This window comes from Panicum virgatum, chromosome 2N, assembly GCF_016808335.1.
Source record: "Panicum virgatum strain AP13 chromosome 2N, P.virgatum_v5, whole genome shotgun sequence".
NCBI classification, from domain to species: Eukaryota; Viridiplantae; Streptophyta; class Magnoliopsida; order Poales; family Poaceae; genus Panicum; species Panicum virgatum.
The window spans coordinates 7,054,290-7,196,729 of record NC_053146.1 but is presented as its reverse complement, the minus strand read 5'-3'; the positions used below and the strand labels follow the sequence as shown (position 1 = coordinate 7,196,729).

The following is a 142,440-nucleotide window of genomic DNA, read 5'->3' as shown; positions in this document are numbered from 1 at the left end:
CGTCAGGCACATCTGAGAACTAGCAGTTGACCAGGTTACGAGTGCAAGCAAAATGCAACGTCACAGGGACTTAAGGGAGGCTTAGGTCAGTCTGGAGATTTGCAAAAGGACACAAGTGGAAACTGGAAAGCATGTAACACGTAAGCACTAGTATAATAGTCACCACTTTCCTCTGAATAAGAAAGAAACAGGCCAGCATAAACACGTCCTGTTTGTGTGCAGCTATCTGTCACATCTAGTTCAACACCATTTATCAACTGTTACTACTGCTAACTACTAAGATATCATCTCCTGAAACCTAGGAGTAGAAAATATAAATGCCACATCCTTGTCCTCAGCTATATTTCTACTAAAATCAGCACTAAACTTCTCTATGGCTCAAGTATCAGTCCAGAAATTAGTAGCTAAAAGCCCGATTACCTCCCACAGTAGCATCAAGTGCATAGTATGTAATGGACCTAACATTCAGCCATCGCAATATCACATTAAAATGCTCCAGGCCCATTCGTCTAATTGCCTCAACCTTGGCACTTTACCTCATCTTCTAGCCTCTGATCTACTACAAATTTATCACAAAGTAAACATCCACAATTCAGAACTTATAGCAATAAATAACAAATTCTTTTGGCATTTCTAGCAATAAAAATTACTGTCCTGTTTACCATACGCACACAAAGCTAACTTGTATAGTTAAATAAAGTAGCAATAGAAGGACCATGTTAACTATTAGCTGCAGCAATATAAAACAGGCCTGTAGCCAAACCGGGCAGTAATTTTTCATAGAACTGATATCCTAGACACAATCACGCATATAAACGATGAACTGCTTTCTACTTAGTTATCTCACTCTCTGTTACCTTGCATTACTCACACCATCTCAAACGATGCAGTCTTTCAGTGTAAATAAACAAGCATTGTACTGAAGGAAACAAAAGGGAAAATCACAGATAGTAATAACTACTTATTGAAGCCAAGGAAAAATATAACCATTACATAAGTAGTTCCATAATTCCGGAAACACAACAGCGCATTGATACATTAAACTTTAACACAAAGCATCATAGGTCTAGCAACAGAATTCATCGAGATAATAATAATTAGATATAAAGCTAGCTTACTGCTGCTTACATAGATTGTATCATAGGTCTGGCAACATCATTCATCGAGATAACTAGATATAAAGCTAGCTTACATAACATGCATCATCGGTCCAGCAACATCATTCATCGAGATAACTTGATATAAAGCTAGCTTACATAACATGTCCCAACAAGCTTGACGGGTTAACTGAACAAAATACATGACAAGCACCAGCAACATGTATCACCTCATTCTACTAGATGTACCCAGTTGGTAGCTAACTCCATAGTTGGAGATCTGATTTCTGTTCAATGTACCAACAAGTTGCCCACAGAAGTCTAGTTTTTAATCGCCGACAACTTTGAGAATTAGGGAACACATGGAGTGATACACCCATAGCGATGTCCAAGAGTGAAGAGATCACACACTTCCCAGGTCTACTAGATATATATAACTGATAGGTGTTCCATACTTAGCTCACACCTTCAGTACTTATTTGTGAGGACTGATAATCCTCACAAAAACCGACACGGAACATAGCGAGCAGTACCCATCAGCTCCTTTCCATCATCGAGAGTGGAAATAATGCTCACTTCCTTACTGTCCATGTCGTATGCTACCATATTACTACGCTCCAAGGGGTGAGTTAAGAAAACCACATTGCAATCTTGATGAATGTCAACCACCTCGAACTCCGGCTCTGCGGTGCAATTTATGCAGCTATCTTCTCCAAAGACCTCGTAAGTGCTCACAGTGCCCTTCAACACCCATTCCTGTGCATCATAATCCTCAAGAGCCCAGACGGACAGATTGTACTTCCCTTCACCATCATCTAATATTTCCTGAGACATGTAGTGCAGCTGCCCCTGGGATTCACCAAAATAGCACATCCACTGGTGCCCAGGTGGCACCGGGATCATCCCTCTTGCCCTGCCTTGTACATCCACAACAGCTATCTTCATCTGATCCTGGTCCAAGACTAGCAAATGCAGGAAGCCATTGATAAAGGGGCACCGGGAGTGAGGATGTGCAATAAGAAACGTTGTGACCTGACGCCACCCCTCGTTGATCTGGTTGCCACCCCACGTCTTGGTTTCGGAGGAGTAGGCGTGCACTGAGACGAACTCCTCATCGTCCCTCACCTGGAACTGGACCAAGTGAAAGTGCGCGGACACGGCCGGGTCGAAGGCCAGATAGGGGTAGGTCAGAGGAAGCTTAGGGTCGCCGCAGGCCGGCACGGCCTCCCACTCCTTGGTGGTCGGGTTGCACACAATGTAGCCCATCCTGCCGCCGCGGGGCTCCCGGCGGTGCTCGAAGAGGACGAGCCCGTTGCAGGAGTCCCTGAAGAGACTCAAGCAGTCGCGGGGGAACACTGCGCGGTACTGGTCATCACTGTTCGCTAGGGCACTGTTCATTACTGTTTACCACTGTGGCTTCAGATCTGGTCCGTTCGCGGGGAAAATGGATGGCTCAGATCACGTGCAGTCCTGCGGCGGAGGAAGCGAAGTGGAGTGGAGTGGAGTGAGGAATTGGGGAATTTGGAGAACAGTGGAACCCTAGGAGGCTTTCACTTGCACGGCAGCACTAGCACCTCCTCGGGGGTTATAAATGCGGAGCGCTCGACCCCAAGTGAGCTAGCAGTGGCCTGGTTTGTTTGTTATGCTATTCTAAGTAATAGTGACACTTTTACAGTTTATTATGGTGTCAAATAAAGTCAGTTTACAAAACTAATTTGAAGATTTTAATGAGGTCTTTGACCGCGTGATTTGAGAATGGTTACTATAGTATCACTGTAGCTAATCATCGATTATTTACCATCATTAGATTCGTCTCGAAAAATTACACTCATCACTGAAAAAAATTTACAAATAAATTTCATTTGATCCTTCATGCGGAGGCTAGAAAAGTGATTCTAGGATCTCTAGAATGGGAACCACACAAGACCAGTGGAGCGAAGAATGGGCCGCTAGAAGGCCCAATTCGGCCCAATGCTTCCTGAATTCTTTTGCTGGAGAAAGAAATTTTATTAGAAACTTTCTATTGATTTGCACCACTCTAATGGCAGCACTAGCAAGACAGTCCTTCAACAAACTGTTCTCCAGAAATAATGTAGTTTTTCATAATATTAAAAAACAAACTGTTCTCCAAATTTTTTTCAGAGCCACTTATCTTATCAGGACATGGGTGATTTTGCAAAAGGAGGAGGACAGAGTCTTAATTGCAAATGCATGTCGCACCTTGGAGGTGACGGCGATGAAAATATTTGCACGAAATGGGTGGCAGTTTAGTAATAGGCTTTGTGACTTGTAATTTGCTTCCTATTTATCTCTCTAAGTTTGTAATAAGGGCTAGATATAACTCTTTGATATAGAGGACGGGATATTATTCAATATTCTTTTATCTAAAAAAAGCAAGACAGTCCAGCTCGCAAGAAAACGAAGTCATCAAGAGAAGGCTTTTATGGCAAGAACATAAGCCAAGAAAGTCATGAGAAGCTTCGCAGGAGAGAGGAGGCTTGCGGGAGAAGACGAGCCTTCGGTTTCCTTACGAGAGAAGCTTAGAGCATCTCCAAAGAAACTCTCTAAATTACACTCTCTAAATGAGAATTTAGCTAATTATTTAACTAGGAATCACTCTTTATATCTTTTCTTCCTCCAACAAACTAGCTAAATCTTCTCTTTCATCTTCTCTTCCCAACTCACTGGCGCATGGACCCCACAACATTATCTACTCCCCTTCTTCTTCATGTGCTCCCACCATGACAGCTCTCTTCTCTGCTCCTACGGCGGGCGGGCACGGCACCGCCGAATGACGCCGGATCTCGCCCAGCCGCCGCGGGTGCAGGCGCGCGCAGCCCCTGCCGCCGGCCGCCGGTCGTAGAGGGCGCGCGGGGCCCTGCCGCCGGCCGCAGCTCGCAGAGGGCGCGCGCGGCCCCAACGCCGGCCGCCGTTCGCAGGCGGGTGCGGGCGCTCGCGGCCCCCGCCGTCTTCCGCAGCTAGCAGAGGCCGCTCGCAGAGGGCTCTAGACGGCGGAGTACACGGCGCAACCTCATGGTCGGCGGAGGATCTCGACGGGGACCGGCAGAGGACCTCAACGAGCACCGGCGGAGGACTTCGACGAGCACCGGCACATGCGCGAGGGCGGCGGCAGGGCGCGGCAGCGGTGCGCGAGGGCGCGTGGGCGGTGGGGCGTGCCGGCGTGGGAACGGGAGGGCGGGTGGCAGAGAGATGCCGAGCGGAGCAGGCTCGGTCTTTTTTCCGAGTGAGGAGCGTCGGATGTAGGGATGACAACGGGTACTCGAAATCCGATGAGTTTTTCTCTATTTGGGTGCGAGCATAGACTAAATTCTATAGCCGCGGGTTTTTTAATGGGATAAACTTCGTACCCGTCGGGTTTGCAGGTGAGGGTTTGTTCTTCAAGTAACCAAACCCGCAAACCCGTGGGTACAATAAACCCGACAACATATAACCTAAAATACTAATGTCACAATATCTTGTATCAAAATAAGGTCTAATCACATGCTAAGAGAGACTTAGGTTCATGTACTTCCATTCCCATCGATGATTACCTATTCATAGACTCATTTGGCTATAATGCATTGTGTATTTGTTTATGTTTTCTATTAAATTTTGTTGCTTCTTCTATCGGGTACGGGAAACCCGCGGATACAAAAAACCGCACGGGTACGGGTACGGGCATGAAATCATACCCGCGACGGGTATGGGTTTTTTAACGGGTACGATTTTATCCTAGCGGGTGCGGGTTTGGGTTAGTGATACCCGACGGGTTTGTACCCGTTGCCATCCCTAGTCGGATGTCGAGTTTAATAGCGAGGGGAGCAGTTTTGAGAGTCTGTTGGAGTTGATTTCTCCTCTTCTTTTCCTTTTTTTAACTAGCCAAGCAAGTTTACCTTATCTCTTGGAGATGCTCTTAAGAGGAAAGGACAAGGCTTGGGAGAGAAGCTTCACAGAAGAGGACGTGTCTAGGCTTGTTTTGTTTTTTTTTTCTTTTTGAAAAAACGCGTCTAGTATTTTTTTTTGAAGTTTAGATTAGCTTAAGGGGCAAGTGGGACATGACCTTTCATGGGTCAGGTTGTTTCCTTCTTCCTCCTTTTTCTGAACGCACCTACGTTATCTTGAGTCTTGTAGATTTCGAGCACTTTCATTTTATTTGGCAATTAATATCTAATTATGGACTAATTAGGTTTAAAAAATTTATCTCTTTATTTATAGTTAAACTGTATAATTAGTTTTTTTAACTATATTTAATGCTTCAATGCATGTGTCTGAAGATTCGATATGAAGGGTAATATAGGAAATTTTTTGAGAACTAAACATGACCTAAATATTGATCATATTAGGATGGTTCAGTTCTTGGATTAGCTAGCTGCTGCATCTGTTTGCAAGGCATGGAAGGCAAAACGTAAAACCATGTTATATATCCTGATGAATGAGTAGACTGTGACAAGTTACATTTTAACTGTTGGTATACGACGTTGAGAGTATAATCACCATGTGCATATTTTGCAAATGATGTAATATATAGATATGGGCATTCGGGTAATACGGGTAATTCGAGTAACTAAAAATTTGAGTAATGAAAACTGCTACTCGAAATTCACCCAAAATAAGGAATACCTAAAATTTCGGGTACCCGAAAATTTGGGTTCGGATATCGGGTAATCCCGATTACCCGATTTAAGATAGCAGGATCAGGCACCAAGGCTGTAGCTGGGGTTGGGGCATGGGATGGCCGGCGCGGCGTGTGAATGGTGGCGGCAGCGCAGGCGCTGGGGTGGCGGCGTGCGACGCGGCCAGTGAGGGGCGTGATGCGGCCGGCGTGGGGGGTAGGGGGCAACAAAGGAGCGACGCGAGTGCGGACCTGCTGGTGGTGCGGCGGTGGCGGCCGGTGAGGAGCGGGATGCGGCTGGAGGCCGGCGACGACGCGACTTGAAAGCTGGGTCACTGGGGCGCGCGCACTGGGCGGGGCGGGGAGTCGGGGGCATGGGGCACTTCGATGTCGGGAGGGGAGTCGGGGCAGGGGAGGTAGGGAGGGGTCGAGGGGATCAGGGCCTTAGGGGAATCAGGGAAAGTAGGGTTAGTTGTGGGTTATTGGGCTGCCAATCTGGATGGGCTTAAATGGACTCTTCTTAATTTCGGGTAGTTCGAGTAATTCAGGTACTGTAATTGTATACCCAAATTACCCAAAATAAATTCGGATTTCTCAAAGTCGTACCCGAAATAGCGATCTGGTATTTCGGGTTCGGGTATCGGGTTCGGGAAATTATGCCCAGACATAGTAATATAATATAATGCCTGCATAATTCATAGCTAATCCATGAGTTTCAGCTGGTGTTCTTCATGTAATTTTGCATGTCAGATATTTTACTTTTTTAGGCAACAGTTGCAGCAGGTTGCACCACCTGAGCTTCTTTTCAATGGTTTCAAGACCTTTCACTAGAAAAGCAATGGAAGAAAACCCGAGTGAATCGTCTGTGCAATCATACTCGTGTCAACAATAGTCATACTCGGTTAGATAAACTACCATTAAAACCGCACTAGCCTATCGCGGTTCGTAGATAATCTTGGACTAAGGTGATTGTTTTTTTTTCTGAGCATCGACTAAGGTGATTGTTTTGAGCACTGCCGTCCATTTCAGTAGCTGTTTCAGAAAATCATGGTAAAAATGACAATTAATTACGTGAGAATTATAGGTACCGGCCCCAACGAGAGGCCGTCGCCAATGTCATAGGTGCAGTGGAATCGGACGCGGCACAGGTGCAGCATTGCGAGCTTCGCAAACACACCGGACAGCGGTAACAGTTCGGCATTGGGGAAGTGTTGGGGACGCCACCTTCGCCCGTCGCCGAAAGCAGACGGTTGCGAGCAAGGGAGCGGAAGAAATGACAGAGCGAGCTGCAAAAGGCGAAGAGGACGCGCCCGGAGGCCCTGGAGCGAAGGGTACCGAGTGAAGGCCGGTCCCGCCCGAAGAGAAGCAAAGAGGCAGCGTGCGCAACGAAGGGGCGGCGCGCATGGCGAAGGGACGTACAGCGAAGCGGTTCCGAGAGCCCCTTCGCTGACGCCGCGAAGATCCTCGATGGCGAAGGGACTCAAAGTGAGACAGCCCCATTGTCAGAGATCTGTACGGAGTGTCCAGATGTATTTCCACTAATTTGTGTCGAGTGTTGTAACATTACGAATTTACCCAGGGAACATTCCCAGATGCTGGCAGTTAGGGGGTAGTTAGGGGATTTTGGCCAGGGAGTAGTTGAGATTTTGGGCTATAAATACCCCCTGTAACTGTGTGAGAGGGATGGAATACAGTGCAATTACTCGGTTGCTTTGATTTTCGTGCTACCTTTGTATTGGTTACACTTTTCTCGGGGTTTCGCCTTTCTTCACTTGGGCTGTTGAGGCCTCTTCGTTCCGGAGAGTGTCTTACACCAACAGTTTTGGCGCCCACCCGCGGTTCGTCCTCGGCACGACCACATGGCAGCGACGAAGAAACCAAACCCCGCCGCTTCGGAGGCCAACGCCTCGACCGAAGCCCAGCCTTCGAACGACAACACCCTCGCCACGACGAACGGCGACAACACCGAAGACCACGCGCGAAGACTTCGAGGCCGAAGACCTCGCTGACGGGGACTTTGAGGTCGACCTCCTCGACCTCGGCATCTCCACCCAAGACATCCAAACCATGAGAAGAATCGACGCACGCTTATCCGAGCATCTCCGTCAAGCGCAGCAAGCTCAGCAAACTCAGGCCAACGCATCAAATGTGCCAGTAGCAACAAGAGCGAAGGGAAAAGGACAGGAGCTCACCGCCGAAGAGCTAGAGGAGCAATTCAACAAGTTAAAAGTAGAAGAGCTTCGCTGCAAAGCCATGCGGCAGGCCATTCGAGATCGTCTGACGATGATGAAGCCCCTTCGCCAAGACCCCAGACCCGTGCAACAGGCGCCTCAGCCACAAATCTCTGCAAACAACCCATTCTCATCGAAGAACAATACTCAGATGAAGAGGAAGGCGAGTACAGGATGCCACATCATCTTCGTCCGCAACAGCTTCGCCAACAACAAGACCTCGCCACTCCTCTCTCCGCAGAATTCGAAGAGCTCCCGTGGCCTCCACAATTCAACCCCACCATTCTCCCGCTGTTCGATGGAGAGTCCGACCCAAAAGATTTCCTCCTCAAGTACGAAGCGGCAATTGAAGCATCCGGAGGCGGCGCGGCATGCAAAGTCAAAGCGTTTGTCCTCTCCCTCAAGGGCCTCGCTCATCATTGGTACTCCAACCTCCCAGGTGGACACATCCACACTTGGGACCAGCTCCGAAGAGAACTCACAGCTGCTTTCAGAGCGCCGAAGCCTGAAGAAGTTAACTCATGTGACTTCCACAACTTGAAGTAAGAAGGATCCACTCTGCAAGAATACTTGCATGCCTCGTCAGGCTTCACGCAAGAGCTCCAGATGTAGCAGAAAAGACCGTCATCGAAGCTGCCATCGCCGGCTTAAACCTTAGCCCATGTGGAGAGTACCTCGAGCGCCGCAAGCCGAAGACCCTGAACAGACTCTTTGAGATCATGAAAGAGTATTGCATCTCAGACAAAGGAAAGCGCCGGAGAATTGAAGAGATGAACGAGAAGAGGTCGCGCAATCGCGACCGACCGAGGCCACATTAGGCCGAGCAAGCGAAGACCCCGAAGGCCGTGAACACGGTCTCCGGTGATGAAGCCCGCGACTCCCGGCCTCTGAACAACAGAGGAGGGAGGAGCGACCGAAACAATTCTAATCGAGGCCTATTAGACCCGGGGCAGCGGGACTGCTTATAGGCATAGAATGTTCTAGAGTAAGGGATAGTTTATGGATATACGTTACATCTCTTGTAACTACCCGAATAGGTGTAGAACTAGTTGCAGTACAAAGGAAACTACCCGATTGTGTTGTAGTAGGACTCCAACTGTACTCGGCTAGGACTTTCCATGTAACTCTATCCCCCCGGATATATAAGGGCGGGCAGGGACCCCCTCTGAACAATCATCAACACCTAAGGCAATATAAGCAACCACACAGGACGTAGGGTATTACGCAACTTGCGGCCCGAACCTGTCTAAAACTTTGTGTTCCTTGCACCATCGAGTTCCAGAGCAGTCGATCCCTACCTACAAACCTTACTGCTAAGGGTATCCCTGAGCAGGCTTGGCGGTAAACACCGACAGCTGGCGTGCCAGGTAGGGGATTCGGCGAGTTCATCGGCGAATTTGATGGCCGGATCAAGCGACGCCAACAACGTGCCAGAGGGCACAACCCACGTTTTCGGTTCCTGGGCATGCACGGCTGACGGATCGGGAGGCTTCTCCAGCCACCTTGTCACGCCCAACTCGCCTAAACCGAAAACCACCACTCATCTCGCCGACATCTGCAAAACAGCAGATCTCGACGGAAAAAGAGTTCTACTCGAACTCGGTTCGGATAAATCAGAAAACGTGTCGACTCCAACTCAAGCTTTTGAGTTAGCCGAGTCCGACACAAATTCTGATACCGAAAAAACTCACTTTTCTGAAACCCTCAAAAAATACTTGACTCATCTCAAGACGATCAAACGCCCCAAGATCAACAACTGAGAACTTCTCGGTGGAATAGAACAAGTTTCACAATCAATAGAGGGCAGCATCAAACTTGCAGAAACTGCTCTTGGCTCATCTACATCACAACAGAACCCAGAAGTGTTGAGCCCGCTACATAAAACGTCGGGCGACATACTCTCAGGGATCGATCGAGTGGATTCCAAGCTCGCCGATTGCATTAAGATAGCTGAAGGCACCCTGCAAAACAAGGAGCAGAAATCGGGAGGAGGAATCTGTGGGGGATCTGGTGAGACAAACCCCCGGCTTGTTCGGATGGGACCGTCTATCTCCAGGATACCTCAGAGCCCTTCACCGAATTCTACTCACATTTGGACTCCTGAACCAGCCGAGTCATCGTTCGATCAGGATTTTGATCAATTCATAAACAACCTCTACAACTTCGAACCATTCGATGATCTCGAAGACTGGTCAGACAACGTCGACTTGTTCATGGATGCTATGGCCAATCCACCCGAACATGCTGATGGTCTTTGGGAACTGGCCAAGTTTAAGAAGGGAAAAGCCAAAGCTCCGGAACAATCCAGCAAGTCGATCTTCGATAAACCCTGGATTAAAGAACCAGAAGGGCTGACTCGCACTCAATCATGGCTACATTGGATGAATGAGAATGCCCTCCGCGTAGAGATGGGCATCCCGCTCCTCGCTCACCCAAAGCACACATACTTTAAAATAGGTGGCCTAATCAATTCTGATTCCGAGTATTCTTCCAACTCGGAGGACGACCTGAATGACCTAATCCAGTACAGCAAGCATGTCAAGTCCAACTCGACTAAGAACTCCAAGTCCGATCAGGACTCACTCCCTAACTTGGTCATATATGCAAAGCCGCAAGGACGGACAGTGCACCTAAAGAAGACACAAGATCCCAACACTTCTGGCTCGCAGCCAACAGATCTGCCCTTCCAGCAAAGCAACCCTCTAGACCCGTCCTCAAGCAAACAAGACCAAGAGATTCAAGATCTTTGCCGTGAAATCCTCATGGTTCGCATCTCCGAAGTTTAGGAACCTGAGGGTGATCCCACGGAGCGCCTCAACCTCGAGACTACAACTCTGAAGATTTTGACGAGTACCTTTCCGACAACATGGAAACTACTCCTCCCACAATCACAGAGGCCCAACCTACCATCAAGCAAGATCTGTCTGCACCTCCTCCAACAGTAACAGTCACTGTGCAACTAGAAGAGCAACACCCAGCAGAAGATCTTTACGAGCGTCGCCGTCTGGTTAACTAGAAAAGGGCGTTCAGGCACCAGCGCCTAGCCAACAGTCAGCAGGAACACCAGGGCGACAACTACGATTACTCCAACTGCGACCTCCGCAATGTGATCAATGTTGGTCGCGACACGCGCAATGTCATCATCTCAAGGAGAAAGGAATGCAAGGAATTCGAGGCTTACAACCCTTCTTCCAATTACCGCATCCCACCAAAGACTTCCGCATCCTTCAAGAACTACAAGCCGGTAACCACCCGTCCTCAGGGTAAACCGTGCACCCTACATCATGGGGAAACGTCTCTTGGCGGACCCTAGATTAACAAGACTCTACAACGCAAGTGCTTCATTCACCCGAAGAGCTCGCACGCGATCTTCGAGTGCGACTCACTCCGCAAGGTCCTTGGGGCACCACTCCTAAAGGAGACTCTACCTAAAATCTAGTCTACCACTGTATCGACTAGTTTTATCTTCGAATAGTTTTATTCAGTCATGTAAACCATTGCTCACGTCTAAACGGGCAAGGGGTAGGTCTTAAGAGTCAGAGTCTGTCATTTTACAATTACTGTAATCTCGACAAATCTAAAATAAAAGTTGATTTCCTCCGCAAATTGACTACTTGGCTCTCGCTCATATGGCAAAACACCCTATCTCAAATACTACCCGGAAAGCTGCACCGAAGCAGCATTCGAGTATCCTTTATGGTTTACTCCGAGTGATCTTACGACATTTTCATCTTGGGTAGCCCGGCGGGGTTCATCCGAACAGACCTGTCCTACGAATCACTCGGCCTCAGGTGAGGACACCTTACTCGCCTCGCTCGAGTAGGGATACTCTTTCGGCATTTTTATCTTGGGCAACTCGACGGGGTTCATACCTAACAGACTTGCCCTAAGAGTTACTCCAGTCCTCGGGTAGGACACCGTACTCGCCCTGCTCGAGTAAGTTTGGGATATTTCTAGAATATTTACGTCTTGGTTAACTCGACGGAGTTCAATCCTAACAATCCTATTTTAGAAATCAATCCAGTCCATATATAGGACATACTACTCGATAAGATCAAGTAGTCCGGGATATTTTCACAACAGTTATATACTATCTGGGTGACCAAGCAAGGTCTATCCTAACTGATCAACTACGAAAATCCTTCAAGGAGTACGAATAAGTTCTTGATACTCTAAAATAGGTTGACAAGAGCCTCCTGTTCACCTACCTATCAAGGAACATCTTTCGCTCCAAATACTCGATAAGAGTTTTCCCCTCGATTGGACAACAAAGTCCATACGAGCTTCGTTCTAACAAAGCATCTCCTTTAAAAAGGAAATCTGCTTTAAGCTACGACTTCTCAACATTCTTACAGTGCTTTTTCCACTTGGTTAATCCTGCGGGATTCAATCCTAACCGGTCAGCACTAGAATTCTGATTCAGAATCATACAAACTCGACCCCACTCGAGAATACTTTTCCTCCTAAGGCACTTACGGATACAATTCCTCGTATCTACTATTATAACTGAGTAGGCGTGATGCTGCCAAAACTCAGGATTTTCTCGAGTTCGACTACTCGACACATCAAAGGATTCCACAATCCTAACACAGAACAAGTACTTAAACATTACACAAATATTCAAATATTTGTCCAAAGTACTTGTGGCCACACGCCAATCAATTTACAAACAATGTTCAAGGAGACTCAGGCTTGCTCAGGGACACCACAATCTGGTTGGCCACAATGGAAGTTTCTTCCAAATACTTTCTGAATTGTTCTTCAGTACAATCAGCTTTGGCACCATTCCCAAGTGCATCAAGACGAGTCGTTGGCCAATAAGACTTCACCAACCCGAGTACATGACCCACGTACTGACGGGTGGTTGTGGAGACGTACCTTTCAAAGGCTTCGGGTACTTTACGAAGTTTCCCTGCCAGCGAGAGCGGTTCGTTTTCGTTCCCTTCTGGGACCTCCATAACCTCGGCTACTTCTTGGGCAGCATCCCTGACTTCCCGCAGCGCGGCAAGCTCTTGTTGCATCGAGTCCCGGGACTCTGACAGCTCTTTCAGCTGCTTCATGGCTCCCACCATCTCCTGGTCAGAATCCGTCTTGATCTTCTTGAGCTTTTCAATTTCATCTGTGTTTCGGTACATATGAATATTTAGATCTAGTACCAAGCTTTCCTCAATCTTTAGTGATTTCGAGCAAGCTGGGTACTTGATATGAAGAAAATCTTATAAACACCAAACAGAACAATTAGTCGAGTACATAATATATGCTAAAGACTAACCTTTCTTGGATTGGGAGAGCTTCTTAAGCTTCCCCTGGAGAGCAGCCTTCTCGGACGAGAGCGTCTTCACCTGCTCTCTCAGAGCATCCAGCTCTGTAACGTCCTGGGCTTGGCCACCTTCTTGCCCCAATGCTTCCTGCAAAAATAAAAGGATCAGTATACTACTCGATCTATACTAAAGTATTCGAAGTGTTCGACTACTTACCCCCAGTAGCTTGAAAGCAAGCTCCACCTTCTCTTGCGGCAAGACACTTCCCGATGAGACCTAGGAAGTACTCGCCCGCACTTCAGAGATGGCCTTCTCTGACACATCTTGAGTCATCACTACAGTATTCTCTGGATTTTGGGAATCTGAAGGAAAAATACGCTACTTAATTGAGTTAAGAGCAAGGAAAAGTACTTTCTAAGTACAGGGTGGTACAAGTTTACCTGCAGGGGCCTCCTCAGGTAGCTTTTTGTCGCCTTCCCCTAGAAGCTTCTGGCCATCCTTCTCCTCAGGAAGCTTGTCGCTTCCACCACCCTCCGGGAGCTTTTCTTCGCTCCTCTCGGTATCAGGTAATGGAGAATGCCAAAGTATGGAATTCACCATGTCTTCAGTCTCACGAGCACTCATCTCAGGAGTACTCGGGGACGTCCTCAGTCTCTCCACTCGCTCCCAGGAGCGTGTCTCTGAAAAAGACGAGTTAACTACTCGATATAAAGGCAAATCCTACTATTACAAGTTTAAAAAAAAACTTACGTGGGAGCTCTTTTCATAGCAAGCGCCTTGACGCCAAATTTTCAGGCAGGCCTCGTAATCATGACCTGATTAACCGCATCGCCGGCTTTATCTACATTAGAACTACTCGCCAGAAGAGTTGTCCCAGTCCCTTTTGACAGGTCCACTGTGGTGGAAGGAACGGTCTGTCCCACCACAGCATCATCCCCAGGTGCTGTTGTCCGTGGCATTTTAGTCGCCGGACTTGAACAAAGAAAAAAGTTCAAAACAAAACCAGCAAATCGAAGACAAAAGTACTCAATTGCAATCAACTAGCCTCTTACCTATCGCTAGTAGTCTGGGAGGAGCTGCGATGCTTCCTCGCTACCGACCGAGCACCCTTGGAATGCCCGGTCTGGGTATCCATACTCGGAGTAGGGCTTAGCTCCCTGTCACTCCTCTCCTTAGCCGCCTCCTCATCTGCACAACCAAGGATAGACATCAGCACTGTTTATATGAAAATTCATATGAGCATATTAGAACTTGGTTGACAGATTGAAAAGCGCATGGAAGAATAAAAGGGCGAATAAATGCCTGGCCGTGAAGGACTACTTTTAAAGCGCTCCACATCCTCCTACAGAAAGTAAAATTCTATCAGAATCACACTAAGATAAAGTACTCGATTACTATACATCGACTACTCTTATCTGGTACCTGCTTCGGAGGGTTCGCAGCTGAAAATGTATCAGGAACAAAGGGAACTTTCTTTACATCCCTTAGCAGTCATTGGACACGACTAAGTATTTGCTCATCTGAGATCTCTTCCTCCGAGTACCTTGATGAGTCAGCCGTTCCTTGATACTGGAAACCAAATGTTTCCCGAGCCTGTAACGGCTAGATCCTTCTTCTCATCCAGTCGAACATGTTCACTTCTCCAGTCAAGTTATTTTGCCTAAGAATGGCAATTCGCTCGGGTAGCTCAGGAACCTGACTCTCGTCGACTAGTTTCATATTCCACTCAGGCCATTGGATAGGTGGGCCTGGAGTAATCATCGGGAAGCTTTCCCACTGGTTCTCGACATAGAACCACTTGGGTTTCCATTCGATTACTTTGCTTCTAAGATTATAGGGGATATAAACCCTATCTTTTCTTTGTCTAAGCTAGAGACCCGCACCGCCAACTACATCTAAAACGTAGGAATCCGGCTGCGGCTTCAAATGGAAAAGGAACCGAAAGAGTTCGAAATGGAGCTCGATGCCCAGAAAAGCTTCGCACAAATGCACGAAGATGGAAATGTGAACAATGGAATTGGGGGTCAAGTGATGAAGCTGGATCCTGTAGTAGCGCAGAAGCCCAGAAAAGAAAATCGAACAAGGAAACCCCAATCCTCGTTCCAGATAAGGTGCAAAAGCAACAATTTTCCCCGTATTTTCATACGGATGATCTTTGCCCAAGGCAGGACGCCATTGGGCAACAGATCTGGGAACCAAAAGACCAGCCGAAACTAAAGTTTCTAGGTCAGATTTGGAGCACTTACTTGTGTTCCATCCTTCTTCATGGGTCGGCTCTGCAGCTGCACCCTTCCCCTTGCTTGACTTCTTGGGTGCCATTCGAAAATCCACAAAGCGCTTCACGCGCATAAACTGACGAAAACCCTAAGGCAGAGTTGGGAAGCCAGGAGGAGCAGGAAACTTTAGATCTGGGGGCTAGAAGGCAAGAACAGATCTAAGCAGTAAAAGTAAATGGCGGCCAGTGGGGTTAAACCTAGTTACCGTTTCATTTTATAATGGCAGTGGCAGCATAGTAAAAACACCCAACAAGCTAACAGTTCGTTGCAAATCACGGAAAAAATGGGATTTTCTGAGACATTTCTTTTTCTAAGATTACATTATGGAAAAAGAAAACACTCACATCCCTAGTTAACTACTCGACTCTTCTTTCCTCGACTGGGATTACATTCCAGAACAAGGAAAAGTACTCGACACAGTACAACAACTCGATATTACAGCTCGAGTACTTCTTCCTAACTAACTTTACAACGACTCGGGTCTGCATGCAAACTTCTTGGCTTCCTAAGAAGCCTGCTGCAGCTAGATCGGCCCGAGACCATGACAAAGTACAAACTTGTTATTCTCATCAAGGGAATAATGATACTCGTATTCTGGGAGAAAAGTTTCAAGAGTATGGAGGCAGATTACAGTAATCACCTCGCAAGTCCTCTTGTAGCATCTTGCGGAGAAATTTCTCCTTCTCCCTGAATACATTGTGACAAGATTAAGTCTCCTTACCAGAGATGTTAGTTCTTGGGCACCCAGAAATAGGCAATCCCAAGGATGTGACACAACAAGACTCAACCAGTCCACAGAGAACCTGCCTCATTGGAAGATGCAAAGACATGATGTCCAGAATGGATCCAATGAGAGCATGGGAGTGGCAGGATGAGGTAGCAGGGACTTTTCTTGTCACTCGCAAGTTCTCTTCTTGCATCTTTTGTTGGAAAGGACTACACAAACTTCAGGAGGGCGAGAGCAAGAACACCAAAGACAAGCCATGGCTTCTACACGTTGGTGCTTCTGGCAAAGGCCTCTCTCCCACCTTTTATAGCCACAATTGACTTTACTGGAGGACAATCTGTGATGCTACAGTTATAGCATTCACGGATGCATTCAAGGACGCAATAATGTAGATTCTCCATACAGTAACGTCCCACGTGCGCACACAATAAAGAGCCGTACATCCCGGGTTTTATTTCTGAAGTTAATTCGGGTGCAATCAGTGTGGCGTATCCATTAGTATCATTTTTTTGGGATTTTTTACCCGAAAAAGAGGTCTTTTCAGATACCGGATCTGATGAATCCTGCAAATATTCTAAAGAATAAAATCCGATGCCACGTCTTAAGTCCTTAATGCCAAATAATAGCTCGGGGGCTACCCGTAGTATAAGGGATTTTGATTTAAGGCTCGGGGGCTGCGGGATATGTGCATCAGAGATTTATTTTTCAATTTTTTTGGAAAATAATGAAGGAAAAAAGACTGAAATCACCCTCAGCCTGATTCTGCGATTCAACCTAAGGCTCGAGGGTTACTCCATATGGAGCGCGAGTACTTCGCGCACCATATATGATCAAGAATTCGGGGCTTGAGCACCTCACCGCCTCAGAGCAACTAGAAGTACTTGGAGGACTACTCGACGTATCTAAAGGAAGGTCCAGAAGCAACCAGAAGGACGTTCTGACTACTTGAAGTACTCGAAGACGCCAAGCCAAGTACTCGACGCCTGCAGGACTCGGCTACGAAGAGCTCGGGGGCTTGTCAGACCCGGGGCAGCGGGACTACTTATAGACATAGAATGTTCTAGAGTAAGGGATAGTTCATAGATATACCTTACCTCTCTTGTAACTACCCGAATATGTGTAGAACTAGCTGCAGTACAAAGGAAACTACCCGATTGTGTTGTAGTAGGATTCCAACTGTCCTCGGCTAGGACTTTCCATGTAACACCCTAATTTTCTATTTAATAATAAATTTAATTGGCTTTATTTAATTTTCTAAGGTTTTATATGCTTAGCCTTGCATTTGAATTAATTTTCTTTCACAAGTAATTAAATTTTTCTAGGTTTAAACTTGTTTGTGCATTCATGCTGGTGCATAAGTTTTATTTGGTTGAGTGCCTAGGGTTTGAATTCAAATTTCATTTGAATTCAAATAGTTTGAGTTGAGTTTGAAAAAGAGAAAGGAAATAGAAAAGGAAAGGAAATAGGAAACCCAATCTAGCCCAGCAGCCCGAGCTCAGCCCGCGAACCCCCTTTCCTTTTCCCCGCACGCGGCCCACGTTCGCGCACGGCCCAACTCCTTCCCCGTGCCCGCGCTTCAGCCCAGCCGCACTACCTCTCCCCGCGTGGCCCGTTTCCCTCCGCTCGGCACGGCTCAGCGCCAACGCCTGAGCACCCGCTCACCCGAGGCTGACAACGCTGGCCCACTGGTCAGGCCCTTCTTCCCCGCCGTAACGCCCGCTCGTTCGCGCAGCTCCGCTCCGTAGCGTCGCGACCCCGCCCTGCTCCGTGAACTTGCCTCGGCTCCGTAGGCCCACCAGTCAGCCCACCCCGCACTCCTCGACCTTCTAGAAGCGGCACCGAGCCCGGGATCTCGCAGAGCAGCGGCTCGATCCGTTTTACCCGTGCAGCATCGATCCCGACCGCGATCCTCGCCGGCCTTCCTTCTGGGGCACGCACGCCCAAATCTCGGCCGGTCTTCTTTAAACCTCACCCGAGATCCCTGCGCCCTCACACGGCACACCGCCGCAGCCTAGACCCATGAATTCCAGTGCACCGCCGTGTAGAGCACACCTGCGCCGCCGTGCACCCGCCGCCCCGCTGCACCACGAGCCACCATAAGCCCCGCAGTCACTCCGCCATAGGCCCAGGACACTACCTGAGCCCTTTGCCTTGACCCTAGGCCTGTGCTTCGCCGGAATCGCGCCCGGACTTCATTTCCGGTGAGTTCTGTCCGCCACTCGATTCCCCGCCGGCGGCGAACAACAGGCCGCCCTGACCCTCGGTCCTGCTTCGCAGCACCGCCAGGACTCGAGCTGTGGGGGCCAGACGCCCGGAGTACCTCTGCACCGACCGGACCACGAGCACAGCGCCGCGCGCCGCTGCTCGACCTCGACGCCGGTGACCCTGCGTTGCAGCTCCGCCCGCATCGATCCCTCGGTAATCACCCCCGAGCCTCCCTTGTCCTTTTGTGCTAGATGTTGTAGGCCGTAGCGCCCTTTAGGTGCTCGAACGCCGCACGCCGGCGTGTTCTCGATGCCCGGATCCGCCGCCACCGTTGCACGCGTAGCTCCGAGCCTTGCCACACCTCGCTGTTGGTCCAGATGGATCACGCATGCGACACTCATCCTCCCAGACCCAAGCCCGGGTCGATTTGACCCCCAGAGGGCCGAGTTCGGCCATCTCCGGTGAGCCTCCGCCTCGGGAGCGTCGTCTCCGGCGACTCGCGCCGCCGCCCCGCGCGCCCAACCAACCCTGCGCCGTCCGATCCCAGATCAACGGCCCAGAACAGATCCAGCCTGAGTCAACTCAGGCGGATAACGATCAGCGCCAGCCCCTTTTGCAAAAGAGCCCCTATAGTTTCCAGTAATCAACCCGCAGTCTGTCCAGTTCAAAAGTATTTACAGTTCAGCCCTGATTTTTACGTTTTGAACCCTGAGCTTTTGTAATTTGGGGTCCGCCATCCCTGGAGGGTTAGTTTTACGCGCTAGCCCTTAGAACTAAGGTTTAATTATGTTTAAGCCCTTTGTTTTTGCATAGAACCCCCTGGAACTTCAGTTTTCTTGCAGATAGGTCCCTGGAACCTTGTTTTAGCTCTAGATTTCACATTCTAGCTCTGTTTTAGGTGTTCTTTATGTCCACGCGATCATTGTAACGCGTAGAATAGTCTTAGCTTAGTTTTTTTTGCTGTTTCTATGTACTATTGTACCGTTTCTTAGTGTTTGCCTTTGTTTGCATGTATGTATATGTGCTGGACTTGTTTTGGCGTTGCGATCGTGAGTAGACGTTGATCCTTCGGAAGAGTACCAGTACCCGGAGCAGCCACCGTCTTCACAGCAGTTTGAGCAGCAGTAGGAGAACTTTGAGGAAGGCAAGTATAACATGAACACCACCTATCACTTTTAAAGACAATTTCATACTGCATTTTAATACTATATGCCTATAAGGACTTTCCTAGCCACTTTATTACCTTATATATATCCCTTGGGTTGCATTTTGGTTAGTTGTGCTAGGTGCCGCGCTATAACACACTTGGTCCTTTTTAGTTAATTTGATTAATGGTATATGCAACTTAATTCTGGAGCCGACCCTCTGTGGTTTGTGCGTCCTTAAAATATGTTTTGTTAGAAACATGGTTTAGGGGGCCAGCACGGTGCTTAGTGCTGGGTTGGCCACTCTCCCTAAGGACCGGTTCATAGAGCGACAACCTGCGACAACAGCGCTACCACAAGACTGGAATGGGACGGTCTTGGCTTACTAATTAGGTCTTTTTGGTTTGGAGTAACTTACCTGCGGGGCAAGAATGGTAAGCTTCTATGGCCCTCGTACTGAGTGGCCTCGTCTGTGCTTTTGTGTCTTGACGCCCACTAGACCTGCTCCATCGTCGCCGATCCAACCCTCCTTACCAACGATATTCTTTGTAAAGGCCTCGTAGTGAGTTTGCTAGTCATCTCACCTACGGAGGTGTGTTGAACAACTAGCGTAGCTCACGACTTGTGGGTAAAGATGTGCAACCTCTGCAGAGTGTAAAACTGGTATACTAGCCGTGCTCATGGTTATGAGCGGCCCAGATCCTCCTTTTGATTAGTGGGGTTATCTCCTTTTGATTAAGGTGGTTCCCGGGTGGTTTGGTTTGGTTCTCAGTAGTTCATAATTAATTCTGATTAATTTCTATGTAACTGGGTTTATGGTAACTCATCCACTTGTAGTAATTAGCTTTAATAAAATTTTGCCAAGATTAAAAGCTAATGCAGTCGAGTCAGCCAACCTTAGAGCCTCATAGTTTGTGTTACACTTGTTGAGTACTCACTCTTGCCGACTCTACTCTTTTCCTCTTGTTCTCTTTAGGGACACCCTACTACTGCTCAGTTCCCGGCGATGCAGAGGAGTTCACCCAGAGCTACCAGGAGTACGAGGACTTCTAGGCTGTCATCTCCCAGTCGACATCCCTGTGGCGCCCAGCTTTCGAGTTTCGTACTTGTTTTACGCTTCCGCATACTCTATATCAGACATTTGTCATTTATGTAATAAATAACATTCGTACTCGCTTTATTATATCTTTTTACATGATATATGCTATGATATATGTGTGACTTGATCCTAGCACGTATATGATTGCTCAGTTTATGTCCTTTTGTAAACCGGGTGTTACAATATAAGGGCGGGCAGGGACCCCCTCTGAACAATCATCAACACCTAAGGCAATACAAACAACCATACAGGACGTAGGGTATTATGCAACTCGCGGCCCAAACCTGTCTAAATCTTTGTGTTCCTTGCACCATCGAGTTCTAGAGGAATCGATCCCTACCTACAAACCTTACTGCTAAGGGTATGCCTAAGCAGGCTTGGCGGTAAACACCGACAAGGTCGGAGGGAAAATTCCGTCCGAAGGCAAAAAGTTCCCTACTGCTGCATTCATGGCAGAGACAAAGGTCATTGGATGAGTGAGTGCCCCCTCGTCAAGGAGAAGAAAGAAGAGTTGGATCGAGCCGCAAACAACGTGCAGCCTCCGAAGCCCGTCAACTATACCTACACCAACCAGCCGCAAGGCCCGCCATCGCAAATTCAGTGGCAGCCTTCGCATCAACTTCATTGGACTTCGGCATATCCCACCCTCTCACCATTGTTGGTGCCCACCAACGTCACCTAGCGATGACACCCGCAGACGCCAATTTGGGATGGCAGTATTTCATGAACCACGAATAGATCCGCAAGCGCACGGAATACCGCTGTAGCATTTTACCCAGGAGTATACCGGGGTGTCATTTATATTTTCGCAGGGAAGGCGATGAGTGAAAGAATAAATAGATCAGTTGGTGAGCTCTATCTAGATTGGATATTCTCATGCATAAACAGGGGTAAGATAATAACATGGTAGGAGGTAGTATGACACACACACAAACTACTCTCTTGGATAAAAGAATAAAGGTTACTTTAGGCCGGGAGCAAGGTAAAAGTCAGAGCTCGAGTCAACTGTGCTAGGCTAGCTATATCTATACTTTCTCATTAGTTAGCTCGTCAGAGATTAAACTACACAACAGGGAGATCGCTATCGAAGTAACGGGAGGAGCCCGTACACCCCGGCGACTTTATGTACCTCCTACCCCCCATACTGAACATGGAGGATTACTAAAAGGCACGGACAGGGCTGTCACCACCTACCAGCTACCTCTACAAACCGTGGGAATAGTTGACATCCAGCAACTCTTAGCTAATCTAGACACCATGTCTACACTAGTAAGGGATACTCTAGTGTCCCGCGCGGAGCCCCCACCCTCCGGATGGATAGACATCACACTAGAGCAATCATATGAATACTGGAGCAGTTGATAGAGTTCTAAGAACAAAAGACTAACCATCTCCAGCACAGGGCTATCATGCAATGCAAGCATTGAATAATAACGCAACCATGACAAGAAGCATATACTCGATAACTCAAAATATACTTCAAGCAGATATCGGTAACCATAGTCTAATTCTATTACAAACGACCGAATATTACAAGAGAGAGCTAGAGATGAACCCCTACCAGACTCTCGAGCAACTCCGGCGACTCGATGACTCCTAGACTTCTCCTAAACTCCACTAAGCCTAAAGACTATGCAAGGAATGCAAGAGAGGAAGTGGTGTGTGGGGTGTGTGTGTGTGTGTTCTATTCTCTACCCCCCCTTCTATTTATAGCAGGGAGCCACCAGCCGCAGCACCCCAAACCGACTTGTGAGCCAACAGGGAAGCGTCACGTGCCTTGGTTGAGGCGGTGGGGCCCACGGGCCTGGCCGGCCGATTAGGTAGGTCGGTCGGCCTGCCCGGGCTGCCAACCGCCCCCAACTTCCTGGAGTGGGCTTGTCTTGGTCTCCCCTTGTCCTAAAGTTGAGGCACGGCCTGCCCCAGCTGGGTTTGCTTCAGTTCTTGGGCTTCACTTGGTCCATTTGAGCCTGAATCGGTACTCTGATATTTTATGTGATTTTGTGTCGGGCCAAAGTGTGCTTGTAACCTGCATATTAGCTTGAAAACACAACTTGCATATTCTAAAAGGTAAAGTGTGATTTAGGAACTTTATTAGATAAGGATGCATGTAAGAAATGCAAACTCTCATGATTTTTTGATCAAGATGACGCCTGGAAATGGTCATTAGTGAGCATCAACAACCATCCTTCCCAACTTTCCATTATAACCCTACATACACCCCTCCAGCCCTTCCAGCACCTTCGGCGCCCCAATTCCTGCAAATCCAAACCTCTTCGGTGCCACATCAAGGGTGGCACCCACAAACCCAGCCACAAGCATCCAACTGCCTCCCTCCACCGCCGAAGCTAGAACCTGGTACGATCCCAGAGTGTGCCAATGATCCTGTCGGAGGCACGGTAAATGTCATCAATGCCATCTCCGGCGGATCGAATGAGCCAGTGCACGAGACAAAGCGTCAGAGGAAAGAATGCCTCCGCACCATCTCGCACATCTGCGAAGGCAAGAATTTCCGCACTCCTTGGTCGCATGTCCCGATCAACTTCTCCGAAGCCGACCTCAGGCTTCAACACTACCCACATAACGACCCACTAGTCATCCGTGCAAACATTGGCAAAATTCTATACACTTCACAGGAAACGATGTAGGTCGCATCCTTATTGATAACGGCAGCTCCGCAGATGTCCTCACTTGGCAATGCTTCGTGAAAATGGGTTTCTCGGAGAAGAACCTGCACAAGTCTCAATACCCGATTATTGGCTTCGGGGGGCAAGAAAATCGAAGCCCTTGGCAAAATAGAGTTGAATGTGACTTTTGGCGAAGGCAACACCCAGAGAATAGAGTTCATAACCTTCGATGTGGTAGACATTTCCTACCCATACAATGCCATCTTTGGCCGCAACGGCATCATCAAATTTGCGGCAGTCATCAATCAAGCCTACATATGCATGAAAATCCCAACAGCTGGAGGAGTCATCGCGATCCTCGTCAACCAAGAAGAAGCCAGGAGATGCGAAGACAATGCTGCGTGCGCCATGAAAAATGTGCACGCAATCGAAGTCATTGACAATGATGCCGAGAAGAGGAAGCGAAGCCGCTCAATTCTGAGTAGCATGATAAGGAAGGGGTCACGCCGGCTGAGCACACCAAAAAATTTTTGCTCTGTGAAGACGTTCCAGATCGCACAGTAACGATAGGCAAAGGCTGTCGGTGTTTACCGCCAAGCCTGCTCAGGGATACCCTTAGTAGTAAGGTTTGTAGGTAGGGATCGACGGCTCTGGAACTCGAAGGTGCAAGGAACATAAAGATTTAGACAGGTTCGGGCCGCGAGTTGCGTAATACCCTACATCTTGTGTGGTAGTTTGTATTGCCTTAGGTGTTGATGTCTTTCGAGGGGGTACCTGCCCGCCCTTATATATCCGGGGGGGGACAGTTTACATGGAAAGTCCTAGCCGAGTACAGTTGGAGTCCTACTACAACACGATCGGGTAGTTTTCTTTGTACTGCAGCTAGTTATATGCCTATTCGGGTAGTTACAAAAGAGGTAAGGTACATGCCATGAGCTATCCCTTACTCTAGAACATTCTATGCCTATAAGCAGTCCCGCAGCCTCGGGTCTGACAAGCCCCCGAGCTCTTCGTAGCCGAGTCCTGCAAGCGTCGTGTACTTGGCTGGGCGTCTTCGAGTACTTCAAGTAGTCAGAACATGCTTCTGGTTGCTTCTGGGCCTTCCTCCAGATACATCGAGTAGTCCTCCAAGTACTTCCGGTTGCTTCAAGGCTGTGAGGTGCTCAAGCCCTGAAATTTTGATCATATATGGTGCACGAAGTACTCGCGCTCCATATGGAGTAGCCCCCGAGCCTTAGGTTGAATCGTAGAATCAGGCTGAGGGTCATTTCAGTCTTTTTTCTTCCTTATTTTCCAAAAAAATTGAAAAATAAATCTCTGATATGTATATATCCCGCAGCCCCCGAGTCTTGAATTTAAATTTCTTCATTTAGATTTAAGAATCAAAGTAAACTCGTGGTAAAATGAGTAATGAAAAACTTTCCTGAAAAGGAAAGGATCCGTTGATCTCCCAAATATTTAGGAAATTGCCACCATAAACCATATAAAATCCATCTGGTAACTTATGAGGGTTTTACCCTTTGAACTCCTAGCCGCTATCAAATTCAGATCCACACTTGCCCATTTCCAGTGTCATCCATAGCCCCTCTTGTAGCCCCCGAGATTAAGCTTGTGACGTTGAGATGGCTCCCAAGAAGGACAAAACCAAGGTTGAAGAGGAAGCAATTGCCAATATGTCAATAGGTTGGCGCAAAAGCAAAATGTCTGAAGCAGCGGTGCAAGAATTGGAAAATTTGGGTCTTCTCCAGACTCAGGGTGTGATCCAATGGCGTGCGGGGGAAGGAGAAGATTACCCCATGGAAGGTACCCTCGAGACCGTTGTGTTCTGTGATTTCGTGGAACATGGTCTTGCACTTCCCGTATCAAATTTTTTCTATGCTCTTCTGCAGTTTTGGGGAATCCAACTGCATCATCTGACTCCTCAATCTATTTTGCATCTTTCTATTTTTACTCATTTCTGTGAAGCATTCCTTGGCATTCTTCCCCACTTTCACCTTTTCAAATACTTTTTCACTCTTATTCCCATTCCAAACTCCGCCAAACCCGCCGTTGTCGGGGGTTGTGAATTAGTACTCCGTCCTGAGACCCGAAATGAGTACTTGGCTTATGATCCATTGGGTAAAGGAGCCGAGTGAAAAAATTCTGGTTTCATGTCAGGAACTTTGAGTCTCCACTTCTAGAAAGAATTCCTGGTGCCCCCCAAATCCAAAAAAACTTGTCGAGTAATGGACCTGGTGGCGAGCAAGTTGATTGCATCTTAAAAGCCATTGCTCATTTGAAGAATAAAGGAGTCACTGGTGATCATGTGGTCTTTTCATTTGTAAGCCGTCAGATCCAGCCTCTCTAGCTTCGAAAGCATCCTGCCTTCAGATATGAAGGCGCACAAGATCCCACCAGAATGTCATCAGAACCAATGGCTCAGTCTGAAGTAGTCAGGAGATGCTGCAAAGTACTCGACAACTTCGACAAGTCTTTGAAACTTCCAACACTCTTCTGGGCGAAAAACCCTCCCGAGAATGCATGGGTATGTGTTTGGGAAACACTGTCGAGTTCTTTTAGTTAACATTTTTGATCTTCTGACGAATTCTTTGCTTCTTTTTCAGAAAAATTATAAGTCATGGTATTGCATGCCACCGACTTCAGTAGATGCTGCTTCTGATGGCAGCAAGAAATGAAAGGCAACTCCTGGATCTTTGTTGCAGAGAAAAATTCCTTGTCTCGATGCTGGCCAGTAAGAATATGATATTCTTTTGATTTCATCCTATTTGCCTTAGCTTTCTTATTTCAATCCTTGCTTGGCTTAGGATCCAATATCTACCAGCACATGAGAAAAATTAAATCCAAGACTTTCGAAACTGGGTGCAGAATAGTTCGGAAGGAACTAGTCGATCGGCCCCCGAGTCGCCAGTAATTGGGTTGATCGAGAACCCATCTGCCGGTTTGCCAAATGCAGACACGACTGAGATATCAAATGAGCCAAATCCTCAAGCACCCGAACTTACTCCTGCAGTTGCTGAGGCTGCCTCCAATGCTGATGGAACTGGCAGTAGTGGAGCTCAAGGATCAACAGGTCCTGCCGTTCGACTGGTGCCCTTTTAATCTATGCCTCAGTCAATCAGGAGGAGTTGGGAAAGGAACTGTTTGATGATCCATTGTTGTCCATAGACAATGTAAAGAAGCTTGCTGACTATATGTAATGGAGCTTCAAATATACCAAGGTGAGCCTTCTGCTGCTACTTGTCTTCTTCGAGTAGTTGGTGATGTTTGACTAGTCTTGCCTTGTATGTTACAGGATGTTGCCAATCGGTCTTTTTTAAAGTCTCAAGCTTTGTATAAGACTGTTGACAATCGGAAAACCTTGGAGCAGCAAAACGCCCTGATTGCCAAACGATTAGATGAATCACTTGCTGCTCGGAACAAGCTGTATGAAGCAAACTGAAAGCATCATCTAAAAATTTGTGATATGAAGCGGCAGATCAAGGGCCTAGAAGAAGAAAGATCAAAGCTACAGGAAGAGAATTCAAAGCCTCAAGAACAGTTGCAGATTACTCAAGCTTGTGAGTATTCGATCTTGTGTCTTGATATTGCTTTGTCAATAATAATTACTAAAATATCTTTCCGGCAGGCTCTCCAAATGACCATACTCGACTGGTAGCAGTAGCTCAGGTCATTGTGGACATAGTTGATTCTGAAGAGGGGTCATCGAATAGCAAATCCTTGGAAGAGCGTTTAGAAGAGGCTCCCAAGAAGATCTTTGATGTCATGACAGCTACCTCCAAGAATTATCTGACCCACATGATAGGAGTTGTCAAATCTTACTTGCCTCAGTTCAATTTAGCTCCCATAGCTAAAGAATAGCTCCCAATTGCTCTGATGAGAAATTCCGGGACTATTGTAAAGAATCAGAAGTGATTGCTGATGATATTCTAAAGAACTTGGCAGAGTAAACTGTTTGTAACATCTCATTGTCTTTGTAAACATTGCTCTTATCCCATTGGTATGTCTTCAGAAATATTATCTGATACCGTAGGATATGTACAGACTGCTCGAGTAATCGAGTAAAATTCTTGCATGGAGTAATCTTTATAGTTGCTCAGTTATGATGAATCCCGTCGGATTACCCAGATAGAAAGATTGCAAAGATATCCATAAACTACTCGAGCAAGCGAGTAGTGTGTCCTAACCAAGGACTGGAGAAGTTTTTAAGATAGATCTATTAAGATGAACTCCATTGAGTTATCCAAGATGAAACCATCTTAAAGACATCCAATACCTATTCGAGCTTGCGAATAGGGTGTCTAGCTTGTAGACTGGAGTAACTACTAAGATTGACATATTAGGATGAACCCCGTCGGGGTTACCCAAGATGGACAAAATGTAGTAGTATCCATAACATACTCGAGCGAGCGAGTAGTTTTGCCTTTAGACTAGCCTGGAGTTCCTTATAGTTGACCTGTTAGAATGAACTCTGTCGAGTTACCCAAGGTGGACAACTAGTTAAGGTATCCATATACCTTCTCGAGCTAGGCGAGTAGGTTGTGCCCTTATATCGAGGACAAGGATGTGGCTTGTATAGTTATCCTGATGGAAAACTGTGTAAGCTATCCAGAGGGAGTTATCCAGGTCGGTATGAATCTGTAGAGATTATCTTGGTTGGATAAAAAATTTTAGAGAATAATTAGAGATAGTGCTGTCAAGTTGAAAATTGCCTTTAGTGTAGCCGAAAAACCGATGAAGACCTTTTCTTTATTAAAGAGATCAACCGACATCATTATGTTACTTGGATCAAGGGTAAAATCTGCGCAAGTGCTCAATGTTCCAGGAATTGGGAACCTCGTTGCCATCTGCATCAGTAATTCTGTATGATCCGGGTCTTGTAACCATAGTTACAATGAAAGGACCCTCCCATCTGGAATTTAACTTGTGCAATCCTGTTTCATCTTGAATCCTTCGTAATACTAGATCTCCAACATTAAAAGATCTTTGCTGGACATTGCAATCATGATAGCGTCTGACTCCTTGAAGATATCTAGCCGATTGTGTTAAAGCATTGATTCTGGCTTCTTCGACTGAGTCTAACTCAAGTTGTTGTGCTTCATTTGCTTCTCCTTCTTGATAGGCTTCTACCCTTGGAGATTTCCACATGATATCTGCGGGTAATATAGCCTCAGACCCATAAGTAAGGAAGAAAGGAGATTGTCCAATTGCTTTGCTAGGTTGTGTTCGCAGCCCCCAGACCACATGGGGTAATTCTTGAATCCACTTGCCACCTTTCTTGGTATTGGCGTCATAGAGTCTTTTCTTCAAGCCATCGAGTACTAAACCATTGATGCACTCTACTTGACTGTTTGCCCGAGGATGAGCTACTGAAGCATATTTGACCTCGATGCAGGAGTTGTCACAGAAGTCCCAAAAAGATTGTGACGTGAAGTTAGAGCCAAGATCCGCAATGATGGTGTGAGGAAATCCAAACCGGTGAATGATGTCAGAGATGAAATCCACTGCTCTATCGGATGAGATCTTGACAATGGACTTGTACTCGATCCATTTAGTGAACTTGTCGACTGCTACCAGCACATGATTGAATCCTCCTGGAGCTAGGGTTAATGGTCCGATCATGTCCAAACTCCAACAGGCGAACGACCATGATGGAGGGATTGTTATCAAGTTGTGTGCTGGGACATGAAATTTTTTGCCAAAAAATTGGCAGCCAGGACATCGTCTGACAAGGTCTTCTGCGTCTGAAATGGCTGTTGGCCAGAAGAAACCTGACCTGTAAGCCTTGCCGACTAGTGTCCTTGATGCGGCGTGGTTATCGCAAACTCCTTCGTGTATCTCTCTGAGGATGTCTTTGCCTTCTTCAAGGGTAACACATTTCATGAGGATGCCAGAAGCAGAGCACTTGTATAGGTTGTCGCCGACGAGAACGAAACCCTTGCTACGCCTGATGATGCGGGCAGCTTCAGCGCTTTTAGGATCAGCATGTGGTGGAAGCTCGAACTCCTTGATAAGTCGATAAACTGGGTCTGCCAATCTTCTTCAATCATCAGTACCTCTTTGTCTGTGGCTGGGGCCTCCGTGTCAGTGGCTTGTTGGCTTTGTACCTTGACTGATGGATGAAGTTCATGGACAAAAATTCCCAGTGGAACAGCTGCTCGAGTATATCCAAGTTTGGAAAGGACATCGGCTCCCACATTGTTGTCGCGGTCTACGTGGTGGATTTCCAATCCTGAGAATTTGTTTTTGAGTTTTCTGATTTCCTCAACGTATGCGTCCATTGTATCCTTGTTGATGTCCCATTCTTTATTGACTTGCTGAACAACGAGTAGAGAATCGCCGTAAACAAGTAGTCGCTTGATACCGAGAGAAACTGCTAGTCAAAGGCCATGTAGCAGTGCCTCGTATTCAGTTTCATTGTTGGAGACCTTGAACAAGACTTGGAACACATACTTCAATTGCTCTCCCTTAGGGAAGATGAACAGAACTCCTGCGCCGCCTCTGTCGAGCTTGAGTGAGCCGTCAAAGTACATTACCCAATGCTCTGGAACGTTATGTGGTGCTGGAATTTGATTTTCCTGCCATTCAGCTAAGAAGTCGACTAGTGCCTATGACTTGATTGTTGTTCTTGGCTTGAAGTTGATTTCCAAGGCTCCCAGTTCAACTGCCCACTTTGAAATTCGTCCAGTGGCATCCCGATTGTGGACTATATCCCCCCAATGGGAAGCTAGTTATTACTGAGATCTTGTACTCGTCGAAGTAATGTCGAAGCTTCCTGGAGGTGATTAGAATTCCATATAGAAGTTTCTGGACTGATGGATATCTAACCTTTGATTCAGAGAGTACTTCACTGATGAAGTAAACTGGTCTTTGGACGCCATAGGCATGGCCTTCCTCCAGGCGTTCGACTACTATCGCCGTGCTGACTACATGAGCAGTCGCAGTGATGTAGAGGAGTAGTTCCTCGCCAGGTAGTGGAGCTGTTAGAGTCGGCGGTGACTGGAGATGATGCTTGAGGTTCTCGAGTGCTTCCGCGGCCTCTATAGTCCACTCGAACTTATCTTGTCGCTTCAGGAGCTTGAAGAAAGGTAAACCCCATTCACCAAGCCTGGACAAGAATCGATTCAGAGCTGCCATGCAGCCTGTAAGCTTCTGGATGTCCTTAATAGTAGCTGGAGCATCCATAGCCAGGATAGCATTGGTCTTCTGTGGATTGGCCTCAATTCCTCGGTTACTGACGATGAATCCGAGTAGTTTTCCAGAGGGTACACCAAAGACGCACTTGGTTGGGTTGAGTTTCTAGCGAAATTTTCGGAGGCTGTTGAAGGTCTCTTCCAGATCAGTAATGAATTGATCCTGGGTCTTGGTTTTGACGACAACATTGTCGACATAGGCTTCAATATTGCGATGTAACTGATCGGCAAAGCACAGCAGGATCGCACGCTGGTAGGTAGCACCAGCATTCTTCAACCTGAAAGACATGGTCTTGTAGGCGTATGCCAGTAAGGGGTAATAAAAGCTGTCTTGATTTGGTCTTCTTCTTTCAGGGCAATCTGATGATACCTTGAGTAGCAGTCGAGGAAGGATAACAGGACACATCCTGCTGTAGAATCAATTACTTGATCAATACGTGGTAGCCCAAAAGGATCCTTTGGGCAATGCTTGTTTAGATCGGTGTAGTCGACGCACATCCTCCACTCGTTGTTGTTTTCTTCTGGATGAGCACAGGGTTAGCCAACCATTTAGGATGGTAAACTTCCTTGATGAACCCTGCTGCGAGTAGTTTTGCCAGCTCTTTTTTTATGGCTTCTCGCTTGTCCGGTGAGAAACGCCGTAACCGTTGTTTCTTTGGTGTGGCTTTAGGGTCGACCTTCAAGGCATACTCGATCAACTCCTTGGGCACCCCTGGCATATCCGCTGGTTTCCACGTGAATACATCTCGGTTGGCCCTAAGGAAGTTAATAAGCTCGAGTTCCTATTTGTCACCCAGTCCTGCTCCGATGATGGCGATTTTGGAGTCGTCTCCCTCTTGTAGCTAGATGGTCTTGGTGCCCATGTCACCAGTAAGCTTAACCGATGACTGGCTTGGCTTCTTGGAAGGCATTGACTCCTTGAGTGAGAGTTCCTTAGCAGTAGCAAGTATTTCGCTGATGGAGCTAGGGACTCGGATTGTGGCAGCATGATCTATTGCTTCCTTGTCGCATTCAAAGGACTTGAGGAGGTCTCCTCATAAGGAAAGTACTCTTGTGTTGCCTGGCATCATGAGGACCAGGTATACGTAGTGTGGTACTGCCATGAACTTGGCTAGCGCTGGTCTTCCCAGGATGGCATGGTAGGAAGATCCTAAGTCGGCTGCTTCGAATTTAATGTATTCCGTCCGAATGTTCTGTTCTGTACATAATATGACTGGAAGAGTAACTGAGCAAATTGGTGTAGAGGAATTTCTGGGGACGATGCCGTAGAATGGAGCCTTGCTTGGAGTGAGTAGACTCATGTAGTTGAGGCCCATCTTTGCCAATGTGCTTGCGAAGATCAAGTTGAGCCCACTTCCACCGTCGATAAGCACTCGAGTAAGCTTGGAGCCTTGGACGACTGGATCGAGTACTAGCGGGAACTTTCCAGGTTCAGAGAAGCTGGTCCATTGATCTTCTCTGGAGAAGGTAATGGGGACCTCGCTGTATTTTAGTGACCTCTGAATTGCTGGCTCGACTGAGAGGATCTCTCTGAGTAGGAGCTTCTGGGCTCACTTGGAGAAGCTGGGATCTCCTCCAAATATGATGTTGATGATGTTTTGTTGCTGTTGGAATCCATCCGTGTCTTTCTTGTCGTCTTCGTCATCTTTGTCATGTTCTTTCTTAGGAGCGACTGCAGATGCCGACTGGAAGGATTTGTGCAGAATCGTGCACTCCCACATCAAGTGGTTGCTCTTGGGGTGGATTGGACATCTCTTGTTGTGAAGAATCTTGTCGAACTGGTCCTGTGGCTTGTCGCCCTTATTACCACGCGGAGTGCGATCCATAGTTCCGACAGTGTCGTCGGGCTTGCGTTTGCGCGCAGGATCCCGCTGGTTGCTGGGCCTTCCACGGTCGTTGTGGCGCTTTCCATTGTTGTCGTTGTTACGGGATGGGAAGCGACTGCGTTCTTGCTCTTCTTCGTCTGCCCAGCGCTGCATCATGTCTCGTAGCTCCACTACCGTTTTGGAGCGATTACGCCCAAAGTCACGGTATAGAGACTGGACGGTGATGCCGCCCTAGAAGTAGTCGATGACGTCGTCGTCAGCGACGTTGGGGATGGTGGCTCTTGTGTCGAAGAAGCAATTGACGTAGGATCTGATCGACTCGCCTTGCTCCTATTTGCACATGGATAGGGCGTGTCGAGTAGCTACTCGGTGTAGCGACCCTTGGAAGTTATCGATGAAGGCCTTCTTGAGGTCATCCCACGAGTGTATGGACTCGCGCGCCAAGCTTTCGAGCCACGTGAGGGGTACGGGCTCCAGGGTCATCGGGAAGTGGAGGACCTTGGTGTTGGTGTCTCCCCCAGCAACACTAACAGCGGTTGAGTATAAACATAATCATTAAGCAGGAACTTTGGGTACTTGACGTTGTCGAAGACTGCTGAGGGCTTGGAAGCGATTGGAGTTGTCTGCAAGCTGCGATCTGCGTCTTGCACTGATGATGTCCCGTGCATCCATTATAGAGTCGGCTACCTCTTCCCTGTTGTGCCCACGGTTGTTGTTGTTGTTATTTGGCTGAGGCCCAGGGGCCTGGTTTGCCGGCTGTTGGCCACCCCTGGGGCGACGGCTGCTCGCGGCTTCTTGATCCTCTTGATTTCTTTGAATTTGTTGCTCCGGCTGTTGTTGTCGATGGAGACCTCCAGGAGTATGGCTTGCCTGAGGTATGACTGTTGCCGTAGCCCTTGACCGTGTACCATGAAGTGAGGACAATGGGTTTTGTCTCACGAGTTGTTCAACAGCATTCTTGGTAAGGTTTATGACTCATTCCATCTCTGGGTTTTGAGGCATTTGCATGAGTCGCAGGATTGCTTCTGTCATCGCAGCAATTGGTGTTCTGAAGACAGGATCCGCGACGTTGTTGAATTCGTTGTTGAGGTTGCGTGGGGGAAGGCGAGCTCGTTCGGCAGCGTGAACCCTGCGCTCTCCTTTACATTGATTTCTTGCCCTGCGGGCTGTGCGGGCAGCTTCATCTTCATCTTGTGGGGCGTCTTGGGTCAGATTGTCTGCTGAGATCTGATCTAAGGTTTCGTTTGGATCATGCTGACTAGCTTCAGGTTGTTGGATGATCACTGGAATCAGGCGTTCGGGAGAGATGCTTTCCAAGCCTGAGTCGTAATCAGCTAGGACGGTTTCTCCGGAGCCAGTTTCCCTCTCGGTTATGAGGGGAGTACCATCTTGAAACGGAAGATCGTCAATGCTGGCAACTTCCCGAAGGTTGTCGAGTAGTTCCGCGAGAGTATGGCTTCAACAAGATTCGAGTTGGATCTTTGCCAGCGCATTGGTGATGAAATCCAGGCTGTCTTGAGATGACTCGACTGGATCTGAGTATACATCGAAAACAGGTGCCTCCCGGCTAGCGGTGACCGAGTGGTTTCCGACGTAAAGAGGGTGATCCAAGCTATTTTCATAGATGGATCTGATCATCTGTTTGTAGGCAGATGATGAATTGCGCAAGCCGAATACGGGTTGAGAAAGAGGAGTCCCAATCCGAGTAGATTTCGGTTTGAGGTCAATCTGAGTTCGAGTGGAACTCGAGTTGTCTTCGAGTTTCGCCTCGATCTCCTTGGCGAGGTCGGGAAGCAACATGATGATGCAATCCTCAGATCTGGCAATTTTGTTGGAGTCTTCCGACGTGATGATCTTCAGCGCGGGTAAGTTGGTTAGGTGGCTGTCAAAGCCGCCCAAACTGTTGGTGACGCAGACCCACGAGCCGAAGATGAAGGTGGCGTCTTGAGGAGGCGCCATGGTGCTGAAAGCGAAGGTGGCCATCGAATTCGCTAATGAACTCGCAGAGTCCCCTACCTAGCGCGCCAGCTGTCGGTGTTTACTGCCAAGCCTGCTCAGGGATACCCTTAGCAGTAAGGTTTGTAGGTAGAGATCGACATCTCTGGAACTCGAAGGTGCAAGGAACACAAAGATTTAGACAGGTTCGGGCCGCGAGTTGCGTAATACCCTACGTCCTGTGTGGTGGTTTGTATTGCCTTAGGTGTTGATGTTTTTCGAGGGGGTACCTGCCCGCCCTTATATATCCGGGGGGACAGGTTTACATGGAAAGTCCTAGCTGAGTACAGTTGGAGTCCTACTACAATACGATCGGATAGTTTCCTTTGTACTGCAGCTAGTTCTACGCCTATTCAGGTAGTTACAAAAGAGGTAAGGTACATGCCATGAGCTATCCCTTACTCTAGAACATTCTATGCCTATAAGCAGTCCCACTACCCCGGGTCTGACAAAGGCCTAGAAGAAGACGAAGAGTCCAGGTTGATTCAGTTTCTGAGAAACAATCAAGATGTCTTCGCATGGTCATCTTCGGACCTGCGAGGAGCCAGTCGGGAAGTCATGGAGCATGAGCTGAGAGTAGATCCGAAGGTTAAGCCGCGTAAACAGCGTCTTCGCACGATGTCCGAAGACCGCAAGAAAACTGCGCAAAGCGAAGTTCAAAAGTTACTTGATGCGGGCGTAATCTGCGAAGTGCAGTACCCAGAATGACTGGCTAATGTAGATATGGTTCCAAAGAATAATGGAAGTTGGAGAATGTGCATCAACTTCACCACCCTCAACAAGTTTTTCCCGAAGGATGAGTTCCCTTTGCCTCGCATCGACACCTTGGTAGATATGGCGGCAGGGTCGGAGATGTTAACCATGCTAGATTGCTTTTCCGGCTATCACCAAATCTTCATGAAGAAGTCAGATGAGGAGAAGACCCGTTTTACCACTCCCTTCGGCACTTACTACTATGTAAGAATGCCGGAGGGGCTTCGCAATGCAGGGTGCACATTCAACAGAACCATCGCAGCTGTACTTGTCACTTAGCTGGATAGGAATATCTCCGTGTACGTCGACGATGTCGTCATACGAAGCAAAAAAACGCGAAGACCATATCTCAGACCTTCGAGAAACCTTCGCCAACCTTCGCAAACATGGGCTCAAACTGAACCCAGAAAAGTGTGTCCTCGGGGTCCGAAGGGAAAAGCTTTTAGGATGCATGATCACAGAGAGGGGCATCGAGGCAAATCTAGTAAAGATCAAAGCCATCAGAGGAATGCGACCACCTTCGACCAAGAAAGAGGTAAAGAAGTTGACAGGCCGCCTGGCTTCACTAAATAGATTCATTTCGCGATCCACAAAAAAATCACTCCCTTTCTTCAAAGTGCTAAAGGGTAAAGAAAAATTTCACTGGGGTACTGAGCAAGACAAAGCCTTCGAAGATCAGAAGAAGTACTTGGAAAACCTGGTGGTAATGACAAGCCCTTTGCCTGGAGCAGAGCTCCTGTTATACATCACAACTTCAAGCTACGCGGTGAGTGCGGCATTAGTCAAAGAGAGAATGGTCGAAGGCACATTGAAACAGTTACCATTCTACTTCGTATCCAAATCCCTAAATGGATCGAAGTTTCTCTACTCTAAAATGGAGAAGATGGCCTATGAAGTGGTAATGGCAGCCAGGAAGCTTCGCCATTATTTCTAGAGTTTCAAGATCAAAGTCCCGACATCTTTTCCCCTTCAGGACATGTTTGAGAACAGAGAGGCCTCAGGAAGAATCAAAAAATGGGCAACACTGTTGGCATCGCACACAATTGATTTTGTCCCGCGAAGTGCAATTAAATCTCAGGTCTTGGCAGATTTCATTGCTGACTGGACACCGTCAGCACCTTCGCAGAGCCCTCCGGTCATTGAAGCAATCTGGCAGTTAGAATGTGATGGAGCCTATTGCAAGAACGGCTCAGGCGCTTCGGCAATTCTCACAGCACCTTCGGGGACTCAACTCAAGTATGCAACAAGGCTGGATTTTCTAGGTTGCACAAACAATGTCGCTGAATATGAAGGTTTGCTTCTAGGCCTTCGCAAGGCGAGAGCACTTGGGGCAAGGAGACTGTCCATCAAGTCTGACTCCGAACTCATCACCAACCACATTGGTAAAACATACAGAGCACTCAAACCAGAGCTAGCGAAGTATCTGGCAGCTGTCCGCAGCATGGAAAAATAGTTTCTGGGTTTCAGCGTTCGAAGCTTCCCTAAAATACATAACAAACAGGCAGACGTCCTAGCGAAGACAGCAGCAGAGAATGACCCGTTGCCTCCGGATGTGTTCTTTGAAACAATCAGGAGTGGTTCAGCAAATTGTGTTGAAGTGCCAGCAAAGTTTGTCAATGCTATTTCAAGCGAATACTGGAGGTCGAAAATAATGTCTTACCTTCGGGGACATTTCGTACCGGAGGACGAGAAAGAGGAAAAACAACTTGCCCTTCGGGCGCGAAGCTATTCAATAGTCAATGACACATTGTATCAAGGGAGTGTCTGTGCACCATTGTTGAAATGCATCTCGCAAGTTGAAGGCAGGCAGTTGCTGCAAGAAATTCACGCAGGAATGTGCTCTTCGCTCATCGGAACGAGGGCTCTGGTGGGAAAGGCTTTCCGCGAAGGGTTCTACTGGCCTTCGGCCGTGGCGGACGCCCACGAAATCGTGCGCACTTGCCCAAACTGTCAAAAGCATGCCCATTATAGCAAGTTCCCACCCGAAGAAGACCATCTCATACCCCCGGTCTGGCCCCTCGCACGATGGGGCAACGATATTGTGGGACCCCTGCCAACAGCACCAGGCAACTTCAAGTATGCAGCAGTCGCTGTAGAGTATTTCTCAAAGTGGATCGAAGCTAAAGCCCTTCGCGACATCAAGGCCGCCACCCTACAGAAATTCTTCTAACAGAATATTGTATGCCGCTTCGGCGTACACAAAGAAGTCACAGTAGACAATGGCAAACAGTTTGACTGTACAACATTCAGAGAATTCTGTCAACAATTAGGCACCAAGCCGTGCCTCGCCTCAGTATACCATCCGCAGTCGAATGGGGCTGTAGAAAGAGCAAATGGAATCATCTTCTCCGGAATCAAAAAGAACATCACAGAACAACCGAAGGGCAAGTATGTCGATGAGCTACCAAAAGTTATCTGGTCTCACAATACAACAGAGTCCAGGGCCACAAAATTTACTCCCTTCAAGCTCCTCTATGGCGAAGAGGCCATGACACCGGAAGAGCTTCGCCATGGATCCTATAGGACCGAAGCTCCTGACAAAAACGTCAAGCCAACAATCGATACGATCGAAGCTATCAAGACACAAGCGGCAATCAACCTCGGCAAGTACCAGGAGGAAACCCGAAGATAGCGCAACAAGAAGGTGAGACCTCGGGAAATCAAGGAGGGCGATCTCGTCCTTCGACATATCCCGAAGAGCAAGCAACAAGGAAAAATGCACAGTAAATGGGAAGGACCATTTCTGGTCGCTTCGATGGCAAGGCCTGAAGCCTGCAAGCTTCGCACGCTTGAAGGAGTCGAAGAGCCATACTCCTGGAACAAAGACATGCTCTAGCGTTACTATGTCTAGTCTCACGTTGTTTTCTTTTTTTGTAAAAAATTGTAATATTATTCAGTCGGTTTGAACAATATATTCAAGGGCCCGCACTCTTTTTCTCACAGGGGAAGCCTTCGTGCAATCGCGGTGATTGCCGAAGGTGTGAGGTTTTTAACGAGGCGGCAACCCCATGTAACCCCTTGTGAAATATAAACAAGGACCACATAAAAAGCAAGCCTATGAGAAGGCACCGAAGCATCTATCCCCCTTTGTCGCAGCGAAGGGGGGAGTCATCGGTGCGTTGTGCGTGATTAACACTTCTAGAAATGATCCCATGGCTCGCGGAGCTCAACAGCCCGTAGCACCCTTGGGCCTCAGTTCTTACTTTTTTCTAGTTGGAAAAGACTTTCCGCGCAGAGCGCCGAAGGCATTGAAAGTCCCTCCACGCCAAAGCGCCGAGGGCACGCAAAGTCCTATTGTGCGAAAGCCGAAGGCCCAGGGCATGCCTAAATGCGCTAAAGAGCCGAAGGCCCCCTAAAAAATAAAAGTCCCTCCACGCCAAAGCGCCGAGGACACGGAAAGTCCAATCGTGCGAAAGCCGAAGACCCAAGGCTTGCCTAAACGTGCTAAAGAGCCGAAGGCCCCCTAAAAATAAAAGTCCCTTAGCGCCAAAGCGCCGAGGGCACGAAAAGTCCTATCGCGCAAAAGCCGAAGGCTAGGGTCACCTAAGCGAGAAAAAGGGCCGAAGGTCCCCCTATCGAAAGCCCTTCGGAACATAGTTCCCAAGGCACATACAAGCGAATCAAAAAACATAGCGTGCCTCGCTCCTCCAAGAACACAAAGGGGGGTAGCGCTTCACGAACAAACATGATTGTGTCCTTGCAGTCGTGACTCACCCCAAAACAAGTAATGGTGGTGCTTCGCAAATTAATTTAAGGCTTCGCCAACTAAATGTCCCTCCAAGAGCGCAGAAGGCGGGGTGGCGCTTTGCAAGCAAAATAAAGTGCGCCCTCGAAGGGACAAACAAGCCGTGTCGGCTTTAAGGCGGCTTCGCAAAAGTCGAAGACCTCCATTTTTCCTTATAACAAAATCCGCCATCCAAGAACGCAAAAGGGGGGGTGGCGCTTCGCAGTTAAAACGTAATGCATCCTCGGAGGACCGAAATATTACATCAATAAGGGTGGCGCTTCATAAACAGAAGTTACACACAGGAGCTTCGACCAATATTACATAACGGTTTATCTTTACAATCACGACAATTACACAGGGCCATCGTCCATTCACTCTAAATTACAACAGATTCTCCCTCTTCAAATATAATGCGGTCCAATTTATCAATGACATTGCGGACCGCGACATCTGTTATCTCTTCGGCCAGACTCCGGAGATACACTTCGAATCTTGGCCCTGCAATAAATGACGGCTCCCATCAGTCGCCTTGAACGAAGGCACCTTCTTCTCTGTACATGAAGCAATAGTCCCCGTGGAATTCATCCACGGGCTCCGCCTTCGGCTCAAGCAGCCCAGCAGGTGGCGAGTACGGAACATCATTATTCAATATTCATTTGACTTCGCAATGGATAAAACGGTCACGAAGAATCTCGCGATGCTTCTCCGCATCGCGCATAAAATTGTCGAAAAAACGCTTCTACTGCTCGTTGCGCCGGTTATAAGCGCGCTCTTTGATCAACTAGAATTCAGTGAAGGTCAGCCAAGGCCTGTTCGCATTGAACTTGCGTCACATAGCGCCAGAAATAACAAAGTTTTCACGTCTCATCCGCAAGGGCAATATACCTTCGGCGATCCATGCAGGTTCCGACGCAGGGGCCTGCGCAGTCACCGAAGGCATCAATCAAAAGTTATAATTACATTTCACCAAAATTACATCTTCCAAACGGCTCACACCTCTCCAATGTCTTCGCCTAGGACAGTGCTAGTCTCTCCCTCGGTGTCTCCATCATTTCTGGGCGGGGACCTTCGCCTGAGATTCAACACTTCGGCAGCCCACTCCGTTGCCTTCTCTTGCAGCTAAACAAAACGGGTGTCAACTCAAAGTGGGAAAGGTCGAAGGCAACAACGAACAAATAGCGGACCTACCTGAGCCTTCATGCGTTCGCCTTCGTGCGCAACCAGCTCTCGCCCTCTTTCTTGGAAGAATGTCGCCATGAAATTCTTGGCAATGTTGCGAGGAAGAGCTGGCAGCATCTCCGGCTTCACCTCGTCGGTGGATGGCCACGGCACGCCGGGGTCGCGTAGAGTGCGAAGTTTTGCCTTGGAAACGGAGGCTTCGCCTCCCGCTGGGGCTTCGAGAAGAGAGCACATCGCGGCTATGAGCGAGCGCGCTGCGACTCCGGCATTCAGCTCACCGAAGAACTGGCTGCCGCAGTCGGTCATGGCCACGGGGCATCGCAGCCAGCGGAAGAGCTCGACGAGTTCAACAGAGTTTGCATCCTCACCAGCCAACGGCGGGGCTTCGATGCCGAAGCGCTCCAATAGGTTGTGCACTTCGCTCTGAAGGGGGGTGGCTTCGTTGACCACAGCCTGCCGGAAGGCTCTCACCAGCTCTTCGGCCTTTTTTGGCCCTCTACGGCGGTCTTGGCAACGTCTTCGGCAGCTGTGGCCTGGTCACGCGCCTCGTCAAGTTGCCTTATATCTGTCTCTGCCCTGATGCGCACGGAAGCAAGTGACACTTCGAGATGTTTCTTTTCCTTCTGCAAGGCGGAGACCATCTCTTCAAGCTCCGCCACCCACGAAGAGGCCACCGCCTCGGCCCCCAGCTGTCTTCGGGCGTAGCGAGCAGCCACGAAGGACTTCAAAGCAAGGTCCTCTGCGCACAGCAAGGCATTGGCCGCCCCGGTGTTCATCAATCTTTTTTCCATCAGCGGGAAGCAGAAGGACCCACCGGCCTCCACCAGAAACTCTTGTTCCCGGTCGCGGCTCTCGAATTGGAGGCTGCTGACGACCTGGCCCCCAATGAGCTTCGCTCCCAAAGCGCCAAGGGCCTCAGCCACCTCAACGGGATCAGCATTGCCGGACGCCGAAGAGGACTCCGAATCATCCCGGACAATGGTTTCGGCGGCATCACCTGCAGGGGGGCGCATCAGGGACCGTCTAGGGCAGCCGAGACTTGGATGGGAGAGGCATTGTACCCCTCCTCCTCGTCACTCTCCTCCACCATCGCACTGCACTCCAGCGCGAAAGCACGCCTCACGGCGATGGGAGCCACCTCAATCGGAGCGGGGGCGATTGGAGATTGACGAGCGGGCTCTTCGCGATGCTCCACCTCCACATCGTCTCCGGAGTTGCCCTTCGCCTGGAGCGGCTCTGAGGCGAAGATCGACTCCAAAAGCTTTGGACGCTTCGGCGCACTAGCGCCGCCGACTTTTCCTCGCCGTTTCCTCTTTTCAGCAGCCTTCTGCTGCTCCTTCTGCTGTTTCTTCTCTTCGGCCTCCGCCACCACCGCCTCGGCTTCGCGGCGGGGAGGATTGATTCCGAAAAAGCTAAAAACTCGGTTCCTCCTGGTGCCACCGAGCTTCTCCACCAACTGTTTGTAATCGACGTTGCCCACGGGGCCGACGAATTCGTCAGTGGCAGCCTCGATAGCCTTCAGATCAACGTCTGCAATCAAAGGTGAAGACAACGGATAAAAAAAACGCACCTTCGCGACGGAGGCCAAAACACTCCGTAAAGTCTGGCATCGGAATGCCCTCAATCCACTTCTCTTCGGGCGCCCAAGAGCTGACCGCCCACCCCTCCCCGATGGCGAAGCACTGGCACGCCGAGAACTCTTCGTTGAGATCCCGGGTGCTGAAGCTTTTCACCACCACCCGCAACAACGCCACGAAGGCATTAGCCTCCGCGGTGTCCGGCGGTGCCACCGCCGGGGTCTTCGGAAGAAGAGGGATCTTCGCGACCCAAAGGGGGCTAGAGTTCGCCTCCGGGTCCAGGCGGATCTTGTAGTAGAACCAGGAGTGGGTCCACTCTGCGGGCCACTTGTTCCGGTATGCTGGGACGGGGCTCGGGGCTATCTGCCTGAAGGCGAAGGTGTAATAGCCGTACTGGGGCTCCCCGTCGCCGTTGTTGCCGTCCTTCTTGGTCACAACGATCATCTTCGGCTGGTAGTGGATGCGGAAGACGCGCGCGAAAGCTTCGGCGGTGGGCTCGACCCTACCTGTCTTCACTAGCCACATGAAGAGGTTCAGCCAGACGAAGGACGTGGGCGTCATCTGGTGGAGGTAGACCGTGAACAATCGGAAGATGTCCACGATCACCGGGTCTAGCGAAAAGCGAAGGCTAGCAATGAAGAAGTCGCGGAACACCACCACTTCGTCCGGCTCGGGCCGCGCCGAAGCATGATCAGTAGACAGAGCCCGCACCTGGCTGCGGTCGACCAAGCCATGAAGGATCATCCCCTCGAGGACTTCTGGGGTCACGTGGCTGTAACTGAAGGCACGAGTGGGGGCGGCTTCTCGGTCGATCGAGACGCCATCTCCTCGAGCGAAGCCGTGGAGAAGACACAGCAAAGAGCAAAAGGCGAAGGGCAGTGGAAAGCAGAGAAAGCTGAAAGCGAAGTGCGAATGCAAGGAAAGCTCGTGTGTGCGACGACTTACCCATATATGGTAATTGCAGTCAATATTCAAAGAGTTTCAAATATATGGTAACTATTCACCAATATAGTGCGACGACTTACCCAGAATTCTCCCACCACCCATCTCGCCTTGTTGCCGAAGGACCTCCATTCCCGATCTTCTGCATCTGGGACGGCGATGTAGTGGTCCCACGTGTATGCCAGCTCTAGGATCCCGGCATGCATCACCAGCCCAGGGAAGAGCTCCCTGCATAGGGTTCCCAGGATGCCGTTGGGCTTCCTTTTTGTGGGCACCCGCCTGCACGCGCATCCAATACCTATAAAAGTGTATAACATAAAGTATTAGTGTCTTGTCATTTTGAACATATGAATTGAAAAATAAATGTCATTGTGCATAACATAAAGTATTACCTGTCGGTACCGGTCGAATCATCGGGCGTCTCGCAAGAGGTATCGGCCGCTGAGGCAGTTGCGACGGTCCTCGCAACCACACCGCCCTCGTATCTCCTGCAGCCTCCTCCTCCTGCTGCTGGTCCTCCTCCTCCTGTCTCGGCTCCTCCTGCTCCTGCTCCTCCTACTCCCGCTCCTTCTCATCCTCCCCTAGCCTCCACCACCTATCTTACCTCCTCTCGTTCTCCCTGGCCCTCGTCCGCAAAGCCTCCTGGACCCCTCTGAGGCATTGGACCCCCCTGCTGCACTGGACCCCTCAGGAGCCTCTTGCTCTCCACCACTACTCCTGTACAAGGCGCTCAGGAAACCAATCTTGCCCCCGCCTGGCATTTCGAATCAATAACCTGTAATGAATAATTGTAAACGAATCAGCAAAAATGTACAATATGTACTTAACAAATTATGCAAAATAAACAATAAATATATCTACAAATATGCAAAATTAGTTCATAGAATTAAACAATTCGGTTCATAGCAAATTAAGCAAAATAAAATAATATATATACATAGAATTAAATAATTCAGTTCATACATGTACTAGAAATAGTCATCATGATCAGGATTAGCTGGATCATAATCTTCATCATCACTATTAGACTCCTCGACGTAATCAGCATTATTCGAAGGAGTAATGTCATCTTCACTGTCTCTGCCCAAACGCAGCCGCTCGAGTAATTCTATGTCATGAGCATTTTCAACCTCGTCTCCAGCTTCCTCGTCAGCAATCCTTTCATTGTCCACTTCCATTCCCATCACGTCACTTAAGTCTATCTCGAAACTCCCTTCTAGTCCTTCTTCTTGAAAGAACTCTCTGCCATTGTTGTAGTCTTCATTGTTTGGGACAGGAAGTTTGTCGTGTGGCGATACCTTATACACAACATCCCAACCCTGAAGACGTTTGTCTGTTTGGCACGGATATGAGAGATAATAAACTTGTGTGGCCAGTTGAGCCACAATGTAGACATCGTCGCCTGGTAACTTTGAATCCTGACGAATTTCGACTAGGCTAACATTTGGGGTCCACCTGGTTAATGTAGGATCAAACCAATGGCATTTAACAATAACGGGAGTCAGTGGTACGGAACCTTGAAACTTGAGTTCGTATATTTCTTCAAGTCTTCCATAATACTCGACCCCATCTTGGCCTGGCGTAAAGACTCCAGTATTAGTGGTTTTTTCGATTGGGCCGACTTTGCTCGTATCCTGTTGTGTGAAAGCGATATCCATTCACGTCATAAACATTAAATGACTTAACGCTATAGCTAAATCCATCAGCCACTTGTCTCAACTCGGCACTCATGGACGAATCGGTTTGCCCCTGAAAGCGAAAGGGACAAAGTTCGTCATATTGTTCAAAACATTAAATGACTTGAACCTATAGCTACAGCAAAGATCCTGTGAATCGGAGTTTACCTTTTGTTGCAACCAATAAATGAAATCGGGCTGAGATTTCCGGCGCCATTTTTAAGAAGAGACTCCGACGCCAGAATTGACGAAGAAGATGTTAAATATGATCAAGGGGTTGGATGCTGCTTAGTGCAAACGCAAGAAGATGTTAAATGAGATGCTGAATCGTGGAACATCGGGAACACGTTAAATGAGAATTTACCCTATGTACGGCTCCACCTCAGAAAGGTTGGTCAACAAATAAAGCATGATACGGCGCCACTCTTCATGGTTCAGGGTCTTGTACCTCGCATCACTTGCACTTCCAAGTTGCCCTCGCAAAATGCTGAGACTCGATTCATTATCGCCAGCATTGTAACGAGGAGGTGGATTATGCACGCTGGGAAGCTTCTCACCATAGTATTTAGTCATGAAGTTTGACACCTCCTCCAAAATATATGCCTCAGCAATCGAAGCCTAATTTTGCATTTATTCTTACATTTCGTTCGAAGAACCTTCTGGCATCTTTCAACTGGATAGCACCAACAGAACTGCACATGCCCTCCCATTCTTGCCTCATAAGGCAGATGCAGAAGCAAATGCTGCATTGGATTGAAGAAGGCTAGTGGAAAGATCTTCTCCAACTTACAGAGCAACACGGGAGCCATTTTTTCCATGTCCGCAATAACAGCCCGAGATAACTCCTTAGCACAAATCTGACGAAAAAAATTGCTCAACTCTGCTAGCACGAGCCATACATTATCAGGTAAGTAGCCTCGAGCCATCACCAGAAGAAGCCGCTCAATCCATATATGGTAGTCATGACTCTTTAGCCCGTTGATTCGCATAGTAGTCAAGTTCACACCCCTCCTAAGATTCGCTGCATATCCATCGGGAAATTGTAACTTTTGGATCCACTCTAGTGCTTCTTTCTTCTGGGCCCTCGTGAGGACGAAGTCGGCCTGTGTCTTCTTCCATTTCCTCCCGGGTCAAGGAGCCCTCATTTCATATCTTGGTCTATCGCACAACATTGCCAGATCCACTCTTGCCTTTACGTTGTCCTTCGTCGTATCAGAAATGTCCATGACTGTTCCAAAAAGTGCCTCCCCCCAATTCTTTCCAGTATGCATCACATCAATGTTGTGTGGAAGCAGAATATCATCAATATAAGGGAGCCTCCACAGTCCAGACTTCTGAGTCCAAGTATGTTCCTCACCATACCCAACAAAACCACCGCCATCGTTGACTCGGAGAGCGTCTATCTGAGCATGAATCGTAGCACCCGACATGATCGGCGGTGCAATTTCTGTAACTTTTACACCTTTCTGAAGCTCTTAACGTCTTGTCTAAAAGGATGGTCAGCGGGGAGGAATTGTCGATGTTTGTCAAACGACGAATACTTACCCCCCTTCCTCAACCAGATGAACTGCAGAGCTGCCTTGCTTGTTGGACATGGGAACTTCCCGTGAGTACACCAGCCGCAGAATATGCCATACGCGGGTAAGTCATGCAGGGAGAATTGGTACCGAACATACATTCTAAAATTTGTCTTTGTTGCTCGGTCATAGGTCCACACCCCTTCGTCCCATGCCTTGACCAAATCATCAATCAGAGGCTCCATGTAAATACTCATTTTATTCCCCGGGTGCTCTAGAATAATCGACGACATGAATATGGACTGTCATTGAAATAGGACCCCTGGAGGGAGATTCAGAGGGATAACAAACACAGGCCAACATGAGTATGAGGCGGCCACCATCCCATAAGGATTGAACCCATCTGTTGCAAGCGCAATACGTACATTACGAGCTTCATTAGCCTTGTCACTATGAATCCTATCAAAATTCTTCCATGACTCACCATCGGATGGATGCACCATCTTGTCAGGGTTGTATCGAACACCTTTCTTGTGCCAGGTCATCTGTTGCACGGATTCCTCGGTCATGAATAGTCATTGGATCCTCGAAATGAAAGGAAGGTAGCGTAGGATTTTCACGGGAATCGTGAGCTGCTTCTTGGGCTGACCATCACCAGAGTCCACTTCGAGGAACCTAGAGGCTTTACATTTTGGACAGTAAGCATCTTTCTCATGCTCCTTCCTAAATAAGATACACCCATTTGGACAAGAATGTATCTGCTCATATGGCATCTTAAGTGCACCGAGAATTTTCTGTGCCTGATACATTGACTTTGGCAGAATGTGATTTTTTGGAAGCATGCTTCCAAACACAGTCAACAGACTATCGAAGGCGTCTCGGCTCAGGCTAAACTGAGACTTCAAGGCCATTAGCCGTCCGATGCCGTCCAGCTGAGAAACCTTTGTATGACCGTGAAGTGGTTTCTGTGCAGCCTCCAACATCTCGAAATACGCCTTTGCGGATGCCTCTGGCTCCTCCTCCTGCGGTCCTTCACCAAAATGTGCTTCATGATAGTCATGTAACATGTCTCCAACCCCACCATCAGCATCACAATCATCGATGCGTTGCCTCACGACCTCGTCCCTCATACGGTGGCCTTCACCATGAAAGATCCACCGGGTATAGTCCGGCGTAAATCCATACTTGCAAAGATGTTGGCCCATAGCCATCTTCGTTTTCCGTTTCTTATTTCCACATCTATTGCACGGACACCACAAGAAACTCGATCCTTCAGCCTGACTCCACGCGGCTTCCAAAAAATCATTGGTCTTTCGAATCCATTCATCGGTCATGGTAGCCTGACTTGGACGGCCCGTGTACATCCAATGACGGTCATCCATCCTCTAGACCGAAGTGGGAATAAAAGTCAAATGCAACTACGTGTTGTCCCTACATTCTAATAGGTGAAGGTAGGTCCTAATCCCACCCGAGGATGCGTACATACGGTCAGTTTTCATGGTCCACTACCATCCGAGACAAAATTTCGGCAGCACCTCCCCGTTGTTCTCCAGATACACGTCCCGAAAGGGAGATTGTGTATCCGGGGAACAACGGGGCGGTGATGCCGAGACTCTGTCTCGGATAGGAGTGGACCATGAAAACTAACCGTATTTACGCATCCTCGGGCTGTCCAAATAACGTGGAAAATTCGAAATAGATACAATTATAGATATGCAAAGATCCGCATATCTCAATTGTATTTCTTCCAAACGGGAGACGCCTAACTAGGTTGCGGTTCCATAATCTACGAACATTATCAATAACGGGGGCGGTTGCATTGCTTACCGAGGGTCGGCGGTGTAGTCGTGGCCGGCGTGGAGTGGACTCGCGGTTCCGACTTCTAGCCGAACACGTCACGGGCGGCACCGGGGATGGGCACCGGGGCGCTCCCGGGACGGGGTCGGGCGCTGGGGGGCGGCGCGGCGCTTCAGGGGCGGGAACGCTCGTCGGGGACGGGCAACGGGGCGCTCCGGGGGCGGGGTCGCGTGTCGGGGGCGAGGCGCGGCGCTTCGGGGGCGGGGAGGGGCGCGCGGGGGCCGGACCGAGCTCCTCCTCCTCCGGCGGCGTCGAGGCGGCGGCGCTCGGGGGTGGTTCGCGCCGGGAACGGGCATCGGGGCGCTCGGGGGCGGCTCGCGCCGGGGGCGGGCACCGGGGCGCCGGGGGCCGGGCCGAGCTCCTCCTCCTCCGGCTTGGCGGCGGCGGCGCTCTGGGGGGCGCGGCGCGCCGGGGGCCGGGCGGGGCGCCGGGGCCGGGCCGAGGACCTCCTCCTCCGGCTTGGCGGCGGCGTGGAGGCGGCGGTGCTCCGGGGGCGGGGCGCCGGGGCGGGGCGGGGCGGAGTGGAGGCGGCGGCCGGCGGCGGACGTGCGCGCGCGGCTGCGGGTGTGTGCGTGAGTGAGGTGTGTGTGTGGCCGGCACGGCTAAGTGCTGGGGCCGGGGGGGCAGAGACTTTGCCGAGTGCCAGATCAGGGCACTCGGCAAAGACGCGACCGCTTTGCCGAGTGCCAACCTGGAAGCACTCGGCAAAGCTAGGATTTCATTTCAAAATTCTTCAATTCAAAATTTATTTAAACATATTTCTTTGAATATAATTCAACATTTCATTACTAAACTTATATTTCAGACAAATATATCATGCTTCAATGAAAAAAATTATATTATTTTAATCACTTTTGGCTATATTTCAATTTGTATGAACTAATTCTCTACATTTGACCAAAAAAATTAAAAAATACGAAAACATTTCAAAAAATAACCTAAATTTAACATATACCAATTTATGAGGTCTATTGCGTATATAAAAAATTTAACATACTTTAGCCAAAAAAATTCCATTATTTCATGCAGTAGAAGTTCAAATTCAATTTACATAGTACTAAAAAAACTTTAATATTATCAAATGGCCTCAAAAAATAATGAATATTTACCATAAACCTATCCATCATGACCATTGCCTACACAAAAATTTTTGAAGTCATAACTCAATTTGATGGTCCATTGGACTCAAAAACTTAACTGACTCATTCAAATGTCTCTAGAACTTTTTCGGGATTCCTCATCCTGTAACCAACGTATGTGATAACTTTTTTGAAATCTTCTAAAACTTTTTCCACAGCCTCGACTTATGATATCATGTTTTCACTACAAATTTCATAATTTTCTGACTTTATTTGTGTTTTATAGAATTTAAAATCTATTCGGCCACAAATTTGTTGCTATGTTTTCTGAATAAGATGTTTGATTTTTTTTCTTTAAATTCTTGTACAAACCCTCAAATTTGACTCAATAACATGAATATAATTTTTCCATTAATTATCCGCACCTTTGACAACATTTTGTAGCCGATCGTGTCGCCAAACCTCTCCCGGCGGTTCTCCAAGAGGGCGAGCCCGTTGCAGGAGTCCCTGAAGAGGAGGACCCAGGTCCCGGGCAGCTCCCTGAGGAAGGAGAAGGGGTCGACGACGTCCAGCGGCGCCGCGGATCCCCCGTGAGGTCGACGAAGCTGAAGCCGAAGGACTTCACGGCCTCACCGCCCGCGCCCCCCGAGATCTCGGGCCTCATGCAGAAGAGCCCCTGCATGGCTTCTGCGAAGCAGATGGTGAATAATGTGAGGGAATGCGCGAGCGCGAGAGAGGAAACTGCGGCGCCGGGGAGGCGGAGGGAGCTTACCGGCAGCCGGATCGATGGCAGCGGCGGCGGCGGCGGAGGCCGGATTGACGGCTTCGAGGAAGCGAAGTGGAGGGGAGTGGAGTGAGGAATTTGGGAATTTCGAGAACAGTGGAACCCGCTTCGAGGAAGCGAAGTGGAGGGGAGTGGAGTGAGGAATTTGGGAATTTCGAGAACAGTGGAACCCTAGGAACTGGCTTGCACTTGCACGGCAGCACTAGCACCTCCCTGGGGGTTATAAATGCGGAGCGACCGACACGGAGCGAGCGAGCAGTGGAGCGAAGAATCGAATGGGCCGCGAGAAGGCTACCAAGTGCATGGCTGGCCCAATTCGGCGCAATGCTTCCTGAATTCCTTTGCTCGAGAAAGAAATTTTGTTAGAAACTTTCTGTTGATTTGCGCCACTAATGGCAGCTCTTCAGAATGCTTGGTGTGCAAGACAGTCCACCTCGCAAGTCATCAAGAGAAGGCTTTTATGGCAAGAACAGAAAGCAAAGAAAGTAACGAGAAGCTTCGCAGGAGAGAGGAGCCTTGCGGGAGACGACGAGCCTTCGGTTTCCTTACGAGAGAAGCTTCAGAGGAAAGAACAAGGCTAGGGAGAGAAGCTTCACAGAAGAGGACGCGTTTAGGCTTGTTTTGTTTTTTTCTTTTTCTTTTTTTGAACAAACGCGTCTAGTTTTTTTTGTTCTTTTGAAGTTTAGATTAGCTGAAGGGGCAAGTGGGACATGACCTTTCAATCTTTCATGGGGTTGTTTTCTTCTTCCTCCTCTTTCTGATGCACCTAGCTCATCATGAGGCTTGTAGATTTCGAGCACTAAATAATATTGATCAGATTAGGATGGTTCAGTTGATGGATTAGCTAGCTGCTGCATCTGTTTGCAAGGCATGGAAGGCAAAACGTAAAACCATGTTTTTTTTGAACGAACAACACTCGACGAGTGTGTTTCTATTGATATAGCAGAAAAAAATACAAGGATATAGCCCTGGGAGGCCATAACCAGGAAAAAAAGAAAAAGAACACTTGACAACAATACTAGCGGGTTGGATTGGGACATCAACACGCGCCGAAATACAACTCCACAGGCTGGTCGGATTGGGACGTCGACGCAAGCCACGCAAACGTCACCAAGAGACAACACTGTCCAGTCGGATTGGGACGTCGACACGAACGAGACCACTCTACTAAGGCCGCGGCTGACAACCTTCTCCATCTCATGTAGCCACCGTCAGGTACGGCCCCGCGCCGACTGGGAAACAAGATAACAGACCGCACCGCACCGAAGAAGGCCACCACCATGTGGGACCCACCGCCATAGTGCCGCTGCAACATCACACACCATCCGACAGGGTGAAATCACCGGATCCGGACCAAACACAGGCTGTCTCGCAATCGCCACCACAACACACAACGCGCGGGGGCCTCGCAACATCCGCCGTTGGACTCCACCTCACTCGTCCCCTCGCCTCACGCGGGGGCCTCGCCACGCCCGCCTTAGTACTTCGAGTCGCAAAACCGTCTCCAAAGTCGCTGCCAGGATGAAGAACAGCGTTACCCCGTTTCCAAGAACCCTGTCAGAAACAGACTAGCCGCGCCCGCCGGACGACAGCATCACGTTGCACCACCCGCGCAACCAGCCACCGCCATCATGCTAGCAACCCAAGTTGTCGTCCGCGTCACCTTTCGACGATGTACCATACCGGAGTCGCCGAGCGATGCAGAGCAACCCGTCACAGTCCGTTGCGGACCTAGTCTTCCCACGATGTCGTTGCTGCGAGCGCCGTCCTTCGACGCTATCCCACACCGTACTGGCGATTGCCAAACAACGCCAGCCGCCGCGGTCCGCTGGAAGCAGCCAGAAAACCGACACCCGAGTGAAGACCCTTGGCTGCCGACATAATATTGGCCGCCGCCACGAGGGCTCAGCAACCCCCTTCGAGCCAACCACCTGCACCAGCCGCCTTGCCGCACCACCGGCAGGGCCACCCCTGACCACGACGACACTGGCAAAGCCACAGGCTGAGATGGGTCTCTGAAAACGACGCCTCCAAGGAGGTGACGACACCGAAGGCGCCGCCGTCGCTCGTCCAAAAGTGGACAAGGCTTTCACCTAGAGGACCCGCGCAACACGGATGGTGCTCCTTGATGACGCCCCCTACAGGGAGAACGACGCCCTCAGACGTCGTCGCCATCGCCGCCAGCAAGAATGCTAGCAAGACTTTCGCCCGGAGAATCCCATCCTCCGCACGCACTCAGCCCTGGAATCTGGAGCCGCAGCAGTGGAGGCCCTCCCGGGCGCTGCGCCGCTGCAGTGCCACTTCCAGCCGCAGCCAACTCCCGAACGCAGCCACCAACCAGCCGCACCTCCCCCGCGCGGCCATGCCGCCACCGCCACACGTCGCACGCGGCCACCGCCTCACCATCACACGCGTCGCGGGGCAGCACCTCGGGACGTCGCAGCCACTGCAGCTGCCGCGGCATGAGGGGACAGCAACTTGCCACCGGTGGCCCCGCCGCCGCCACCGCCACGCAGCTGTCGAGCCAGCAGCACACCCCCACGCGCGACCACACTGTCGAAGCTGCAGTCGCCCCGCCGTCTCACGACCGCAGGAGGGCCGGATCCGGTCTCCCGGACACTAGATGTACCGCCACGAGCCGCCGCCGCCGTGCGCCATCGCCACCTCCGCCGCAGGCCGACGCCCCGCCGCCACGCGCGCGCTGTGGCCCCGCGGCCACCGGATCCGGCGGACGCCGTGCCGGATCCATGGCCTCCCAGCATCGCAGCCACCTGGGCGCCACATGCGCCGGCGAGGACCCCTGAAAGGGCCTGGCGTTGCCCGCGGCCGCAGCCGCGCGCCACCGTCCGCGGCCGCCGCCCACGACCCCGCCAAACGCCTCCACTTCGCGGGCCGCCAGTACCACGCGCCATCGTCCCGGGTGCCGGCAACCGGCGCTAGCACTCGCCCGCGCGTCCTCCCATATCCGCGCAAACCGCGCCCTCTCGCGACGAAAGAGCCCCCCCCCACCCCCGCCGCCGCCGCCGTCCTAGCAGGGACGCGGGCTTCCGAAGCCCTGCTTAGGCGGCGGCGAGGCGCGGGCGAAGGTGGGGAGGGGCGGCGGCGGTGGTGGCTTGGTGTCGTCCGTGTCGCCCCCGGGAGGAGAGCGACGCGGGCGTCTCTGAAACTATACCTGCTAAAAAAACCATGTTATATATCCTGATGAATGAGTAGACCGTGACAAGTTACATTTTAACTGTTGGTATTCAACGTTGAGAGTATAATCACCATGTGCAGATTTTGTAAATGAAGTAATATAATATAATACCTGCATAATTCACAGCTAAACCATGAGTTTCAGCTGGTGTTCTTCAGGTAATTTTGCATGTCAGATACTTTAGTTTTTTTCAGCCAACAGTTGCAGCAGGTTGCACCACCTGAGCTTCTTTTCAATGGTTTCAAGACCTTTGCACTAGAAAAGCAATGGAAGAAAACCCGAGTGAATCTTGTCTGTGCAATCATACTCGTGTCAACAATAGTCATACTCGGTTAGATAAACCACCCTTAAAACCGCACTAGCCTATCGCGGTTTCGTACATCATCTTGGACTTAGGTGATTGTTTGAGCAGTGCCGTCCATTTCAGTAGCTAGCTGTTTCAGAAAATCATGGTCAAAAATGACAATTACGTGAGAATTATACAGCAAAGGGCACCGGGCCCGACGAGAGGCCGTCGCCAAGGTCGCAGGTGCAGTGGAATCGGACGCAGCACAGGTGCAGCATAGCTTCTCAAACACACCGGACACGGAGCCTCCAGTTAAGCCCAGGTGAGCAGGGGCGGATCCAGCGGTGGGTCTGGAGGGGCGAGCCCCTCCTACCGCCGCTGGATTCATGGAGCCCCTTCTAAGCTCCTCCTACAATTTTTGGACATAAATATACTGTGAGTAGAGGTTAAAACTGTCTAGAGATAGAAGAAAGCCCCTCCTAATAATTATCCTGGATCCGCCACTGCAGGTGAGGCGCCGCGTCCTTCGGAAGCGCATCGCGGAGAACTGGGGGTTCGGGTCCCAAGGTCGCCAAGCCACCGACAGATTTTAGCCGATCTTTCAAATTTCAAATATCAGTTGAAAATTTTCAAAAAATTGACATCCAACCGCCAATGTTTTCAAGACCGGGCCGGTGGAAAGGCCACAGCATTTTGGTTGGACTGTGGAATTGGAAGCCCACCCCAAGACCAACCCACACGGAGCACATCCGATCCATGCAGCCCAATCTCGTACAGGCCAGAAACACAACGCCACGTCATGCGAACTGCACGAGAATTCAGCCCCTACGCATAATGAGCTGTGGCACGCACCTATATTGAAAACAACCTTAACGACGGGAGGGATGAATTATACTTGCTATTCGCATAATAAAACAAATAACATTGCACTATAACTTCAAAAGAAAAATATCACTATAATTATGGCCCATTTAGAGAAGTCTTCATCTAGTTTGTTATTCACTTTTACGGAATCTGGAATGAAGCATTTTATAGTATAGAAAACTATGAAAGCGATCATATATATGTTAATCATCAAGCTATCATGCACATACCCTATGCCTTGAAGCTACAAGATCTTTGCATCCTCAATTTAAAATTGCCAGACAAAGATTGAACTTTTACTCCAAAACTGCACAAGCGCAATCCATTCCTCCAATTGTGGTAACAATGCACATACTGCCGAATTAAACCAGCCACGCTTTCTTAAATTTGGGTCCTCATCTTCTTGCCCAATCTTTGTCTTCTTATCCACTACCACTATGCAAGAAAAGCTGCCCACGCTGGTAGAGCCCCAGCGACGGGCCGACGAAGCGGAACAGGATCCAGGCGCCTGACCATAATGAAGATGGAGGCGTAGGCAAACTTGTTGAGCTAGAAGAGCAGCACCTTATCCTCGACGCACAGCTCCACGGCCTTCTCGGCCAGGCTCATCTCCTCCCACCCGTTCCGCTCCCGCTACTTCTTCCTCCTACTTCGGTGTCATCTCCTCCGGCGGAGCATCAAGCTGGAACCGACGAGGCCTGGTTCCTCTCGCCTTGAGGCAGTTCTTGATACCAGTGGGCTTGTTGCTGGAGGGGCCAACGGCCGGTGGAGAAAGCTGGATGACATCTGTGGCAGGCTTCGATGCGGCGCCAGAGCTACAGTCGGATATGGCGGGGGAGATGCAGCCGAGGTGGCTGCGAGGGTGGAGGAGAAGGGGCCTGGATGAGCTAGTGGAGGAGGAGCGGGAGAGGGGATGCGCGCTGCGAGAGCTGGATGGAGAGATCCGGGAACTGGGCGTGGTGGTGGAGGCCGCACGGAGGAGGGAAGACCCACGGCGGCGACGGAGAGGCCCGAGGCCATGTGGAGCAGACGAAACGGCGACCGTGAGTGGGTACGGGAGGGTATATGGGTCACGCGGTGAGAAAAAAAATAGATTTTGGCAGAAACATCTCCTAACATTCGGTTTCTATGGATCTCCACCCCTCCCACCCTCTTCAGCCCTGACACGCGAGTCCAGTGTGAGGGGTACGACGGACCCAGTTTGAGTAAAAAAGATTTTCAATTGTTTTCGATCTTTATAGTATATATAGATAGAATAGATAGATTGGAAGACACACAAAAAAAAAAAGAAAAGGTGCGGTGCATAATGCGGCCAATCTAGTCCAACGATGAAAACAGGATGGCGAACTTAGCAAAGGAAAAGATCTTGCCCAACTTTTTTTTTCCGCGACCATGGCCGAGCACATTTTTTATTAAGAGGAAGATCTTGCCCAACTCTGAACTAACATTCTGAATGTTGGGGCACAATTGTTCTAACGCTACATACTGAAATGGTGTTCTTCTAGGATACTAAGTTGCATGATGCATAACATTGGCCAGCGGCCATAAACCACACTTGAAGCCAGAACTAAAGCGGAGTATCAAGGGCGGAGCCAGTAGACAAAAGCATCGAGGTCAGCTCCATATCGTTGTCAACTCCATGCATGAACAGTGCTGGACAGTGATTCTTCACTAATTTTGCCCAAAATCAGCTGACATCTGACATCAGTGAATAGGCCCTGGCAGAGTTCCATACTTAATATGACTGTCTAGTTAAGCTAGGGTTAACACTCCCATGTCAAGGCTACAGCCATACTACCCTTAAGACTGCCCTAGCCTGCCGGCGTATACATCACCTTTGCCCCATTGCGATATAAGTAAATCTTCATGCAAGTCTCTGGCCCAGTGAGGCTGAGTAGCTCCTTACAAAGCTCCTCATTGACACAGGCTGAAGGATCGAAATTTATAGCAATTGTTCTGAGCACTGGCGTCCATCCCAATAGTCGTTTCACAAATGCGAAATCACAATCTGCACTGCTCAATCCACAAATTCTCAGTTCTTCGAGAGAATTAAAGCGCAGCTCCTTAGTTTCCCAGTCATGCGGCTGATGACAAACACAACCCGGTGAACAATCAGCTACTTCCTGAGATGAGGAACATTAATATAAGATCAGCTAATTGCTCAATAAAGTTTCCAATGGATAATGACAACAGGAACAACATTAGAAAGCAGAAATGATTTAAACAGATGATATCTGAACAACATATGGCAAATTTGGAGATGAACAGGATATCCTTTGGTGTTCGCCAATTGCAGAAAGGAGTTCGTGCAGAGAATTTCAGGAAACAAATTTCCACATAATTTGCCAATTACAAAATAGTGTATAATCGAAGAATTTTGCTTCTTAGTGATTCAACAGATCTTTTAGCATGGCACCATGAGAGCACCATCATCTTAAGTATTGACTCTATGTAAAACACACAATTAGTTATTAGTTAAACGCCTGATGCCAGTGAGCAAAATCTGCACACGCACTTAATTAGGAGCCAAAGTAGAGCTGCAACTTTTTATTGTACTTTCTGAATGCATACAATTTCTTCTAGAAATAAACCATGAAGATATACAATTATAAAATCTAATCCTTGAACTTTCCATTAGTCAAGCATTAGTGCACCAAAGCATTTGGTAGCTGATAAAGTGAAGCGTACCTTAATGCCTTCATGTATATCCAGATTCAACCTTCTTATACTGGTAGAAATCTTAAGCATATGGAATACACAAGTGCCAACAACATGTCCACGTGTTACTAAGCGCAGGTTTAAGTTCTCAATGTCTGGGAGTAAGGCTGTGGCCTCCATGAAGTACTAGTAGTTAACCATGTTCTGCAAATTCATAAAAGGTTACGGGAAATTTTCATAAGCAGCAAATAATATAGCAACTTTCTAGAATAAGTAATTTTCTCACAAGGAATGAGAATTACAAAATGCTGCAAAAGTACTTCAGGTTCGTCCTATAGAGTAATGACTAATGACAGAGAAGATTTCTCTGGTACAAAAGTCACAATTACTTGAGAACTACACACTCACCCTCAATGGCGGAACTGGAGAGAAAGACTAAGGGGGGCCGGATAAATAATATGGAATAGTCAATTTCATCCTTAAATTTTCAGCCGAAGCTTAACTTCATTCATGAACTTTCAAAATGACCATTTTAATCCTCAAATTTCTCCATTCGGCTCAATTTAATCCTTCTTCCTACATAATATGCCATGTTGGCACGCCTTGTGACATCTAGTCAGCTATGGTTCATAAAAAAAATATTTCTATAAATTTGATCTTCATAAAAGTTTCATCCTGACTAAACCAAAATAATGAACAGTTTTTAAGGAAGGGAGTTGATCCGAATATATTTATTATACACATACAAAAGTTCCATTTGTGAGAAAAATTCATGCAGACACAAGTTAAAGTTTTGTTGTGTTATCTTTAAATATGTGTGAACCAGTGTATATTGCTGCTAAAAAATAGGAACACTTGGATGCTGACATAGCATGCTAACGTGGCAACACATATAGATCGAAGGACTAAATTAAGCTGCATGAAAAAAGGTTGAGGACTGAAACGGTCATTTTGAAAGTTTAGGGATGAAGATGACCCTTGACTAAAAGTTTGGGGATGAAATAGGCTATTCTAGCAAAAAAAAGTCTTTCTTTTAGTTTTGCATTGATTTCTATAGGAATTTTATCTAATTTAATCAACAAATTATACTATATGCAACTGTTTCCTTTTTGCTGAGGGGGCCATGGCCCCTGCCAGCCGCCCCCCCCCCCCCCCCCCCCCCAGTTCCGCCACTGCTCACCCTATTTGGGCCTCAGCTCTGAGTTGAATATGCCCCCACAGAACATACTATACCTCCACTCTTGAATTCATGTCCTTGACCAAATATTACAACTATACCAGTGCATGCGCATCTATGTGGATAACTAACAAAAAGCGGTTCCATTAATGCAATCATTCAATAAGGTACCAAGATGCATTAGATTTTATAAATAAGTTAGAGTCCTTCGCTTTCTACTAATGTCCATGCAACTGATTTACTCATCAGCTACACTAGTGGCTCACCACTTGGCAGTTATTGGCCCTACGGTATGTGCTGTACCTGCCAACTGAATCTATACAAATACGGCATAATTTTAGGAAGAGGATTAGTGACCATGCGCATCAACTCTCCTACAATGAGAACTGCATTGTTAGTTTGTTACATCGTCGCGCCCAGCTGCACCTGATGATAAGCATGTGTCACTACTTCACTACTGCATCAGCTCTCTCGCGGTTCCAAGTCAAGAGACATGTGGCTCCAAAACGTCGACTTCGAGTTCAACGACTAGACGTGCATATGCACCTACTCGCCATACCAGGATAGTCGACTCAGGACACGCAAATTCAATCCCTACAAGACTATACTAACGGCATCTGCCAGCAGTTTCTTTGCAAGTAGCCCCGATTTGTACTTGTTTTGGTTAAAAGTATCTTTCGTAAGTGTTGGTAGATAGGTTGTTGGTAATTTGGCCAAAAGTGAAGAAGTCAGAAGCACACAAAGTTTACTGGAATTTTTTTTGACAAATTAGAGAAAGAAAAATATCTCCAATGTCATGAAACATAAGGGGATCTTTTTTCCTAACCCAACCATTTTTTTAATTTAACCAAATTTATACAAAAGAGTATTAACATCTACTGCATCAAAGAAGTAAGCTTTAAAAATACTTTTTTATAGATCTGATTATGCTAGCTCATTCGATGATATTATTATTATTATTATTATTATTATTATTATTATTATTATTATTATTATCATTATGAGCGGTCACTAAAAGTTGTTTAACTTAGAGTAAACTCATAATAATCTCATATATTTCAGGATGTGTAAATACTAAGAAGTGCTTAAATTGTTGGCCACTCATACAATAATCCAAAGTGTTGGATTAATACTAATTGCATAGTTTGCTAGTAAATTATGAGATGAATCTAATGAGCCTAATTAGGCTATGATTAGACATTAAATTTCTACAATAAAGCTACAGTAAACATGTGCTATTGATGGATTAATCAGTCTTAATAAATTTATCTCGTAGTTCACGGACGAGTTCTATAATTAATTTTGTGATTAGTCTATGTTTAATACTTTAAATATAAAAAAAAATCTTTTCAAAAACTTTACATAAAGCAGCTAAACAAGACCTCAATTACAAGTAGGCGAGTCAAAAAAGATCTCGAGGCTGCTTGCAAGCTGGCTATAGACTTAGCGAGGTCAAAAAGAAAGGATCCCATTGCCGTTTCCACCCAACTTCATGCATGGCTAGTCCACACACTCGTAACATCTACCAATAATGCAGCAGCCTCTCTCTATATAACTTGCCTGGATGTTGCAAGCCATTACGTACACTTGTGTCTCCACACACACTTGGGAACCATCCCGGTGACCTTCTCTCATCATGACGATCGCCTTCGCCGTGCGCCGGCGCGATCCGGAGCTCGTCGGCCCGGCGAGGAAGACGCCGCGCGAGACCAAGCGCCTGTCCGACATCGAGGACCAGGTTGGGCTGCGCTGGCACGTGCCGTTCGTCCTCTTCTACCGCGGCCGCGGCCGCGGCGGCGACCCGGCTGCCGCCGTCCGCCGCGCGCTCGGCGAGGCGCTGGTGCCGTACTACCCGCTCGCCGGGAGGCTGCGGGAGGTGGACGGGCAGAAGCTGGTCGTCGACTGCACCGGCGAGGGCGTGCTGTTCGTGGAGGCCGACGCCGACGTGCGGCTCGCGGAGCTCGAGGCCGCCGGGCTGACGCCGCCGTTCCCGTGCATGGACCAGCTGCTCTTCGACATCAAGGGCTCCGGCGGCGTGCTCAACTGCCCATTGCTGCTCATCCAGGTACACATGATACTCTTCATGTATACTTGTCACCATGATCTCTCATTTCATGGGCTATTAGGCTAAGCATATTGTGCGTTGTATCCCTAGGTGACCAGGCTGCGATGCGGCGGCTTCGTCTTCGCGCTGCGCCTGAACCACACCATGTGCGACGCCGTGGGCATCGTCCAGTTCATGTCCGCTGTCGGCGAGCTCGCCCGCGGCCTGCCGGCTCCGACCGTCGCGCCCGTGTGGTCCCGCGAGACCCTCGACGCCCGCAGCCCACCAAGGCCGTCGTTCCCTCACCACGAGTACGACCCGGTGCCGCCGACGCCATTCCCCCCGCCGGGCGACATGGTCATGAGGACCTTCACCTTCAGCCCTGCCGACGTCGCGGCGATCAAGAAGGGCCTGCCGGTGCAGCGGGGAGAAAAGAAGGCCACGACCTTCGAGGCGCTCGCGGCGCTCATCTGGCGCGCCCGCACGGCCGCGCTGGAGATCCCGGCCGGCGAGGACGCGCGCCTGGTCGTCGCGGCGGGTGTCAGGGGCCTGCGCGACCTGGGCCTGCCCGCCGGCTACTACGGGAACGCGTGCGTGTACCCGTCGGCGGTGTCCGCCGCCGGCGCGCTGCTGGGCGGCCCGCTGGGCGACGCGGTGGCGCTGGTACGGGCGGCGAAGGAGGCGGCGGCGAGCGCCGAGTTCGTGCGGTCCACGGCTGACCTGATGGCGCTGCGCGAGCGGCCGTCGCTGGCGCTGGAGAACATGTTCATCTTGTCGGACAACCGACACGCGGGGTTCCGCCGCGTCGACCTGGGATGGGGCGAGCCGGTGTACGGCGGCCCCGCGGGCGCGCTGTTCGTGCTCAGTTTCATCGTCGCCGTTAGGAACGGCGACGGGGAGGACTCCATCGCCGTGCCCGTCGCGCTGCCGCGGCAAGCCATGGCCCGGTTCGTGTCCGAGGTCGACATGCTGCTGAAGAGTTACTAGTGCCGGCGTTCAGCCATGTTTTGGTGTACGTGTTTCAGTGTTTGGACTGTCTGTGGTGCAATGCAAGGCCCTAGAAGCAGAGGTGCTAATGGTTTGAAGTCCAAACCAAAACCGCACCGAATTAATTACAGTTGTCCTCAGCAAGCAGACCCCACCAAACCAGTCCGCTTGTGTGAAAAACCAAACCAAACTAAACTGCCGATAACAAAAACCAAAGTGGATCCAAATCTTGATGTGCGCTGTGACTCTCCTACCAATTCTAGACTTCTAGGCTTGATCAACGCACTAAGACAAGACACTACCGATGCTGCTGGAGCTCGAGACGAGACACTACTGGCGCGCGACAGCCAGGATCCTCGGCGGCGGCCCCTCGCCACCTTGGTGAGTCTCGCTGGATGGAACCGAGCAGAACCAATCCATTCTAAATATTAACCCCAACCAAACCAGCCCACAAGCTCTCTCAACCCATTTAGCACCAAACCAAATTAACCCAAACGAAAAACCAAACCATAATACCCGGTTTGACTCCAAACCATTACCACCTTTACCTAGAAGGAAGCCTTATTAGCTTGGATGTCTTAGCAAGTGCAAATTTATGAAAATAATGAGTGCTAAATCTTAAAATGGTCATGCATGGTAAATTGGTAATCTGCCCATTGCCACTGCTCCCCCAAAAAAAAAACGTCTACATCATTTGCCTTTGAGCTTGAGCCTCAACTTGAGTTGAAGTATTTTAACGGCCATATATCCTTTTCATCCTCTATTGAGTTAGTTAATGCATGAACTGTACAGATAGATAAATGTTATTGTGCCTACATCAGCGCATCCATAGTCTTTAGTTTTTATAAAAAAAAATAACTTGTCTCATTCGGAATTGTCTCACTTAAATGTCTATTTCTACGTTTAAGTTGAGTAACTACTAACTAGTCAATGGTAGTTGGTATCTTATCAGCCTATTAGGCATCTAATACTAGTCAATGGTAGGAATCCGTACTTTTCAGCCGAGGAAACAGAGCAGTTTGGTGGCTAACAGTGTGGATTTTGTTGGTCACTGACTGGAATCTTGTACAACAGATACCTTAAGTTGACAATAACCTACTGATGGTGAGGGACGACGGCTTGGCGGCGGCGGCGGCGGCGCGAGCGCATGACGACGCTTGGAGGCGCGGAACAATGGCGCTCGACGGCGACAAAGGCCGTGTTTGGTTGACACTACGAAAAAATTTTCACAAAAAGACGAATGCATGCATGGAGTATTAAACGAAGTTTATTTGCGAAACCTTTTTACGGATGGGTGTAACTTTTCGAGACGAATCTAATGACGGTAATTAATACATGATTTGCTACAGTGATACTATAGTAATTATCCTCTAATTGTGCGGTCGAAGACCTTATTAGATTGGTCTCGCGAATTTACCAGGGGTCCTGCAGGTGGTTTTGTAATTAGACTTCATTTAATACTCTAAATTAGTGGTTAAAGGGCCAAAAAGTTTTCGCGAAATTTTTTCAGCCCTAACCAAACACGGCCAAAGGGAGGGAGTGCGGGCGGGGTGGGGGTGGGGGGGGGGGTATGGTGAGGTGTATAATTGTCGAGCGAGGCCGATGGATAGCTAGTAGGATAGATTAGTGAGGAGGATGCAAAGACGGTTGAATCCAATTTTTTTGTGAAATTTCTTTTTTTTACTAACTCATTAAAGATACATATGCTCTTGAATAAAGGAAAAGTAAATAGGTGATGGGATCGGAGCAAAATGGACTTTTTCCTTGGCAACATGACTGAAGAGTCTTTCCATGTCTCCATCTGACGGCGCCAAATGATGACTTCCTTTGCAAGTGTTCCCACTGGCCACTGCAGTGGCGTAACAAGCTGTAGCCGTTGCTCTGACTCTTAGCCAAGTCACCAACGTTGACTAACGGCGTGGTCAGCGGGCCATCACGTGCAGCTACCGCCGTTGCATACATGCATCTACATGCTGGCCGAAAATGGACCGAATTGAAATTTTGTTCTTAACATCTTCTTGACCGTGGAATTGTATTCTGGAGATCCGGAGGTCAGCAGCTGCAAAGCGAAGTCATCAATCGGCGGCTTGGCGCTACAATGTCAGCATCTTCATCACGTGAACGTTTGAAATGACTTCATTTTTAACTAAAATTTCAATGGCATTCAGAAAATTAACTCAATTAACTATTTAGCCTACTGACATAAATCTACCACATATGAACTGCTTCAACCGTATACATTAGGGTGGCCCTAAGAGGAACTAATGCGGGCAGAGAAATTAGAGTGTATCTGTGCTTTATAGACCTAGATTTATTATGTTTGCTTCAATTTTCAATTTTACTTTTATTATTTTCGTGGTGCAGACAAATAAGGATGAGATATACCTAACACGCCCGGTAAAAATAAGAGTTAATTTTACTTCCACAATATAAGGGCTGGATGTATAGTGTCGCTATAATAGTTGACGTGAGGCCCAATAGCAAATAAAAGAGATACTCCAAGTCCAACCGTACTGTCTCTCTCCCATAGACTACTTCCACAACAGGACAAGGTGGCTGGATGGAATATTTTATCTGCGATCGACTACTTTTTCACTACATCGTTATCGCCATAAAAATCACACTTGGATATAAAATATCTTCACAAATAAGAGAAAAAGTATGAATATACATTATGAAACGGAAACTCGTGAAGCCGACATTATTGAACTTGACCAGGTGCTAAACGAATACAAGGTCCAATAAATCCCTATGAGCTACCAATATAGCCGCACCAGTGCTGTCATGTGTTACGTTGCAGACACGAGCTGGAGCCCACTGGAGTTGCTTGTGCCGTACTACCCGCCTATCCTGTGCCACCTGCCTGGGAATCCCTTGTTCAAGTCACTGTGACTTGGCCATTCATATACCACGTCCGTGACCTAGTCAGGCCCACGTTTCAGTGAAAGTCAATTCTGACTTTAACCAATAAACCATTGGCCGTCTAATATTTGGATAACTTTGCCTGACTGGCTCGGCCCGCACAAGCCGCCAAGCGCAAACCAGAGAGAACTGGCACGGTGACATTTTTATTCCTGCTCTTATTTTGAGAGTATACACATGACACCCCATCTGCAGGGATTTTACAGTATTCTCTACACATCAGAACGGGCAGCGCTCGCTCAATCTCTAAACCTGAACAATTTGGTGTTCTAAATGAGGCACAGGCACGCATGGTGTCAGACTTGAGCGGGAGAGACCGCAAGTACCATATGACCGTGCATGGGGCGCTGCCGTGCCTACCAATCATCCTTCTCGCTTCTCGAATCACATGGGTCTATGTCCAGAGGTGAAATGCTGGAGGGTATGGGGGCGAGGGTTTCCTACCGTCTTACTTCTGCGAGGTGGGCATGGAGAGGGAGACGCGCTGCGCCGGCGACTCCTTCCACTGCTGCGTGATCGTCTTGATCTGGGTGAAGAACTGCACGCCGGCCTTGCCTGCCATCCCAAAGCCACGACGCATGTTAGTAGTTCTCGGACGCAATTGTTTCAGGTAGGGAAGGTTCATTCTGATGGCTATCGGGGAAGGATCAGGTGGCCTGGGGTCGAGAATGGCTTACCGTAGAAATTCAAATCTCCTGCGAAGGAAGCCTTGCTGCCTGTGAACGAGAAGAATGGCAGCGGTACTGGAATTGGGACATTGATTCCCACCTGAATTGAGATCATAAACATTATGAATAACACATGCATGAGTTGATTTGTATAGTACAAATTGAAGCTTCTGGTTGCTCACTCTTATCAAAATTCAGGAACCCTTTCTCATGTCATTATGCCTAAATTCAAATTAGCAGCCGCCTGTGGTTGTTCAAGTTCCCAGTGGGAAAACTAGAACTAGCCTTTTCTGGTTTGTTCCTTTTTTACGTATCATGTGCAAACTGCTAATAAACTCCATGAAAATGAGAGATGTTATGCAGTACCTGGCCAGCTTCAATGTCTGTCTGAAATTTCCTTGCTGAGATACCAGATGTTGTAAATATAGAAGCCCCATTGCCATACCTGACAGAGGGGGAGAATTATTCGCTGATTGCAACCAATGATCAGATTAATTCACAAGCACATAGGAGAAAAAATATTACTTGTTTCTATTTACAATTTGGATTGCATCATCTAGGCTCTCTGCCTGCAATTGCGAAAATAAGCTCAGTAGTTAGCACCACAACATAACCTTAGATGCTGAAAGTATAAAAAAAATGTTACTGTACCTTCATCAATAGAAGAACTGGACCAAAAATTTCCTCCTGTTTCAAAAAAGTTAGCAAGGTTCAATCAGAAATAATAATGCACATGCCATCTTTTGAATATTTCGGGAGGATTTGCATTGAAGTGCAAAATTTGACCAAACCACACAATATTTTCGTATCGTATGGTATTAAAAAAATACTCAAATTTAAATATCGTATCTACAGCTTTGAAACATGAATAAATGGATGATTCACGATTCAGTCAATGGTGACGAACATTAGTCCCCATACAAAATATTGTATTAAGCTGAACGCATCAGCATTATATTTTCCATAATGATTTAAAATGTGCATTTTGGATAAGAGATGTTTGATACTTCATAGTTCGTAACTAACAGTAACGGTTTTGTCATATATGTTCAAAAGTGTGCACTTCAATTTGAAACCAATCTACTACAGTGCACTCCATATTTTACATTTTATAAAACTCAGACAGAATGAACCTATAAATAGCTCTGCTTCTGCATGATACCAACAATGCCACCATGCTTTCAATCACTTTGAACATCAGAAATTGAGATGCACTATTAAATTTGATAAGATTTCCTGAAAACTACCTTGTAACACTCCATGTCATTTTTAACATCAGCCAGAAGGGTCGGACCAACAAAATTGCCATCCTCAAAGTGCGGAACCTGCACATTTCACAGATTTCAGGACCGGTGGCAACAATCGCTGTGTTCGCTTGGCTGTGGCTGATGGCTGGTGCTGATTTGTTATGAGAGAACAGTACTGCTGACTGGCTGATAGCTGGTGGCTGGTGCTGATTTAGTATGAGAGAACAGTAGTGTTGGCTGGTTGGCTGAGAAACCAAGTGAACACAACGAATATATAGTAGAACTACAGGTAGGCAAATAAATAAGTGAAGTATTGAAATTACCACAATATCCCTCCCGTCAAGCAAAAGACGTGCACCACTGTCAACACCATTTTGGACTAATTTGCAGATACGGTCCTTCGCCTGATTACAGTAAAATGTTAGGAGAGAACCATGAATAATGAGAAGAGATAAAGGGCCTTAATTACCAAACTAGAAACTCTTATGAGTATTAAAGTAAGACTGTAAGACAAAAGATCATCCAATTTAAAAATATATGGGCACCGTTAGAAAACAAGTGTCTGCAATCATGATATGACTATATGAATGCCATGCTGCTACTTTTAAAGCCAAACCCCCAAAGCAAGTTAATATGAGAAAAGGGCATTACTATGCTTCAGTAGTTCATCATTACTTGCAAGACTGAAGCAATTCGCATATGGTAGAATGCCCAAAAATCATTCTTTTGTCCTAAATCCTGGGCTAAATTGGTGTTAGAAATCAACATTGACAAAAGCTACCTCATAAACTGAAACCGTAATTCGAATAACAAAAGTAATTAAGTACTCTAAAACCACACCTGTCTGCTGATCACTGGACCAAGGTCTGCATCATTAACCATTCCTGAATTAACAACGAGGCCACTTGCACGTTTCACAAGTTCATCCTCCCTATAAGAATATTATAGTAAGCATGCCACCTAAAAAGTTGACAAAAGGCATATTCTGAAGAAAAAATTGTATTCAAATAGGGCATACTGTACCATGATTCTGAACCTCCAACAAAAACAGCAGTGCTCAATGCCATGCACCTCTGCCCTGCTGCACCAAACCCAGCAGCTATAAGGGCATTCAGTGTGGCATCTCTGTCAGCATCAGGAAGTATAATTGCATGATTCTTTGCTCCCATGTTGCACTACAAAGAAAAAGAAACTTGTGTTGAAAATTATGCTGCTTATACAACACAAAGGGCACAAAATAAAATTTGTTCGGCTGAGAGTCCCAAAGAGATGAAAATTCACCTGAACACGCTTGCCTGTTGCAGATGCTCTAGAATATATATGCATACCAGCCTGAGACAGAGAGATAAATATCATTTTCCAATGTAACATGTGCTTGTAAATCTAATGTAAAAAAGTTACAGCTAGAAGTTCATAAATGCATCTCTATAATTAACACCATAACACCACATTCGCATGTTATCAACATGAATACAACAACAGCAAGAGCTGCGTGAATGCATATTTTTAGTGCATTTTTGTAAATTTAGAATGGATAAGATGCACCACGATCAAAACTGATCAGATTCATAAACACTATGATTAACATATTATTCAAAAGATCTGACATGTGTATATGTGTCTGTGTAAGCATCTAGACCCTCTAGGTATGTTTCGGTGATTAATGACAACCATTATTGTGACTAATGAGTTTGTGCAGCTTAATGAAACATTATCGCTCATTTGGTCATATGTCAAAGAGGCCCCTAAATTTCGTTATTCAAAAAGGCGATTTCGGTATTCAACTCAAATATATAACAAGACTAAGGATCTTTCTAGTCCTAAGTGTCGCAAGGTTGAGAAAGACACTTAGATTAGTATAGGTTTTATAGTTTTGTAGAGGTCGCACTATTAAGAGGGGTTAAGGCCAAGTAACTTGAGCATGGACATGGTCAATCAAAAATGAATGCACACTATGGTCACTCAGGTTATTAGAAGTTCAAATAAGTGGTTCTCAACTTATATCTCAAGAATATTTGGATTCCATTCAAGACTCAAATCAGAAAAGACAAAATCAGAAAAAGTCTATACACCGGTTTAACCGACGACTCAACTTTTCTATACGTCGGTTAAACGCAGTTAACAGAGTCTGAACAGATTCTATACACCGGTTAAACCGACGATGTTTGAAATTAACGTCGGTGCATTAGTCCAGAGTTGGTTTTTCCAGGGTGTTTCAAGTTCTATACACCGGTTAAACCGACGATGTTTGAAATCAAACGTCGGTGCAATTGACCAGTGAGATGGTTTTTCCAGGGATTTCAGAAGTTGTACTCACCGGTTAAACCGACGATGGATTTGAGTTAACGTCGGTGCAGTTGTCCAGAGGGTTGGTTTTTTAGTTGATCAGTGGACAACTACACTCACCGGTTAAACCGATGATACGTCGGTTAATCTGCCCAAGTTGTAACGGCTAGTTTTCCAAATGGGCAGTTTGTATTCATCGGTTAAACCAATGCTGGCTATTGGAGGTTCGTCGGATTAACCGGCGCTAAGCAGTTTTCTGGCAGCTTTTCTCCAACGGCTCTATTTGTGTGAGCTGCCTATATATATCCCTCCAATGGATCATTTTGAACTCTCTTAACACCAGGCAACATTCATACACTCATATATTGTTGAGAGCCACCTTGAGCTTCATCTTCCACACATTTGTTCATTCAATCATTCAAGAAGCAAGACTAAGGACTTGAGTAGAGAGAAGCTTGTGTGCATCCGTTCTTGGTGATCGGTTCTTACTCAAGTGAAGGCCCTAGCTTGTTACTCTTGGTGATTGGCAACACCTAGGCGATCTTGGTGATTGAAGGTGTTTCTTCCGGAGCTTGCCAAAGATTGTGAGAGCCCGAAGAAGTTTGTACGTGGTTTGAGCTCCACCACGCCGGGATGGTGAACGGAGACTCTTAGTGAGCGCCCACGTCTCGGTGACAAGGGAGGTGACAAAACTCTTAGTGAGTGTCACAACGTGGATTAGGGGTGTGTGCCAACGCATCGACACCACGGGAAAAAATCCGATTGTCTCTTGCCCACTCTTTCATTTCAAGCACTTACTTTCATGCAATTATTCATGTGCTTGACCTTAGAGATCATAACTTAGCTCTACCTTGCTTAGTTTCATTTCTTGTTGTATCTTTGATAGCTTGTGTAGTTTGCTTAGTTAGCCGGTTGGTGAATTGAGTCTTACTAGCATTGCATAGGTTAAGGTTGTTTTAATTGTTTTAGAAATTTGAAAAAGGCCCAATTCACCTTCCCTCTTGGTCCATCGATCCTTACAATCTGGGATATCCCTTTGTTTGAACAAGGATTAGTAAGTTAATGACTTCAAAAGGTGAATGAAAAATGTTGCAGACAGGACCTATTTGTAAGTATTGTGCGGGTATACAATACAGCATATTGGAAACATCGTGCCACAGATAGATAAACAGAAAGGATACTGGATTCACTTACTGTATTGGAACCAACAAAGGATACAGCCTTAATATCCTCATCATCACAAATATTGTTGACAACATCCTGCATCAGCAAGTAATGCAATTGGAACCAAACAATGTAACAGGTATTGAGGTCAGCAGAACAGATTCATGAATTTTCTTTCCGGAAAAGAGAAAAACAAAGAAGAGATCGAACAATTCTACAGAGTAAATAAGGCAGCATTGCCCCCAACAAACACCAGTTGTCAAGTGTACTCTAGCAACACTAGAAGTACATGACAACAGGGAAACAAGTTATCATAACATAGTACCAGCTGAAAATTTGAAAAGGCAGCTAGGAATACCATACGTGGGTACCATGGACAATGTTCAAAACACCCTTAGGTAAACCAGCCTCCATTGCTAGCTCTGCAAGCATCATAGCAGCCCCTGAAGTAGTAACAAGAAACAGTGAGGTATAGCATCAGATTTCCAAATTGGTCAAACATAAAGCATGACTTTGTATGGTATTTTTTAGGAGTATACCAATTCCATTCCATTAAGAACATAGATGCCACAACTCAGAGTAACTAATGGAAACATTGAATCTGGGTGTACTTGTATCCATATCCCTTACAATACAAAAATAATATATTTCTCTTAAAGTATGTAGTATGTACACTATGAGCACATTTGTCCTAGTAGCTTTAAAAAAATGCAGCTTAGTTACCAATCTGTAATGGTAGGTGGTAGCTAATAAAGTGGCAATACAACCATGTAAAACAAATTAGTTCATGGATATCATTGTGGTAACAAAGTTAGTCAAGGAATTGGCCAGTTGGCTAGGCAATGAGGGGTGCAGGCTACTAGAGTTTGAGTGGTGGAGCTATTTGCTATCTGCCTTAAATAGATGCTGGGACTAGTTGAACAGAAATTCATGTTTTATTAAACAAAGTTAGATAAAGTTTGATGATAAAGTAAATCACCTGGGTCCTTTTCTGATGGCTTCAGGACAAAAGTATTGCCACATGTTACTGCTATGGGAAACATCTGCAGCCATTGGAGGGAAGAAATTTTTAAGATGACCAAACCTATTCTCTTGACTAAAATTATTCCAATAGAGAATACCAACATAAACAGTGACAATTATCTGAAATAGTGTAACCATGAAAAAGCATAGGTCACATCCTGTAAATTGAAGTCAGAATGCTAGGTGTACAGCAATCACATGATACAATCAATCGTTGGTGTCAGTTTTCTATTATGATTAAGAAAAACAAAGAGGAAAAGGTTAAGTTAGACGTACCCATAGGGGAATCATAGCAGGAAAATTAAACGGGCATATCCCAGCACACACGCCAAGTGGCTCCCTAATGCTGAAAGTATCAATCCCATTAGAAACATTTGATACATATTCACCCATTTGCAAAGTCCCCATTCCACAAGCATGCTCCACCACCTCTACAAGATAGGAGTTTAAAATCAAAATCATAAAACCCGTGTGATAAATGGCCAACACAAGAAAGAGTCCTCTGAAAGAAAAGGGTCGCTAATTCAAACATGTAAGCATATTACAACTGACAAATCAGCAGTAACGGTGACTTTCTAGGCCATCTGGGGTTTTTGGGCAATATGAGACAACATTTGATATTGCATAGATAATTAAAAACCTTTGTAAGCAAGATTTTCAGGGCACTTGTTTTTAGTTGCAGGTCGAAATTTATTCTAAGATGTATTATGCATTTCTTATGATACTAAGGTCCGTGAATTTAGGAGGCAAAAAACTTCTATGTCAAGATATTCAGTTTATGGTAACACAGAGAAATTTTAGATAGTCAACGTATCAACATTCCAATGATCTGAAAACCAACCTAGACCCCGGAAAACATCACCCCAAGCATCTTTCAGTGTCTTCCCCTGCTCCGTCGTAATGTTCTCTGCAAGCTTGTCCTGTGCTCAGGAGGCAACGACAGTCACCAAAACAACGACCTGACAGCATCAAAATGTCGCAACAAGGACGTCAAATCAAGCAAAGAGTCACCATGTTTGCCCGGATGAGCTCCTGGAACTTGAACATGACGCACTGGCGCGTGGTGACGGGCGTGCCCCGCCACCCGGGAAAGGCAGTCCGGGCGGCGTCCACGGCGGCCCTGAACTCGTCGGCGGTCGTGAGCGGGATCCGCGACACCACCTCCTGCGTCGCCTGCGACAGCCCCGACACCCAAATGGGCGCGTCACACACCCACAGCCCCCGAAATCGGTCGGCCCGAAACCAGAATCGATTCGGAGGGAAGGAAAGCGGGGGCTTACGGGGTTGGTGACGTCGACGTGCTCGTCGGCGCGCGACTCGACGAATTCGCCGCCGATGAGGAGGCGCACCCTTGGCTGCGAGGGGTCGAGGAGCGGGGCTCCGAGGTAAGTCGCGACGGATTAACGAGACAGCGGTGGCCGCCGCAACCGCAGCGGCGCGCAATCGCAGAGGGATACGAAGGGACCGGGGGGTAAGGGGCGGCAGTTGGCGCGTACCGGGGACGAGGCGGAGCCGTTGGAGAGCCACGGGGCGGCGGCGGTGGAGAGCGGGACGGACGCGGCCATCGCCGGGGACCGGCGGAGCCCGGAGGCTGCGCGCGGAAGGAGGAGGGGTCAGTCTCGGTCAGCCCGTCGGGGAAGGGAACGCGCGGGCGCGACGGCGCAGGGATGCGCGCGTACCTGAGCGGGAGAGAGCCGCGCGGAGCATGGGGTCCGATCGGCGCCGGCGCCGGCGCCGGCGGCCGCGCCTTCTCTTCCGGATTGGGGCGCGGGGAGGCGTCGGAGGCTGGGTGGTGAGTCAGTCGGAGTGGTTTGCTGGACTCGGACTGGTTGGTGGGCTGATGGGTGTCGCGCCTGGGATTTTGTATAGCGGCGGCGCCGGCGGCTGCGGGACCCGCCGAGCAGTGAGAGAGGGGGGGAGAGATGGATTAGGATCGGTGGGGCGCGCGTGACGGCGGCTAGTGTGCCGTGCGTCAGCCGGTGTCGTGCGTGCCGGCTACACCTTGTCTGTCTCCCCTGCGTGTCCCCATCCGTATCTCCGCACACGTGGAGGCCAACTATTGGCTTCCATCCACAAGCTGGGCCATCAAATTTCTCCGTCCCCAGCCGAACGTTACAGAGGCAGCTAGGAGTTTCGTTCTTACAAGGGGATCTCAAGTTTGGCAGCTTGGAGTTTGATTTCGAGGTTTTCTGGATTCGAGTTGGTGATGAAGGACAGCTTCTTGAAGGTTGCTGCTGCGAGCAATGGTTTAGCCTTCATGGAACTGACGGCTCCGTTTTCTCCTTTTTTTTAAGGTAAATATATTGATTTTAGCGTATTACACCGGCCATTTCACAAACAGGACAGAAAAAAAAAATTATAAAAAAGTCAAAAACTCCTGTTCATTTTTCTCGAAGCTTTCAGAAATCCGTTCGTCACCGCGCTGAAACCATTTCTCAATCGTCGTCGGGCACTAGAGCCAATCTCCACAAAGTGGAGGTCGCAGAGGAGAGCTTACTTCTAGGCGAATCAGCCGAGTATACTGCCTCCCAGGCGCATCGGCTAACTCCCGTATCCACGACGCATCCTTCGATTCCACCGCCGGCAATCCGAGCAAAGCTCAGATTTTCACCAAAGATCATCTTTTTCGAGATTAACAAGGTCAACAACATCATCACCTGAATAAGACGACGATGCGCCGGCCCTCGACTCCTGGACAGGTCTCCCCAGCCTCTCCGTTGACGTCGGAGTAGATCGCCATCGGAGAACGGAAGAAGCTGGGAGAAATTATTCCGCTACGCCGCCGTCGCTTTCGAATCGCCGGCGTCGTCAGGAAAAGCAAGCTGTAGAGGAGCCACATTCCTCCGGCAAAACCTAACTCCACCGCCGAACATCGACGACGAGCAAATCTTAGACCTAGGTGGACTCGACTAAGACCCTACGAAAACAGATGATCTGTTAGAAACGGACCCCGCTCTTGTCACCACCGACAACGAGGTCGAAGGCGAGGTAACGGGGCCGCAAACGGTGGCGTCGCCCCTAGGCTCCTTTCTTTCGCGAGGAGAAAGAGACGCCTTACGGCTCCGTTTTCTCCTTGTGTCTTGAGTAGGGCTGTGGACAGAGAAATTCGATGGCCCAGCTTGTGAAGAGGAGCGAATGGTTGGCCTCCACGTGTGCAGGGATACGGATGGGGACACGCAGGGGAGACAGGCAAGCCGCAGCCGCCTATCGGAAATTCAGAATCAGCCAGTGCGGACTGACGTGGCCGGGTGAAAAAAAAATGATTTTTTTTCTCCCAGGAACGCATGGGACACTTTGGGCGGTAAAAATAATCAGGCAAGCTAAGACAACTGTCCTAAAATATAACAATTTGTAGACTTGATCAAAATTAAATATTTTTATCTTTAACTAATAGTATGTTTAAAAATAATTATTTTAGAAAAATTACATACAATAGCTGGTTTCATTATGAATGAAATAAAATCACTTTGTGTCATTAATTTTTATAATTTCCCTACCATCTATAGTTAAAGTTTAAAAGATTTGTTTTGCAAAAGGCTAAAAATAGCTATATTTTGGAACGGAGGTAGTGTAAACAACTCGATGATGATGCTGGCAAAGAGCATAGTAACTCTAAGAAATAGCATGTATCCATACATCTTCCCATGCATGCTAGAGTACTAAACATTGTGTCACTGAAACAAGTACATGAAAGATTGTAGCGAAAATATATGTGAAATCATCTGTGTGCATAAAAAGATTATCACTTGGATTTTTTTCTCACATTAGTTTGTACAAGGATCAGAGTGAGACAATGACAATTATTCACTCTTGCTTATTCCTCTGGTCATAAAATTTGATTCACTAAAAGTGAGAATAACTAGCAAATATTGTTGTGAATACATCTACCGTTGATGAAGCGGTGACCGGCGATGGTGCGAAAAAACAGATAGGAGGAGGTCGATGCCAACATCCCACAAGCTATGCTAGTTTCAACTCTTTCGAATGGTGCGGATAAGGGTTTTTAGAATGGAATGGACAAATAAAAGATAAAATTAGCTATGGGAGTTAGGTATAACAATAGCAAAGAAGGTTAGAAGTTTACTCCGAGAAGTGAAACAAATACTTAGACCGAAGCAGAGACCTGCTACTGCTAGCTTACAAGAAACCATGGCCCACACCGTCCCTTTCACCGATTCTTTACAGTGCACCGTCCCCATAGAGTTTTTTTTTTTTGCGACTACCGTCCCCATAGAGTTGTGTGTGCAGGTTGCACTGAAACAAACTGCCAACCATTTCTCTTTTCTTTTTTTTTTGATGCCAACCATTTCATTTCCAAAATGCAGCTCCAAGATTCCTCCAACCCCCACTCAAAATGTACACCAGCAACCCAAGGAACTCACTACTCTTCATCACAGTGTTAACACAGGCAATCAGACCGACCGCGTCATTTGTCAGTTAGCAGGTGCGTGCCAAGCTCCGAGCCTCCGAGGAGAAGCAGCGCGCTAGCCCTGCGCGGCGATCCTGACGTTGAGCCTCCGGAGCCAGACCGAGTGCAGGATCATGTGGAACGCGTCGTACCGCCGCGGCGCGCCGCCGTGCACCATGAAGTGCCGCCGCACCGCCCGCACCCGCCGCTGCATCCGGATGTACTGCCGCGGCGACACGGCGGCGAGCACCTCCCGGAGCCGCGGGATGTCGGCGGCGCGGAGCCGCACGGCGAACGCGTCCCAGTTGAGCACGTCCGCGAACGGCAGCGCGTACTCGCCGTCGTCCACCACGACGGGCACGCACTCCAGGTAGATGGCCTCCGCCAGCCGCGGCGACGCCACCTCGTACCCGCCGGGGCACAGGCAGAAGCGGCTCCGCCGCATCATGTCCGAGTACGACACGCCGCGGGGCAGGTACTCGCTCACCTGCACGTCGGGTTCCCCCTTCCCCTTCCAGTGCGCCAGCAGCGCCGGCCGGACGGGCCCGTGGTTGCCGCCGGCGAAGAAGGCCAGGATCGGGCGGCGCGACGCCGAGGGGCCGCCCACCTGCCGGTCCACGACGTCGCTGCGGAGGTTGATCTCCGGCAGGGACACGTCCTTGGCCGGGTTGAAGCCCTCCGACGTGTTGGCGTTGCACAGCACCCGGATGGAGTTGCCGAAGAGGTGGCCGTTCGCCGACGACACGTACGGCCCCTGACACAAAATTACGAGAATTCGTAGAGTTCAGCTGAAATTTCCTCAAACGGCAACTCAATGATCTACAATTTGCATACAAAACTTAAATCATAGTAGCAAAAATTACCCAGTCATGGCAGGAGAGCATGAAGTGGTCGGCGCCGAGGCTGCGGTTCCAGTACGGGTACTTGGTGGAGAGCACGCCGATGTAGTCGGAGATGGTGCGCTTGAGCGGACCCATGTCGTGCGAGTTGGGCTCGTAGATCATCTTCACCATCTTGACGACGCTGAAGGGGAGGAAGAAGGCGTGGGCGCGGTCCGGGTCCCTGGTCCGCAGCCGGCTCTCCATCTCCATGGAGTAGATGAACCTGCCCTCCGTCGAGTATATGCTGCGGCACGGCCCGTCGTGGAACACCGGCGGCTCGCCTTCCTCGTACACGTACACCTTGAACAGCTTCTCCATTTCCAGGTAGCTCCTGCATGACAGAAAAGAAAGTTCAGAAAATTCAGAACCAGTGTCCAGAAAATTCACAGTCACTGGCACTGCATGAACAATCAGGTATTTATTCTTTAATAACTACAATTAAGTTTCAGCTGGAGAATCTATATATCCTATATAGATGGAACCCACTAAACATCATTAACTCTGATTTTGCTGCAACCACATAAAGCCACATCATCATTTAAATCTAAACCGTTAGATTTCTCAAACCTCATATCATCCATATTGTTTTAACCATCCGATTGTTTTCTTAGCCCCTTTCTTTACTCAGCACCTTTGGCAGATTAAGAGCCTCCCCTCTTCTTTACTCAGCATATTGGCAGATCAAGAGACCACCACAGCTAATGGCACTAATGGCATTAGTACTCCATCAATCATCCACGTTCCCACTCCTTCGTGCCTTGACGTGCTCCTATCTACCAACAATTAAAGGGGAACAAAATGCTCTCCTTCCCACTAACGTCATTTGCCCCTTGGGCGTGCCTTTCATGGACAACGAATCAAATAGTCAGCCACCACGTCTCTCCAACTTCTCATCCATTCCAATTTTCAGTAAAGCCACAGATTGCAGCTACTAAGAATCATAGTAGTATATAATTACCGATGTGTTTCTCTATTCTCCTAGCACATGCATCTAAGATCAACCTCTGGACCCTTTCATCACTCCCCAGTTCTCCAATGGCCTTGATGATAGGATTCATGTATGCTCTCTTGGTCGATTCAGCAGGCGTGCAGGAGCAACAAGTTTCCTGCCATGGCCACATCACAACATACTCGATCTACCGCATTGATGTTGTTCCTTATATACCCAGGTTATCCATCTAAATATTCCAACGACAATTCCTTCCAATGTATGTAGTTCTTCATCTATTCTTATTGTAATTTTAGTAGGGAAATTTTTTTAATCATCTGATGACCCTCCTTATGTTGATGCAGCTAGATAAAAAAAACCATTGTTTGCCTGAAATTCTTATTTTCTAAATTGGCAAGTTGTATCTCTAGAGCACGAGAACCAGCTCTCTTTTTCAGAAGGTAGCATTACATAAAGTTAGGAATTTCATATATAAAGTTAGGAATTTCATATGCTAGCATTTAATTGACCTTTTACTTATTTTTTTCTTTACATCCAGTGTCTAATTTATTAGCATGCCTCTCTGAAGTGACCAACTTTAAGGTTTCACCTGAGTTCCAATTATTTTGTCACTGATTTTCTTTCTATGTTCAACATAGTACTAAAGAGATTCATCTTTCACTTCTTGACATGTATGCATGGCCCTCTTTATATCTGTGTACTCACTCAACAATTGTTCCAGCATTTTTTGATATGATCCAAATATTCCCGCAGCAACGCGCGGGGAATTCATCTAGTTATGTATGTACCTGTGAAACGCATATGCATTCCTGTAGATCGGCCCCATCGGCACATAATCTTTGTCGGACAACGGAGGCCTCTTGTCTTTGTTCTTGATAGCTTCCATTATCGCCGACCGAGCTTTCGCCAGACCGAGTTCTAGTCGCTCCAATTTGACATCCCTTCTCCTCTGCACTTGGTGGATCACATCATCTGAATTCTCCTGCAACCCAAAATCGGATATAAGCAACTCATACTTACTGTTAACATGCTCCATTCAAAACGCCGTGAAAACAAAAAGTTCAGCATGCATGACCATTTTGGAAAACAGATCGTCCCTGCCTAAATCCTGAGGAAAGCTTGCAGAGGCTGCTGCATGGCGATACTCCAAATCAGATTTGATCACAAGTGGTGGACAGACTGTTTACTACAATTGTGGCAAAATGCAACTTCAGATGCTGCGCATCTGCAGCTAGCACCTGACAGTCTCTCGCAACCTTTGGCAGAAACATCTAAAGCTGACTTCCTTTCTCAGCAACGGACAGCAGAAGACAGTCGCAAATTCAGAAACCTGTTACGCAATTAGACCAGGTTGTTGGAAGCTGCCCATCCTAATTCATGAGCAGTTTCAATTGCACAAGCAAGCAACACATTGTACGAACTTAGCTACGCAGTGTTGCCATTCTCCAATTAATTGCGAGGTGCAAGCAGGTCTACATATTCTCCTGCCGTCCCCCGACGAGTCTGAAAGTTTTGGGTTGATCAGCCAAGACTTCGTAAACACACAAGCCAATTCATCGAAAGGAGGGATCTGCCTTTCCTTCTCCCGGGCATCTCCAACGCGAGTAATGGCACCGTCTATTTACGGTTTTTTCCAATAAACGAGACGTTTGAATCTCGCAACTCCTCCTGCCGTCGGCGGAATACTCGACGGCATGGGAGCGCGGACCGAGACGCTGCAGACGGCAGGAGACGCGTTGGAGGATGCTGTCGCCGGCATGGTTAGATCCGCTGCGGCGCACTTGCTGGCCCATTCGCGCGCTCCCACTCGCGCAGCAGCACACCTCGCCGGCCGCGGTCCCGCCCACTCCGGCCAGCGCCTGGCCGGCCATGGCGCCGCTAGCACCGGCGCACGCCTCGCGGCCACAGCCCCGCTAGCAGCTGCTCGCCTGCGTCGCGGCGATCCGACCGCCGCCCGCCTCGCCACACCACTGTCCACTGCTCATCGGCGCCACGTTGAGCTGGGCGCCACCCGCCTGCGCTGCGTCGACCTGCCCGCCGTGCCACACCGGCAGCCGTCGCTCGCCTGCCAGCCGTCGTCTCTCGTCTGCACCGTGAGTCCGTGAGATGCTGAGATGGATAGAGGAAAGAGAAGTGCGGTTGGAGAATGGATAGAGGAGAGAGACAGAGAGCAAGGAGAGTGCGGTACGGAGATTGGTTACAGGAGGGAGGCGGAGAGGAACTGAGAAGAGATAAGGTTGTGCATTTTTTATTTTTCATAATTTTTAATCATATAGATTATGGAAATGATGGTACGTAGGAACACAACAGTATGTAGGAATGCTATTCACGATTGATCCATAGGCTCTATGCAAAGTATTGAACAACCTAATAGACATTAGCTGTCTGCCGGTTGGAGGAGCTGTCTATTTAACCGCTTATATCGCAGAATCCCAAAACTTGTAGACAGCAACTGTCTGTGGGTTGGAGATGCCCTTAATTGTTGCTGGAAAGCCAAGAACACCTTGCCCCCTCCAAGGAAAAAAAAGATACATTTTGTTTATAGGACACGGAGGAAAGCCACGTGTCACTGACCGGGATGAGGTGTTTTTTTTCTATTGGGTAAATCCCCTGCAGGATTTGATCACTAATGCGCATCATCTCCACCGTTCAATCGATGATGAACGGCGCCACACAACACCAATAGTTATACCATCATTGAATTGTTGTCAGGAAATCTACTGATGAATTCGACGGTGATCCAAGTGAACTAAAAGTCCCATGATGGGAGTACTCCTACTACTGTGCCATAAATATCCACGTGCGCAAATTATTAGTGAATCTTGGCGTCCTTGTGAGGCCAGCAACAATAAAAGTTGCTTTGCAAGTTCAGTTCTGAACTTCTGATTCATGGGCTTCCTGAACGGAGATTTTGTAGTCTTAGATATTGCTCCATTTGTGTTTTTTTTGCACAATTTAATCAACTAAACACACTACTATACGTGCTAGTATCCAGCAAGCATGACATGGCCCAATTCTGAACCTGAATCAAATGGAAATTCACCCCCCCCCCCCCCCAAGAAAAAAAACAGTGCACTTCAAGAATGAATCCTACGAACTAACCAGAATTCGTTAAAATGAACGGAAGAAAATAAATGACACCATCAACTGGTAGCTGGGACTGCACATATACCGTCGCTGGAGCTGGAGCCGGAGCCAGTGCGGCCGGCGTCGGTTCCCGTTCCGTTGCGGTGGCCGGCGGCGTGACAGAGAGCTGAGGCGCGGCGTGGCCAGAGCTGGGGCTGATCAAGGACAGCAGGAGGTCGTCACCACCAACCTCCTGCAACTGCTCGTGCACCTCCTTGCCAGTGCTGTTCCTGCGGCCGCCATCCCCGCCGCCGTCGGAGTAGGAGCTGGAGGTGACCAGGAGGTGCTCAGCGGCACCGCCACCTCCGCTCGGCTGCAAGGAGGAGAAAGAAGCGATGGAGGAAGACGGAGACGAAGATGACGACGACGACAAGAACCAGCCGGAAGCTTGCGTCCTGGGGTCCAAGGCAGCGAGCGCCAAGAAGGTCACCGCCACAAGGCACGCCGCCACGGCGTAGGCGGCGGCGACCGCCCTGCCGTTGCCATGGCCGTGCAAGCACGGCACGCAAGGTGCCGCGGAAGACGCGGAGACGACGGAGGCTCGCATGTCTGGTTTGGCCAAGGTGTCAAGGCAAGGACGACGATGCCGCCATCACAAGCAAGCTAGCTGCTGTCCGGAGCTTCTCGCCGTGCCTTGCGAGGTGCGGTTGCATGCGCGCGGCGGCAAGCTTTGGACATGCTCATATGAGGAGGACGGTGGTGGCGGGTGGCTACGCCGCTCTTCTCCTGCGCGAGAGGAGGGCGGCGATGCTTGCCATGGTCAGGAAGAAAGGCATGTGTGCGCGCGTCGCGTTTGCTGATGGCGACGACGGAGGAGGAAAAGCAAGTACGAGTAGAAGGGGCGTGGGACCCACGAGATCGATGAGCACGGTATTTTAAGGACTATACTTTTGGCCAAATGACTAAATGAGCGGATATTGCAGTTGGGTTCCTTGGTTTCTCAGGTTTTCATTTCCGGTCCTTGGATTAATAAGTTCCTCTGCTTGGTGCTTTGCTTCAATTCAGATGAATTTATACATAACTGTGTACACGTCAAGTATACTGTAATAATGGTAAGTTATAAGAAAAGAAGGGAATATGTTATTAATAGCGTTATATATCAGATATGCTGCATTGAGCACTGCCTATATGCGTAGTATAGTACCTTGCTTTCTCGTCAAGGCGAGTGGTACGGAACATCGATTTCTAAAGCAGCACAAGACCTCAATTTCTAAAGAAGCCGTACAAAGCAAGCGGAATTTGAGACCTAAAGCTTGACAAATACTGCAAAAGAAATAATTGATATTTGGCCAAGGAGAGGAAGACTATATTCCTCTCGCACAAGAAAAAGAAAGAAAAATTGTATAGCAATTGAGCAGTTTTGTCGGAATCCTCGCATTTCGTTTGCTTTTTTCAGAGAGGATTTTTATACTTTTGTTAGGAGCGGGGAAAAAGTTAGGCCAATCTCAATGCACAGTTTAAACAGTTATCAAGATTTATACCTCGGTAACTGTTGCTGCTAGATTTTATGATGACGAAACTTCTCTTACATTGCGTGAAACTTCCCATCATCACTTTTTATAATGATTATATCATATTAGCAAATTTGCTGATGTATGATATTTAATATATCTATGAAACTTCTCATAAACCCTCCATTAAAATTGGTTTTAGTGCTGCTTGAATTTCCTTTTGCTTCCGGCAGCAGGCGAAAATAATCTCTGAAACTCTTTTTCGAGAACGTGCTTCAGCACATGTTTCATTAAGAGGAGGATAATCTCTAAAACTCTGAACGAAACTAGGAGCTCAAAAAGAACTAAACAGCCATTGTCCCTTCCATTGAACACCCCGACGGCGCGAATAAGCGATAAGGCTGGGGGTGCCTGCGCGAAAAACCGCGCCCGTCGCCATGATGCATCAATCCTGAGGCGAGATCTTGGACTGGTGCTCCCCCGCTGCCACGCCCAGGCTTCGCCATGCAGCCATGCCATGCTGCTGCAGCCGGGAAAGAGAACGAAGCGAGCCGAGCAAAGGGGGCAAAGGCGCCGGGCGGGGCGGGCACGTGGTGGCCGGGGGCGCGGCGGCGTCGACACGACGCAGGCATGGGGCGCGAGGCCCCCGGCCGCCGCTGCCGCGCCGAGCGGCGCCCCCCCGGCCCGCCCCGTCTTCAATGCGTGCCCCCTCCTCGCGGTCTCGGCTCGGAGTTACGGCGAGTTCAGTGGGCCCGCAGACGGCATCTGCTTTCGCGTCCGCAAGGCAGCGGACAAGGCTACACGCGGCCGCGCGCCGAGTGCTGCCGTGGCGCCGCGACAGGGAAGGCTGGGAAGCCGACGACCGTTTCCATCTCCGTCCTCTCTCCATGAGACGTCGCGACGCCCGCGTTTGTTTTTTCTCCCCTCGTTTTATCGAGTTCTGCATTGCGAATTCTGCATAGCCAACTTGAAACTCCATTTTAGACCCTAGCTTATCCAAAAACAGTTTCGACTCTGGTTTCTTTATTGAAACGGTTTAATTAATTAGTAAATCTAAAATTGTTTCGAAAAGTATTTAGCAATATAGCTTCTTTTATATGCTTAAATAGATCAAATACCTGTAATAACCTTATTTTTCCTATTTTCCTATTTTTTCCTTGTTTTCTTTCCTTCCATTCTTCTTGTATCCTCCTCTTCCATGCATCGGCTGCCCCGTTACCACCTCCATCCTCGGTCTTGCACCGCCCACCCCCGACTCGTGCTCGCGCCAGCGTCTCGAGCTCACACTAGGGGCCGCCGCCTCCGCCTCGAGGTTGTGCCGGCGGCCTGCGCCTCAATCTTGCACCGATGGCCGCCGCCTCCTCCATCTCACGCTTAGGCCGGGAGGGCGGGAGCCGCCGCCTTGGGCCTCCACCTCAAGCTCGCGCCGGGGACTGCCACCTCCAGATCGTACTGACACTGCAAGCCTTTACTCACGCGACCCGGAGGAAGACACGCACAACTCGCGTTAATTAATATTAACAACCATTTTTTTCTCTCACTGTCACATGCAATTCTAACTTTTCTCCACGTCTTCTCGAAGAACACATTTCAATTTTCATTCTCGATCTTTTTAGACAAACATTCTCGAATTTTCACAAGCGAATTAAATACGGAGTGTACACGGAGCCCAATTACGGTAATTATTTATTTCATTTCTGACAACACGGGCCCGCGATCCTGCACCGCGCCTTGCCCCTGTCGCCGCCGGCCTTCGTCCCGCCGGCGCCGGCCCACCCGCGCAGCTTCCGGAGCAGCCTCGGCCGCCCGATGCTCCACCCGCCGCCGTCGCCGTCGCCGCCGCGCCCGCCTGCCGCCGCGAACCCCAAGCACGACGACACCGGCGCCTCCACCTCCACGCTGCGGCGCGGGCGGCCCGCCGACCCGGACGACGACGCGGACCCGGCCTTGCACAGCTCCACCTCGTTGCTCGGCGCCGCCACGGCCACCATCGTCTCCCCCTTCTTCCCCTCCTCCTCCTCCGGCGGCGGGCGCCCGCCCTTGCGGCCGTCGGCGTCGCCGTCGTAGGTGCTGCCGCCGTCGTCGTCGATGAGCATGAGGTCGTGCTGCAGCCACGCCGTGATCCAGCCCAGGTAGATCATCTCCTCCATGCCGGCGGCCCACCGGTCCCGGAGCGCCTCCAGCCCGTCCACCAGGTCCCGGCCGCTCGACAGGTTCCGCAAGCTTCTCTCCACGACCACTTCCACGTTCTGCAACGCGTTGCAGAGAAAGGAGAACAGCTTTTCATCAAATTCATCGTCTGATCGCAGTTGTAACCGCACGCAGATCGAACAAATGCAAAGATGACATGAAAAAGATGAAACCAGCACGAGCGTTTGATTGCCTACGAGTTAAATTACCTCATTGTTTGCTGCTCCCTTCTGCTCCTGCAGCTGCAGCGTCAGCTGCTTCATCTCCTCCATGCACTGTTCGAACTCCTCGCACCTTCTGGCCATCTGGGATTGCTTGGCATCAAGAGCCAGGATTTTCTCTCCAAAAGCATCCGAATCCTGCTTGCTTCTCTTGGCGATCTTCTTCAACTTGCTCTGCAGCAAGTCGAGCTTGCCTTTCATGGCCGCAAACTCTTCGGCCGCCGCCCGGATCTCCGCAGCAGCTGCTTCGAGCCGCTGGTTCTGGGACTCCAGCAGCTCCAGCTTCATGCCCAGGCACGTGATCTGCATCTTCTGGTACGCCGACTCCTGCTCCTTCATGTCGCAGTACTCGTGGAATTGTGCCTCAATGCTGCAAGCTCTGTCTTCGAGGGCTGACACCATGATCTTCAGGCTGGCAATCTCGTCGGCGGCCATCCTCTGGTCATCCTGGGGCTGCTTGGCGGCTGTAGCTTCTGAAGAACTTTCGGTGGCCTCTACCACCATGACTTCTTCGGCATTCGAAGCCTGCCTTGCAAGTTCACTGATCATAAGCCTCCCTGCAGTGCTGCAGGCACTCTCTGCTCGCGCCAACCTTCGCGATGCCCGACGAGTCGACTCCATTTCTTCCTCCTCTTCTTTGCAGATTGAACCGGATGATTGGTCCAATTGGAATGAACTCTCAGATGAGTCTGTGTAACTACTGTGCCTATTTGCCCTGTTTGTTATCAGGTCACAGATAAAAGCACCAGCCAGGGGAAAAGCTAAGGGAAAGACTATCTTCAGAAGGAGATTCGTGATGCCCTCTGCCCTCTTACTTTCCATTGAAAAGATTTCATCATTCCTTCATGATAGAATGTATAGCTGTGTGCGTATACTTGAGGCCCATATTGGGCGTGTAGCCCATATTGGGCGGCCCATGTTGGGCATGTACACCTTCTTGTATTGCAAGCCACATTGGCTATATAATGAGAGGTCACCCCCCCGGATAGGGTGTGCGGTGTTTCCCTATTCCCTCTACCTTTCTACATGGTATCAAGAGAAGGCAACGATCGGCCTTCCGCTTCCGCTCCCTCCCTGCGCTAGGGTTTCCCCCTTGCGCCCCACCTTTCTGCCCTAGGGCGCCATCTCCTGGCGCCGCCCCTCCTCCCCTTGCTGCGCCCCTGACCTAGGGCGCAGACCTCTCCCCTCCCAGCGCCCCCTCCTCTAGGGCGCAGAAATCCTCGCGCCGCGATCCCCTCGCGTCGCGCCTACCTCCAGGCCGCCGCCCTTGGATCAATCTGATCCAGGCCGCCGCCATGAGTTCCTCCTCTGCCGCCGGGAAGGACAGTTCCTCGCCTGTGCTCCCTGCCGCACCAACACAGGCCGTCATCGTCCACCCCTACACCACCGTCAACGTCAAGGCTCACGTTCCCGTGACCCTGGACATGAAGAGCGCCAACTACTCCAAGTGGGCTTCGTTCTTCACGGCGTTGTGCGGCAAGTTCAGCCTCCGCCGCCACATCGACGGCACTGCTGCGCAGCCCAACGACCCAGATTGGGACGTGGCGGAGTGCTGCGTGCGCAGCTGGATCTTCGGGACCGTCGACGACTCCGTCCTCGACCTCGCCGTCACCGACGAGAACCAGACCGCGAACCAACTCTGGGTCGCGATCAAGGCCCTGTTCCGCACCAACACGGCCTCCCGCGCCGTCTTCCTGCTCGAGGAATTCCACACCCTCAAGCAGGGGGATTCCACCATCGATGAGTACTGCCAGCGCCTCAAGTCGAAGGCTGCCGCTCTTCGACAGGTCGGCAACCCCATCTCCGACTCCCAGCTCGTCCTCAGCCTCCTGCGCGGCCTCAACCCTCGCTTCGACTCCACCGCCGACGACATCGCCAACGCCACGGATCTTCCATCCTTCACGCGTGCCCACGAGCTGCTCTCCCTCAAAGAGCTGCGCCTCGCCAACGACGCGAAGACCACGGCGGCCACTGCCCTCGTCGCCTCCACCACCTCCTGCTGTACCAGTCCCTGCTACCGCTCCTCCTTCGCGGGCCTTGCTACGGGCGGTAGCATCAAGGGCGGGGACAGCGGAGGCAGCGGTGCGCCCAAGCAGAAGGGCGGCAAGGGCGGTGGCAAGGGTCGCCGATCCGGTGGCCAAGGAGGCAAGGGCAATGGCGGTCCGCAGACCGGCGCCCAGGGCGCCCCGCAGGGAGGCCAGTACCGCCCGATGGGACCCTGGTTCTGCTTCAACCCGTACGCCCCCCAGGGTCCCTCGGGTCAGCAGGCCGGCGGCTTCTGGCAAGGCGGCCAGGGCGGGTGGACCAGCGGCCACGGTGGGTGGCAGGGCGGACAGGGCGGGCGCACTCCCGGCATCCTTGGCGCCAATCCCCAGGCGCACACTGCGTTCGCCCCGGCGCAAGTCTCCACTCCGCAGATGTGGGATCAGGCCGGTCTCATTGCCGCCCTGAACCAGATGGCGCTCCAGAACTCCAACTCCTGGGTCATGGACTCTGGCGCTACCTCCCACATGCATTCGTCGGATGGTATACTTCTCTCCCGCCACCCCCCCTCTCATCCCTTCATCACTGTGGGCAATGGTCAGACCATCCCGGTTTCTAGTCATGGCAGCTCATACCTATCCACCCACGCGTCAAATTTTTCCCTTCATAATGTTCTTGTTGTCCCTTCCCTAGTGCGCAACCTACTTTCAGTTCGCCAGTTCACCAGAGACAACAATTGCACTATTGAATTTGACGCCTTTGGTTTTTCTGTTAAGGATATCCCGACCAGTCGCGTGATTCTTCGCTGCAATAGCTCCGACGGCCTGTACACCGTCCCCGCCAGCCCTGCAGCTCCACACGCCAGCCTCGCCATCTCCACCAGTCTCTGGCATCAGCGTCTTGGTCATCCTGGGGCCGCCACCATAGATTTGCTTAGAAATAATGCTTCCATCCAGTGTAATAAATCTAGGCAAACTCTTTGTCATTCATGTCAACTTGGCAAGCATGTGCGTCTGCCATTCAGTACCTCTAATTCTGTCAGCACTACACCCTTTGAATTAGTTCACTGCGATGTCTGGACCTCTCCTGTAGCGAGTATTTCGGGTGCTCAGTATTACCTCGTTGTTCTTGATGATTTCACACATTTTTGCTGGACTTTCCCTCTTGTTCACAAGTCCGAGGTTGCTGGTCATCTAACCAACTTCTGCAGCTTTGCCCAGACCCAGTTCGGCCTTCCCGTTAGAGCTGTTCAGGCTGATAACGGCACTGAGTTTGTCAATAATGCTCTCGCCGCCTTCTTTGCATCCCGAGGCATTCATTTACGGCTCTCGTGTCCTTACACCTCCCAGCAGAATGGTAAAGCCGAGCGCGCTCTCCGGACCCTCAACAATAGCATTCGCACCCTGCTTATCCATGCCGGCATGCCGCCCAAGTATTGGGCCGAGGCCCTCGCTACGGCGACCTACCTCCTAAACCGGTGCCCCTCCTCTGCTATTCAGAACAGAGTTCCCTATGAGCTGCTATACCGCCAGCCACCCGACTACACCCATCTTCGCGTTTTCGGCTGCCTGTGCTATCCCAACATGACTGCCACTTCCAAACACAAGCTGGCTCCACGTTCTACAGCTTGTGTCTTCCTTGGTTACCCCTCTTCTCACAAGGGGTACCGATGTCTCGACCTCACCACTCGGCGGATCATCATCTCTCGCCATGTTGTGTTCGACGAGACCTGTTTTCCATTCAGTGCTGACTCATCCAGTGCGCCCTCGAGCTCTCTGGATTTTCTTCTTTCAGGTCACGCCGCGCCGGTGCTTCGCACTGCAGCAGCGGCCCCTACTGCGGTCGCTCCGTCGCTTGTCGACGTTGAGCAACCGCGCCCCCGTGCTCACCTGGAGGAGCTCTTCGAGGACCCTGCTGTCCTCCAGGTTGGGCCGGTTGTCGGCTTGGCACCGGCTGCAGCCCCGGCCAGCCCTCCCCCAGCTCCGGCCGCCCCCCCTCCACTCCGGGTGTACACTCGGCGTCGACCTCCGAGGGCTCCTGCGGCTCCATCAGCACCTGCGCCAGCTGCTGCTGGTCCAGCAGCTGCGTCACCGGCACCTGTGCCTGCTACTGCAGGTCCAGCAGCTGCACCTCCTGTGGCGGCACCTCCACCACCACCTCCACCGCCGGCCTTGGTCACCCGGCCTGTGACGCGGTCTCAGACAGGCTCTCTGCGGCCTGTTGAGCGCTACGGCTTCCCCCCGTCTTCGGGACCTACGGCTCAGATGGCTTTCGTCGCTACTGCCGCCTCCCCGATCCCGGGGAACTACAGGACTGCTCTGGCGGATCCGCAGTGGCGGGCTGCCATGGCTGAGGAGTTCCAGGCACTCGTCGACAATGACACTTGGCGGCTCGTTCCCAAGCCCCCTGGTGCCAATGTTGTGACGGGCAAGTGGATTTATAAACATAAATACCACTCCGACGGCACTCTTGCCCGTCACAAGGCTCGCTGGGTCGTTCGCGGCTTCACCCAGCAGCACGGCGTCGACTACGGCGAGACATTCAGCCCCGTCGTTAAGCCTGCCACGATTCGGGTCGTTCTCAGCATCGCCACTTCACGACACTGGCCGATCCACCAGTTTGATGTGAAGAATGCCTTCCTCCACGGTCGCCTGGAGGAGATCGTCTACAGTCAGCAGCCTCCTGGCTTCGTCGACCCTGCCCATCCTGACCATGTTTGTCTGCTGCAGCGCTCTCTCTATGGTCTGAAGCAGGCTCCGAGGGCGTGGTACCAGCGCTTCGCTACCTACCTTCGCCAGCTGGGTTTCGTCGCCTCGGCCACCGACACCTCTCTCTTTGTACTTAAGGAGGGAGGTGCCACCGCCTACCTGCTGGTGTACGTCGACGACATCATCCTCACGGCTTCTTCGTCGGACCTGCTCCGGCGAATCACAGTTCGTCTTCACTCCGAGTTCGCCATGACGGACCTTGGAGAGCTGCATCACTTCCTCGGGATCTCCGTCACGCGCTCCTCCGACGGGCTGTTTCTCAGCCAGCGCCAGTATGCGCTGGATCTACTCCAGCGGGCAGGCATGGCCGAGTGTCACTCTACATCGACACCTGTTGACACTCGCGCCAAGCTCTCGGCTACCGAGGGTCCTCCTGTCGCCGACCCCTCTGAGTACCGGAGCCTCGCCGGCGCTCTCCAGTACCTGACCCTGACGCGTCCGGATCTCGCATATGCAGTACAGCAAGTCTGTCTGTTCATGCATGACCCCCGGGAGCCTCACCTTGCGCTGATCAAGCGCATTCTTCGTTATGTGAAGGGCTCCCTGTCAGCCGGCCTCCACATCGGCAATGGGCCGGTTGACAAGCTGGTCGCCTACTCCGACGCCGACTGGGCAGGCTGCCCCGACTCCCGCCGCTCTACATCAGGCTTCTGCGTCTTTCTTGGAGACAGCTTGGTGTCCTGGTCGTCCAAACGACAAACCACGGTGTCCCGGTCCAGTGCGGAGGCCGAGTACCGGGCTGTTGCTCATGTGGTCGCCGAGTGTTGCTGGCTGCGCCAACTCCTTCAGGAACTTCATGTTCCGCTGAAGGTGGCTACCGTGGTCTACTGCGATAATGTGAGCGCTGTCTACATGACTGCCAACCCGGTCCACCACCGCCGGACCAAGCACATTGAGATCGACATCCACTTCGTCCGCGAGAAGGTGGCTCTCGGCGAAGTTCGTGTTCTTCATGTGCCGTCACAATATCAGTTCGCTGATATCATGACGAAGGGGCTTCCTGTGCAGTTGTTTCAGGATTTTCGGTCCAGCCTTTGCATCCGGAATCCTGATGCTTCGACTGAGGGCGGGTGATAGAATGTATAGCTGTGTGCGTATACTTGAGGCCCATATTGGGCGTGTAGCCCATATTGGGCGGCCCATGTTGGGCATGTACACCTTCTTGTATTGCAAGCCACATTGGCTATATAATGAGAGGTCACCCCCCCGGATAGGGTGTGCGGTGTTTCCCTATTCCCTCTACCTTTCTACACTTCAGTCTCAGTTGAATAACCTTTTAAGTACTATATGTATGCCAACCCAAAGTTGTTCCTACATTGCTTTGCCTTCAGGGCTAAACTATGCCAAGTTTGTTCGAGTATTTAACCATCCATGGATTTTGCATTACCAGCGACCTTTGGTCAAGACCACACAGACTTCTTTTTTGAACAAACAAATGCATATGTTGGGGTTCTTCCATACCATTTTATCTTGTTTCACATAAATATACCTCTGAGATAAAGACTAACAGCTAGAGTTTTAAACAACTTGGAACTCATCTTAATCTTTCAGAGCAAGATTAGTATTGTTCCATTTCTTGATTAGAGAAGAAAGCATAAACTTTGCATGCAGAAGATGCAAAGGCTTCCCTCTTTTCTTTTTTTTTTTAAAAAAAACATTGCCAAGGATCATCTGCTGGCAGCATGGAACCTTCTCTACCAGTCAAGGCTTCCCTCCTTGTGGCTATGGCTGATCATAGAATAGTAATAAAAGAGGTGAAAAAGGGACATGCTTATACAGAAAGTAGACCAACTCACCACAGATAAGCCAGTTTTGCGTGATGGGTAAAGTCCACCTTTTTGCTTGCGTGTCCTAGATGAAGACAGCCCATTTAGGTCCTTACCTTTCGGCTTTTGCTTTACACTTCTAGTTGCCTATTCTTGTTTCTGTATTTGTACAAATGCATATGTACCTTCTTAACTCAAACACAAAACTGCACATGGAAGCCCAAATCATCAATTTCACAAAGCTATCGAGCTATGAACCTTTTATACTTTTTCTTTCCACCTAAATATTTACGACAAGGGTTTTTCTAAGCAGTACCAGCAATATAAAAATTGGAATAGCTGATTTATTTTCAGCATCTATAAGCGGAAAACGAACTCTATATTCCAAGGGAGTTCAAAATCTTACACGAGTGCACTATCAATGCAATACCACCAGTATATCTTTGTAAACTAGCCTTTTTTCGAAGCAACACTCTACTTTCCATACAAATATGTACCATTCTCTTTACAATGCTATGCACAGTTATCCTTCGATGATCTTCACAGGAGTCCTGAAGAAAAGGAAACTTATATTACAGTGACAGTTGGAGAAACAAAAATGAACGTCAGTTACAAGTGGTCAACCACACTTACCCAAATGGACTCTGCTTGATTGATAGTAGCTCAACATCCAGCTGTTGAAAAGGTAGAGCATAAAAAAAACATGGAGATAAGGCAAATCTGAACCAGGGCATACAAGAAAAACAGGACATATTTTGTAAATTACGTGGGAACAAATGACAGTTTACCTCAATGGTTGCATTTGGAGGAATTTCTTGGACACCTTTCTTTCCGTACGCCAGTTCAGGTGGAACAATGATCAACCTCTGAGAATTCCATCATTATGTTTTCCAATGCTATTAAAGATTCTCATATATGTTTAAAGAATGAAGGAAGTAGATCTACATTTGCTATGCATCTTTTCTTTTATTTGAAACACAAGTGTATATTCAATATTTTATTTTTATGCACCCCAAGTAACTTGCACAATTATCTTGGTTTAACAGATTATAGGAATACCATTAACGTTGTCTTTGATAAAGATGAATATGTAGGGAGAACTTAGTTATCCTCATTCTGGTTTATAAACTGATCGAGCCAGTGACAATATACTAGTAGTTTATAGAATCAGTGGCACTGTACTAGTTGTCTATATATTCATTGCATTTTTTTTATTTGAAAAGATAGACCATAGATGGAAAACAAATTTAAACTTGGCGTTAACTGACCTGGGCACCAACTTTCATACCCTCAACCCCAAGATCCAGTCCTTTTAAAACATTGCCTCTATCAGAATTGCCAACATCAAAACCATATGGCTGCACATAACTTTAAGGCTTGTAAAACGCAGTATATATAAAATAATCATAGATGAGACCATCAATTATGATCATTCCAAATATCAAAATCAGAAAACTAATCAGGATTTGTTGTATACTGAAAATACCAATAACCTCAACTCATGCAAATAAAGAAGCACTGAAACCATCATATAAAGATAAGTACAAATATATTGAGCAAGGAACTTCACCAACACCAGAATTTCATAATATGTCAGGAAAATTTAGCTCACTATAACGGCTGACAGGTATAAGTTGAAAACACATTCGAATGTGAGAATGACATGTAGCAATTATATGGAGAAAGAGGCAGAAGATGTCATAGCATTACCGTTCCACCTCCAACACCGAGACCCTGCCTGCTTGTCATGAATGTGATGCCCTTCCACTTGGCCACATAATGTACCTACAGTCCTACACTAACATAAGCATCAACCATTATACGAAACAAAATATGGAACCGTAAAAAATATGCAGCTGGTAAACATCCATATAAGTCATATGTGAGTACTGAGTAGTTCATGTTTCATTATTGTTATGTGTGACAACATTGGTATATATACAATCATTCAAAGTTCAACTGGAATCCTCTTAGTTTAGCACACACTTTTCAACGATCTTTTCGTTATAGCATGCTAACTTATTTCAAGCAAGACCACGTGATTTATCAAAACATAAGCAAATTACAAACCAGCAAGAGATTGTCTGGTAAGCATGCTTCAAACAAGAGCATCAATCACATCTGAAAGAAATAACTTCTAGATATGAAATTTAGCCTTCAAGTCGGTAAAAACAAATGAGCACAATTCAGACTTTCCAGTCTCAGGACTCAAGAAACCTCATGGTTAGGCATCATTTCCTTGGGATTATTCTGTTCAGTGTCAGCTATGATTTGCATACTGCAGTGCAAGTGCATATGTCACTGATTCGTCCATTACGGTTAGATCATGCTACACTATGTCCAAGATGCCCGAATCGGTATAGTTACTTACCGCGACACGGGATCTTTTAACAGCTTGAGCCCCACTTCCTACCTTGATGTCATAGTACCTGGTCAGAAGTTTTGCAAGCAAGTTAGTCCATAAACAATGGAAAAGCATGCTTCAGCATTCTGTCAAACAAAATCAGAACAATGTCTGAACTTTGAACAAAGAATTTCACATGCGAAATGGCCTATTTTGAAGACCTCATTAAAAAAAACAGCGACCTTCATCATCAGTGGAATGCCACACCAGGAAATTGAGCCCAGCGTCCAGTCTAATTCTAGTTTCCACGCACCAAGCAACAAGACAAAAAAAATCAGTAAGCACTAGCACTAGTTTATGCCCATGTGGTGATGATGATACGTGACACAGCACACAACAGAAACAAATCCACCCAACCATCAGACTGACATGTCTTCTTCTTGCTTATGACAGCGGGGTTTTACCCTTAAACTCTAAAAAATTCAGACTTACATGAAGTAGAATCGGAGCAAAGTGCATACTTGAGGCCATTTGGCAGGGTTGTGAACTCGCTCTCCGGAATCTTGGAAGCCCTGAGCTGCCGATTCAATCAACCAAACACACGAAAACAAAGCACAGACATCTCAACCCAACTTCACAAGATCAGCCAAACCCTGACACCATCTTTGAGAAATGCTGTAGCAGAGTACAAGGTCGCCAGGTCCTTACCGCCCTCCGGCTGGTGGACACCGCGCCGGCTTCCCCTCCGGCCACGCCAACTCCCACCACTGCGCCAAGGAACACCAAGAAACGATCAGATCGCGCACCCCGGCGAACCGTCGAGCAGAACAGAGCAGAGCAATCAAGAACCTGCGGTGGCGGCGAGGGGGGGTTTTACATTTTTACCATTATAACGAATTGCACTCATCAGATTATCACTCTTATATTGGCACCTACATCTATACCATCTGAGAGAAGTTTAACTTATAATTTTACCACATTTGCGCATGTGGCAAGCCACGCAGGCATGACACGCTGTCGTCCAGTCAGTCGGGAGTGTGAAATGTCCTCTCTACCCATGATCTCCTCTCTCTCTCTATCCCTCTCCGACAGCCGGGTCCTAAGGTTCTCTCACTGCCAGATGGGTCCCGCTTGTCAACTTCATCTCTTACCTCTAGCACTGTCCCGTCGCCCAGCTCCTTTCCTCCCTCCCGTCCGCCGGGAGCCCGCGCCTGCGCTCCTCCTCGTCCTCCCAGGCACGTGGCCGCCGGGAGCCCGCGCTCGCGCTCGCACTCCTCCCCTCCCTTCTAGGAGCACGGCCAACGGAAGCCAAGCTCCTTCCCTCCCTCCCAAGCGTGGGAGCCTGCTCCTGCGTGGCTTGCATGCGCGCGGCTGCCGGTTGAGGGTGACTGCGCCCGCGCGGCTTGGCACGTAGGACGAGGCGGCTGGCGCCGGCGTTGGTGCAAGCGAGCTCGGCCGGAGCAGCCACCCCGACAGGAAGTCCGGCCGCCGTCGATGCCCCGCATCCGGCCATTTCCCCGCCGATCCAAGCCCTCGGTAAGGTCCCTTGCAAATTCCTCTTACTCCCTAGCTCCTCCACGAGTCCATCCCGCGCCACCGGCGCTGGAAACGGCAGCGCGACGCCGTGGCTGGGCTGCCCGCGCGCCGACGAGCTGTTCCGGCCTGCTGCGCCTGCGCCAGCGGGCGCCCCAGGTGCGCCGCACCTTGGGGAGCCTAAACCTGGTAGCTTCCCCACCGGGAGCTCGCTGTCGACGAGCTTGCCGCCGGAATCGGACGATTTTCTGTCCGCTGCTGCTGCTGCGTCAAGAGGTTGAAGGAGGAGGAAGGGGCAACAATGACATTTCACCTAGGCCTGCTGACTGGACACCAACGTGTCATGCCTGCGTGGCTTTCCACATGCGCAAATGTGGTAAAATTATAAGTTAAACTTCTCTCAGATGGTATAGATGTAGGTGCCAATATAAGAGTGATAATCTGATGAGTGCAATTCGTTATAATGGTAAAAATGTAAAAACCCCGCGGCGAGGAGGGAGGCGAACCACCGCCGGGTGCCCCCGGGGGCCTCGTCCGGGGAGCAGCTGCAGCGGCAGGCGAAGGCCGGCCGCCGCGCCGCCCTCCTGCCCGGGAGTGGAAGGGCGCGGCGCGGGGAGAGGGAGATGGAAGGCACGACGGAGAGCTCCATGTCTCGGGGTAGGGCGGCGGCGGCCGACTCTGAATTTTTGATATTTTCCGACTGTGCTCATGTGGATTTGGTGTTCGTGGCCTCTGAATTTCCATGATAGAATTGTCAGTTTCGGGGTGTCGCTCCCACCGGCAGAAATCAGAATCTTAAATTTCAGCCACACTGAAGCTGTGCAGGAGGCGCTGTACAGGTACTGACGGGTTTCTTGATTTTTTTTCTTTCTAAAAAATTGCTCGTGCATAATCACATGGTGTTTAAAATTAAATATCTTTCTCCGAGTTTAGTATTTAATTTTTATGAGAAAAACAAGACAAGAAATGAGAGGCATTGGTTGGTGCATAATTGGCGGCACATATAATGATATAAGGCATGTTTGTTTTGGGCTAACATTACTGAGGTCTAAGTTAGTGACAATTTGTTATTATAGTATATTGTTGACCGTTATAACTGTAGCGAGCTATACTTTCTTAAAAGAGATTCATATAGGAGAGAGGACTCGTCAAGATTATGAAAAAAAATCTCCAACTCTAGCTATACTCTCAATCATAACCCATTAACCCCATAAAAGCACGCATAGTAATAACTAGTGAAATCACCGGTACAAAGGCTACAAAACCGAAGAAAAAAAAATAATGCTCCTACTTATTCGAGATGCATGTTGTTTTAGCGTTTCTACCGGTCAAACAATTCTCAATTAACCATTGAAATATCACACTACTACAGAAAAGGGATATTGTCCCGATTGACAACCCCCTTTAATCCCGGTTGTAGCAACCAGGACTACGAAGCCGGGACTAAAGGTCTCAGACTTTATACCATCCCACCTACACCGCGCATATGACTTTTTATGTGATGTTTTCTCTTTGTACTAACCTATAGAGAGCTCTTTGGTCCGAATGGTGGTACCACCCGGAACTAAAGAGTTGGAGCTACCAATTCTTTTGTCTCGGTTGGAGCTACCAACCAGGATTAAAGAAGGATCTTTGGTCCGGGTTGATGGCTTAAACGGGACAAAAGTCCCTTCCACTCCTCACGTGCCCGGCTAGCCGTTGGACCCGAGACAAAAGTCTTCATTGGTCCCGGGTCCAACGACGGCCGGGATAAATACGAGGATCAAAGGCCTGTTCTGTAGTAGTGTTAGGAAATTAAAAATTTGCAATATATAGGATGTAGACATAGCTAGATTCACTATAAAATTTTTTTTGCATAATTGTGGTACTAAAATGATATGTTTGCTAAAAGTGATAGTTCAAGCTTACCTTGTTGACTATTATATTGACATCTGACAGAATCATATATTTTGAATTAGAATGAGTTAAACTTGAATAAAAGCCAGCTCGAGAATTCATAAAAAGCCCAAGATATTTCGAGCCCAAAGATACTCGACTAGACCAGTCCGGGCAGGAGCGGATCTAAAGGGTGGGCTGCGGCCCACGCGGCATATCCTAAGAAACAGCCCAATAACTACTTTGATGTATTTTTTTCTGTAGCATCTGAGGGGGCAGCGTCCGCACTTCCTCTTTCGACCAGACTGCGTCCACCAGGCTCCCTGCCTCCCCGTCTCTCCATCAGTCAGTCCGCGCCTAGGGTTTGGGGGCGGCGCTGCGAGCTACGACCAGCACTACTGCAGGCTGCAGCGTACGCCGCGGAGCAGGAGGGCGTGACATGCGTGCGTGCTGCGATGCTGGCCTGCGACGATTGCAATTTGCAAGCTTCGACGAATCGACGGAGCCACAGTCGAGAGGCAATGTAATTAAGATTGTGGGTTGCACTTGTACTACATGATAACATGACCACAAATTTGCAATCCGTAGGCTCGTAGCTAGCTGGTAGTTCCAAACTGGTAGCCGATTAGCCAGAGTAGGATTAAGAATTACATGTTGTAATTTGCAACTTCTTGCTTCAATGAAATTAGGAGAAGAATTCGGCATAGAAGCGACTTTGATCTTCGACGACTAGGCCATTGATGCAAATTACGTACTTAAATCTGGATTAGCAAAATACCTGTGCTTTGCCATGGGAGAAAAAAAATCTCCTCCAACCTCTTGTCTATTTAATATGGCTAAAACTTAGTCTTCTGCAAGAAATAAAATTAATGATTGTTCAATGTTATAAGTAATAGAATGGTATATTAAATTAAATATCAACATTATCCGAATAATTCATCTAACCATGTGCAAAACCATAAGCCGCACCAATCTTCTCAGCCCTTATATTTTTCCTAAAAAAACGATGCTGCTGACACCCACCATGGGTGCAGAATATTTCCTAGCTTCTTTTTTTTTAAATGAAAAATGGTCCCAAGCGAAAGGATATTTTCTTTTGTATTTTAAAAGCAAAGCACCCTTAGGGTCCATTCGAGAGCCAGAATGATTCCAGGGCTGGAACGCTTCAGAAATTTGAATACGTAGGAACTGTTCCGGGACCGGAACTGCCCGGAACACTGCTAACCGAACGGCCCTTGTATTCTCTCTTTTATCTCATGCCCGCAAGTTAAAAGAAAATGTGGCAAAGGCAAACATTGGAACCATAACACTGAACACCCCCCCCCCCCGCTCTCCCAGGCGGCACGAGGGGCGTCGCGCGCCGCCGAACGTCCTCCCCCCTCTGACCGCCGCTGGTGGCCGCCGCCGTCACCGGCGTCCGTCCGGGCGGCGGCGGCGGCCCACGGGTTGCGCCAAAGTTGGCGTTGGCCGCGCCCCCTCGCCCTCTCCTCTCTCCCTTATCTCCCTCCTCCCCTCGGTCTGTCTCCTCACCGTTCATCGTCGCCGCCGGCCGCCGGGGCCGGATCCGGGCCCCTCGTGGCCGGATCTGCCGGTTTGTGCTGCGGCCGCCTTCGTCGTCGGCTGCGCCGCCGGACCCCTTGGGCGGGCAGGGGTCCCCGCTGCATCGCCACCGCTGCCGCCGCTGCGGAGGTCGGGCCCCCTAGCCGCGACGCCTCCGCCGCCACAGGGGTTTCGGGCCCCCTGGCCACTCCACCTCCGCTGCCGCGGGGGTTCGGGCCCCCTGGCCGTGCTGCCTCCGCCGCTGCGGGGGTTCGGGCCCCCGTGGCCACGTCGCCGCTGGGTGGGGGGGGGTTCACTGCCGCCACTGCTGCCTCGGCCGTACGAGGGCCCCTGGCCGCGCCACCGCCGCTGCCGCCGCTGGGGGCTGCCGCCGCTCACTCGGGGCGGTCCTCCTCTCGCGCCGCCGCCTCGTGGTGGCTGGGGGGCTGCGACTGCGCCGCTGCTCGCCTTGGGGGCCTCGTCTAGGATGGGATGCCGGCGGCCGACCTCCGTTTGGGCGGTGGCCTCCTGTCCTCTGTCTGATCGGTTCCGGATTGGGATTGGGAGGAAGGCGAAAGCCTTGGTTTGCTTGCAGGCCGGTGACGACCGCGCCCGTGGGCGTCGCTTACCTTGTTGAAGGTGTCACTCTCTCCCTCTATGCCCTCCTTGATCGGACATCGGCAACCCCCTTTGTGTCGCTCCCTCGCTGGTCGTGTGTTGGTTGTCGGCTCTGGGTTGGAAAGGGGCGGTGGCGAAAGCCTTGGTTCCGCTTGTGGATCGATAACGACGACGCCCTCAGGCGCCCTTTACCTTTTTTAAGGCGTCATCCTCCCGCTCTTTTTCTCCCTCTCCTGCTTGCCTTCCGGGTGAAAACCTAGACCATGTTGGTCGGACAACGACGGCGCCTGTGGTGTCGTTTCCTTCCTGGAGGCGTTGTCTTGGAAGCTGAAAGCATCTAGGCCCTCAAGGTATGTTTCGGTGATTAATGACAACCATTATTGTGACTAATGAGTTTGTGCAGCTTAATGAAATCTTATCGCTCATTGGATCATATGTTAAAGAGGCCCCTAAATTTCATTATTCAAAAAGGTGATCTCGGTATTCAACTCAAGTATATAACAAGACTAAGGATCTTTCTAGTCCTAAGTATCGCAAGGTTGAGAAGGACACTTAGGTTAGTATAGGTTTTATAGTTGTGTAGAGGTCGCACTATTAAGAGGGGTTAAGGCCAAGTAACTTGAGCATGGACATGGTCAATCAAAAAAATGGATGCACACATTGGTCACTCAGGTTCTTGGAAGCTCAAACAAGTGCTATTCAGCTCATATCTCAAGAATATTTGGATTTCATTCAAGACTCAGATTAGAAAAAGCAAAATCAAGAAAAAGTCTTATCACCGGTTTAACCGACGACATCAATTTTCTATACGTCGGTTAAACACAGTTGCTGAAGTCTGGACACAGTGTTCACCGGATTAACCGACGATGTTTAAAATTAACGTCGGTTCAGTTGTCCAGAGAGTCAGTTTTTTAGGGGTTTTCAGGCTTACACTCATTGGTTAAACCGACGAAGGATTTGAGTTAGCGTCGGTGCAGTTGTCCAGAGAATTGGTTTTTCAGTTGATCAGTGGGCAAGTACACTCACCGGTTAAACCGATGATACGTCGGTTAAATTGCCCGAGCTGTAACGGCTAGTATTTCAAATGGGCAATTTACATTCATCGGTTGAACCGACGATGACTTTTGGAGGGTCGTCGGATTAACCGGCGTTGAGTACTTTTTCTGTCAGCTTTTCTCCAACGGCTCTATCCGCGTGAGCTGCCTATATATACCCCTCCAATGAGTCATTTTGAAGTCTCTTGACACCAGGCAACACTCATACACTTATTCTCTTGTTGAGAGCCACCTTGAGCTTCACATTCCACTCATTTGATCATTCAATCATCTTGCTCAAGTGAAGGCCCTACCTTGTTACTCTTGGTGATTGGCATCACCTAGGCGATCTTGGTGATTGAGGTGCTTCTTGCGGAGCTTGCCAAGTTAATTGTGGGAGCCCGAAGAAGATTGTACGTGGCTTGTACTCCACCACGCCGGGATAGTGAACGGAGACTCTTAGTGAGCACCCTCGTCTTGGTAACATGGGAGGTGACAAGACTCTTAGTGAGTGTCACAACGTGGATTAGGGGTGTGTGCCAACATATCGACACCACGGGAAAAAATCCGGTCATCTCTTGCCCACTCTTTACTTTCAAGCACTTACTTTCATGCAATTTATTCATGTGCTTGAACCTAGAGATCATAACTTAGCTCTACCTTGCTTAGCTTTATATCTTGTTGTTTCCATTATAGCTTGTGTAGGTTGCTTAATTAGCCAGTTGGTGAATTGATCCTTACTAGCATTGCATAGGTTAAGGTTGCTTTATTTTGTTTTAGAAATTTGAAAAAGACCCAATTCACCCCCCTTTTTGTCCATCGATCCTTACAGAAGCCTTGCTGGTGGCGGTCATCTACTCTTCTCGGAGAGTTTTCTGCTTCTGCGCCTGCCTTCGCTTCTTTCCATCTGCATCGTCTGGGTCGCACTTGGTCGTCGGTTTCACTTCGCTGGCGGATGCTTTGCCGCAGTCGTCGAGTTGGTTCAAGTTGCTCTGGGCGGATGCTTTGCCGCCGTAGTTGGTTGTTCGGTGGATGCTTTGCCACCTTTGCGCCCAGGTCGATGTTATTTCTGCTTGTAAGTTCAGTTGTAGGGTTCTGGTTAGAGGAGTGAGTCGAGTCCTTTGTCTTCTCTGTATTGCTTTGCTGTTGTTCGTGTTGTCCTTGTGTGTTTCTCGTTTGTGTGTACCTTTTTCAGTATTTCTCTATTTTTAGTTTTTTGTGCTCTTGTGTTGGTCAAACTCTGTTTGGCCGCATTAAGATTGTGTCTGTAATTGCTTTCTTCTTAATGAAAAACATACTCAGGCATGGTCGCGAAAAAAGGCAAACATTGGAATGGGACGTGATCTGTATTCTCTATTTTATTTGATGCCCGCAAGTTAAAAGAAAAAGTGGCAAAGGTAAACATTGGGACGGAACGTTTCTAGCTTGATCATTTCTAGCAGGCTAGTCAGTTCATACTATCTGTATCTTTGTTTGCATATCCACTTCATAAGGCCCGTTCTATATTTCTACGCACTCCTGCAAACTCATCAAATTACACCACCATGCAGCTAGCACGTCCCAGTCCAGTTGCAAAAAGTAGCAGCCAGCTTCACCAGCATTTCATTGAACAATTAAAGTGCATGCTGCATGCAGTGCTGTTCATGCAGTGTTAGAGTAACACGGATGTAACAACCCGTTAGAGAATCAGCCTGGTGGGCTAAGTGGGCCATGGGCCACTTTCACGAGACTGTAGCGGCTACAGTACCATGCGTAAACACTGTGGCGACCAGGAATGGGAGGGAGTAGCTGAGTAACTCGCAACTCTTTTGCACGAAGTGAAGATGAAAGCGCAAGCAAGTTACGCGTAGATGTGGTCCACTCAACATGTGATCCACTCAACGTGAGAATGGGTCTGAGCCCGTGTGTCGGGCCTAGATCACGTTACAACGGAGGAGCAGATCAAGCATGAGAACTGCTGGGGCAGGCCACGGCCGCTTAACGAAGACTCGAGGCAGAACATGGCATCTAAGGACGTACAGCTTGCACGATATTGATTGGGTCCACTTGTCAATTACTAACGATATCAAAAATCAAAGTACAGCAAAAATCGGTCCAGTTTTTTATAAATAGGGAAAGATTTAGAGATATGTATAAGATATTTTGCGAAATTCAAAATTCCAAATCTACCACATCGAAAGAGAATTTTACATGCATAGAGTATTAAATCTAAACGAAATAAAAAATGAACTACATAATTTGCTTATAAATTGCGAGACGAATCTAATGAACCTAATTAGACTATGATTAGACACTAAATTACTACAATAATTGCTACAGTGCACATGCTCTAATGATGGATTAATTAGGCTCATTAAATCTGTCTCGTAATTTACAAATAAATTCTGTAATTAGTTTTGTGATTAGTTTACGTTTAGTACTTCAAATGTGCAAAGATTATATTTTTACAACTTTAGTACAATCTATGTTTGTAGACTTGTTGAATTCAATTTTTTTTAGCTTGGATCACCCTAACTTCAAATGTCATCCTAGATTCTCCACTGAATCCAGGGGTTATATGGCTACAATTTTCGAGCCACTTTTTTGGCAGGGCTACCCATCATTTTTTCTTGTAACTCATTCGAGTTTGTCGACCATTTTACGCGTGGAAAGCCATTTCACGGAGAATGGGGGATCGGAGGGCTCTTACCGTGTTGCTATTGGTTCATCAGGTTGGGCTCTAGGACTAGGAGCAAGCGAGTGCGAGCCTTTTTTTTTCCCTGCTTCGAACCATGAGTGAGTGGGCTCGAGCCTCTATTTTCATTTTAAAATTTTTATACACAATTTGTAACCTGCCTTATATCACAGGATCTAGACCATGCATGATGGCACGGCACAAGAGATGTAATAATCTCCACTTACACCTTGGGCTAGACTTTAGCATAGAGTCTTGTCCTTGATCATCAACTAAGCCCAGGAATGAGCTCGTGATGCAAGGTGCATGCTAGTAGTAGGATGCCCTTAAATCCTCTACTAGCTAGGTGGCTTGGTTCTCTTAGAGACATGTCACGAGGCATATAATTTTCTCTAGTACGCCAATGTGAATATATGACTGTGAAAGTCCCGTATATCTAGTGTGGCCATGAAGGTAGTACATCGTGGGGTAGGTCTTCTAGAGGTAGCTATAGGGCATACTTTTCGGAACATTTACGAAGTCGAAAGGGATTGAGCTTGAGTGAATTGTTTAGCCTTGGTGCCATGTTTTTTTTTCTTTTTGAGATCGACAACCTTTGGTGGCATGGCTGTGCAAATGAGACGAAGTGCTTGAGCGTCTCAACGTTGAGAAAGAGATAGACACTTCATCTACACATCATGCGAGTGAGGTGAATCGATCAAGATTTAGGATTTAACTAAAGTCTCTTAGACTCTTAATTAGTTATACATATATTGTGACTGGACCCAATTGCTATAAGTATTTCAAAATCATTGGTAAATAGAGGTGGGGACACGTGAGCTTTTGAAACCTCATGATACACCTCGCTAGAAGAAATTGACATAATCAAACCCTAAATTCTAAATTCACCACTTAAATATCTTATTGGGAGACTACTTTGGGCCAAATGCAATTGCGGTGAGTTCATTACCATAATTTGTGGGTAATACATATGGGTCCATTAAAGTTTTAGTTTTTGGAATAAAAATGAGGCTCGTTATCATTGCTTCTCAGAGGCGATCCGACTAATGAAGGTATCTTAGATGATCAGGTGCTAAACACATCGAAAATGATATCTTTTATACCACAAATTGTTTTCTTGATACGAGTCTGATATGTGATACCTTTATGGTGTCTTTCCAAAAAAAAAAGAAAATGATATCTTACAGATAAGTAAAACCGAGAAAAATATATTTAGGTGATACAACCGGAAAATGAACCCTAGGGAGTTAGAATGATACAACCAAGGTGACGATGCGCGGACAATACACCTGAGGTTGTTGGTGGCGCAAGCAACACACTCTCGCTTGCAGAAAAGGATGTAACGCGCCGGCAAGCGAGGCATAAAAGGGTGTCAGTGCTGGACAAGACAACCGAGGTGGAAATGATGGCGGTACACGACGATACAACCGAGACAGAAAGGAAGGCGGCATGAGGGCAATACAATCAAGACAAAAAGGGTGGTGATATTCTGGCATTACAATCGAAGCGAAAAAGGTGGGCCAGCGCGTGGAGCAATATAACCGAGACAGAAGTGATGGAGGCGTAGACGATACAACCGAGGTAAAAATGATCATGTGACACATAAACGCAGAGCAACTAGGTGGAATATAAAATATTTTTAAGATTCATTTAATTTTATATTTTATGTTTGGTATTTAAGGGTGTCAATAATTACATGATAGCCTACCAATACGATAACAACAACTTACATGCTTCAACAGCAACAACAGCAACTAACTTGGGTGCTCAACAACATAGCAGCAACAACTGGGTGCTTCAGCAATACAGAAGCAATTTGGCTGCTCAACAACACAACAACAGTAGTAACTTGAGTGCTTCAACAACAACATTGAAAATACATTCCCAAAATATATGTATTATACATCTTATATTAGATATATTCTTATAAGAAAAATAATAGTGCAAATGTGACTGAAAATAGATACCCCATAACAAAGTTATTGATTTTTAAAGTGTGACCAAAAGAAAAAATGTGTGGGCCGCAGCGACCCACCATGCTTTGGTAGGCCGCAGCGGACCACCAAGGTTGCGGTGTCGCATGCGGACGCGAACACACGCTTTAGATTTTTCCTTATAAAAAGCTCAGGATGTTTCAAGCCCAAAGATACCCGACTAGACCAATTCGGGAGTTATATGGATAGAGTTTTCGAGTCAGCTTTTTTTGGTAGGGCCACCCATCATTTTTGCTTGTAACGTATTCGAGTTTGTCGACCATTTTCTCGTGATACTAGTGGAAAATCATTTTACAGAGAAATTGGAGATCGGAGGAGAGACTCTTACCGTGTTGCCATAACCATCAGGTTGGGCTGGGAGCAAGTGAGTGCGAGCCTTTTTTTTTGTTTGTTCTGCTTCGAACCATGAGTGAGTAGGCTCGAGACTCTATTTTCATTGTAGGATTTTTATACACAATTTGAAACCTGCCTGGTATCACAAGATCTAGACCATGATGGCGCGGCACAAGAGATGGAATCTCCACTTACATCTTGGGCTAGACTTTAGCATAGAGTCTTGTCCACGATCATCAACTACCTCATGGAGGAGAGCCTGCCTATAAGCCCAAGAGCTCGTGATGCAAGGTGCTAGTAGTAGGGTGCCTTAAATCCTCTACTAGGTGCCGTGGCTCTCTTAGAGACGTGTCATGTCACGTGGCATAATACAAATGAGGAAGGCATCTTAAGGCGACAAACATAATCGAAAATGATATCTTTTGTACCATCCATTGTTTTTCATATAATATGAATCAGATATAAGGTATCTTTCTGGTGTTTTTCTCAATAAAAAAGAAAATTATATCTTACAGACCAGTAAAATCGAGAAAAAATATCTTTACGTGATACAACTAGGAAATACTATACTATTACTACTATACACCATGGAGAGGGAGGCCTGGGAGCACCCGGCTGCCCACGGAGCGACACGTGTCCCCGGAGAAAGGTAGCGCAACGCTGGCCGTCCGATCCGTCGCGAGAGATTGATCCACGCCGTTCCTTGTTTTTTTTGCAAATAGACCCTTCAAGTTTTGTTATTCAAACCCGCCATTCATATTTTTTTGCAAAAAAACCCGCCCTCTCCACCCTATCTACCGCAACGTGCCCCCTTCCTCCCCGGCTTCCATCCCCCCTCCTAGCAGTCACCGCCCTCCATCCCTCCCTTTTGCCGTCCCCATGCTGTCGCCGCCCCTCCCCCTCCCAGACGCTGCCACCGTCCCTCCCCATGCCGCCTCAGCGCGCCGCCCTCCGCCCGCCATGGAGGGCGCAGATGGCAGATCTAGGCCGGCGACGTCGAGACGAAGCAATGGGCAGCGGATCCGGTCCAACGGCGTCGAGGTGGATTGGCGGGCGGCGGTGTCGAGGCAGTGCAACGGCCGGTAGATCCGGGCGGCGGCATGGAGCGGGCGGCGGATCTGGATGCTGGTGTCGAAGCGGTAGTGTCGGCGGCAGCACTGGTGTCGAGGCGTCAGCGCAAACGGCGGCGGGAGCGAGACGGACGGAGGCGACATCCAAGCAGAGGCGCGGGCGGCGGGAACGCCCGGTGGCGTCCGCCGCCGTGCAGTGCCGTATTTCCTTTTTTGTTCCTCTCAATTTCTCCTTTTTCCTCAATTTTTCCCTTTTCACTTTCCTTCTATGTTTTCTTCCTACGTGCCGGAGTGTGTTCTTCACCTAGTGTACCTTAGGAGCTATGATACAATCAAGGTGACAATGCACGGACAATACACCCAAGGTGGTTGGTGGTGCATGCAACACGCTTGCAGAAAAGGATGGTAATGTGCGGGCAACCAAGGTGTAAAAGGCTGGCAGTGCCAGGACAAGACAACCGAGGTGGAAATGATGTCAATACACGACAATACAACCGAAACAAAAGGAAGGTGGCATGCGAGCAATACAATCAAGACAACAAAGGGTGACATCCTGACACTACAATTGAAGTGGAAAAGGTGAGCACCGCGTGGAGCGGTACAACCAAGACAAAATTAATGAAGGCGTAGAAGTAAAGGTAGGGAAAGTAAAAGGAATATAAAATTATTTTTTAAATATTATTTTAATTTTATATCTTATATTTGGTATCTAAGGGTGCCAATATCATAGCCTACCAAGCAAAGCTAATTCACAAAGGGCGAACCCCTAAACTTCACTGACAAGTGGGACCACCTTTCCCTGTCCCCACCTTCAGCGAGCGTGGGTACAACCGCGCGTCTCGTCCCTTACCACGCAGGCCGCAGCCGCCCACGTCGCGTGGCCGCGCACCTTGGCTATAAACTCCCCCGTCTCCCCGGCTTCGCGTGCTCATCAATTGCTCATCAGTTTCTCCTCCTGTACTTCCCTTCCAGTCGCCACCACTCGGAAAAACCCCATCCCTTTCCGCATGGATTCGCGTGGTGCGGGCGGCGGTGGTGGGCGCGGTGGTGCCGGAGGGCGCGGGCGAGGCGGCGAGCGCGGTGGCCGCGTCGGCGGCGGCGGCGCTGGAGGGTACCAGCAGCCCCACGGGCGCGGCGGCGGGGCAGGGCACCAGCAGCCTTACGGCCGCGGTGAAGGCGGAGGCCGAGGCGCCGGCGGGTACCCGCAGCAGCCGCTCGGGCGCAGGGAGGGCGCGGCCCCGGGCCGCGGCGGCGTGGGGCCAGCACCCGTCCGTTCCGCTCCCGCCGCGCCACGACCTGTAGCGCCGGTGGCCGTCTCCGCGGCAGCCGCCTCGACTCCCGCGAGGCCGCCCGCTCCCGCCGCGTCGGGTCCGGCGCCAGCGCCTCCAGCCCCCGCCGCGGCGGTGGCTGCTACCGCCTTGGCGAGAGGCATGGGGAGGCTGGCCGTGGCGGGCGCGCACCCCGCCGCTCCTCCCGCGCCTGCTGCAGCTAGATCCGCGCCCGCGCAACAGCCGGCGGCGGCTCCGCCGGTGTCGAGCAAGGGGATCCCGCACCCGGCGCGCCCGGGGTTCGGCAAGCTGGGGAGGAGGGTCGTCGTGCGCGCGAACCACTTCCTCGTCGAAGTGGCCGACAACGACATCTGCCATTACAACGTGAGCTCCCCTCCCCTCCTCCCCATCTACTCGTGCACTTTTGTTTTCGGTCTATTTTTTTTTATCCTTCCATTTCAGGGTTTTATTAGACCAGTAATTTCTCAGTAATTGTTCCATTGGCGTTGGACATGTATGCGTTTTTTGTTCTGAAATGCTATTCTCACGTACATGATCACCATTGTGGGCTTGTATTCTTGGGATGGATTTGTTTTGTTGGAATGTAGTGGGGGAAGCAGATAGAGGTAAACTTTTTCGTTTTTTCGTCGGGGGAGTACTACCAGCTGTCCCATTTCCTCTTATTTTTCTAGGTCCAAAGTGGTAATTTCAGCACTTGCCATTCTGAGCAAAAGTCTTCACAGTCGGCATGTGAAGTACTGTCTGCTATGCTTGTGCAAATGAAGCGGGTTGATGCCTCGGGTTCTGTGTGTCAAGCACAACTGTGTTGCTTTCACCATTTCCTTCTATACTCCATGACATGGCATTGATGGCCATCGCTTCATTATTGCTTGCCAAGTGTATCGACGGTTTAGGCAAGGTCTTGGTCCTCTTGCATGTTGGTGGTTGCATGGTGGATAGGCTCTTTAGGATTTGGGTTTGGGTGGTACCCTGGTGGTTTCTTTGTTGCGAACACACTTTGGAGCTTTTCTTTTGCGCCTCATACGCTTTACCTGTTGTAAGCCAGGTAATTTATCTAGAATTGCTAGCTGCCATTTGAGAAATCAGTCCAGTTTCAGGCTGTCAGATGGACTTCTTGATTTTTTGCTCGAGGCTGCACCATTATCTTTTCTCGATCATGAGCTTGGTTTGGGTCATAATTGGGAGGATGATCGCTGGGTTAGGATTTACAGATGGTTGTGGCCCGGTTCAGAGGGAGGCTGGTTACGGCATGGCGGGGGCCTGTGTGATGAGGCAGATGTTGGGGTGATATTGATGCCGCTCCATCCCTTGTGCTCGGATGAATTTGGTCATTTTTTTCTAAGAAAAGAAACAGATCGATAGCTAGCAATTCTGAGTTTGTTTACCAGACAACTTGAACGTTTTCCAAAACTGCAAGCAGCATTCCTGATCAGTAGTACTGCACTTGTGCATTATAATTGAGTTTGGAACACATGTTGTTTACTTTAATACCCGTGATTTATGTTGCTTACATTCATGAAGCATTGGATCAGGATTTTTGTGTTTGGAACACATATGTACGACTTGGCCCTAGGTTTTGTGTAAATTGGTTCATTATCACTGAATGTTTTGTTGGAAGGCTGTTCTTTTGCTCCACCTTCTGACTGTATCCATATACATACCAGGTTTCAATCAGTCCTGAACCGAAGGCAAGAAGAATCAACAGGGTGGTGCTTTCGGAGCTTATCAAGGCGCACGGTGAGACATCGCTCGCCCACAAGATGCCTGCATACGATGGAAGCATGAGCATGTACACTGCAGGCGAGCTGCCATTCAAGTCAATGGATTTTGTTGTCAAGTTGGGACGCCGAGAAATGTAAGCACGTCACTTTCTATGTGTTTTTTGCACACCACTACTTTGTGACTTGCTGCTGTTAACTTATGAATTATGTGTCCTGTTTTCTTAATTACTTAAATGCAGTGAGTACAAAGTGACAATTCGATATGCGGCACGGGCAAATCTGTACCACCTGCAGCAGTTCCTCAACGGTCAGCAAAGGGACTCACCACATGACACAATCCAAGCACTTGATGTTGTAATGAGGGAATCGCCTTCTCTCAAGTATGATAACAGTGCTATTTCTTCACCTTTTCTTTTCTGCAATTTCTTGTTTTGTTGGAGCTGCTGACCATGTGATCACTGGTTTCATTTCGTTTTGCAGTTATGTCACTGTTTCAAGATCGTTCTTCTCCAAGCAGTTTGGTGCTGCAAGGGACATTGGTGATGGGCTGGAGTGTTGGAGAGGATATTATCAGAGCTTGCGCCCCACTCAAATGGGCCTCTCGTTGAACATTGGTACTGATCTTCTCCGAAAATTACTTTGTTGAAAATTACACCATTGTATTCAATTTCAATCGAGACTTGCAGAAACTCAGGATTTCGTGTGTAAGCCACACAGAAGTTGGTGTGCCATTATTTGTTCCACATTTCTGCCTATGGCATTGGAATTTGTGTCTAAAGTTCAGGTGTCATACACACAAAGACGAACTTAGTGGCACATGACCAAAACAATAGCTTGTGTGTGGCATACATTCCAGCAGTCCAAATTTAAGTTTTCCCCTAAAACAATTGAGTAGGATATAGATGCGGCCTTCATTTTTATGTTCATAGGAATGTTGTGCATTTCTTTTCAATTTTTAACCTCTGATTGCCCTTTTATTATTCAGACACATGCTCGACTTCATTCTATAAATCTATCCCTGCGGTACAATTTGTTAAGGAGTTTCTACTGGTGACAAACCCCAGGCAGCCTTTTTCGGACAGGGATCGTTTGAAGGTAATATTTGTCAACAAAAGTTGTTAGATGCTACTTATTTACAGTCACTAATAGATCTGTCTCTATATTATTTCCCAGATTAAGAAAGCCCTGCGTGGAGTTCGTGTTGAGACCACACACCAGCAGGGCAAAAAGAGCATCTACAAGATAACTGGGATTACTTCTGTCCCACTAGAACAACTGAGGTTCATCTGTTGATATCTCATCCCAATGCTTATTCAGTCTAGTATTTTTCTTCCAGTACAAACTTACTTTGTTGCCATTTCTTGTCTTAAGCTTTCCTTGCAACGATGGCACTCAGCTGACTGTTGTTCAATACTTTGAACAACGTTACAAGTACCGGTTGCAATACACTGCTTGGCCCTGCCTGCAGTCCGGCAATGATTCTAAGCCGATATATTTACCGATGGAGGTAGTATTTGCGTCGTTTCTGATTTCTGCTCAACACCTGGTGCACCATGCTAATTATATGTATGACATGTTTGCAGGTCTGTCAAATTATTGAAGGGCAGAAATACTCTAGGAAGCTCAGTGACACACAGGTGACCAGCATACTAAAGGCAACCTGTAAACGGCCCCAAGAGAGGGAGAACAATATCATCCAGGTACATTTCTAGCCCACTTTGGCTTTGACACTGCCTTTTTGAAAGGTTAAAATTTCTTGAAATTTATTACATCAATTTCTTTTTGAAATATCTAGAGTTTAAAACCTGAAATTGGCTGTATCCTTATCCATGTTTTCACAGAACTCCCAGGTCTGTTTAGTTATTGTTTAAGAAAAATGATTTATTGACATATTATGTACCAAAGAACTTCAAAATTTAATTGAGTGCATACATTTGGCAGTAAGCAAGCGTAGTCCACATGTAATGTATAGTTTTTATACTTTGGTTTTTGTTTCTTAAATGTAGTCATCGCACTTTGTTGTGATCTAATATCATTTCTGCCATTTTTTCACAGCAACTTAAGTGCAATGTTTTCTTTTTTGCCTTGTTTAGATGGTTGGCCACAACAACTATTCAGCTGATAGGCTGGCACAGGTGTTCGGGATCACTGTCACCAATCAGATGGCAAATGTGCAAGCTCGTGTGCTGCCTCCACCCTTGGTATCTGTTATACAACATCTTCAGTTTGATGGTTGGCTTTTGATTTTCTATAACTAAATTCTAAGAATGACTAAATTTAATCTTGTTTCAGCTGAAATACCATGAATCTGGAAGGGAGAAAACTGTTGCACCAAGCATCGGGCAGTGGAATATGATTAACAAGGTGATTCTATATGTTGGCGAGTTAGATTTCCTGATATGATGATTTTCTTGCCAGCTCATTTTCATTTTTATGTTGGAATAATACCAACAATGTATAATTGCAGAAAAAATGCAAACAAAAGATTTTCTGGTTCCTAGAGTTGGCTTTTGTCGGTTCTGGAATACTCTTCCTACTGATATTCACTTTATGTTTCCAGAAAATGGTCAATGGTGGAACTGTTAACAGCTGGACTTGTTTGAGCTTTTCGCGGATGCCACGTCATGTTGTAGACAGAATATGCGATGACTTGGTTCAGATGTGCAATTCCATTGGCATGGTAAATTCGTGCATATGCTTCTGGATATGACTAGCTTATAAATCCTCAGCCAGAGCCCTTTGAATTTGATGTCAATGGAATTTCAGGTTTTCAATCGAAAGCCAGTGATAGAAGTTCAGTCAGCTTCTCCCAACCACATAGAAGCTGCTCTAAGGGATGTTCACACGAGGGCTCCCAATCTCCAGCTGCTTATTGTGATTCTTCCAGATGTTTCTAGTCATTATGGTATGTTCATGCTTGAAGACTGTACACTTATAAAATTTCTGAAAAAAAAGAAAGTTATGAATGTTATGGAAAAAAAACTATGTTTACACAATTCTATGGAAAAAAGTTGACCAATGGTCCAGTAACATGTATCTTTTTGGTATAGCACACATAGGGCAAGTTATTTGCAGTTTTTTCTGTTGAAAACTTACAGTTAACTTTCACAACATTCTGCATATGAACATATTTGTCCATGAATTTTGCAAAAAAGAAAATGTGCATGAGTGTTTCTGCTTGGTTTCATGGTTAACACTTGTGCGATTTTCTAGGGAAAATTAAGAGGCTGTGCGAGACTAAACTTGATATAGTATCTCAGTGCATACATCCAAAGCCCAACAAAAACAAGCAGTATTTCGAAAACGTTGCCCTTAAAATCAATGTGAAGGTCAGTGCAATTTACTGCTTTCTTCCTTTGGTGTGCTTCAGTTGTCATGGAAGTGATATTTTTTGTGTTTATCAGGTTGGAGGGCGTAATACAGTGCTTGAGAGAGCCTTCGAGCCTAGTGGAATACCTTTTGTCTCAGATGTACCAACAATCATTTTTGGTGCTGATGTTACCCATCCTGTAGCAGGCGAAGACTCATCGGCATCTGTTGCAGCTGTCAGTTTCTTGTTGTCTGCTAGCAATCGTTCTGTTCAAACGTTGCAGTAATTTAAATGAAAATTTCGGTTCATATTTGAATGCTAATTGTTATGGTTCCGAACTTCAATGGGGGCTTTTCTGAAACAAAATAACGGATAGTTGTCATCACCTTTTGCAGGTGGTGGCATCCATGGACTGGCCTCAAGTAACAACCTATAAAGCTCTGGTCTCTGCCCAAGCACATAGGCAGGAGATTATACAGAATCTCTTCTGGACTGCTACAGATCCAGAGAAAGGCACCCCAGTAAATGGTGGAATGATAAGGTAACTCGTATCCTTCATGTTCATGATGTATGTGAATTAAGAGATGATAGTTTGAAACTTAGATGCCTGAATTATTTTCTGCAGGGAGTTGCTGTCTTCATTCTATAAGAGGACTGGCCGAAAACCTGAAAGGATTATTTTTTACAGGTATGTGCTTGAATTATTTACATAACTCTTGGATGAAGCCTTATTGACTTCCTACTACCCTTTTTTTTTCTTTATTTAGGGATGGTGTAAGTGAAGGACAGTTCAGCCACGTTTTGCTCCATGAAATGGATGCAATCAGGAAGGCTTGTGCCTCTATGCAACGTGATTATCTACCCCCAGTGACATTTGTAATAGTACAGAAAAGGCACCACACAAGGCTCTTCCCTGAGGTTCATGGAAGGCGTGATCTCACTGATAAAAGTGGAAACATTCTTCCTGGTTAGTACCATGGTCACCATCCTTGTTTATCACTTATAATCAAAAGTAAGAAGACATATCTACCGTAGCGTTAATGTAGGTGATAATTGAACTCTGGCTGGCTGGGTTTACCACCCTCTACCCAACCCTTGTTGGCTGGGTGGCCAGTGTATCTTTCAGAGATCTCCACTTCCAGCAAAGTATATGATAGTTACTTTAGCACATCTTTGATTGTGGAATTGTGACTCTTTTTTCTGCTGTGCAGGAACTGTGGTTGATTCCAGCATTTGTCATCCCAACGAGTTTGATTTCTACCTTTGTAGCCATGCTGGAATCCAGGTATGTGTCAGACACTTCGGCGCCGTGCGTCCCGATACTTTGGAGCTGCTGACCTTCTAAGTAATATTTGCCTTCAGACTAATGTAAAAGCATTTCTTCAGGGAACAAGCAGGCCAGCACACTATCATGTCCTCTATGACGAGAACCATTTCTCGGCTGATGCGCTGCAGATGCTAACTAACAACCTGTGTTACACGTAAGCTTGATCACCCTCCATTCACCACTCCTGCTCCTTTTGTCACTATATTTGTTCCCCTACTCAATTCCCTATTCAATTTCAATGCTGATCGTCACTGCCATTGGAACTCAAGCAGATTTCTGTTTTGCAATGCAGATATGCACGCTGCACGCGCTCTGTCTCAGTTGGTAAGTCTCCTCCCAGGCCTACCGATGCAGATGTACTGCTCCTTAATTATTTGGAGAGATTAGTTCTCCTCTTTTTTTTCTTTCTGTATTTCTGTATTCATGTGCTCATATGTTCTTGTAGTTCCTTATATATTTGCCACTGGAAAATTTATTCCAATCCTTCCCGGTGCAGTTCCACCGGCCTACTACGCTCACCTGGCCGCGTTCCGCGCGAGGTACTACGACGAGCAGGCAGAGGGCACCGATGGAGCCTCTGTTGTCAGTGGCGGCCCAGCTGCGCTCCGCCGGCTCCCGCAGGTCAAGGACAAAGTGAAGGAAGTGATGTTCTTCTGCTGATGATCGGCGCGAGCTGCTGGTGGCCATTGTGGTGCATGTTCGGCTCTAGGCCGGCGGTCTCGATCTGCAAAAGGCCGTGCTTTTGTAAGAACTTGTTCGCTGCTGATGTGACTTTTAGGATGTGCTAAACTGGCATTGATGGTTCTGCTGAGTTTTGCATGAGTGCTGCTGGTGAAGTTTTAGTTGTTGGCGCCGTTTTGTTTTGTGTTCTTTTTTAAGATATCAATTGAGTTCGGCTAATGTACTCTTGCTGCCCAGAGATCTGCAGATTTTCTGGGACGTTGCAGTTTGAGGTAACTTTGCTCAAGGCTCATTGAACCCAACAAGGTAAATTCCGTGCCCTATCCTATGTAATTAATGCCTAGGATTGGTGAAGATCACTTTGTAGTTGGAAAAAAACAGATAGTGTGCTACACATTTAATGTACATTCTGAGTGTATACTACACATTTGAGGTGCGACATGCCTGGCGCTGGATGAAGTGCCGAATTTGTTGTTGACGAAGGAAGTGGAGTGGCTGCTGCCAGGCGCTGGATGGGGGTGTCTCGTCCGTTGTTGATGAGCGAGCGCACTGCTGCCGACGCGGCGAGAGCGCCATGGAGACTAGGAGGAGGCGCCACTCTTGGTTCGGTGTCGGCGAGTCCTCAGGCAATCCCGTGATGTAGCGCGTAGCGTTGGAGGTGTCAAATCCGTTGTTGACGAAGGAAGTGGAGATCTAGCTAGCGCTGGATGGGGTCTCGCGAGATTGTTGCTGACGAGCGAGCACACCGTTCATAATGAGCACGTCGTAGTCCGTCGCTGCCGGTGAGGGAACTGGGGAGACTAGGAGGGGGCGCCGCACTTGATTCTTGTCGGTGAGTCCCCGGGGTTGGCCAAGGTCGACCACGATGACATCCTAGCGTGTAGCGACCGTGCCATCAGCAGCAGCGTTTTTTTCTTTAAAAAAAAGATCAGCAGCAGCAGCGTTGAACTCTGACATGAGTTGGTGTATACATTCATAGTGTATACTGCACATTTGAGAGTAAGTATTATGGTGGGCGGATAGCCGACTCATATCTACGTGGAGAAGAGAGAAATGAAGTGCAAATATTATGGTGGGCGGATAGCCGGCTCATCATATCTACGTGGAGAAGAGAGAAATGAAGAGAGATAAACAAACAGGCGTCTGGCGAGACGCCAGCTGCGGTGGGCGAAAGCGCGCAACGCATAATGTGATTGGCTGAGCATGCATAGAATAGCAGCGGGACCCGCGTCTCTGGCGTGTGCCTTGCCGCCCGCGGCTGGCGAGTAGCGGGCAAACGTATTAAACATGCTCTGAAGTAGACCTAGTAAAGGAAGTTGTAGGAGAGAATAGAGATGCGTAATTGATTGATTGTATTAGCCTGAGCCTTGGAGCTGAATATATAGGGGTATATGACTTGGAGGGCAAGAAGCCTCTCCTACAGATCTGGTAGGATACGGATACAATCCTAATCTACCTAATATAAAGATATCCCTAATATACTCTAATATCCCCCCGCAGTCACACAGCTGGAGCGTCGCAGACAGTGAGACTGGAGAGAAGTCAATAAACTGACATCCCCCCGCAGTCACAACGGTCAGTGCGCCGCAGATGCTGTGGCTGGAGTGGAAAACCACAAGGTTGCTCAAGCAGATGATAGCCCTTTGTGCCGATGTCGAGGTAGCCGAGGTGAGGACGAGTAGCCATGGTCGATGATGCCGTACGTAGAGTAGCCGTGGTCGACGTAGCTATGTCGAGGTTGCCGAAGACAAGGTAGCCACACATGAAGCCGCGGGCGCACGAGGAGGCGCCATGGTGGTGGCGTAATGGAGAAGACGCCAGAGACGAAGATGGCGACGCGTCGAGGCAGTCGTAGAGGGAGCGATGCCGAAGTCAATGCAGTCAGGCCATCGAGCGACACATGCCCGAGTTTGCCAGGCTCGGGAACGCATCGGGGATGATGAGCACGCACCGGTGTTGCCAATACCGAACGTGCAAGGGAGGATGCACAACCAGACGCCGTCGCCGAGGGGGACCAGCAGAGAAGACCTCCATGGCGGTCGCAGGCGCAGAAGAAGGCGAGGTAGAAGATGCCAACGCCTGCTGTTGCTGGAGTAGACGAAGTAGTCGGGGACGAGATGGCGACGCTGGCGACGTGGTTGTGCTAGACGAAGCGAGGAGGTGAACCCAGATTTTCCAGCACAATGCCGAATGATCCAGATGACGCGGCGGCGGCGCTCGAAAGAGACGGCGAAGAACTCGTACAGCTTGACGAAGACCATGCGCGGGGCGCGCAACGACGAGTTGACGACGAGGTCGGGATGTGGTCGACGGCGGTGAGGAAGCAACGGCGGAGAAGACCACGGGGTGACGCCACTGCTGCCCGAAGAGGCAACGCAGCGACAGCCCTCCGTGCTCGGTGAAGGGCGCGCTCGACGAGGACGGACGTCATGGAAGCTGGGTGGATCACGCACAGCGGCTGATCAGACCGAGTAGCGTGAGGCGAGACGACGGTGGGCGAAGTCGGTGAAGGCGTCCCGATCGGTGAAGGCGACGACGAGCCGGCGAAGGTCGACGTGCGGACGAGGCGGCGATGTAGGCGGCGGCGCAAACAAGCACCCCCTAGGGTGCCGGCCATCTCGCCATGCCGCAGGGTCGGAGAGGAAGAAGCCGGTGAAGTCGACGCCGACGTCGAGGTAGAGGCGCGAAGTCGACGGGCGGTGGGCGACGCAATCCCGATCTCTGATCGGGCAAAAGAAAAAAAAATTGATATAGCAGCAGCTTGTGTAGTACCTCGGGTGCACGTAGCAGAACCCCTCATCCTCTTATCTCTTGCCACCTCTCACGTCCACAGTCAAGAAGGCCATGGGAGAGAGGGAGAAGACAAAGAAAAGGGTTGAGCGTGCGGCGATGTGGAGGAGTGGGGCGGATCCGATCCGGGGGCGAAGGTAAGGCGGGGCGGAGCCACACCGAGGCGGTTCCCGCTCGGCGCGGTGACGGATCCCGCCGGATCGGGCGGATCCCCGCCTGGATTCGTGGAGCGGTGGTGGACCCCGCCTAGAGGCGGCGGCGCCCGGCAGCGGATCCCGCCAGGGCGGACGGCGAGGCAGCGGCGCCCGACGGCGGAGGGACGAGGTGAAGCTGGACGCCGCCAGGGGGGTTCATCGGCGACGAGCGTAAGCAGCACTCGGCAGCCCCTGCTGCCACCACGGCAGCACGGGTCGGAGGTGAGTGCTGCAGGAGGCCGCGACTGCCACCACGGCAGCGCGGGACGGTGGTGTCATCGATGATTCCCTGCGGATGACGAGGTACTTCCCAATCTGCTGCTGCTTGACGCGATCTGGCGGTGGATTAAACTGATCCGCCGCGGAGAGGGGCGCTGCCCCCGGCGGAGGTCATGGGCGACCTCCCCGGGGGCGCGCTAGGAGGCCGTCGAGGGTGCGAGAGGGGCAGCGGAAGATTAGCCTAGGATCTCAAACCCTAATCTCGTGATACCATGTAGGAGAGAATAGAGATGCGTAATTGATGGATTGTATTAGCCTGAGCCTTGTGGCTGAATATATAGGGGTACATGACTTGGAGGGCAAGAAGCCTCTCCTACAGATCTGGTAGGATACGGATACAATCCTAATCTACATAATATAGAGATATCCCTAATATACTCTAACAGAAGTTCCACATTCATATTCTTTGTTTATAGAGAAAATTCGATTCATGCCACTACAACTCCCGTGAAATTGGGTTTCATGTTGAAAATCATGCCACTCAATGGCATGGATTTCAACATGAAATCCAATTTCAAGAAATTGTAGTGGCATGGATCCAACTGACCCTTGTTTATATTATAGACATCGTGGAAACGATACAGATGATCCTGTTTATATTATAGACCATTTCAAAAGGTTAAATTTCTAGTAGGGCTCGATTATCTCGCGGAGTGTCCTACACATCTAATATGTACACTTCAAGTGTATACTACACATTTGAGGTACAACCACGTAGGTGCCAAATCCGTTGTTGTTAACGAAGGAAGTGGAGTGCGTGGGGCTGGATGAGTTGTCTGGTCCGTTATCATTTGTCAATGAGGAAGCACACGGTCCACGACGAGCACGCGTTGTCGTCCGTCGCCACCGACGCGGGGAGCGGACCGTGGAGACTTTGGAGGAGAATCCACTCAGGATTCGGTGTCGTCGAGTCCTCAAGATTGACCTTATTGTAATAATTTTTCACCATTGCAGAGGTTATATTTTTAGTAGTGCTCGCTTAACTCATGGAGTGTCCTACACATTTAATATGTACTCCCTCGGTTCCAAATTATAAGTCATTCCAAGAATCTTGGAGAGTCAAAATTTTTCAAGTTTGACTAAATATATATAACAAGATAATAATATTTGTCATACAATTAAGTACCATTACACTCTTTGTTACCTATATTTTCATAGTATATCTATTTGATTTCATAAATCTTTGTATTCTTCTCTATAATTTTGGTCAAACTTTGAGATAGTTCGACTTTCCAAAATTCTTAAAATGACTTATAATTTGGAACGGAGGGAGTACATCTCAAGTGTATGCTACACATTTGAGGTACAAGTCCTCAGGATTGACCTTATATATGGTGATAGTGTGATTAGTCGAGCTTCGGGCCCTGAACGACGATGACGGCAAGGATGCCCGACGAGTGCAGTAAGGAAAATGGCCCCATTAGGCTATTATTTTGTGATTTTAGTGATTGAGTAACAACACAATTAATGGGACTAATGGTTTTGTCAAGTGAACAATTATAGATCCCAGGGACAAAGCAAAAAGGCCAAGCAAAGCAAAATAAGAAGAAAGAACTCAAAGAAACGCTGAATTGGACGAGTTCTACAGAAAACAGTAGCACCGAATGAACCGGTGACGCAGCACCGGTCTAATCGGTAGGCGTCGGATGCACCGGTGCTATAGCACCAGAGTAATCTGCAGTGCTGGTGCCAGCAAATCAAGTGGCACCGGATGCACCGGTGGTGTCAAGTTGAAGCACCGGTGCAAGCATCATGCTACGTACCAGAGAGCATGCCAAGCAGCCAAGGAGAAGTTCTTCAACACCGGTTGAACTGGTGGTGCACCAGGCAATGCACCGGTGTAGTTTTAAGACAGAATCTGAAGATTTCTTCAGGACCGGATGAACCGGTGAAGCACCGGTGCATGAGACCGGTCTAACCGGTGAAAGTCACGTCAGCTGTCAGAAAGCTAACGGATAGTGCAGAGCTGTGAGTGACCCGATACACCGGTGCCCTACCACCGGTCTATCCGGTGCCCTCGCAGAAAAGTGGCCAACGGCTCTTAACGGCTCTATGGACTTGGAGGCCTATATATACGTGATCCCCCGATCATTTGAAGATTGCTGGAGTTCAGGAACATCACACCCACACCCAAGAACATCTCCAAGCCATCCAAGAGCTTAGTGATCATATCTTTAGTCCTTAGCACACTTTAGAGAGTGTTGTGAAAGGTTAGCTCTTTAGAGAGTGAGAGACCAAGGCTTTGTGACCTTGTGCTGTGGTTCTTTAGTGAACCAAAAGAAGATATTGGTGCGCCGGCCCCTTAAAGCTTTGAGGCTCGCCGACAACGTCAACGACCCTCCGACTTAGTGTGGAGCGGCGTGGACGATCTTGTGCGGGGCACGTGGAGACCCCCATACTTTGTGGAGAAGCTCCTTAGTGGATTTCGGTATCAAGGTGGCAGTGATTGAGTTCACTGAAGAGACTTGATTGCCGAGAAGCGATACTCTTAGTGAGTGCTTCAACAACGTGGATGTAAGTGTGCCTTTGTGGCTAACCGAACCATGAGATAAACACCCGCGTCAAGAGTTTGCCTCCTCCTATCCCGCTCTTTACGTTTCCGCATTTCATACTAGCAATTCTTGTGCCTTTACTTTCATAGAGTAGTTTCTTGATAGAAAAGACTATAGGTTGCTAAACTCTTTTGGAATAGGGGTTTCACACTAGAATAATTTTAGTTGCACATATATATAACATGTTTTAGTTTAATATTGTGCAATTTAGTTGGAGCCATATGTCTAGTTTTTAAGTTGCCTAATTCACCCCCTCCCTCTCTTAGGCTCCCGATCCGGTCTTTCAATTGGTATCAGAGCCGGGACTCACATCTCTCACAAAGAAAGCCAATTCCATTGGCAATTTGTGCTTACCGGCTACTTGATCGGTTAGGCTTCACCGCCTAGTGAGTTAGCTGTTTGGGGAAGGGATGGATTCATTAGGACCTCCTCCACGTTTCGATGGCACGGGCTTCCTACGATGGAAGATCTTAATGCAATCTCACCTCCAAGTAAAGGGCATAAATATTTGGAGAGTAACTAGTGAGAGAATGAAGGGCAAAATTCAACAAGAGAAGCAATATGATGCTATAGCCAAATGTGTTATCTTAAGCTCTCTTGGTGACAATGTGTTCAACCGTGTGTTTGCTTGTGAAAATGCTAAAGATTTATGGAAAACTATTAGTGAGAACCATGAAGACACAGAAGATGTTGTAAATGAAAAATATCATGTTCTCATTGATAAACTTAATAGCTTCAAGCAACTAGATGATGAAAATGCCGAATCTATGTACTCACGGTTGAATATTCTTGTGAATGAGATTAACTCTTTAGATATGAAGAAAATTGATGATTTGGAGCTCATTCGCAAGATTCTTCACTCACTACGGAGGCCGGACTATGATTTGGTGATCATAATTTTTTATGAGAAAGAAATTAACACATTGACCCCAAATCAAGTCCTCAATAAGGTGATCGCCCACGAGTTACGCCACGACATCAAGCCAGGAGCACCACCTTCTTCACCAACACATAGCGCACTTGCATCCAAGCAAGTCAAGAAGTTGAAGAAGATGGCCATCAAAGATAGCTCAAGTGAAGAGGAAGAAGAGGAGGCATGTCAAAGCTCCTCAAATGATGAAAAAGAGCCAATGGACCCCAACCTTTACAAGCAAGTCAGGAAGATGAACAAATGCTTGCAAGAAATCAACTCAATGAGGTATATGGTCTTCCTCAAAGATGGGTCTCATCACCAATAAATAAAGGTTGAGAGGAGATTCAAGAAGAAGAAAGAAAAGAAGGAGAAGAAGCCCAAACATGAGTCATTTGCCATCTTTAGTGAATGGGTAAGCGGTGGTGAAGAATCAAGCGCAAGCTTAAGTGATGAATCAAGCAAGACATTCACCACCCGCACCAACATGTGATCATCATCACACACATATTTTATGGCCCAAGGTATGAATAATAATGTAAGTGATGATGACTCCGATTCTTCTTCATATGAAGAACTTCTCGAACTAGTTCATGAGCACCAAAAATTCATAAAGAAGCAATCAAATGAAATTGAAAACCTTAATGCTCTTAATGCTATTTTCGCTATAAATTATGAAAATTTGTTGTGCAAATTCAAATTGCTTAGCGAAGAGCATGAAGAGCTCAAGTTGAAAATTAAGAGCATTAATGATACTAATAGTGCTTCAACTTCTTATTTTGATTCAATTGATAAATCTAACCCTTACAATGAGAAATGCTATGAGAATGTTGTTGTAGAATCATGCAATGATCTCATTGCCAAGGAGAATGATGAACTCAAACAAAAAGTGGAAAGGCTCATGAAGGACTTGGCTTGATTAAAGGGCAAGAGCATAGAGAGTAATGTTCAACTTTCTCAAGATAACAGAAGACATGATGAACAAGCTTGAGAAGGGGTCCATCGTGACTTGCTCTAAGTGCCATCAAAAAGACCACAAGTCCAACAAGTGCCCTCAACCAAAGAAGAAGCTTTCGGTTGAGAAGAACAAGAAGGAGCTTACAATCAAGAGTTCTCTCATCTACACCAAGCCCAACCTGAGGAACAAAAGCAATAACACCTCCTATGTGATAAAAAAAACCATTGGCAATGTGGTTGCTCACAAGATTGAGAAGTAAGAAAGGAGTCGGAATCACTCCATTTGGGTGCCCAAAGATGTCATCACCAATATGAAGGGGCCTCAAATGGTGTGGGTCAACGGAGACTTGAAGGCCAAGTATGGCTTCGGGGATTTGGAGGCTTGGCTAACTAGAAAATGAATGATTCAAGCTAAAGAAGCCAAGCTCGTATCTTGGACATTTGTTGCCCAAGTCCCCTATAAGATAATGATAGCTAGATTTCAATTCAAATCATCATGTAGCTCCTTTACCCTTGTTAGATTGTTTACATTGCATCGCCTAGTGCTATATATGGTGGGTTGCTTGTGTCATGATCTAACCCATAAGCAACCTATATGGTTTGATAAGTGTGTAGAAAGCTACATAAAGTTACTCTTCATGGTACATGGACTTCATGAGGCATGTATTTAATTTTTGTACTATGAGCATAAACTATAGGGTAAACTTCCCATTGTTGTCAAAAATAATGTGCATACATTAGAGTGGTGATTCAAACACTAAATGCACACATTTAGGGGGAGTTCATCCTATGGTTTGTGATTTTGAGACTAACATATTTTCAAGCCTATCTTTTGTAGTCTCATGTTGAGCCATGATCTATTGAACAAAATATCCATATCTAAGTTCATAGGCTATGTGCTCATGCATTTGCTCACCTTCTTGTACCAAGTGTGCTTTGACCTCAAAGACTTTCAGTTGGTATTTAATTTCAATTGGTATCATTTGGCACAAGTCTCTTTCAACTTGGTACATGCAAGGTAACTACAAACCCTCGGAGGTATGCAAGGTTCTAAAATTCCTTCAATTGGTATCTTTGTCAATTCTTTGTTTTCATAGAGCTACCTCCATGCATGATATGATCTAAGCTTTCTCTTTCAAATGTCTAGTTGTGCACATGATTATCACATTATCATTTTGTGCACAACACTTTGTGGAAAGCTTAGTTCATGTCATGCTAGTTTCGTGTGTTTTGTGATCCACCTTAGTAATCGCTCAATTGGTATCCTCATTGATATCATATAATTGGATCATGATTCGTGGAGCTAACTCTCTAGGCTACTAACTTTTCCCTTTGAGCTATATTATTTTGCCAAGCCTTTTTAGGTGATTTGATTCCAAAAGAGGAAAAGTTTGGATCAAAACAAGGTAAAATGAGAATCACCCAAAGGGGAACAACTTTGATTCCAAAGGGGGAGAAAAAGAAGAATAAGTAGCAAATATGGGGAAAAACAAAGGGGGAATGATCGATTTAGGGGGATGCCAAGTCAATATTGGATGATGATAAGCATCCAAGCAAGTGTAAGTGGTTCAATTTGTTAATTTTTACAAAATTTATATTTGCTTTGATTGTGTTGTCATCAATCACCAAAAAAAGGGAGATTGTAAGAAAAATGGCCCCATTAGACCATTATTTTGTGATTTTGGTGATTGAGTAACAACGCAATCAATGGGACTAATGGTTTTGTCAAGTGAACAATTATAGATCCCAGGGATGAAGCAAAAAGATCAAGCAAAGCAAAACACGAAGAAAGAACTCAAATAAACGCTGAATTGGACGAGTTCTACAGAAAACAGTAGCACCGGATGAACCGGTGACGCAGCACCGGTCTAACCGGTAGACATTGGATGCACCGGTGCTATAGCACCAGAGTAATCTGCAGTGCTGGTGCCAGCAAATCAAGTGGCACCGGATGCATCGGCGGTGTCAAGTTGAAGTACCAGTGCAAGCACCATGCTACGTATCAGAGAGCATGTCAAGCAGCCGAGGAGAAGTTCTTCAGCACCGATTGAACCGGTGGTGCACCAGGCAAGGCACCGGTGTAGTTTCAAGACAAAAGCTGAAGATTTCTTCAGGACCGGATGAACCGGTGAAGCACCGGTGCATGAGATCGGTCTAACCGGTGAAAGCCACGTCAGTTGTCAGAAAGCTAACGGATAGTGCAGAGCTGTGAGTGACCGGATACACCGGTGTCCTACCACCGGTCTATCCGGTGCCCTCGCAGAAAAGTGACTAACGGCTCTTAACGGCTCTATGGACTTGGAGGCCTATATATACGTGATCCCCCGGTCATTTGAAGATTGCTGGAGTTCAGAACATCACACCCACACCCAAGAACATCTCCAAGCCATCCAAGAGCTTAGTGATCATATCTTTAGTCCTTAGCACACTTTAGAGAGTGTTGTGAAAGGTTAGTTCTTTAGAGAGTGAGAGAGCAAGACTTTGTGACCTTGTGCTGTGGTTCTTTAGTGAACCAAAAGAAGATATTGGTGCGCCGGCTCCTTGGAGCTTTGAGGCTCGCCGGCAACGTCAACGACCCTCCGACTTGGTGTGGAGCGGCGTGGATGATCTTGTGCGGGGCACGTGGAGACCCCCATCCTTTGTGAAGAAGCTCCTTGGTGGATTTCGGTATCAAGGTGACCGTGATTGAGTTCACGGGAGAGACTTGATTGCCGAGAAGCGATACTCTTAGTGAGTGCTTCAACAACGTGAATGTAGGTGTGCCTTTGTGGCTAACCGAACCACGAGATAAACACCCGCGTCAAGAGTTTGCTTCCTCCTATCCCGCTCTTTATGTTTCTGCATTTCATACTAGCAACTCTTGTGCCTTTACTTTTATAGAGTAGTTTCTTGATAGAAAAGGCTATATGTTGCTAAATTCTTTTGGGATAGGGGTTTCACACTAGAACAACCTTAGTTGCACATATAGATAGCATGTTTTAGTTTAATATTGTGCAATTTAGTTGGAGCCATAGGTCTAGTTTTTAAGTTGCCTAATTCACCTCCTCTCCCTCTTAGGCTAGAGCACTCGATCCGGTCTTTCAAGTACGTTTATGCATCACCGAAGGTGATAGAATCTAAATCTATCGCCTGAAGAAAATACTATGCCGGCTCACGAGACAAACGGTCCACCATACCGCCGCACTACCGTCCACCTCGGCTCCGGCGGCTCCCGCCGCACCAAAGCCTCTACCACCGCGCTAGCGATGTACTTCCTCCGTCCCAAAATAAATGCAATTCTAGGACCAAACACGTAAATCAATGTTAGGTGTAAAATTATAAAAATACCCTTTTCCTTTTGTGATGAGTGGATGAATTGTTGGTTGTCTTTTGTGGGAATTTTTCGGAATTGTCTTGTCTTTTGTGGTAGGTAGGTCAAAGTTAACAAGTTTTTTAGAATAAATTTTGAATTTTATAGTTGCAATTATTTTAGGATGGAGGGAGTATAACTTCTGCTATGCCCGACGCCCCTGCCATCAACAACAACATTGAAGTCCGACATGAGTTGGGTGCCCATGTGAGATCAAGGACGACATCATCAAATTGAAACGCCGCTACGAGAGGTGATCACCGCTCGAGGAAAGCTGATTACCACTCCAGATTACCGGACTCAAGAAATATTTATCTAACCCAAGCGTCCATGTATCGATCGAGCACGTCATAAGTCTTTCCTTCCCTAGTGACTACACACATCAGCATCTTGAAATTGTTTGTGTGCTACACACATTCAGAGTGTACTACATACTACTGGATATATGTTCTGGGAATGAGGCTACAACATCCGAGTGTTTTTCTATCCAGCTTCAATCAATCGGTTTTCAAACCTATTGGGCGAAGCCACGTGGTGTAGACCAGTATATAAAATATGGGTGAAGAGATCGATGCTTGGAAATCAGGCAACTACCGGAGAAGAGGCGGCAGACAAAAATCAACTGAAAATATGATCTGTATCAGCCAAATGATACACACACAACACACGCATAAAAAACCGGGGACATGAGGGGATGACAAGACTCTAGTAACAGTGATGAACAAAACTAAATGATGCCTTGAACAAAAATTAAAACATGTCTAGGCCTTACAAAACAATACAAAAATTCTTCAATTAATTTGATCCGATCCGTAGAAACCATACCCGCGGGCTGCTGAAATTAAGACATACATTGAGCAAAACTTAAAACATACCTCGACCTTACAAAACTATACAAATTCCTCAATTAGTTTAATTAACATGATCTAAAGAAATGATACCCTGAAGAATGAAAGCTAAAATAAAAGATAAATAGATGCAAATACAATTCTGTAAATGACAACACACAAATCCTACCGCCAAGAGCTATACGTTGACTACAATTTGTAATAGCAACAGGGGCTTGAGCAGCATAGCTGGATGTGGGGTCCCAATGCCACCACCAACTCCACCTTGAACGCCATCAAAACCTCATTTACACTAGTAACTGTTCAACCCACTTTTCCCACCACCCCCAAATGAAGCAGTTGGGAGGAAAACGGAAGTGTGGAGTGTTAGAAATAAGTATTTACTTGAGAAGTTTATTCCCCGTTACAAGAGATTATTTGTCAGGCCGGCATGTCACCTCGGTGGAAAAGGCTGCAAGAGAAAATAGAAAAGGAATGTGAGGAAACACAAAGAATGATTTTCTAACCTGGTGCAGGCTACGCCCAGCGGCAAACAAAAATATATAAAAGTGAATTTCGTAGAGTCATCTAGAAAAAAAAATGGGATCAATGCAACCCATTCGATGTTCATCTTTTCTGAAAAGTAATTCATAGTCAGACGGTCAGCATGGGCTCATCCTGATCCCTGCATTCACCGGCCATATGTAAGTAAGATCTAACCATATGTACCCCCTCCATTAGACGCATATGTCACTTGATCACCGTGATCCACATGATCAAATATTGCACTATCTTTTTTCATTAGTTGCTGTGTTTTGTCCCACTGGATTTTTTTTCAACATAATTCAATATAATGCAAATTCAGTGTGGACATTGACTTGCGTCAAGGGAAAGTGTAGAACTAACCCATACGTGGGACATTGACATTCGTGGGCCTAGATAGACACAAATCAGAACTAACCCATAGGGCCCATGTAGATCTAAGAGTCCTAGACTAGTTTTATCCTAAACGCTAGACCGTAAACAGCCGGTCACCCTCTGTTTAGCGTTTAGGCCGTTTAAACGGAGTTAAACACCCTAAGCAGTTTGACACAGTAACACTAAAATATATAAAATTTATGTACGTAAATGTCAGATACGCTAGGAAGCCTACATACTTCTACATGTAAAAAATAAGTATTCTACCAAATAATCTTTTTAGAAGAAATCTAAATTCCACGACACTTCATATACTTACAGTGCTAATTAATTCGGTTTGTTTGGGTAGTTGTAATCCTCTTATTGACTAAATTATAAATTAAATGATCATTTAGCTCATTTAATCACGTTTAACTTGACTCAGTTTAGACAGTTTAGACGGTTTTTAACGGTTTAAACGGTCTAACTGTTTAATCGTTTAGGGCCTAAACGATACGGATAATCTCTGTTTACCGTTTAAACATTGTTTAAATGGACTAAATGACCGTTTAGGCAAAATGGATCATTGTGTTCATACTGTACTATTGCACTGATCTCTGCTCGTTCTCCCTCTCTGATTTTGGTTAGCTGGAAATTCTCTTTGGTTGCCAGAGAAGATCATAGGAAGAGAGCAAGCATATCCTTAGAATCTTCCTCTCAAGACATCCTTGGAATCACTTGCACTGCGAGCACGGAGCTGACTGATGCATGATCTGTCAACATACATCATTGAATCATTGACAGAAATGCAGTGCATATATTCCAGTACATTAGTGCCTGAATTTTTCGTAAAATGAAGGCTGGATGTGCTTCTAGTGGGAGTCAGCTATCAGCACGAGAGAGGATGCAGGAGCCACATGCATATAGTTAGTGGTGGTCGCCCCAATTCCATCTCATTCCCAGGTCTGAATCACTCTTATCTGAACCCAACAGCCTGGGATATGCGGCCAAGTTTGCAACACAAGGTGGCGTCCTTAACTTGAATGCGCTACATCGAGAAGATTTCAGTCAAATGGAGAGGAGAATCTGAGCCCAAATGCGCAATCTGTATAGTGGAAGGCATAGCTTTCAAAAAAAATAGTGGAAGGCATGACTAGAAACGATCGATCTTATCATGGATGAAATAGCCATAGTTTGACTGTGGTTACGTCTGTGATGAAACAGATAGAGATGGTATTGCTCGAGTGCACGTCTCAGTGACTGTATTATTGTAGGTAGGGTTTCAAAATTAGGTCTGTCTTCTTGTAAAGTGACTGGTATCTTGCTTATCCGTCGGTCACATTTTTAAAATGTTAAAACATTATTATGTACTCTCTCCGTTCTAAATTATAAGTCATTCCAAGAATCTTGGAGAGTCAAACCATCTCAAAATTTGACCAAAATTATAGAGAGAAACACAAAGATTTATGACATCAAATATGTGCACTATGAAAATATAGCGAACAAAGAATCTAATGATACTTAATTGATATCATAAATGTTATTATCTTGTCATATAAATTTGGTCAAACTTGAAAAACTTTGGCTCTCCAGGATTCTTGGAATGACTTGTAATTTGGAACTGATGGAGTACTTTGGAACATTTTTTCTTTATGAAACTAGCTAGAACACTTCATTAAGCATAATATTGTTGTCTAGAGCGCAACATTCACAAATTCAACTGGATGAATAATTTCTTTGTTTTAGTGGAACGCTATTTTTCTTGAGCACAACATTCATAAATTAGATTGGAGGTGAAGATTTTTTCCTTCAGCGGAACATTTCTTTTGCTTGAGGTGAACTTTTTTTCTTGAGCAGAACATTTACAAATCGACTAACAGATATGCAAAATATCAGTGTATGAAACAAGAATCACAAGCTGAACGAAGAATTGAAGATGACTGAGAACTTTTCTATGAATAAGATGCGCTCAGCTTCCTTCTTGAGCTTAGCACTTTTTTTTGTTAGAAAAGTAAGGATAAGAGCTAGGACTGTAATCTTGGTTGGATTGTATTTATAGAGGCAAGCACCATGGTTTAAATCTAAAATTCCAAATTGTCCTATTTCACACTGGAAGAAAAAAAAAGGAGGGTGTGGACTAGATCAACGGCCAGCCATGGCCATATATGCAAGTGCACGAGATAGGGAGACTTGCATTCACTCTTCATGATGGTCGGAACACCAATGCCAATGTGCTCAGATGCCTTCTAGAAAAAATAGGTCACTTACCCAATTGCTCATCACTTCTTTCTAAAACTCCGGTATCCAATTATTGAAGGAGCACAGCAACGTCATGCTCTCCCTCACACACACACACACACACACAGAGAGAGAGAGAGAGAGAGAGAGAGAGAGAGAGAGAGAGAGAGAGAGAGAGAGAGAGAGAGGAGAGAGAGAGAGAGAGAGAGAGAGAGAGAGAGAGAGAGAGAGAGAGAGAGAGAGAGAGAGACCCATGTGGACTGCATCAAAGATCTGGTGCCGTTTTCTCCTCAAGTCAGCAAAGCCTCAGCAAGTGCATGTTTGGTAGCAGCTAAGTCCAACCAACAGCAAGCAGTGTGACAAGAATTTCTGGGTCTTTCCTAGCATCTAGATGGAGGAGATATTCATACCATACAGATACAGCAGTGCAGGACCACAAGATCTGTGCCTCGGTAGTCTAAAGTTAGATGCTGCAGCTGCAATATAAATACAGGACAAATACTCGCTGTGTCATGCTTCAGTTCAGGCCTGCCATACCCTAACCACCACAACAACAATCATGCAAATGAAAGCGTATCTGTGCACCGCACACGTCGCAAAAGGAATGTGCCCGCCGTTTCTTGAGTTGGTTGAGCAACGGTCAAAAGGGTCACTACTAAAAAACCTCAGGAGACCAAGTTCCTCAAGGATTTGCAAGCTAAAAAAACTCAGTCGGGGAAGAAACGGTCCCCACCTCATTTCATTAAGAGGAAGCAACAACGATTTCTTCCGGCTGAGAAACCGTGTACAAAGTCCCTCTACGCCGCCTCCGTCGTGGTCTCGTTCTTGTGCCAGAACCAGCCCGGCTGGATCGACACGTGGCACTCCGGCGACACCCCGTCGCGCCCCCGCGGGTCGCCCTCGTTCAGGTACCCGCCGACGGGCGCCGCCCGTGCAGGCCGCGGCTGCATCGAGCGCCGGCCTCCCGCGCCCCCAAGGCCCGATTGACGACGGTCTAGCTTCACGGAGTTGTGGGGGTGCTCCGCGGCGTAGGGGTTTGGCCGGGGAAGGCTGGGAGAGGGCCGGCCACCACCGCCCGAGCTTCAGCTTGGCGCCGGCCATGGCAGGCTGCTGCAGGCAAGAAATTAGAGGGGGATTTTGGGGGAACAGGTGCGTAGGGTTAGGGCGAGGCTGGGCGCACGCCTGGCTGGCCGCCGGCCGCCGGGGCTGCAGCCCTCCAGCCGTGCGCCTGACAGAACAGAGGAGGCAGGGGCTTAGTTGAAGAAAAAAAAGAGGAGGGGGTTAGGGTGGGGGAAGAAAAAAAATTAGTGTTTTTTTTTGAAAATATATGCCACTGTGGCACCACGTGGCATGACACGTCGGTTTCGGATGCACGCGTGACACATTTAGAATCTAGGATGAACCACTTAAAGGACTTTAGGGACCCAATTAGACGATTTGAGAGTTTGGGGACCTAAGCGGAATGTCGCTGCAAGTTTGAGGACCTAGGGTGCAATTTACTCGGTTCCATGTCAGGCCTCCCTCAACAGGTGATTTTTAAGCTACCTCATAAATTTTATAAAATTGGTGAACAGTGCCAAAATGAGGAATTCGTCGTGCTGTAGAGCGATTGTCTCGTACACCGATTCCAAGCCACTATGAATCACTGTGCCAAACTCGAATTATTGTAGCTATGAGCCAGTGATAGCTTGGACCATTAGAGGAGGCCTTAGTAGCTAAGGTTAAGCAGAGTCTCCTATCTGCCAACTAACTACTCCCCTCATCACATTAACATTAGGTATAATAACAAGCTCCCCTCGCGCTGCTGGCCACGCTGGATTGGAGTTGGAGGCGGCCACGCACCTACCTCATCAGCAACAACGGAGATCAATTAACAAAACACGACCAAGACGTGACTAATAAACTAATCGCGTCTTGGTCACGTCTCTTAATCGGCTTGGTCTCCCGGTTCACACGTCGCGCTCCGCGGCGGTGGCGCCGCCGCGCGTTCACACTGCCGCGACGCCGCCGCCGTCGCCGGAGAGAGCAACCGGAGCCGGAGCGTCCGCACGCACACGTCGCTGTCCCTCTAGAAAGAAAGAATGGCCCTCGCGCGCGCCACGGCCCGCGGCACTCGCGAGTCAAGCTCCTCGTCCTCGCCGTGGCCCGCGGCGATCCGGATGTCCCGGCGGCAGATTACTCACGCGCACGACGTCGTCGCTTGTATCTGATGATCCACTCTGTTTCTCCGTCAGAAAAAAAAAGAAGTCTTCGTGTACAGCTCCAGAGTCAAGCTCCCGTGCGCCGCGCCGAGGATGCTCTGGCAGCTCGGTCGCTTCGTCCCGTGCCGCGCTGGCGTCCAAGGCAGCGATCACAATTCACTGCTCGCAGCAGCAGTGCCCCTCAACCTCCCGGACACCAACGTGTCTGAAAGGGACAGGACGGAGAGGACGCCGGTCGCCGGCCCCAAGCCTGTCACAGTGTCGCTCCATCCACACTCCTTTTCTCCCTAGAGCCAGATCGTTAAATCCAACAGCATCCGCCTAACCCAACCTCATCGCTCGCTCGCACACACGCGGCGGACACCCCACGGACACCAGCCAGCGAGAGTCCCACCAAAGCCGCGCCGCGTGCCATGGTGTACGACGCGGGCGCCGGCAGCTCGCCGGCGGCGGAACCAGCGGCGCCGGCGGGGAGCCCGCTGCGCGTGATCCTGACGCGGGGCTTCGCGCGGCAGGTGCTGGCGGGGCGGTGGTTCACGGTGTTCGCGAGCCTGCTCATCATGGCGGCCTCCGGCGCGACCTACATCTTCGCCGCCTACTCCGGCGCGCTCAAGTCGGCGCTCGGGTACGACCAGCGCGCGCTCAACACCGTCTCCTTCGCCAAGGACCTGGGCGCCAACCTGGGCGTCCTCCCGGGGCTCCTCAACGAGGTCACCCCGCCCTGGGCCGTGCTCGCCGCGGGCGCCGCCATGAACCTCGCCGGCTACCTCATGGTCTACCTGGCCGTCTCCGGCCGCACCGCGCGCCCGCCGCTCTGGCTCCTCTGCCTCTACTTCTTCGCGGGGGCCAACTCGCAGGCGTTCGCCAACACCGGCGCGCTCGTCACCTGCGTCAAGAACTTCCCGGAGAGCCGCGGCGTGGTGATCGGGATCCTCAAGGGCTTCGTCGGCCTCAGCGGCGCCGTGTACACGCAGCTCTACCTCGCCTTCTACGGCGGCGAGGACCCCGAGTCGCTGATCCTGCTCATCGCGTGGCTGCCCGCGGCCGTGTCCGTCGTGTTCGTGCACACCGTCCGGTACATGCCGTACCCGCGCCGCCGCGGCGGGAAGGAGACCAGCACCAACCCCTTCTTCTGCTTCCTCTACCTCTCCATCGCGCTCGCCTGCTTCCTCCTCGTCATGATCGTCGTGCAGAGGCAGGTGCCCTTCTCGCGGGGCGCCTACGGCGTCGCCGCCGCGCCGCTGCTCATCCTCCTCCTCATGCCCCTCTGCGTCGTCATCAAGCAGGAGTACAAGATCCACCGCGAGAGGCAGCTCGACGACGCCCTCCGCGCCGCCGGCCCGCCGCCCACCATCACCGTCGTCGACGCCGCCGCATCCAACCACGTCCAGATGTCAACGGACACCAAGAAAGCAGAGCAGCAGCCGGTGGCGCCGCCGCCCACGTCGAGGTCGACCCCATCCTCGTCGCCGTCTTCCTGCTCGGGGAGGCTCGGCGGGTGCGTGAGGACCATGTTCCGGCCGCCGGCGCGCGGCGAGGACCACTCGATCCTGCAGGCGCTGGTTAGCGTGGACATGCTGGTCCTCTTCGTGTCCGCCATCTGCGGCGTGGGCGGGACGCTGACGGCGATCGACAACATGGGCCAGATCGGGCAGTCCCTGGGTTACCCGTCCCGGAGCACCAACACCTTCGTCTCCCTCATCAGCATCTGGAACTACGCCGGCCGCGTGACGGCCGGCTACGCCTCGGAGGCGGTCCTGTCCCGGCACCGCGTGCCCCGGCCGCTCCTCCTCACCCTCGTCCTCCTCCTCGCCTGCGCGGGGCACCTCCTCATCGCCTTCGGCGTGCCGCGGTCCCTCTACGCCGCCTCCGTCGTCGTCGGGTTCTGCTTCGGCGCGCAGTGGCCGCTGGTGTTCGCCGTCATCTCGGAGCTGTTCGGGCTGAAGCGCTACTCGACGCTGCACAACTTCGGCGGCATGGCGAGCCCCGTGGGGGCCTACCTGCTCAACGTGCGCGTGGCCGGGCGGCTCTACGACGCCGAGGCTGCGCGGCAGCGGGGAGGCGGGGCGTGCCTGGGCGTGGAGTGCTTCCGGCGGTCGTTCCTGATCATCGCGGCGGCGACGGCGCTCGGCGCGGCGGTGTCGCTGGTGCTGGTGTGGCGGACGTGGGGGTTCTACAGGGGCGACATCTACGCGAGGTTCCGGGATGGCGAGGGCGCCGCCGCCGGCGACTCCCTGCCGGTGGGGCAGCCGCGGCGGCCGGGAGCGGAAGGGGAGGAGGCGGCGGCAGCTGTCAGCGGCGGGAAAGGGTGAGGAGTGAGTAGGTACTAGGTAGGGGAGCAGCGGGATGCCAGCTCGGATGTTTGACTAGTCAAGGATGACGATGACGTGGCTGCATGCTCCCACTGGCGGGGTTTGACTGTTTGACTCCCTGGCCTCTGTTCCCCACGGCGACGGCTGCTACCGCAGTGGGCAGTGCCGTATGCCGTGGGAGCTGGTAGTACGACGGCCGGAGCGAGCATTGATAGGTGGGGCCGACAGGTGGGCCAGTGCCCAGTGGAGACTTTTAACCACGTCAAGTCCGCCGATCGTAAGGATGACAAGTGGACCCTGCATGTAGATACATATATAGTATATTTAAGATGTCCGCAATGATAACAGTTAGTAGTCTGGTGTGGAAGTAAGAATAAAAAACTATTTTATATTATTGAATTGGCCTGTAACTACTCTCTCCTATTTTTTTATTATCACATCAAATCTAACTTTAATAGCTAACCATTAATACATGTCTTGACCGTCCTCTTGTCCAGTGCCTAGTGCCCGGTCGAGTGGAGTGGAGTACAGTGCAGATTGGGAACGGATCGCGCCGTGCACCGCCACCGCGTAGGCAGCAGAGACTAGAGAGAGAGAGGGAGGCGATAGGCATAAGGCAACGGCATCGCGCCATGTCATACATCGACCGGGTGGGATGGCCCGGCCAGCCTACGGTCGCTCGCTCACGCTACGAACTCGGAACGGGGCAGGAGGAGGGTAGGTAGGGAGGCGGCCGACCTGGAGCCAGCCCAGCTCGCGGGCGCCGGGCACGTCCCCTTTCCACCGCCGCACTACTACTAGCGGCTTTGAATGCGGCATGTGCGGCGTCGGGTCGAGGTCCTGGACAGCCTCCGGCCCTCCGCTCAGGCTCATCCGTGGTTGCTGGCCCGCCGGTGACCACGAATCCTTCTCGCCCAGAATCGAAACGAGTAGAATAGAAAAAAATTCACCTGCTGCCTTTAGGTTGCCAGGTTAGTTTCGTTTCCGTATTCTATTCTTTTTTCCAAAAAGGGCCACGCCCGAATTTCATTATTTTTGGTAACGAAATTACAAAGTCTTCAGGAACAACCTCAGAAGGTCTTAACACTCAGTTTAAGCGAAGAACAAGCCGGCTCACATCCGGCTGCTGACACCAGACTCGCTTACAGGTTCAGAAAAGCAAACAGCAGAGAAGAGAAACACCCCATTTCAGCATAACTAAGGGGGGAGCAGACTTTTGTCTTCACGTCGGGGGCATCACTGGAGAAGAACCAACCCCGTGTCATCGCCTTGGGCTTGTGCGTGGAAGTGTAATGCCGTCTTGAGGAGCGTCATTGCACCACTCTCCAGATCTTCCTTGTCTTGTCCCGCCTGGAGACCTGCCCAGTATTTTAAGAAAGAACTCGCTAAGCAGATAATTTCCGTCGGAGATCCAATTAGCTTTTTTTCAAAACAACACTTATTCCGGGACTTCCAGATCGCCCAGCAGATAGACGCCAGCCCGATCATGTGTGAGCCCTTCTTATTTGGTAAGAGAGTGTCTATCCAATGCCAATACTGCCCAAAAGATGTGAGTCTATGGTTAGCTCCTAGCACGAAAGCTACCAGGCTCCAGATATAATTGACAGTGATACACTCGAAGAAGAGGTGATCAATGGATTCAGTACAATTGCAGAAACAACACTGCATGTCTCCAGTCCAATTCCTCTTGGCTAGGTTGTCTTTAGTCTGTTGGGACTTTCTCTTTGACTGCCTCAAAATAAGAGGTTTTTGCACAACTTGGTGTAATTGGATAAAACAAGTGGTCTCTGGAGGGACTGTGAGTGTTAAATTGAATGATGTCAATGGCCCCTTATTTTATGAGTCATAAAGGGGTCAGACAAGGTGACCCCCTTTCCCCATCCTATTTAACTTTGTTGCTGATTACCTAACAAGAATGGTAAGACAGGCTCAAAGAAGTGGGCAGATAACTGGACTGGCCTCTAATCTAGTCCCTCATGGTGTAGCCATTCTACAATATGCAGATGACACCATCATTTGCATAAAGGAAGACATTGACATTGCTAGGAATATGAAAATCCTCTTATACATCTATGAACTTATGACAGGTCTAGAGATCAACTTCTCTAAGAGTGAGGTTATAATGATTAATGGGGCTGATGACATGTGCCTGCATTATGCTGAACTCTTTAACTGCCAAACTGGAACATTTCCCCTAAAATACTTAGGGGTGCCTGTGAGTCCCATTGGATGATCTTAGAAGAAAGAAATGAGAAAAAACTAGCTACTTGGAAAGGTAAATCTCTCTCTATTGCTGGCAGAGCTACTTTGATTAACTCTAGCCTCTCCAGCACCTTTATCTACCACATGTCCATGTACCTCTTGCCAAAAGGAACCACTGATAAACTGGATAAACAAAGGAGATCCTTCTTCTGGCAAGGAGGTGGACAGAAAAAGAAATACCTGAGATGGCAGATCATCAATAAGAGTTAGAAATATGGGGGGTTAGGAATAAAAAATATTCATAAGATGAATCTTAGTCTTCTGGTTAAATGGTGGTGGAAACTGGAAATGGAAGATGGTATTTGGCAATAGATTGTCAAACAAAAATACCTACTCCAACACACAGTTGGAACCGTGAAACACAAATTGGATGACTCCCCAATTTGGTGTGACCTACTTAAGGTCAAACATATTTATCTGATGGGTAGATCTCTCAGAGTTATGAATGGGAAAGATACATCCTTTTGGATGGATACATGGCTGAAGGATAAACCTCTTTATGCTTGCTTCCCCACCCTTTTTGAGCTTTGCCAAGACAAACATATATTTGACTACAATTTTCTTATTTGCCAAGGACAGATTCAATTCACCAGATGACTCCCTCCTCATCTATTTGATCAATGGTTGAATTTGGTCGATCTGATTTATCACCAGCCGTTTGCCGACGGCAAAGACATACCTTTATGGCAATGGAATAGATCCAAAACTTTCACGACAAAGTCAGTCTATGATTATCTGACCAGAGATTGTATAAGAAATCCTTTTCGCCATATTTGGAAAGCAAGAATTCCCTATAAGATCAAAATTTTCTTATGGCTACTTGAGAACAATGCTATCCTAACTAAAGACAATTTAATCAAAAGACATTGGGTTGGATCCCCCACTTGCTATTTCTGTCAAGCAAATGAAACAGTCCAGCATCTTTTCTTCCAATGTCCTATAGCCAAGGTTATCTGGGGCACGGTGGGCCTCTGCTTTGGAGCAAACGATATTCCTCGAAACATACAACAATATAAAACTTGGATTGCCAAATGGCTCCCAGGAGGTGAATCAATTTACACTTGTGGCTGTGCAGCAATTTGCTGGGCCATATGGAAGTGTAGAAATAAAACTTGTTTCGTGGGGAAACACATCAAAAACCCAATGGAAATGATGATACATATTTGCTCCTTTATCTCTTATTGGGCAGGTCTCTACAACGAGTCGATGCAGGAGAAGATTCTTGAAGGGGTGCAGGATCTGTTGGCTTGTGCTCACAAGGTGTTGGCGGGGCAACCAGCTTCTTCTTCATTCCAGAGACGTCTCCTCCTCCTCCCCCCCCCCCCAAGATGATGGCCATGAGTCGAGCAACGAAGACTGATAGCAACATCGTCTGAAGATTGGAACGGGCTCCGTTTACTTAGCTTTTGCTGTTTGTCTGAAAACTGTACTGTATCTCTGTCGAGGACTTTGATCTGGGAATCCTGGGTCTCCTGAATCAGCTGCGCCTGAATCAGGCTAGGGTGTTTCCCCTCCCCCCTTCTTCTCTAGCCGTCTTCCTGAACTTGTTTCTGCTACTTTGTTGAACGCTTGGTATTTCCATTCTGGTAATGGAAATGGGGGGAAGCCTCGATTCAAAAAAAGAAGAAGCAGACAACAGGGAGGGGTGGGGATTCATCACTGCGATGTCAAACTGCAGCCAGCTCCAACAGTTATTTATTAACGACAATGATGCTTTCACAGGGAAGATGCCAATTTCAACAGTGAACCTCTCAACAACCATGCAAATACTCAACGTACAGGACACTAGGATCTCGGGTAGTATCCCCTCAGCCATCGGCAATTTGGTCAACCTCAACTTCCTCAATGCAAGCAATACTTTCATATCAGGAGTGATTCCAGATAGCATTGGCAAGCTAGTACACTCGGGCGTGCTCTATCTCCACAATACTAACCTGTCATGTCAAATACCTTCATCTATTGGAAATATCTCAATGTTGACTTTTCTTGATGCACACCATTGCAACTTGGAGGGACCAATTCCATCAAGCATAGGGAGGTTAAAGAATCTGTTAGCTCTTGATCTGTCGATGAACCACCTGAATGGTTCAATTCCCAAAGATATTTTCAACCTACCAGTCCTTTCAAGTAACTTGGACTTATCGTATAATTCACTATCAGGACCACTTTCATCTAAAGTTGGTAGCTTGGGAAATCTTAACAACCTTTTCTTATCTGGAAACCAATTGTCTGCTGTGATACCTGATGGTATTGGGGACTGCACCGTTCTGCAACGACTTTGGTTGGACAATAACTCATTTGAGGGGAGCATACCTCAATCTCTCTATAATATGAAGGGTCTCAATGAGCTGAAATTGTCTATGAATGACCTGTCTGGTAAAATTCCTAATGCCATTGGTAGAATCCGCAATCTGCAATGCCTGTATCTGGCACACAACAACTTGTCAGGGCCAATCCCATCAGCTCTGCAGAATTTGACATCATTGTCAGTGTTGGATCTGTCCTTCAACAATCTGCAAGGAGAAGTGCCAAAAGGAGGAATTTTTGCAAACTTTGTGAACATGTCAGTCACTGGAAATAATAATCTTTGTGGTGGAATTCCTCAGCTTCATTTAGCACCATGTCAGATGAACTCTGTGAAAACAAACAGAAGTGGACACATGAAGTCTCTCACCCTAGCTCTGGCAGTAACTAGTGCACTCTTATTGTTAGCTTCTGTTGTTGCACTCACTCAGTTGTTCCGTAAGATCCAAGAAGTTATGGCAAAAGCAGAAGAGCCCATTTCAACTACAAAGAGTTCACAAGAATTTCTTATCATGCATTAGCAAATGGAACCAATGGATTTTCATAAGCCAATTTTCTTGGTAAAGGAAGCTTTGGGTGTGTGTCTATAGATGCACTCTTGAAGGTGAGGGAACTATTACTGCTGTAAAGGTTTTTAATCTTGAACAATCTGGATCTACTAGAAGTTTTATGGCTGAATGTGAGGCACTGAGAAGGGTGCGCCACCGTTATCTTCTAAAGATCATCAGCTGCTGCTCAAGTGTCAATCACGAAGGTCAAGAGTTCAAGGAACTCATTTTTGAGTTCATGCCCAATGGTAACTTAAATGTTTGGCTTCATCCACCATCTGATTTGCACACTCTAAACAATACGCTCAGCCTAGCACAAAGGCTCAATATCACCGTCAATATAATGGATGCATTGGATTACCTTCATAATCGCTGTCAACCACCAATCATTCACTGTGATCTCAAGCCAAGCAATATCCTTCTTGCAGGAGACATGAGTGCCCGACTTGGAGACTTTGGTATATCAAGAATCCTTCTAGAAAGTGATATCAAATCCCTGCAAAACTCGAGTAGCACAATTGGAATAAGAGGTTCCATTGATTATGTTGCTCCAGCTAATGATCTTTATTCATTATCCCTCCATATATAAACATCAAACACAATATACTAATCATATTTTTTTTGCACAATTGTAGAGTACGGGGAAGGTTCTCGTATATTCTCGAGGTGGTCCCTGACATACTCCAGGCTTCACCTGGCTTGACCGACGCCTGACTCTGTGTAGAACCCGGCCGCTGACTAATTTCGCGTGTGTCGTTCCAGTTCCAGTTCCAGTGATCTTTCAGAGACATTCGCCCCCCTTGATAAGATCGTGCATAGTCTTGTGTCAATGCCGACTTATATCTCAATGTAACCGCATGGAAAACTATCGTCTTTTGTTGTAAAATTCAGAGGGCTATGGAAGCGCCGCACCCTAGCTTGGATTGTAGGCGTGTGCGTGTTAATTGATTTTGCACAAAATAGCCTTGTGGGTGGCTTCCATATATAGATATAGCGGTAAAACTTGGAGAGCAAGGCCAGGAAATCCTGTACAACAAACTTTACAGATGGAACTAGAGATAAACTACAACATCAAAATATCTCTCCCGGCCTTCTACAAGTCCTGAGTTGACACGTCTTGATTACAAGCGAGCGCCCACCCACCTACCCACCCACCCACCCACACACACATATATATATAATATTTATTGTTAGTTTCATTTTCCGGTAGATCTGAATCCTGTAAGGCCCTGTTTAGTTCTCAAAAATTTTCCTACAGTACCCATCACATTGAATCTTCTAACACATGGATGGAGTATTAAATACAGTTGAAAAAATAACAAATTATACAGTTCAACTGTAAATGACGAGATGAATCTTTTAAACTTAATTAGTTTATAATTAGACATTAATTGCTAAATAACAACAAAAGTGTTACAGTGCCCATATCTAAAAATTTTGCGAACTAAACAGGCCCATATTTCGAGGAGGGCGTCGCATTGCATGTTCCGAGTCGCTAGGTAATCATGCTTGTTGCGGCTACCCGGGCGTCTCGGACTCCATCGCCGCGCGGCCGTGCCGTGCCGAAACAGACTCCCATCAATCCAAGGCTTGAGAAACAAACAAACGTTGCGCTTGCGCATCCATCAACGAGCCAAGCCAGCCCAAGGCCGCCGGAGAGATGGGCGACCACCTGCCCGATGACCTCCTGGCGGACGTTCTCGGCCGCCTGGCTCCGCGCGACCTCGCCTCGTCCCACGGCGTCTGCTGGTCCTGGCGCGCCGTCATCGACGGCCGCCGCCTGCTGCGCGCGGACCTCCTGCCACTCTCGCTGGGGGGCATCTTCCTCTTGGTCACCAGCACCTGGTTCCCGCCCCTCTTCTCCCGGCCCTGGACGGGCTCCGCGATCTGCGGCGACCTCGACAGCTTCTTCGGAGCCGACGAGCAGAGGGTGCTCGACATCGACTTCTGCGATCACTGCAACGGCCTGCTCCTGCTCCAGGAAGCCGTGATGAACCCCGTGTAGGTAATCGGAGAGGCTACGCTAGTATCACTACCGCATATACCCAAGATACTTGCGAGTAGAAGATCATAGATCGTTACCACTATACGCGCAGCGCAGCGGAAGAAGTCGCGCGTCGATGTAGAGGAAGTAGTCGATCACGTCCCACGAACCGAGCTCCTCGTCCTTGATCCCAGCAGCCGATCAGCGCAGCAGTCGCAGCAGTGCCTCCACGGAGTCCACACGTACGGGGATGAAACGCCGGGCGTCGGTGTGCTAGCACCGCACGCACGGCAAGGGCGGCGGCCGAGAGAGGGGAGGCGGCGGCTAGGGAGGTGGCGGGGCTCACAGGTTATGTCGCCCCCCTTAGCCCCTCCCTCGTATATAGGGCGTACTAATGAGCTTCTATCTCATAGGCCCATTAGTAACCCTAATCCCTCTTGGATCAATATCCTCTTGGGCCTTTAAACCGTATTATAATGATGGGCTCTTGGGCATATCACCAATAATCTTCCACTTGCACTAGAGACAATCATACAGGCAAGCTTTCCAATATTCCAAACCCCTTAAGTGTGTGACCCGTTAGGTTCATGTGTAGGTGGTCGTGATCGGAAATCATTTCCGAATCACAAGTCAATAGCGGCACCTAGCAGGGCATAGTGACTCACAAATACACATAAAGATCATATCGGCCGAACCTTAGATATACTCATACACCGATCCCTTTGCCACATGATACCAGTCAAGCTCAAGGCGAGATGCGTGCCACCTTTGTGATAGCTCAACCATTCTCTTGATCTAATAGTGGATTCTATTAATAACTAACCTTTAGTCATAATGATTAACTCTTTAATCACTTTGGCATGGCCATGCACTTTCAAATCCAACTATCTCGAGGGGCCCAGAGATATCTCTCCCATTATCTATGAGGGGCAAATTCCATCTTGATCCGCTCACATCCCATTCCATGTTTCATGACACACCTGTAAGCTACTTTTTGTAACTACCCAGTTACGGAGTAGCGTTTAGCAGCCCCAAGATGCACCACTGCACACAGTGAGAAACAATGGCGATCTCAGGTCTAAGGATCCAGTAGGTATAACACTCAAGAACAACTGATGGCACATACAGAATAACAATCCCAGCATTGTTTTGGAGTGGGTCAATCCAACACTATGTTCACCAACATGTGTCCACATCATTAATCCGATATCTCCATATCCATGATCCGTGAAACATGATCATCAATTAATGCATGTGCTAGTCTCAACGTCGTTGTTGTCCCACATAACGACATAAACTAGAGATAATTTAGAATCATATCATTGTCAACAAAGAGTTTCACGAACAAGTCACGTACTTGATAATCAATGTAAAATAATCATCCATGGAACAAATAATAATTATTCATCATTACATAAACATACTCATGACACAAAAATCTCCCACGCACACTAGAATTACTGATGTAAGTATCTAATACCCATAGATCTCATGTGCGCCTCATGCTTTGGTTGTGGGAGAGGCTTCGTCAACGGATCAGCAACGTTTGAATCCGTGTGCACCTTGCAAACCTTCACATCACCTCTCTCAACAAAGTTACGGATGAGGTGATACTTCCGCAGTATATGTCTGGACTTCTTAGTTGTTCTAGGCTCCTTTGCTAGTGCAACGGCACCACTATTATCACAATAGAGGTCCACTGGACTGGATGCACTAGTAACAACACCCAAGTCAGAAACAAACTTTCTGATCCAAACAGCTTCTTTTGCAGCTTCGGAAGCTGCAATATACTCGGCCTCTGTCGTCGAATCAGCCACCGTATCTTGCTTGGAAGTCTTCCAGCTCACTGCCCCACCATTGAGGCAGAAAACAAAACCGGATTGCGATTTGGAGTCATCTTTGTCTGTTTGAAAACTAGCATCGGTGTAACCCTTTACAAGGAGCTCATCTTCGCCTCCAAATATTAGGAACATATCCTTAGTTCTTCTAAAGTACTTAAGGATACTCTTTACAATTGTCCAGTGAGCTTCACCAAAATCTGACTGATATCTGCTCGTAACACTTAGAGCAAAGGAAACATCTGGGCGCGTGCAAAGCATAACATACATGATCGACCCTATGGCTAAAGCATAAGAAATCGTACTCATCCTCTTTTGCTCATCAGGTGTCGTAGCACACTGACTCTTGCTTAGAGTAATGCCATGTGACATTGGCAAGAAACCTTTCTTGGAATCTTGCATATCGAACCGATTCAATATCTTGTCAATGTACGTGTCTTGACTTAATCCAATTAGCCTTTTTGATCTATCTCCATAGATCCTAATACCCAGAATATAAGCCGCCTATCCTAAATCCTTCATCGAAAAACTCTTTTTCAATGAGGTTTTAATGGCTTCAAGCATTGGAATATCATTTCCGATCAGTAATATGTCATCCACATATAGGACCAGAAACACAAGTGCGCTCCCACTAGCATTTTTGTAAACACAAAGCTCATATTCATTCTTGATGAAGCCAAACCCTTTGACTACTTCATCAAAACGAATATTTCAACTCCGAGATGCTTGCTTCAATCCATAGATGGACCTCTGAAGCTTACATATTTTCCCAGCATTTTTAGGATCGACAAAACCTTTAGGCTGTGTCATATACACATCCTCACTTAGATATCCATTAAGGAAAGTAGTTTTGACATCCATTTGCCATATCTCATAGTCATAATATGCGGCAATTGCTAGGAGAATCCGAACAGACTTTAGCATTGCGACGGGCGAAAAGGTTTCCTCATAGTCAACACCTTGAATTTGTCGGAAATCTTTCGCCACCAATCGTGCCTTATAGATGTGAACA

At 48.3% G+C, this 142,440-nt stretch overlaps 7 protein-coding genes and 1 long non-coding RNA gene across 15 annotated transcripts; 3 read left to right on the top strand and 5 right to left on the bottom strand.

The window, feature by feature from the left end:
* Positions 1–1,595: 1,595 nt before the first annotated feature.
* LOC120662322 (putative F-box protein At1g30920) lies at positions 1,596–2,495 on the bottom strand. The gene has a single exon (XM_039941496.1). The coding sequence runs from the start codon at positions 2,493–2,495 to the stop codon at positions 1,596–1,598; it is 900 nt and encodes a 299-aa protein (XP_039797430.1).
* Positions 2,496–55,151: 52,656 nt separating this feature from the next.
* LOC120659592 lies at positions 55,152–57,499 on the bottom strand. The gene is made up of 2 exons (XR_005669107.1): positions 56,414–57,499; positions 55,152–55,848 (listed from the first exon to the last, which is right to left on the bottom strand). It is a non-coding gene; the product is annotated as an uncharacterized LOC120659592 (long non-coding RNA).
* A 1,665-nt stretch (positions 57,500–59,164) lies between these two features.
* LOC120658696 (benzyl alcohol O-benzoyltransferase-like) lies at positions 59,165–60,714 on the top strand. The gene is made up of 2 exons (XM_039936934.1): positions 59,165–59,625; positions 59,716–60,714. The coding sequence occupies exons 1-2, from the start codon at positions 59,197–59,199 to the stop codon at positions 60,589–60,591; spliced, it is 1,305 nt and encodes a 434-aa protein (XP_039792868.1). The 5' UTR covers positions 59,165–59,196; the 3' UTR covers positions 60,592–60,714.
* Positions 60,715–63,624: 2,910 nt separating this feature from the next.
* On the bottom strand, positions 63,625–71,733 carry LOC120659591 (methylmalonate-semialdehyde dehydrogenase [acylating], mitochondrial-like). The gene is made up of 19 exons (XM_039937788.1): positions 71,581–71,733; positions 71,398–71,492; positions 71,182–71,256; positions 70,913–71,074; positions 70,743–70,821; positions 70,178–70,332; positions 69,858–69,921; positions 69,242–69,321; positions 68,909–68,974; positions 66,710–66,760; positions 66,452–66,603; positions 66,269–66,359; positions 65,752–65,832; positions 65,429–65,506; positions 64,833–64,868; positions 64,707–64,750; positions 64,548–64,626; positions 64,191–64,281; positions 63,625–64,068 (listed from the first exon to the last, which is right to left on the bottom strand). The coding sequence occupies exons 1-19, from the start codon at positions 71,606–71,608 to the stop codon at positions 63,962–63,964; spliced, it is 1,614 nt and encodes a 537-aa protein (XP_039793722.1). The 5' UTR covers positions 71,609–71,733; the 3' UTR covers positions 63,625–63,961.
* A 2,220-nt stretch (positions 71,734–73,953) lies between these two features.
* Positions 73,954–79,998, bottom strand: LOC120659590 (probable glycosyltransferase At5g03795). The gene is made up of 5 exons (XM_039937787.1): positions 79,312–79,998; positions 76,928–77,121; positions 75,173–75,521; positions 74,140–75,063; positions 73,954–74,106 (listed from the first exon to the last, which is right to left on the bottom strand). Exons 1-4 carry the CDS (start codon positions 79,810–79,812, stop codon positions 74,386–74,388), a joined length of 1,722 nt encoding a protein of 573 aa, XP_039793721.1. The 5' UTR covers positions 79,813–79,998; the 3' UTR covers positions 73,954–74,106; positions 74,140–74,385.
* Positions 79,999–82,223: 2,225 nt separating this feature from the next.
* LOC120659589 (peptidyl-prolyl cis-trans isomerase FKBP16-4, chloroplastic-like) lies at positions 82,224–94,327 on the bottom strand. 8 transcript variants are annotated; one of them, XM_039937782.1, is made up of 10 exons: positions 94,016–94,280; positions 92,838–92,854; positions 92,697–92,755; positions 92,510–92,560; positions 92,016–92,073; positions 91,355–91,429; positions 90,913–91,002; positions 90,433–90,510; positions 90,278–90,318; positions 89,877–90,195 (listed from the first exon to the last, which is right to left on the bottom strand). In XM_039937782.1, the coding sequence occupies exons 1-10, from the start codon at positions 94,263–94,265 to the stop codon at positions 90,168–90,170; spliced, it is 747 nt and encodes a 248-aa protein (XP_039793716.1). In that variant the 5' UTR covers positions 94,266–94,280; the 3' UTR covers positions 89,877–90,167. The 8 variants fall into 8 exon arrangements, with proteins under 8 accessions (XP_039793712.1, XP_039793713.1, XP_039793716.1 ...); XM_039937781.1 differs by having other exon boundaries at positions 92,481–92,565; positions 94,016–94,262; XM_039937783.1 differs by having other exon boundaries at positions 92,481–92,560; positions 94,016–94,258.
* A 10,221-nt stretch (positions 94,328–104,548) lies between these two features.
* On the top strand, positions 104,549–113,297 carry LOC120662321 (protein argonaute MEL1-like). The gene is made up of 22 exons (XM_039941494.1): positions 104,549–104,666; positions 105,805–106,310; positions 107,612–107,802; positions 107,908–108,048; positions 108,149–108,282; positions 108,654–108,763; positions 108,842–108,948; positions 109,040–109,175; positions 109,252–109,368; positions 109,762–109,869; positions 109,961–110,032; positions 110,229–110,348; positions 110,435–110,573; positions 110,882–110,997; positions 111,073–111,213; positions 111,374–111,519; positions 111,604–111,666; positions 111,746–111,945; positions 112,190–112,263; positions 112,365–112,459; positions 112,598–112,629; positions 112,802–113,297. Exons 1-22 carry the CDS (start codon positions 104,549–104,551, stop codon positions 112,963–112,965), a joined length of 3,030 nt encoding a protein of 1,009 aa, XP_039797428.1. The 3' UTR covers positions 112,966–113,297.
* Positions 113,298–130,501: 17,204 nt separating this feature from the next.
* Positions 130,502–132,898, top strand: LOC120659588. Its single transcript, XM_039937777.1, has one exon. It carries the CDS (start codon positions 130,594–130,596, stop codon positions 132,490–132,492), a length of 1,899 nt encoding a protein of 632 aa, XP_039793711.1. The 5' UTR covers positions 130,502–130,593; the 3' UTR covers positions 132,493–132,898.
* The last annotated feature ends 9,542 nt before the right edge of the window (positions 132,899–142,440 follow it).

Bases quoted from the DNA above. Each gene is read 5' to 3' on its own strand.
- LOC120659589 (XM_039937778.1), bottom strand. From the start codon at position 83,949: ATGGAAAGTAAGAGGGCAGAGGGCATCACGAATCTCCTTCTGAAGATA. The intron at 82,966-83,115 runs GTAATTTAACTC...AACGCGTTGCAG, and splicing joins AGGGAGCAGCAAACAATGAG to AACGTGGAAGTGGTCGTGGA.
- LOC120659591 (XM_039937788.1), bottom strand. From the start codon at position 71,608: ATGCTCCGCGCGGCTCTCTCCCGCTCAG. The intron at 70,333-70,742 runs GTTGGTTTTCAG...CCTATCTTGTAG, and splicing joins TGATGTTTTCCGGGGTCTAG to AGGTGGTGGAGCATGCTTGT. The intron at 64,627-64,706 runs GTAATATTTTTT...CCCCTCTGTCAG, and splicing joins CAAATTGTAAATAGAAACAA to GTATGGCAATGGGGCTTCTA.
- LOC120658696 (XM_039936934.1), top strand. From the start codon at position 59,197: ATGACGATCGCCTTCGCCGTGCGCCGGCGCGATCCGGAGCTCGTCGGC. The intron at 59,626-59,715 runs GTACACATGATA...TTGTATCCCTAG, and splicing joins GCCCATTGCTGCTCATCCAG to GTGACCAGGCTGCGATGCGG.
- LOC120662322 (XM_039941496.1), bottom strand. From the start codon at position 2,495: ATGAACAGTGCCCTAGCGAACAGTGATGACCAGTACCGCGCAGTGTTC.
- LOC120659590 (XM_039937787.1), bottom strand. From the start codon at position 79,812: ATGCGAGCCTCCGTCGTCTCCGCGTCTTCCGCGGCACCTTGCGTGCCG. The intron at 77,122-79,311 runs GTATATGTGCAG...TTTGGGTTGCAG, and splicing joins CGGCTCCAGCTCCAGCGACG to GAGAATTCAGATGATGTGAT. The intron at 75,064-75,172 runs GTAATTTTTGCT...ATTTTGTGTCAG, and splicing joins TGCTCTCCTGCCATGACTGG to GGGCCGTACGTGTCGTCGGC.
- LOC120662321 (XM_039941494.1), top strand. From the start codon at position 104,549: ATGGAGGGCGCAGATGGCAGATCTAGGCCGGCGACGTCGAGACGAAGC. The intron at 109,176-109,251 runs GTAGTATTTGCG...ACATGTTTGCAG, and splicing joins CGATATATTTACCGATGGAG to GTCTGTCAAATTATTGAAGG. The intron at 110,998-111,072 runs GTCAGTGCAATT...TGTGTTTATCAG, and splicing joins CCCTTAAAATCAATGTGAAG to GTTGGAGGGCGTAATACAGT.
- LOC120659588 (XM_039937777.1), top strand. From the start codon at position 130,594: ATGGTGTACGACGCGGGCGCCGGCAGCTCGCCGGCGGCGGAACCAGCG.